Source organism: Gouania willdenowi, chromosome 22, assembly GCF_900634775.1.
Source record: "Gouania willdenowi chromosome 22, fGouWil2.1, whole genome shotgun sequence".
In the NCBI taxonomy this organism is placed as follows: Eukaryota; Metazoa; Chordata; class Actinopteri; order Blenniiformes; family Gobiesocidae; genus Gouania; species Gouania willdenowi.
Window position 1 is genome coordinate 10754886 of NC_041065.1, and position 128185 is coordinate 10883070.

At 37.3% G+C, this 128185-nt stretch overlaps 3 protein-coding genes across 3 annotated transcripts; 1 reads left to right on the plus strand and 2 right to left on the minus strand.

Moving 5' to 3' along the window:
* Positions 1-6950: 6950 nt before the first annotated feature.
* Positions 6951-29571, minus strand: tmem229b (transmembrane protein 229B). The gene is made up of 2 exons (XM_028438514.1): positions 29378-29571; positions 6951-8085 (listed from the first exon to the last, which is right to left on the minus strand). The coding sequence occupies exon 2, from the start codon at positions 8035-8037 to the stop codon at positions 7471-7473; it is 567 nt and encodes a 188-aa protein (XP_028294315.1). The 5' UTR covers positions 8038-8085; positions 29378-29571; the 3' UTR covers positions 6951-7470.
* Positions 29572-36672: 7101 nt separating this feature from the next.
* On the plus strand, positions 36673-42325 carry ddo (D-aspartate oxidase). Its single transcript, XM_028437906.1, has 5 exons — positions 36673-36797; positions 37012-37184; positions 39665-39773; positions 39852-40028; positions 41629-42325. Exons 2-5 carry the CDS (start codon positions 37013-37015, stop codon positions 42185-42187), a joined length of 1017 nt encoding a protein of 338 aa, XP_028293707.1. The 5' UTR covers positions 36673-36797; position 37012; the 3' UTR covers positions 42188-42325.
* Positions 42326-44948: 2623 nt separating this feature from the next.
* mta1 (metastasis associated 1) lies at positions 44949-110932 on the minus strand. The gene is made up of 18 exons (XM_028437904.1): positions 110774-110932; positions 83617-83684; positions 79829-79922; positions 68066-68192; positions 64514-64577; positions 64289-64406; positions 61531-61633; positions 58890-58989; positions 58329-58517; positions 55920-55994; positions 51416-51474; positions 51055-51218; positions 49699-49850; positions 49151-49340; positions 48986-49075; positions 48381-48530; positions 46498-46647; positions 44949-45757 (listed from the first exon to the last, which is right to left on the minus strand). The coding sequence occupies exons 1-17, from the start codon at positions 110799-110801 to the stop codon at positions 46538-46540; spliced, it is 1881 nt and encodes a 626-aa protein (XP_028293705.1). The 5' UTR covers positions 110802-110932; the 3' UTR covers positions 44949-45757; positions 46498-46537.
* Positions 110933-128185: the final 17253 nt, after the last annotated feature.

Here is a 128185-nt window from a genome sequence, read left to right on the forward strand (position 1 = left end):
TTACTGATATTAATAAGCTTTATTTTATTTATATCTGTTTATTTTATTTATTTATAGACTGTCCTGTTAAGTTCAGTGTGTTTAAGCAGTGCAGTCCACATCTTTACATGTTTCCTGAAACGTGAAGTTAGTTAGATATGTTGAAGAGGTAAAGCCACAGATTTGTTTGCTTTATTGCTGTAATCTGTGTTTTAAAATTTAAAATATTGAATATTTACTTAAAGTTTAAATAAATCTGAAATTGTTTATGATGAAACAGATTGATGTATTGCTTGTGTTCATTGAAAAATACATGACGACAAGAGGCCCTTGAAAAAATAATCGCATATTAAATCGCAATATTGAGGAAAAAAAATTGCAATTAGATTATTTTCCAAAATCGTGCAGCCCTAGTTGTAATATATCACTGCATATACAATCATTTAGGACCATCAAAGTGCAAAGATCTTGTTTTATAGGTAAATACTGATTTGCCTGTCAAGAATCATTCAATATTGAAAGCTAAGATGTATTTCATGTAACGCTGTTTGTTGTTAGTATTGTGTAGTTCAGTAGTGCCCTGTGTGTTTCTATAGTGAGTTCATTTGTTAGTGTTGTTAACGATTAAAAAACAAAAAAAAAACTGTAAACAAACCAAAGTTGTATAATCTTAATAAAATGCTACGCTTAAAGTTTGTGGGTAACCAAGTTAAAGACTTTGGGGAGTTTACCTAAAGAAGTCCAACAGTCCAACTCACAGTTATATTTTAAACCAACATTTGGTGTAAAGTTATGATAAATCCACAGTATCAGACAAACTAATCTCTAAATCTACTACAAAGGTGAATGAGGATCAATCCGTGATCTTGGCTCTCAGCAGGAGGATCTAGTTTTTAGTGAAATGAAGCCACCATGTGGTCAATATTAGGAACTAATCAATATTATCATAATGTTTTTCACTTTTAGTTTCTTGTAAAGTGTTTATTTCTGTGAAAATTGTGACAAAAGTCCAGCAAAATAATGAAAGAAACAAGCATTTTATTTCATTTATGGTTGGTGTAGGAGACGTGTGTGTGTTTAGGGTTAAACAGTTAAGGTTATGATTTGGAATTATAATAATAATAATAATAATAATAATAATGTAAGACCACCGTGTTGTGACTAAACTATTAGTTAACAAAAGAACAAAATGTTGAATCGTCTGTCACCAACACTAGTGGACTACACCATAATGTAGTGCAGTAATAAGCCATGCGTTTAGTTTGTTTTCTGATTATTAATAATATTATTATGATATGAAACTGAAATTCAATGACGTTAATGAAATATGAACCTGGTTTTTGTTTTTGTCACATGATGCAATTGATTTAGCGTTAGCTTTCAGGAAGTTGTTTGTTTTATAAGCTGTAGAAAGTCACTAACATCTATATTCCTTCTTCCAAAGAGAAAAGCAACATAAAAGTATATAAACCATACTTTCTGTGCCCAAAGTTCACCAAAGGACAAGTACAAATATGAAGGCACACCTATTAAAATTAAATTAAAATAGCCTTTATAACATGTTACCACTCAACATGTGCAATATCTGTAAATGTGCAGAATTATTTACTAATGCCAAATAAAATGTGAGACAACTATATTACTCACGAAATAATTATTTACAAAATATAAACAAAAAAAAAGGTATAGAGTTTGCCTTTGTATTATGAAATGAGTGCATACAAAGTAGTAAATTTAAAAATAATTGTTTTTGTGCAGTTGTATATTGCAATAATGTATGGTTGTCACAAAATCCCACACCACGGCACACCATATATATAATATAGTATTATTATTGTATATTTGTATTTTTTTTATATATATGTATATTCCATTAATATTACTGGTGTTTTTCTATTTCTATTATTTGTCATTCATTATATTATTATTCTTTAAGGGATTAATGGGGAACTTGGGGACGTTATGTCATTATGTACATGTTCATGCACATAATGACAAATGACAATCCTTGAATGCTTAAAGAATGTAATGTTGAAACGAGCATGCACTGCTAAAAAGCTCTATTAATGTCTTATTTCAGTATTTATAATTATTCTTAATAATAAATGGCAGTCAAACACTTTCAGACAATCAACTTAATATATTTAATTTCAATGATAAATCATGTGTTAACAAAGAAGTGTTTTACAGTACAGTACACTAACTAAAAATCTGTACATCCTTGTTTTAAAACACAGCAGTCAAAATTCAGCAGGAAAAACAATACCTGAAAAAATCGACACATGCACACTAAAAAAGTGTTACCATTCGGTACATGCACATACACATACAGTGATGGACGGAGTCCCTGTGCAACAGTGCAGACACACACTGGTCATAACCCTGTCACTAACATACAGCAGGGAATACTTGCATTATTGTTGATCCGCCCCCAATAAAGTGCTTGAATTAAACAGGGACGGATAGATTGATGTTTATTGTCATTGCAATGTAATATTGTTAATAAGTACAATCATTGAAATATTAACAATATAGTAATGTAGTTTAAGTAAGAGGGACTCATTGGGTCAGAAGGTTATATTGCATTAAGCCCCGAAGCATTTTTTAAAAAAAATCAAATGAAATACATGCACAAAGTAGTATTTTTGTTGAATATAATGTAGTGCATTACAATCCTAGTTTAACACATTCTGCAGTTTTGAATCCTTCCACCAGATGGCAGCACTTCCCCTGCAGTGTGGACGAGCTTTGTGCTGCAGGAGGAAACACTGCACACACACACACACACACACACAATTTTTCCTTTTCATCCTTGGCCACCTAGAACCAAGGTTGGGGTCAATTACATTTTTCAGTTACAATTACATGTTCAGTAACTCATGTTCAATTATGATTCTTTTGTATCCTCAGAGTCAATTACATTTACGTGCTCAATTACTAAAGTTCAATTACAATGAATCACATTTTTTGAGCCTGAAATAAATAAGCTAATAAAAGTTAACCTTCCTCTTGTGTTAGCTTTCTGTTAGCACCTCTAATGCTAACGGCTCCAAAATCAACTGTAAAATACACTAAAAACAAATATCTATCATTTAATTTCTTTCCCATCTATTGCTTACCTTTTTCAGCTTCCTAATCAATGAAAATATAGGTTTTCATATACCTCAATTTATTCTTTTTTTTTTTTTTTAAATGGTAAAATGTGTGAAAGCTTGAAATGAAACATATTTTAATAATTAACTACATACCGTAGGTGTACAACTGTACATAGAAATGTAACATGATTCCCCAGTTTTTAGTTAAATTATACTTGACAATTTTTATGGCGATTACAAATACAAGGTCATTTATCTAAGGTCAATTACAATTTAATTATGATTATGACAGCAACGGATTTTTTAAAATTACAATTATACTTACGCTATAATTGTAATTAATTATCAATTACGCGATTATAATTGACCCCAGCCCTGCTTAGCACCAAACCCAACACCTCATACTCATACATCAGTTTATACACACACTGATCATTGTTCTTTAAACCTGCAGAAAAAATGAAAAAAACATCTATATTGTAGGGATTCACCATATTGGATTTTTAAAATTTCTTCTAATATAATTAACAGATAAAATAATGATGTCAGTGGAACAGCTGATGTTGATACCCAATATTGTCCAATACTGATATTGTGCCGATAATATCGTGCATGACTACTACATTTATGCAGCAATCTATTCCAGCTTAAACTGCACAAATAAAGAAGGCAAAATTTAACGAAACTGTATAAGAACGAGGGATGAGAGCTGAATACAAGGAACAAGGTCATCAATGGTCTAGAGGTCGACCAATATATTGGGCCGATATGTGGACTTTTTTCAAGATCAGCCATCGGCCAATTAAAAAAAAAAAATGTATATATATATTATTTTTTTTTCTTTTTCTTTGACCATCACCAGCCCTCTCTAAGGAAGGGTAAGAAACACTTTATTATATTTATTATAGGGAGGATATAAAAAGAGAGGGCAGTGTTACACCTAAGTGAAGGGGAAGGGAACAGGGAGGAGAGACTCAAGGTAGGAAATGGAAAGGGTGGGGAAGAGTTGATTATTTTAAAGTGAGATGTGATGTTGTAGTTGTGGATATGGTGATAAGTGTGAAGCTTAGGTATAATGGTGGTGGCTGTGAACAGAGGGAAGGAGTGAGTGGTTTTACCTAAAACAGGTTTTTAGTTTAAACTGACTATTTGCACATTGTATATTGTTGTCGTGCTTTACTGCTACTTTTTGTTTTACATGGTTGTGTACGGGTGTATTTAATTTAATTTCTAATATACACATTTTTATCATATGAGTGTTTCAATTGTCTTTCATAATCATTGTGCTTTAAAAAAAAAAAAAAGTATATCGGCCTCAGATATCGGCTTTAGATATCGAGCTGAAATTTTCTTGTTAAAAATCAGTCTCTGCATCGGCCTCTGAAAATCCCATATTGGTCGTCCTCTACAATGGTCACAAAAACAAGTTATAAACAAAAAGATAAAAAGCAGATGTACAAGAGTTGAGGAAGGTAGTGAGTGGTCTGCATTCATTCATCACTTTTACTTCAAAAATAGACAAACAACCATAAACTGCCATTGAAACAGCAGGGCAGAGACAGTGGCATGCAAGGCCAACACCAGCTCTCTATGAGTCGGTTACATTTTTATGTGTTGCTCAAGGACACTTTAAAATGCTCTCAGCTAAAGTTCATGGCGCGTGACCACTGGACCCCCTGAGCTAACTCACTGTCACATCAGTGTAGGATTCAGTGGTAGCTCAGTTAAAAAAAAAGAGCATTATATTGGAAGACATTGGTTTCATGCATTTTGTCAGGGTACAGCCCCTCTTCATGGTACAATCATGGTTTCTATGAACCAAAACTAATTACTCAGGTGAAACAGTAATATTTGCAGTTATTATTAGGGATGTCTTGATCAAATCAGGTGTATCAGATCGAGGCTGATTTAGCAATTTATAAGAAAACATGTTGAGACAAACAATGAGCAGAGCCCTGTGTGTGGTCCCTAGAAAGGAAAAAGTTGGTAATTGTATCATCAAAGTAGAAATATAAATAATGATCTTTCAGCAAAATTTGGGCGTAGTATAACAGTAAAAAAAAAAATAATTGTTAGAAATTGTCACTGAAGAATTTCTACTATAAATGAGATTCTGCAGGAAAAACTAAAAAGCCCTCAGAGAGCGCAGACCTCCGCCTCGCCATAGCAGTCCCCCATATCGTACTGTCACCTTGTTGGATTGTTAGATCTGTTTGTTCATTTTGTTTGTAATGAAGACTGAACATCAAGGGAAGACATACCCCAATTCTATTGGAAGGGACACATTACATTATGTTTTATTTTATCCATCCATGCAGTGGATAAAATAAAATTACTTTTATCTTCTTTTTTCTGGAGAAGGGTGGTATTGTATGTAGATATTTACTGTATCTATTTCTAGCTAACCTAAGCTACAGTAATCAACTTCTGGCATATTTGCATTGCTCTTGAAGTTTTTTTTAAATACATGTATTTATCACCTAAAAGCATTTTAGAGATTCAAGAATTGTATTGTATCTACAGATACTCAAAACCTTGAAATCAATTGGGTGCAAAAAATTGTGATAAAAGTATCGAGACGGCACACAAACGTTGTGCCAATGTTGGCCAGACCCATATATGATGTTGCAGGGAAAGCGTTTGCTCATGGGCGATATGTCGCTGAGATGTCGGCATTTAATCGAAAAATTACCAACACAGGACTTCTGAACGACCCACTGAGCAAACCGACGTTGAAGTGACGTCTCTGGTGGTGCAGAGTGAAAGTTTTTACTGACGTTGTTTGGACGTCCAAAAAAGACGTAATAAAATAAAAAATACAGGTTGGATTCGAATCCCTGACTCTATGTTTTCAAGCAGGCTTCCTTAACCGTTGTGTCACCGTGGCATTTACGTAGTGAAATATTACAAATCATTATTCAGTATGATCTATAGTCATTGAGTATATATCATCCATATAGTGCTCTTCAATCTTTTTAAGAAATAATGTAAATGTCAAGCCTTAATTTCTACTGATCATGCTGTCGTTTAAACGACGTTAAGAAGACGTCATGTGGTCAGTTTATTTCTAACCAACGATATGCCTTTGAAAAATTACGTTGGTAAAAGGATTCACGTTTGGCTTGATAATAAACCTAAATCGTGCCAATCATATACTATGGTGGAGCAACGGGTAAGGAAGCGCACTTGAAAGCATAGGGTCAGGAGTTTGAATCCAATCTGGGTCATTTTTTATTACATCTTTTTTGGACATCCAGACAACATCCATAAAAACATTCACTCCGCACCCGCCAGAGACGTCTTCTCAACGTCGGACCATCACGTCACTTCACCGTCTGTTTGCTCAGTGGGTCGTTCAGACGTTGTGTGGTGGTCATTTTTGGTTAAATCCCAACATCTTGGCGACATATTGCCAATAAGCAAACGCTCTCCCTGCAACATGGACTGAAAGACATAACCAAACCACTAAAGCGGACATGGGCTCGTCTGTGAACGGTCACATTTACAGACCTTGGAGTCGCTGTTCGATTACCAATAAACAGAAAGAGATTCATCACCTTTACAATAAGTGCTGACTAGGCCACTGGGAGTGAGGCCCAAGGCCAAGGCAGGCTGACTTGATAATAATGTATCATGTTTTTCTGCAGTCAGTGCCTTCTCCTCGCCCTTCTCTGTCTTCTCTATTTCACGTCTCAACACTCTGATGTTCTATCTCTCTATCCTGTTCTGTTGGTCCTTCTGTCCACTAACCCCAACCAGTAGAAGCAGATGGCTGCCACCTCTGAACCTGCTTCTGCTGGATATTTCTTCCTGTTAAAAGGGAGTTGTTTCTTCCCACTGTTGCTAAATGCTTGTTCATGTGGATCTTATTGGGTTGTCTCTTTCTTATTATGAATTTTATATTTTGATAAGCGCGTTGAGATGACTTTGTTGTAAATTGTGCTATACAAATAAAGTTGAATTGAATTGAATTGAACATCAGGGCGCTGGAATTATAAGGGTCGGACCAACATTGGCACAACGTTTTTTGTGCCGTCTGGGTAGAGTAGAGTAACTTAATTGATCTCACAGTGGCAATATTTAGTCATCAAGTCATCCCTAATAATTATACCATAAACACATTCACTATCTGATGAATTTTAAAGGTGGTAGTTTTTTAAAAGACAGAAAGGAAATACCTGATGGTGTGTATTATGAAATGCCTTCAGTGATCAAGGCTTTTAATAACCTGTTAGACATTTGTTCTAGGCTTTTTATTCCTCTGCAGACCAGGAGAAACTGGTGTCACACTTCACCCCTTTACATCTAAAGAGGGGGCACTGCTTGTAAAAGGGGGCGAGGGGAGGTCGAGGTGCACCAGAGTGAGTGGTCATGGTACATTTCATCTTAATTCAAGTCATTCAACTTTAAGGTAACCGTTAGCGTTAGTTTCCCACCCCATGCTCCTCTCTCTTCTCGTCCCACCACCAGCAACCGCCCCATGCTGGGACCAACCGTCCTCTGGCCCTTTGTGGAAGCGCAGCAGCAGTGTCTTGCGGATGACCAGGCGCTCCACAATGAAGGAGGCACAGAACCAGGGAACTGCGTATTCGGCTGTGATCAATCCCATGAAGTTGTAGCGGAACTGGGAATAATCCCAGGGGCAGGCGTTGAACTGGCGCAACAGTAACCCAGTCCCAAACTCCCACAGGTACGTCCACAAGGTGTAGATGAAACAGCGCACCAGGACGGGGCAGCGGCCGCGCAAGTTCAGGTACATCCGCTCTACGATGAGGATACAGGTGCCGTAGATGAAGAGCGCCCACACGCTGGTCACACCAGGGAACTTCCAGTTGCAGTTGACCACAAACTCCCAGGCGGCCGTGAACATGACCTCACAGAAGTAGCCGTGGATGGCATAGAGGTACCAGCGGGACAGGGCTGTCAGAGGGACAGGAGCCTCTGGGTTTGGTGACGTCACCATCCTTTCTCCTTAATCGTACAGTTACAGTGATTGTTATGTGACAAAGATCTGAGAGGAAAAACAATGAAGAGAGTTAGACTGATAAAGGACAATGGTAACACTGTAAGGTCATACGCTAACAATACATCCAGAAGAACAACTATAGCAAAGGTCTCCCTATCCAAAAGAACTGATGAAACAGAGCAGTGAAGACATATTAGGGCACATTGCTCTCCAAAAACATTCCTATGAAGAACATGATGAAAAAGAAGAGAAACATTCATTGACAAATTAGGACTCAAACCAATACAGTCTACACTTTGACTGGTTGCAGTTTGACTGTATCATAGAAGTGCAGAGGTGAAAGCATTGGATTACAAGCACTAACTTTAATGTAATTGAGTTGCTTTTATTGGTACTTGTACTTTTTTGAGTATATTTCTAAATCAGTCATTTTAATTGTACTTAAGTATGTTTTAAAAGAAGTAAAGTAATTTGTTACATTACTACACCCAACCAATTTTTAGTTTGTTTTAAAATGACTAAGGGACTACAAAAAATAAAATGACCAGACAACAATCAAATGCATCACATCATAGCCGACCATTCAGATGAACACGTAATACAGAAAAAAAAACATCAGAAAACATGCATGTGAGGCTTTTGTTGATGCCCAATTTTAAATTAAATTAAATGTAATTCATGTTTTACTTAATTTAATTTAATTTAATTTAAATTTCTAATTCTGCTATCATGGAAAATCAGAATCCTTCCACATGGAGAAAGTTATGGGATCAATCCCAAAGCAATGAAAAAAATTCTCCAATTTGACCTGCTGCATTCTAATGATCTATCCAATAATATATTTATATTTAATGCGTTTTGCTTTGAGTTTTTTTTTACTGCTACCCACTGGAGCTTTCAAACAACATCACTTTCTCTGGGATGCTATTTACTGCCTGACTGTGGGCTTCTCCTATGTGTGCTATTGCTTGATCATCTGACTGCCTACATCATGTGCTCTCATCCCCAATCTTTCAGCTCGACCTACGCACCGCACAGTATCCAGCATCAGAGGGCCCACACAGGAATGGATTCCTCCTCTATTTATTACACCACATACACACTGAAGGCAAACAGCGAGTTCAAAGACCACATAGTTGCTAAAAGCGTGGAACAGAACTTAAGACTATACATGTTGGTCACGAGCAAAATGAGTAACACGGGCAACTATTCCATAATGGATAATAAGTATTTAGTCAAGCCCAAGTTAATTAAGATAGAATGGATGGAGGACAAAAGATGATTTTTTTTGTGTGTGCTTTTTGTCCTCAGAGCCTGGATGGGGCCCAGAGAGAGTCAAGAGGGATAAGCTCATTTCTCCCAAACAAGGAACAAGGGTTTCATGTGAGGAAGTGGGCCACAGCTTTGAACCGGATGACCTCACAAACCCTTTATACCATCTTTGCTCTGGGAACTCACTCCTTCTCATCTACACTAGCAGGCCTGGATCACTCATGTTTTTCACACCTTGTCGACCTGGTGGAATTACAGGGTGTTGTAGGTGGTTTTACTATATAAGGAGATGTTTCCTTCTACAATGACACAAAAAAGATCTCTGCCACTTTTAAAGCAAAGCAGTAAAAAAAGAGGTAACCATTTACTTAATGATCAACAAAGCAGAACAAACGGTTGTGGTCAGGGTTTGGGTCAATAATAATTGTAATTGCGTAATTGATAATTACAATTATGTCATGATTAGGGCCTGAGCACAACAGTGCTTAGGACCCTAAACCACGCGAGGGCCTAAACACGTTCAAAAACTCATGAATTGTTGATATTTTGGGGGAATTACATCTGTTTTATACCCACAAAGAAACAAATCGAGCACCTCCAGTTATGGTTTAACCCAACCGTCATTCATAGTCATAGCGCCACCTATTGGTTCAAGGAAATCATAGGCATTATATATGCACAGAACATTCCAGGAAAGTTTGTGATATAAACTTGTGGTATAAATGTTCTATTTGCACAAAACATTGCAGGAATGTTTGTGATATAATCCTTGAAAATGGTCAGCTACGTCTCAACACTTCAAAATTTCTGCCACACCCCGACATGCAACACCCCTCAATGTGCGCCACTTCCCGAAATGCATGTGGGCCCATTCATCGCTGCTTGCAGCTTCAATTATAATTGTAATTTTAAAAATCTGTTGCTGTCGTAATCGTAATTAAATTGTAATTGAGTTTAGATTATTGACTTTTCTATAAAAATTGCCAATTATAATTTAACGCAAAACTGGGGAACCGTGTTACAGTTCTACACATATGTAGTTAACATAGATAGTTTCATATCAAGCTTTCCAAGGGCTATACTGACACCAAAAAAGGCTCAGACGCCCACACCATAAATATTAACACCTATATATTCATTGATTAGGAAGCCTAACAAGGTAAGAGATGCTAACAGAAAGCTAACGCAACTGGAAGGTTAACTTTTATTAGGTTATTTATTTCAGGCTCAATAATTGTGATTAATTGTAACAGCTTTAGTAATTGAGAGCGTAATTGTAATTGACTATCTCAAGCTAAAAAATAATTGTAATTTAATGGTAATTGGGAAGAAAATGCTGGTAACTGTAATCAGAGTTAAATTGTAATTGAATATGGGTAATTGAAAACGTAATTCTAACTGAAAAATGTAATTGACCCCAACCCTGGTTGTGGTAGACTGACTCTCCGTGCTATCATTTGTTTAGTACTTTCTGAGTCTGCCTTCAGTTAAAGGTTCTCATAAACCTTCTAAATACAAATGCATCTGATGGTTTTCTGTGCACATTTAAGGATTACACAAAGGCAGAAAGACCTTGGATTAACCTGTGTTCACAGCTGGCTTCTGGAAGCACCGTAAACGTTGCTAAAAATGTCAGATGAGCAGTAATCGCAGAGATATCCACAAGGGATTATCAATCAAAAGCTCCTGAGAGACTGACTGTATCATGTGTGGGCAGATGTATATGTAGAACAATGTCTGTTATCATTATGCACCACATTTGCTGCCATGTATCGTTGTTCCCTTTAACAAGCCTTTGTTGGACTTGCCTCACTAAAGTTTATTTCCAACATCAACCACATTGACACAGTGGTTATTAACAGTCAGGATGTGTATTAAATCTAACCAAAAGTCTTTGGTTGGGTTGTTTCCTTGAGGCTTTTCAGCCCGTGCCAAGTATTCTGCAGTAAGTCCCACCTGTTTACCAATGAGAGTGGAAATCTGGCTGGACTGTCTATTGTCAACGACTCTGGTTCTAACTTCACAGACAGAATTTTTGCTGACGCCTGGTTTGGTGACAAACAGGGCTGCAATAAACGATTCTTTTAGAAATCGATTATTATTGTCAATAATAATAATAATAATAATGATGCATAGCGCTTTTCATGGACTGACAAAAGTGAGGCTGCCATTGGTCCCTCTGACCACCACCAACACTCACTCACACCACATTCAAGTACACAACAACAATGACTTGGCTAAAGCTGGATTCAAACCCCGAACCCTTCGGTTACTGGATGACCCACTTTATAACTGAGCCGCAAATCTGTTCATTTTTCAATCCGGTTAAAAAACAGATAAAGTTTGAGATATTTTTATTACACAAAACAAGTCAACCTAAGAATGTAACTAAATCATTTCAGATAACCTATGAAACAGGTATTACTCAAATAAAGGCCTAATAAACAACACTGCCTAAATTGTGCTTCAGTGCTAAATTGAGGTACAACAAGTTTTTCCCCAAGAATATAATTTGGCATTTAACTTAAAAAGGTCAAAGTTTCTGTCCCCGATAATTTTTTATTAGATACAATCATGGTGCAGGCCAGGAGGATTGCAAGTGATTGTGTATTTTTGATCACTGTTCATATCATGATGTCGAAACTAACATAATTTTGAAAATTTAATTGAAATTTGGTGAGGTGATCGAAACTTTCTTCAAAATTGTATCATTTATCTACTGGGCATTTTTTTTCAAGAAAAGAAACTCAAAGTTTTGTGATTATCTTTTGTTTACTCTAACAATTTGCGATAACATGTTGTGATTAAGTTAATATTGATGAGTTGTCTGACAGTGTTGATACACTCATACGCCACAATGACATAATAATGTATGGGTATGGATTCATTGAAACAGGATAACGCAAGAATTGGCAAAAGTGTAGCTTTCAACTAAATCAATGTAATGTTATAGTTTAATTAATCATATTAATATAGTTTTATTAGCATTTATAAAGTCAGCTTCAAAGATTAAAAATCTTTCCATGTTTATCTGCTCATAGAGCCCTGCATTTTACTGAGAAAAGATGTTAGTACTTCTCTAGCCTTAACTGCAACAGGTTTTCACTAACATGATCATGTGTCTTCTCCTTGGACTGTGAATTCAACAAACCTTAAAACAATACCTGTAACAGGAATGTCCAGAAGCGTAGGCGGCGCGCGGAATCGCCTACTACTCTCTTTCTGGCCTCCTTCTACTCTTTTTTTATTTATTTTTCCTCTCACCTTCTACTCTTAAACATGTTCAAAAATGATTCTGTACCCCTTTCGCACCGAAAAAATCGTTAAAATCCATGAAAGATTGAAGTTATCCACACGTTCAGCAAATTTTTGCAACGCTGTTTTGGTGGCCATTTTCTTAATCTCGTGCAAAGTCTTGTGAGAGTTCATCTCACGCTCCATCAAGCCAAATCCCACACCCACTTCCTTAGAAAAATGTGGAGGCGCTCTATGCGGAAAAGTTTCAGCATGGAGTGCCCATGCGGGGGGAGTGGCTGCAAAAATTAGTCATTTGTACGAACGGAGCTGTGCGGACCTCACGAATGCGTCAAGCATAAAACAGCGTTCACTTGTTAAGAAAGTGGGTCTGGTGAAAAAACTGCTCCGTTTTATAAGACCTGGACACACTGTTGAAAGCACAACAAGAAGAGGCTTTAAAACCGTAAGTCTGTACCGTACTACACGCTGTTTTCCTCTGCTGGCTCCATTTAGGGAAAAATAACTATCGTCGCGCTATTGTCGTCAGGTCCACTCATCGTTTGATTGGTTAATCTGTGCGTGTTTGTCCTGCCCCGCTCAGTCATCAGAATTCAAAGACCTGTTGAGCGCCTTAAGATTAATCACCTGTATGAATAATGCAAGGAGATGGCTGTTCTCCCATCAGCCATTATTGGGCATAAACCCGTCCCTGCTGCTGAAGCGCACCAAACTTCTGCGGCTCCAGCGGGCGCAATTCGGCCCCTAGCCGAAAACAAACCACATATTCAGACTCGGGGGAATAAAACTCGTCTGCTGGTGCCACATTTTTCATGAAATGAGCACATCCTTTGCACCGCGATTGTGTGTTTCACCTCTAGTGGGCACAGTTCTGACTCTGCCCGGGTGAGGTACACATATTCGGACTCGGGCAGAGCAGACCTTTCAACTGACACCTTAAACTCATAACACAAATTTATTTCTGCTTTAAACATCCATAATCAAAGTTTGTGCTTCATTAAACAATGCTTTTGTTAGATATATTAATGTGCTTGTGTTAGATATATTATGAATATGAATGTGCATTGATACAACTAAATATATTACCAAAACCAACTTCAAGCAAACCACACAAAAATGATGTTAATCATGCAGATACAGTATGTTACAGTGCCAGACAGCATTCTACAGAGGACTACTAAGAGACCAAGCGCACATACTACTGAATAAGTTGGTACATTTTCAACTGGAAAGAGGAAAATTGATAATGAGGCTCAATTCTTTGTCATCATTATCATGGATATCAAATTTCAACTTGTAAATGCATCATGCAAAACAAAAACCAGGTGAGAAAATACAACATGCTAAGAAAAGTGCAACAAAATAGACAGAAGAAAAGCCACAATTACGCTAATATAATGCACCAAAAGCCATCATATAGCATAATTTTCCCCCTGATCCCCCTAGCTGTCGAGTGCCACAAGTTTTAGCCTTCTTACAATTTTTTTTTTTGCCTAGGACTTTTTTTTTGGTACATCACTGCTGTAAACTAACACGTAGAGAATATTTGCTCTGCGTCACTGCAATGATAGACTCAAGCACACTACACAGTGTTTCACACAGCAGCTTTGCTTCATCTTCACACACACACACTGTTTTATTCTTTTACACGTGAACTCACTCGTTTCTTCCTTCATCTTCCTCTAATTCACCATTGCCTGCACAGACATTGTATCAAAACTTTTACACCCACTGAGCTGCAAATGATGAAAAATTTGGACTGAATCATTTGGCGTGCAGTGACCGCGCTCTTGCCAAAATGCCCGACTGATATAGTCAGGAGTGAGAGAAAACGACTCCTTGTGTGTTTTCTCAGGCATAAATATCATCATATAAAGAGAATATGTTGCATTCGTCTTGAGATTGAGACCATTCGCAAGTTGGTTAAATCCAAGCAACAAACGTAAATCTTGTCATTTCTCCTAATTATTGATAATTATTGATGGACATTGTCGGGGTTAAATTGCCCTAGATGTTAGTATTGATTTGATGAAGATGCTTCACTGTAATTAGCTCAGTTTGAATCTGATGAGAGGCAGCTTCGCCCACATAATCATTATTAATGTTGGAGAACTTTTAATCATCTTTGATGGAAACTTGAAAATGTTAAATATAGTTAATCGTGCCAGTTGTATTATTTTCCTAACACTTGTAAGTGTGAGCCTTTATTTGGCTAAAAGAAATGTGTGTATGAGTGACTAAGTGTTAATAACTAACTTTTTTTTTCACTGAATTTTGAATTGGAATACCCTTGAAATAAGTTTCTCAGTACATGAGGAAGAAAAATTAAACGGAACAGAAGAAAAACTGACAGCAAGAGACGACAAGATATCTTAGTTTTTCATAAAAGCCAAGAGAAAAAAACTGGTGAACATTTTTCTACAAAAGTCTTTTTGTCAAAAGATGGATGGATGGATGGATGGATGGATGGATGGATGGATGGATGATTGGATGGATGGATGGATTCAATAATCCTTCACACTGAAGGGTAATGAAATATAGAAATAGATGTGTCAGGTGAAACAAAAATTATTATTTTTTACTTTAATTAATGAAAAATACACTACATAACAAAAATACACACATATGACTCCAAACACCCACACCACCACAACAAAGAACACACGACTCAAAAAACAAACAAAACGTCAAGAATAAAAACACGAAATGAGAAAACACATTTACAAAACGACAACAAAAACAACAGATATAGACAAAAATGTCTCCACAATGACAATATTTCAACAAATTTACACAAAATGACTCATAACACGAAACAACAAACCGACAAATATACAAAAAAAGATATCAAAAATGAACAAAAATATATTTTGAATTATTTATTTATTATTGTTTTTTTTAATATACAATACAAATAAAAATGCACAAAGTCAGGGAATAATACACAAAATTAGACCAAAATCACACAAACCGACAACCATATCACGAAAAACGACAATAAAAAGAACAAGGAGCACAACTACAGACAAAAGCCTTATTTCTTCTTTCCTTTATCAATGCTCAGTTTGGTCATTAATCTTAATGCTAACATAAATGTTGTTAATATAGTCCTGGGATCAGACAATCACCTCTGCCAATATATATTAAATAATCGACTTAATCAACTTAATGACAAAGGATCAGCTGCATGTAGTTTGTTGTGACTGTGAAGAAGAACGATCTATCACTTTTCTTTTCTGTACACAGCTCCTAAGCCAGTGATTCTCAACCTGGGTTTGATCGAACACCAGGGGTCAAGACACACACAGTAATAGTGTGTTACGTAAAATAAATTTCAATGATAAACCACTTTTTTAAAAGATAAATTATGATAACAATGTTACATCTAGATTTTAAATAATCATTTGTAAAAAATTAAAAGTGTTTGGAACAAAGTAAAACATCGGCCCAGGCTTATCTGTGTGTGTCCGAATAAATACATATCTACGTTTTGAAGAAATTACTTTTTTTTTTCCAATTATGAAGAGTTCGGTGAATGCACTGATGAAGCTTGCAGGGTTCAGTACCTCCAATCAGGTGAAGACTCACTGTCCTAAGCCCTATAGCTCACTGTGTTCACACTGACCTCATCTTCTTTGTTTGAATAAGCTCATTTTCCCCTTGGATGTTCCAGGTGCTCTTATATGACTTTTTTTTAACCTTCTCTTTTGTTTTCATCACTGTTTCTTGCCTTTAAAGGCAGCCAGCAGGAAGCTGACAGGACGATGTTGCTTTGCTTCCACACTCAGCGTCTCCAAACCCCAGAGCTCACTGAGCACCTTTGTTCAACCTTCATATGAGCGTATCCAAACATATCTATTCACTCGTTCCCTCAGCACGGTACGGTTAACACTGGGCGCTGTTTGATTTTTGTTGTTGTTAGAGGTGTTGGGAGGGGGCATCGCCTACCAACATCTCACTCGACTGGCTCTCTCTCATCAGACTAAAGTATTGATCATAAAAGTTTCAGCCATCCCCGACTGTAGCGACCAGGCTCTCTATCGAACCGTGCAATGGGACATCACAGCCTGTTGGTGATCAGAATGGCAGAAAAGAGAGAGAGAACTGCCTGTGTTGTACACATACAGAGTTATAACCAGTGACCCTCTTATAGGTTAACACAAACAGAGGATGATCATCTGACTGAAACAGAGACAGATCATTAAGTCAAAGAAACAATGACTCTGAAAGCTCAACATTATAGAAGCATTTAGATCGCTAGGGTTGGGCATCGAGTATCGGGTATCGATTGGTCCAGGGACTAACTTTCTGATTCTCTTGGAATCGTTCATTTTTTAAAAATTAGATTCCTACTTTTGATACCCGGTCCCTTAACCAAAAAAGAAGCCACGGAACACCAACGAAGAAGAATCCACCAGAAATGTTTCTGTTGCACAGTTTGCAGCAAAACTGTTTCTGATTTTCTCCTGTGCCTGCTGCTAATCTGGACTGGGTTGTACAAGTTGCTCCTCATTGTACGTTTAATATTGTGAAGCAGGTTAGCACATCAGTGGGAGCACAGTAACATGTTTAAGTGCCTGTAGCATTACACACTCAAGATATGTATAAATGGATTTTCATGAGGTTTTCAAAAATAAAGCTCTCGTGAAAAGAAAATGTATAACATTTATATTCAAAAAGAGCTCTGTGAGAAATTCCAAGTAAAAGTCATAAAAAGGAAAAAGTTAATAAAATGTAAATTGATGGAGAGGTGGCATACCACGGGGCGTCACACCATTTGGAGCAGTCGTTTTAACGGTCTACAGATAGTCGCTATCATGGCGGAGTGATGTTGTGCTGTTGGATGCACTCAGATTTGTGATCCTACTAAAGGAATATCTTTATACCGTATCCCAAAAGAAACAAAACAGAGAAGCAAGTGGCAGGCAGCAATTAGCAGGCAAAACGCTGATGCTGGTGTTTGACTTCCAACTCAACACACACAGTTTGCAGTTTTCATTTTGGATCCGGTAAGTGGTTTCCTCGAAGGCTCATGAATGGTTTCTCTGTGAGTTTGAGATTTAATGTTATAAAATGTACTGTTACCATAGAAATCCACAATGTTTGTGTGCAGTATCAAACATTCAACATAACGTTAGCTTGTTGTTAGCCGGACGTTAATCAAACGTTTAGCTGTCGCCCTTTATGATAAAAAGCGCAACGGTTTATGGTTGAATACTTTTTTTTCCTTTTTTTTTTTGTAGCAGTGAGAAAAACCTACCAACATTAACTAGAAACAGAATAAATGGTAGAGAAGAGAACCATGGAACGGCTTAGTTAGCTACAGAGTCACTACTGGTAAGTCAGTGTATGTTTTGGTCATTGAATTTTCCGTTCAGAAAAGGAAATTGAAAAACAAAATACGAGTGGTTATTTCATTTTCGTTTTTCCAATTCAAGGCCTATTTCTACAGGGTCAAAAAGGGATAAACAAACAATCAAAAATTGATTTTCAATTTTTGATTCTAAAACCAAAGCCGTTTATCTTCCTCTTGTAATTACCTTTTTCGGATGATAAACAGTGCAACGACATGACGTTCCGCTCAATCGTTGACCGTCAAAATGGCTCGCGTGACTGGGAGGTCCCTATAGATTGCCCACTATTATTGAAGCCAGCCAGAAACCAAATATATACATATATACTCTTATTTGCTGACATGAGCAAATTCTGATGGTTGCATCACACCCTGTAGACCTCTGAACATAATCTCTGTTCATGTGCAGTTTGTCTCGGGTCGCGGAACAGATCCAATGCCTATTCAGACTTTTACAAGGTGACTTTGGGAGTCTGTGGTGTAGTGTATAGAAAACCAGCAGCATTCAATACGATTAAGTGCCAGTGAGCAAGGTGACCGTATCACCTCGTCTCCAGGGATAGAAACAAGAGACATGATGACATGAAATTACACAAACATAGGAGTTAGACTGGACTGCAGTGAAAGGTACATAATCATGTAACATAGCAGATTTTATTTTTTAACTTAAGTCTCCTAATACGCTAATAAATAATAATAAAATCTTCTGCTTGAGTCCTTTTCTTTGTGTGCGTGATGAGAAAGCAAATGAGAAACAAGAGGTGAGTTTAAAAATGCTGAGCAAGAACAATGATGAGAGCTGTGGGTGGAGGACAGCACATAATAAACTGATGCCTGGCCATCAATCGCACACACAGGTCCATTACCCCTGAAACAGCAAGCTGGCACTCAGTCGGCCTAAAACCATCTCATCATCCTCCTCTTCCTGCACACAGTCTAGGCAAAGTGAAACCCCTTAAAGGCTTTAAAATAACTGGTGGCGTCCTCGCTTCACCTTTAGGTATATCTGCACAAAACGCATCCATACACAGATTTATTTTTAAAATTGTAGATTTTTTTTCAGTCAATATGTAACTTTGTTATCATTAAACATACTGGGCACTTTTAAAGATGTGTGTGGAATTGAAGAACTTAACAGAATCAGAATCTGTTGTAGAAGCAAAACTTAAACTTTTTTGAAAACGTAATGACAGCTTGATAACTTACCACATGTTGTTTATATTTGTAGTTGAATTACAGTTATCTGTAGTTCCTTTTTACTTGTTCTCGTGTGTTAAAAAAAATGTTCAATAAATTGTATTTCATACCATTTTGTACTTGTAAAGTTGAAATTTGTAATTATTGTTATCGCCATGTATATCATATTGTTTGGTAGCGAGACATATCGGGATATATCATATTATGTATGCAAATCGGGAATCGTATCGTATTGTCAGATTTATGGCAATGCACACCCCTACACTCAAATGTAGAAATGTAACGATTCACTCAACTCCCGATACGATTCGATTCACGATACTGGGTTCACGATACGATTCGCTCACGATTTATTTTACAAAATGGGACTGTAGACTACTTTTTTTTTTGGGAAAAAAACTAGAAAATACTGTATTATTTTCCTTTTATATTTCATTGTCAAAAGAATCCCTTGATGAACTATTCAAAACAATGCAATTTAACTAAAAATAAATCTTGAATGAAATAAATAAAGGAATAATACAAATGAAAATGAAGCCTATTAATTTAAATTCTGGTTCTATAATAAACAATGAAAAACTGCATAATAGTTCTTTTTCTTTTAAAAGTGCAACTGAAAATGTATTTTGTGCCTTAACAATTGGACTTTAAAAAAAAAAAAAACGTGATTACAGTAATTTACGTCATATTTGTTTGGACCAGCAGAGGGCGCTGGTAACACAGTGGTCGGTTGGCATGCAGAAATTCTTTCAGTGAAGAACAGAAGCTACGCTAGCAGACAGAGCTAATAGAAAAATGTGACTTTTACAGATATTCAAGTAATATTACAGATATTCTTTCGGTACTAAAGGGGTAATGAATCATTTATTAACATATTTAAGAGTAGAAGGCAGCCAGAAAGAAAGTATTAGCAGACTCCTTCCGCCGCCTACACTTGTACTGCGATTCAATTTTCAGAAAATTGATATCAACCGTGATACCTATGAATCGATTTTTAACTGCCTTACGATTAATCGTTACATCCCTACTCAAATGTGGTGCAAAATTTAATAAAGGACGACATTTATTACCTTCCTAAATTTAGCATGTTTGAAAGAAGTGCACATGGAGGCCTATATCCTATAGTGAGACATCAAAACAAATGTTATGAAATAGATAAAACGCACACAAAATATTTCTGTTCATGACTTATGACATCCAATGTCCTCGCTTTAAAAAAGAAAAAAAAAAACATTTGTTAGGATTCATGCTCTTTTTTATTTCATCATGTTATAACAGTATAGAGAAGTTGAACTTTAATAGTTATAACAATGTATGACCTATAACCAGGTCTATTGCTGCTTAAGTGGCTGAAGACGATAATAAAGATATAGTGTAGGCCTCATAGATCAATAAATCAAAGATAATTTACTATACAAGATGTAAAAGGTTGAAAATGCTAAAAATACTGCTGAAATGCTTTTTTGATTTCCATTGTAAACACTCGTATTGACATTGTTGGAAAAGTTTAGTGCATTGCATTGTTTTTACTTCATTCTTACAGTGATTTATTGCTGTTGCCTCAAAAGCTCTGCCAAAGTCGGGGGTTTTCTTTAAAGCTTTAAAGAGCAGAAATAAAAGTTGATATTCTGTATGTAGCACTGGACTGTGTGTAATGCAAGATACCAAGATCAGCTGTCTGATTAACATGACAAAGTGAATTTCTTTATTGGTTTTGGATTATCTATTTCACACAAAACGTTTCATCTATAATAAAGAATTTGTAGCTTAAGAAATTATTAAGCAGACATGCAGACATAGCCCTGAGTCAGTTTAGTTTAGCTTCACCTGAGTCCCACATTTATACAAATTTATACAATTCGAGTTTTCTTTAATTTTTTTTTTTTTTTCCCACCACAGTATTTTCGGACTTTTTCGCGTTCCGTCCTTGTGGGATACCGTAGTGAGATGTGAGCCCGCCCCCTCTTTGTTTACATATGTTTACCCTCTGAGTAGGTTATATGTGTGCCACAGACATGTTTAATGTTTTATTCACACTATGCTGAGATTCTAAGGGAAGAGCTTATTATTTTTTTTAATTGTAATGTTATAGAATATGTAGTTATCTGATTGCTTAATCTGAAAATTGAAGCTACTGTGAAGTTGCTGATGTACTTTTGCTTAAACCTGGGTTAAAGCTTGAAATAGTTGAATGACAGAGCCTCATTTACTTTTTATTTTGGGATTGTTTAATGCATTTTAACTCTTGAGAACAATCGCAGCTATAATGTTGCACTTTTGACAATATATCTGATATCTGCAGTCATTTTTAAATGCATTGAAAAAAATAATTAAAAAATCTAATCGAAACACTTTTTTTTTTTTAGGCAAAATCGCCCAGCCCTAGTGTGTATTTATTTTGATGACACAGTCATTATAAAGATGTGGAGAACCGCTAATTCTCTCCCACTAATCTCCGCACACATCTCCGTCTCCCAGAGCTTCTCCTCTGTATCCAAATCACCCTCCACAGTCCCATAAACTATCCGAGTACCACAAACAACTCATGATTCTGACAGAGCTGGAGAGACTGCACGACGGCTGAGTCTAAAAGCCTTGATGAAGCACAGCCATGCAGAGGCTCGTAGAACATTACTGTGCACATTCTTTATTTCTATATCTGCGAAGCAACGGGGAGAACAAAGCAAGCAGAGTGGTGGGGGAGGACGGGTCAGTGCCATCGACCCAGACTAAAAGAAATCCGAGGTCATAAAAGGTTAACGACTATTTATCTCTGATGTAGCGTAGATGAATGCATTAGTGAAACTCTGCACTGCACACAATTACCTGTCAACATGAGCACTAAATCACTTCAACAATCAATATTTGGGATTTGGAATGGAATAAAAACTTGAATTCAATCATCAAAAGTTCTGACAAACAAATGTATCAAACTGAAACTTTTGAAATACAGACGGGTTTTTTTTTTTTAGTTTGGAACTAATAACATGTTTTAAACTAAGACATTGTGTTTTGCATGATCTAGACATAATTTTCTCTGAGTTCAATCATGCATGATGTGACTGTCATGGGAGCCAAATAATGGCACCACAATACACAATGGGATTTCCAAATCTTACCCATCGTCCTGCATTTGTAGTTGTAATTAAAATAATAATAATATGAACCATCACATTAATAAAACTATATGGAGATATTCAATCTGAGATCAGTCCTGTTTTTGGTGTGTCCGTACCTTTTTCTTTCTGTTGATTACTAATTTGTTCCTTTGGACAAAAACTCCCCCATTTTGTGTGCAAATAAGAAATGTACCAGTCAAACAATTACAGTATATTTTACACATACAAAAAACATTTCTTCAATCATAACCTATAATTAAAAAATAAACAAATAAATAAATAAATACTACAACTACGAACCCTGTCACATGACTTTTGGCATACATTTTCAAACTTGCAGATTCACACATAAATGCCAGTAAATTACAGGATATTTATTTGTAATTGAAGACATGTTTATTTGAATGTGTAAAACATGCTGTATTTGTTTGATTGATACATTTCTTATTTGCAAAACAAAGAGCATGATGGAAAATGTTTTGTATTTACAAACCACACTGAGTTTGTTTGTGAATCATTGGGTGAAAGTAAAACATGTTTTGTGTGTTTGTAAAGTTTTTGCATGGTTTTACTTCCATAGATTCATCCTTTTATAAAGTTGCTGGTGTCACAGATACAGTACATACTCAAAGTATCATGAGGTTTGGGACGCAATAATAATAGTGGAGAAAATCTTTAGCTCAGTCATGAATGTAAAAACAGACACGTTATGTTTGAAAAGCCATTAATTATGTGGGCTGGGAACTTTTTTAGTTCAATTTAATTAGAAGTGGACTTAACTTGAAGGCATGTAGCAAGATAATCAATAGACCCCTCCATAAATTGGAGCTAAGCTCCAAACAGCTGATGTTCTTCTAACACTGTCTTTCTATTATGGAGTCACTTGGGGAATCCCTGCAATGAATACCAGCTACAGTCTAAGAATAGGTCCTTCCTGTCAATAGAGTCGCATGAAACGCTGCGTTAGGATAATATATGCTGATGTTTGTCACACGAAAAGTCAGGTGACCAGTGAATGACTCAACTAACTTCTACCTGGAGATCCCAGTCTTTTCATTTTGTAATTGTCTCTTTTGTAGACAATTATTAATTGAATTGAGTCAAAAAAATTATACTTACTCTTTTCAAACACTGAAATTGTGATGTCGTCAAAGGTTAGCACTATGAGGAGTGCAATCCTCTTTGCGATACACGCGCATGTTCTGTTCTTGTGAAAAAATGAAGTTGTAATACTTTTATTTCATTATTTTGCTCAAATGTGACCGCCACCAGCCCTAGTGAAGGGTAAACCAAACTTTATTATTAGGAAAAATGTTTACACCGGATTGAGGGGGGAAATACAAGGGAAAGAGAGTTTGGGAGGGTAACTAAAAGAAGGATAAGTGCAGATCCATATTTGGTTGCACCATTGATAGAAGGTTATGCTGCTAAAAGTGAACACAGCTGTGCCAGTGTAGTGACTTAGTCTATATCATATATGGGTTTCACTTTCTGAAATAAGTCATGATAAGTTTTTAGATGTACCTGTATATAAAACTAGTCATAGCATGCATGCAAGAGTGAGACTTGGTCCTTGATATCATTAAGTTAAGGTCTGTCTATGATTCCAATCTTTATAGTTCCTGAAATCTTATGAAATCTTCTTTACATCCAATAGTGAACAGGAATTTAAAGCTACTAGGGACAATACTTTTGTATCAGATGTATAGTGTAGGTCTCAAATCAAAGATCATTTGCTCAAAAAAAGTCATAAAAGCTAAAAATGACCATTGAAAGCTTTTTTTGATCTCGACTGTAAATACTTTGTGGGATGTGGACTCCCATAAACGGATACATAAAAGTGTCTTTACTTCATTCTCACTGTGATTTATTGTGTTTCTTCACCAGACAAGGAGGACAGTGATTCACTTGACACTGTTTTTGTTGTGGTTTGCTCCCTGTATTACTCTGCAATATGAATTTACTCCGTGAAACATTCAATTTCATTGGATTCAGATCTTTCTTTATTTTTCTGCATTTTCTAGTCCATGAAAACACAAGAAATGTGTAGGGAAGTCACTTTGGCAGAGTTCATGGGGCAAACACAAGAAATCGCAATAAGAATGAAGTAAAAACACTATAAATCCGTCTACGGACTCACATCCCACAATACAAAAAACATTTTCAAAAATGTCATTAAGAGAACAGCGGTGATTGAAACAAACTTTTGAGAGAAAATCCGTCTCCAGCAGATTTAAATAGGCTAATCATAAGGGGGATAGAGTGTATCAAAAGCTTTTGATGTGAAAGGCTGAACAGAAGTTGGTGTTCCATATGTATATTGAGGCATTGGGGCAGCCAAACATTGTTTACTTGATTATTTATGTTATTTTGTCTATTGAACACATTATTTACCCATGAAAACCTCATTAAGATCTCATTAAGAAGATTAAAAATCTTACAAATCTAGCAAAGGGCAACCATTGTTGGAAAACAATCAAACAGAATTTAAAGGATTAGTGCATTTTATTGCAGAGAGAGTTGTACTCGTATTGATCTCAAAATTTAAGTTGATAGCAAAGGAAAGTTGTCATCTAAAGAAAAAGGAAATCAATATTGTAAAGAAATGGAGAAATGATTATTTAGGCCTAATGCCAACTTATCTGAGCATGTGTGCTTAGAGATGACCAGTTCATTTTCCCAAAGCTTGAAGCCAAAAGGAAAGCTATACCCAAAATATAGTAAATTGCAGTTTTATATCAAATATACGGAAGCGGATTAGGGCCAATTTTCAAATAATTTTGGGCAAACCAAGAATAAAGTCGAATTATCGAGATTAAAGTTGTAATTTTGAGAATAAAGTTGAAATATAATTATCAGATTCAAGTTGAAAAACAAGATTAAAGTCAAAATTTTGAGAATGTAGTCAAAATTCATAACATTGCGGTAAAAGTTGAAGTTCTGCTAATGAAGTCAAATCTACGGAAGCTGACAAGGGCCAATTCACCATGGGTTCTATTCTCTGCGCTGTTTTTGGCTTGATCCCAGTTACACACTCTGGAAGAAGTGGCCGAAATGTGGGCGTTCACAGTCAAATATGGCCTTAGATGCATTCGCCCGTCTGCTTAAGTTATTTTCCTCTTAGGCGCTTCTGAACCTGGAAAAACTGCAACGCTCCAGGAAGGTGAAACATTAGATTGCACTAGAAGTTCAGATTCAGTTACAATTTAGGTGCCTCTATTGCAAAAGAGCTCCCAGAAAGAACATACATTATCTATGTGACACTGGCCACGTTTACATGGGAGCTTTAATTCCTCTTTAAAGCAGAATAAAAGTTCATTCCTCTTTAACCCGACCTTGTAAACATTTAATTCCTAATGTTAATTTAATTCCGAGTTAAACTTAAATCTGCATTAGTTGGCTGGTTTATTCCGATTTTAATTCCAAATTAAATAAATAATCTTTCTTGGAAACACTTAACTTGCTTAATTCCGGTCGTTCTGCGCTTGCGCGACTTGTGGTGATGACACGCTGATGATGACATAATTCAAGATGGCGGCGGCCCGGACAAGACTATTTTTTAAGAGCCTTAAAATGCATTGGATATAATGAATAATGCTTCATGCAGATTTTCACATGGACTTATTAAACACAAGGACCTCGGTAAACGGAACAGGCTTCACCGGACGGCTAGCACTCGGACCCGGGGGCGGAGTAAATGCGTCCCCGTACTGCATTCAGAGGCTGTAATATCACCAAATTTATCATTGTACCTGTTGTTAGGGCTACTATCTTTACCAGGGAGCTCCGCGGTCCAAACTGAAACCATGTGTGGTCAAACTGCTGCTTCAACTACAATCAAAATAAAAGTGAAAACAGTTCTCATGTGTGGTCTTCTGTGTTACAGCGGACAATGAAAGGTTTGTTGTGTGTTTTTCCCGAAAGACGTGATACGTCACGTTCTCCCCCTGTCCAATCAGAGCCTTCCCAACCAACAGACCTAAAGAGAACTAAAATAAAGCCGAATAAACCTGTTTTCCATGTAAACCTCAATTAGGGAATTACTATTTCCATGTAAAGACGAAGCAGAACACTTTCATTCTGAATGATTTATTTCAGAATAACTAATTCCGAATGGAAAAAACATCATGTAACCGTGGCCACTGTCACACGGGTGGTGGAGGGTGTCACGCAAGCACGCGAAAAGATTGACCCTCAGCATTTCTAATAGGGATATAACGGTTCACTCAACTCCAGATACAATTCGATTCACGATACTGGGTTTGAGATTCGATTCTCTAACGATTTATTTTACAAAATGGGACTGTAGACAAATGATGACGGAAAAATATTCCTTTATTTTTTATAAATACTGCACTATTTTCCTTTTATATTTAATTGTCAAAAGAATCCGTTGATAAACTATTCAAAACAATGCAATTTAACTAAAAATAAATCTTGAATGAAATAAATAAAGGAATAATAGAAATGAAGAAGAAGCCTATTAATTTAAATTCTGGTTCTATAGTAAACAATGCAAAACTACATAATAGTTCCCTTTCTTTTTAAAAGTGCAACTGAAAATGTATTTTGTGCCTTAACAATTGGACTTTAAAATAAATAAATAAATAAATAAATAAACAGTCCGCACTGTATTACGTCAGATATTTGTTTGGACCAGCAGAGGGCACTGGTAACCCAGTGGTCGGTTGGCATACAGCTAATCTAGCAGTGAAGAAGAGATGCTATGCTAGCAGACAGAGCTAATAGAAAAAACATGACTTTTACAGATATTCACGTAATATTACAGATATTCTTTTGGTGCTAAAGGGGTAAGGAATCATTTATGAACATGTTTAAGAGTAGAAGGAGGCCAGAAAGAAAGTAGTAGCAGATTCCGCCCGCTCTCTACACTTTTGGACGAGGATATATAGTAAAAGTAAAAAGTACTGCAATTTTCAGAGCATCGATGTGAATCGTGATACCTATGAATCGATTTTTAACTGCCTTACGATTAATCGTTACATCCCTAATTTATAATATGTTCACATTTACTAGATGGGACCAAATGTGTTAGATTTCATTACATTTTATCCGTGCCGTCCACTCCTTATCGTGGGAGGATGGTGGGAGCTGCGTCGCGGAACTGATCAGCTGTGTGCACCTGGCGTGTGCAGGTCGGCTGCAGCTTGTTACAATGAAACTGACAGACGTCAGACTGATGCTCAACTCTTTTAACACTGTGTATAATGTAAAGTCACAATTTGATCCACTATAAGAGTAAATAACAAGTGAAACACTGACAGATGATTATGATGATGACTAATACGTGCTGATCCTTTCTGAATGCAGAGAGATTTTAACTGGGGTTCAGACAGAAAAATGCGGCCGATCTTCACCCTGCAGTAATCCGATCAAATCAACCTGTTACATTGTTTATCAAGGAAGACATTTCAAATTAAAAGTGTGCGTTATCAATTTCATGGATTTCAATGACATCTACAAACATTGGTAAAACTCCATGTTCCGTGATTTCTAGACAGCCCCAAAAAATGACATCATGGCAAAGTCCGCCTCCTTGGCTTCAGACCGCCTTCATTGACAGACTACGCGTTTTTGGTCAGTTTACGCGCGGTGGGCGTGTCAGGAGTCTGCACCGGAGAATACGCACAGGAGAGAGGTGCGTAACTGCAGGCGCATGGAAAAGAGCTTTAGTCCAGACAGGAAAATACGGCCTGATATGAATAACAACGGATCGTGACCATCTACAAAATGCCGTGTATCGATGAATGCGTTAAACTATACTTCAACGTTGGGTTTAATAACAAAGAGATTCTTTCTTTCTGAGCTCATAAACACAGCGTTGTAATGTCTTGAAGGACTTTGAAGAGATATTGCCAAAAACTTAATCTGTTCAGAAGGAAAAATCAGTCACCTTTGGAAGAAGTGGAGCATTCAGTCCAGTATGTGGCTATTGAGGAGCTACGGAAACAGATTAGGGACAGTTTTGTTTGAGATTCTTGTTGTATATAGTGAATCGGCCCTTGTCATCTTCCGTAGATTGGACTTTGATAGCAAACCTTCTACTTTTATCACTATATATTAATAAAAATAACTTGGATTTATATAGCACTTTTTTCGAGGAGACTCAAAGCGTGTTACAGAAACCATTGTTCATTCACACCAGTCACTCACACAGTCATACCGGTGGTGGTAAGCTACAATGTAGCCACAGCTGCCCTGGGGCAGACTGACAGAAGCGTGGCTGCCATTTTGCTCCTATGCCCCCTCTGACCATCACCAACATTTATGCACATTTCATACCCATTCATACAAAGCAATGTGGGTAAAGTGTCTTGCCCAAGGACACAACAACAACAACTCGTAAAGAGCAGGATTCGAACTCCTAACCCTTCGATTACTGGATGACGCACTCTACCGCTGACCCACGGTCGTCTATTACATTTTTTAAATTCTGACTTCAATCTTGTCTTTCGACCTGAATCTCAACATTATATTTCCACTTATTTCTTGAAATTTCAACTTTAATCTCGACATTTCAGCTTTATTCTTGATTGGCCCAAAACTATTTTCTCCATCAAAATAGGGCCTAATCCGCTTCCGTACAAATACATCAACTGAAAAGTGACAAATGGTTTTGTCGGCATGAACATTACATATGACCATAGGACTGATAAAGTATCTCACTGTGTGTGAACACACTACAGCAGCAGTGAAGCTAAACCATCCCATCTGAAAGCAACGGGCCAATGCAGCATCAGTGCGTGTGTGACCAGGTGAAAGTGACCTCCAGGCTGTTACCTGCTAATAACACACACCTGTCATCTGTATTTATTTACAGGTGCGAGTCAAACCTGTGGAATAATCCGTACAATGAGAGCACATGGTGTTACAATAACTTGCTTTTACAACGATAGTTACGACACTTTTAACGACACTTTGCTGTAATATCAGTTTATATTGTCTGAAATTCAATATTAACATATTAATGTGTTTAACGCAATCACGTGTTGACATTTATCCTGCGCGCCCGTGAATGTGACATGTGCGTTCACGTCGGCGACACGCACGCACGCACGCACGCACACATCATCCTATCCTATACAGCCCGGGGGGTGTTTGAACATTTCTGTCCGGTTACCTTCACCGCTGAGCGGGGCTTCCCTCAGCACACAGGCCGCTGACTGAAGCACATCCCCCGGTTCCCGTGTGTCCGCTGTACCTGGCTCCCCTGCTCTCAGTCCGTCCGTCTGTCCGTCTCTGCCTCTGATGGAAACTGACACATTTTGCTTCACTGCAGCAGCAGCAGCACATGCTCAGACACCCTCAGCAGCTCGTGCAGCTCCTGCTTCTCTGCTTAACCATTTGTTGTCCAGTGTTCACCCAGCAGCAGGGTTAGGGTCACTTACATTATTCAGTTATAATTACGTGTTCAATTACCCATGTTCAAATACAATTCAATTACCAATACAGTGACCAGCATTTTTTTCAATTACAATTCAATTACACTTACAGTGACCAGCATTTTTTTCAATTACAATTATGTTTTTATCCTCAGAAAGCCAATAACAATTATGTTCTCAATTACTGTGCCTGAAACAAATAACCTAATTAAAGTTAGCGTTCCTCTTGCGTTAGCATCTCTTATGATAACTGGTCCTAAATGTGCTGTAAAATACGCTAAAAACAAATACTTATCATCATATTTCTTACCTATCTATTGGTTACCTTCTTAGGTAACCTAATCCTAATTAGGGATTAACCGATATGGATTTTTTTAGGGCAGATGCCGATACCATTTTCTTTCCAACAGCCTTACTCGATGACCGATACGGACTGCAGATTTTCTTCAGCTGATATTTGGAGCCAATACAACTTTTGCTCCCTCAAATTACATCATGAAAATGACACAGTGATGATAACAAATGGTACGAGTCTCAATTTTGAAAAAGGAACATTTATTGAAATTAACAAAGGTGAGGTAGAATGACAACGAGTAAAAAATATTTAACAAATATTAAAAACAGGTGATGTAGAACAAAAACAAGTAAAAAAACATTTCTGCTTTCTGTAAATATTGCGGATCGGCGAAAGCAGCAGTCCGCATCGGCCGATGCCGATAAATGTAAAAAACGCAAAAATAGGCTGATAATATCAGCTGGCCGATGTTAAAATGTGGGAAACCTTGATATGAAACATATTCTAATAATTGTTAACTATATATGTGTAGAACTGTACATAGAACTGTAACATGGTTCCCCAGTATAATTGACAATTTTTCCCCAGTATAATTGACACGTTTTATGGCAATTACAATTACAAAGTCAATTGTCTAAACTCAAGTACAGTTTATTTACGATTATGACAGCAACAGATTTTTTTTTTTAATTACAATTAGAATTCTGCCATAATTGTAATTAATTATCAATTATGCAATTACAATTATAATTGACGCCAACCCTGCCCAGCAGACATAATATTATGACCACTGACATGAGAGGTTTTGTTTATCACACTCACCTCAATTTGATCTCATTGGCCTGGTACGCGATGGCACTCTGGTACAGAGAAAGAGAGAGAGTGAAAAAAAATGATGATTATACTAATGATGATGGGAATGATCTTGATTAGAACATGAACAGAAAATACAAAACTTAGTCTTGGTTCCAAAACAGGAGGGAGATGACTGGAAATGATGAAAACTATAGAAAGAATTTCATTCCACCTATTTACAAAATGAGATTCTTTAACGTGTGTTATCACTCATTCATTCCATCATGCTCTATAGTTGTTTATTCGTAGTATTCTGAGCAAAATGTTGAAGTCTGACAGAGGAGGTACTTGGATTCAGAAATGAAGGCAAAAAGGTACTTGAGCATTAGTGAACTGATGCGTCAGACGCTCTCTGTACCACAGATTTATGGAACCATTTATTCATGAAAGTGTCTATTGTACGGTTGCCGTACGGACAACCCCTGGCTATTGATACGGTTACCGAAGTACAAGTACATAGCATCTGAGGGTTAGGGTTAGGTTTAGGTTTTAACCCAATATCGTAATAATTTTCAGGGTTAGGGTTCGGTTTAGGGTAAGGTTTAGTCTTAGTCACGCAACCTAATCTGGCCAATGACTGACCAACGTATAGAATGTCGGTTTATTGATACGGCAACCGTACGGATAGCCACTGCCTTTATTCATTCACCCATAGTTAGCTACTGTACTTATATTCACACTGAGAGCCTCAACAAGAATATGTGCTGCTTTACACATGATGTAGGCTTACTGAGCTGTATGAATGCAGCATGTAACTTTCACAGGGTTCCCTCGAGTCATTGGTTCAACAAGTGCTGGAACCCATGCAAAGGGTAAAGAGTGCCGACCAAATCGATGTTGACATGGTCATACTGTCGGTCTAGCACATTGACTTTCAACACAGGTGGCTGCCCAGTCTCTCACATCATTTTTTTATGCCACGCCACACAGACGTAGCTTATCCCAGCCTTCATGAGGCCTCAGAACTCGGGTGGGTGAGGCCGTGGACGGAATCGAGAACTGTTGGCGTTCACCTGGGGACGACCGGTCAAGGGAGGGCCATAGGTGACGTCAACAGTTATCATGGCACCAGTGTCTCACCAGTGTCTCATAATGATAAAGGCCATTTTGATGTTTGGCAAAAGCAAAAGTTGTCATCCACAAAAATTGTAAACTGGCAACTTTCAAGCAAAGAGCAAAAATGTTGGATGGTGAGGTGTACACCATGTAATTCTCAGTCAAATGTGCTGTATCTTTGTTCACTTGGGCATAAATGCTTCCTGAAAAAGCCATATATTATGTATAATACTAGTGTTAGTGAAATAGCAATAATAATAATGATAACAATACTAAAAAAATGGATACTATAAACAAAGATATTAGCAAATGACAACATTTAAAGTGTTCCTAAACAACAGAGGCAATCATAATAACCAGAATCATGAGCAGATGACAGCAAGAGAGATTGTGGGATAAGCAGTTGTGCCATAAAAAGAATCAAATTAAATGAATGGTTGGAAATGTACCAATATGTGCTTGTGGGAGGTTTAGTGGATAGTAAAGGAGGTGTAGTGGTGATGTGGTTGTTACTTAGAGAAAAAAACCAAACAGAGTAATAAAAGAAATAAAGAAAAATGCTAATAGATAAGGGAATAAAGGATTTTAAGCAAGAGATGTCAGGTACAGCTGAGAGGGATTAGAAGTGTAAGAAATCAATGAGCGAGACCCAAATGGAGGGTGGTTGAGTGGTTGAAGTGTTTAGAGGGATGGGGTTTGTTCTTTTTCCAAAGCAATGTGATCTGACAGAATGTTCTTCCAGTGGGTGATGTGTATGGACTTTTTAGATTTCCAGTTCATGAGGATTGTTTCTTGGCTATAGCTAAGGAAGCGAGGAGTATTTTATTATTGGTTTTATTTAGATGTGTGTTTTAGGTGTCACCAAGTAAACAGAGGGAGGAGGATAAAGAAGGTGGAGAGTGATTGTGTGGCTTTCTCCCAAAACTCTTGGACAGGTGTGCAGCTCTAAGTGGTGTGAATGTAGGTGTCTGGGCAGTTCAGTGTGCAGTGGAGACATTTGTCAGGCGCAAACCCCATCATGAATATTTTGTGACCCATGTAGTGGTAGTTTCTAGTCATGAGATATGTTTTTACATATTTGGGTCCAGAGTCAGCATCAAGAGTGATCGATAGGTCTGTTTGCCATTTTATTGATGGAATGGAGGTTGTTTGATCTGCCTTGGATATTAGTTTGTATATCTTGGAGAGTGATTTAATAGTTCAATAGATTCAGTTTGAAGATTAAGGTTAACTGTAGTATTTCTTAGTTTGGACTGTATCCATGATTGAAGTTGTAAGTATCTGAAGAATTGATCACTCCCCATGCTGTACTCCTGGACCAAGTCGGAGAATGAAACCAATGTGTTGTTGTGATAAATGTGCTCTAGATGTGTGATGCCATCTTCTGCCCATATACGGAAGTTGAGAGGTTTTTTATTGATCTGAAAAACTGTGCAGTTCCAAATGAGAGTGAATTTAGATAGTCCTAAGGTGGAGTGTGTGATTTTGTGGTATTTCCACCAAGCTGTCAGAGTTTCTGCTATTGTTATAGTCTTAAAACATGGATGGCGTTTGATTGACTGATTGAGAAATGTTATATCTGAAATGAGTATCTGTGCTGAGTGTTTGTTTTATGTCTAACCATGATTCGTCTGCCTGATTTTGAATAAGTATTGAAGTTGTTTTGCTAAACTGGAAGTTTGGAGCATCCAGTCCACCAGGTTTGTTTTTTTGTAGAGATGTTAGTTTGATTTGTGGTGTTTTATTTCTCCAGTAAAACTTTGTTATTATAGAGTCTAGGGATTTAAACCAGTTGATCAGGTGGGAAATGCTGTTTTAAATAAGTGGGTTTAGAGTCCGGTTTTGAATTGTGAGAATGAGTCCAAGTTCCTCAGTTCCAGCCACTCTGCCGGGGAGCAGAAGGATCTTAATTTATTTTTTATTTATTTATTTATTCTTTTGATAGGGACAATGCACATTAATGAACATCTGCATTGAAACAACAAAAACAAACGTAAACATGCCGGATTATAGCCACAGGGCTAATGTACATCCCTAGGCAGATGACAGAAATACAGAAAATACAACAAACAATGTAACAGAAATGAAAAAGTACAAGAAACGTAAAAGAAGAGTCACTTAATGCTCACAATACTGGTTTGCTTTAAGTCACACTTTGAGTTTGGTTTTAAATATAGGAAATGTGGGACATTCCCTAACAGTGAGGGGGAGACTGTTCCATAACTTACAGGCCTTCACAAACAGAGCATTTTTGTCCAAAGGCTGTTCTTCTAAAAGACTCCTCATAGTCACCTCTAGAGGAGGCCCATGTCCTATCACCTCTTTGGTTTAAAGAAGTCCGACAGAGGAGGTTGGGCTTATCCATTTAACACTTTGTGAACTAAACAGGCATATTTAAAATGTTTAAAATTCTCTAGGCTCAATAGATTATGTTTTTGTAAAATATTGCAATAAAAATATCTTGAAGTGGATGTGGAATTGAATGGAGAGCCAGTGGAGCTGGTGGAGAACAGGAGAGATGTGGGAGATAAAGGGGGTTTTGGTGATGATGCGGGCAGCTGAGTTCTGGACTAACTGGAGTTCATGGAGATATTTACTGGGGAGACCAAAGTAGTCAGTAGTCAAGCCAGGCAGTGACCAGACTGTGGACAAGGATAGCAGCAGTGTGAGGGGTGAGGGAGGGGCAGAGGCGATTAATGTTTCGGAGGTGGAAATATGCGGACCGGGTGATATTATTGATGTGGGATTTGTAAGATAGAGTGCAGTTGAGGATGACACCCAGACTCTTAAGGAGTTTTGGATTTGGATGGAGAAACTATTGGATTTAGGGTGTTGATTTTGTTCCAATGAGGAGAACCTCTGTTTTGTCACTGTTGAGTTTTAGGAGATTATGATTTAACTTCTGTGATACAGTCGGTAAGGGATGGGGGGTAGAAGATGGTTTACTGGTGAGGTAGAGCTGGGTGTCATCCGCGTAACAGTGAAAATGATTACCACATTTAAGGAAGATATTGACTAGGAAAAGGAGATAAATGATGAAGAGAAGGGGCCCCATGACTAAGCCCTGAGGCACACCTGTAGTGACGGAGGAGGGGTTTGATTTAAAGGATTTGAGCTGGATGAACTGAGTGCGGCCGGAGAGATAAGATGTAAAACAGTTAAGGGGGGTATGGGTAATGCCAATGGAAGCTAGTCGGTTCAGAAGGGTGGTATGAGAGATGGTGTCGAATGTTGCAGTCAGGTCGAGGAGGATGAGGATGGTGAGGAGTCCAGAATCAGCAGCCATGAGGAGGTCATTGGTGATTTTTATGAGTGCTGTTTCTGTGCTATAGAAGGGGCGGAAACTGGACTGGAACTGTTCCTAGAGGTTATTGTGGGATAGGTGAGGGTGAAGTTGGCTGGTGACTGTTTTCTTTTTGAGGCGAGAAATGACATTAGGGTTTCTCAGGATGTGGTGGAGTAGAATTCAGGTGGCAGTGAGTCAGGGGGCAGGTGACTTTATTGAGGAGAGAAAACAGAGACTTGGAATTACCTGTATTTGCCCTGATTAAACTGGAGTAATATTCAGATTTAGTTTGAGCAATGGAGACTTTGTACTGGAGGATGTGGTTATTGTACATGTCTTTGTGAATAGTGAGGTGGGTTTTTTATAGAGGCGCTTGAGTTGAGAACCTCTGGCATTCGTGGAGATCGTGTGTGAACCAGGGGGCAGGAGTGGAGAATGTAACAGACATGGATTTTATCGGAGCCGGGGAGTTGAGAATGGAATGGAGAGTAGTGTTGTAGTGCATAACCAGCTCATCAGGGGTGGAAAATGTAATCATGTCCTGCAGGTGATGGTCAATACTGGAGGTGAGGGTGCTAAGATTGATATCTTTTGATGGTGCGGAATGATCTGAGATGGGGAAGCTTAGTGGCAGTAATGGTGAGAGCAGTATTGAATGAGAGTAGAAAGTGATCAAGTATGGGGAGTTTATCAGCTTTACAGCCAAGAGGAGTGACACTGGAGCAGCAGATTAAATCAAGAATGTGACCTTTTGAGTGGGTGGGAATGTTACTATGTTGCTGAAGACCAAAGTTATCTAAGCAGGATGTAAAATCTCTGGTGACAGTAATTAATGTTGTCCATGTGAATGTTAAAACACTATTATTTTTGAGGAAAGGGAGGATAAATGAGTGAGGAAGGTAGCAAAATGATTTAAAAAGTCACTGTTGTGGTGGTAAACAGTTGCAAATATGGTGGGAGTAGGTCCAGAGAGTTCACATACTGTGGATTCAAATGAAGTGAAGAGACACAGACACAGGCGAGACTTTAATGTTGTCGTGGTAAATCATCGCGAAACCTCGAACACCGGCCCGACCGGTGGTCTTGATCATGACCGTTTTCTGCGTGCTATGTTACGGTTGATTAACACACTAGACCCCGACTGCAACCTCTCTTACCAAAAATAAATGTGTGTGTGTACTTTAATTAAGCTATTTATATTTGTACTGACTTGTAAGAAGGTAACTAGCAGAAGAATGGCTCTTTCCACAACAGAATACAGCAGTTTTCTCCAAAAAATTTCTGAACTTTTTTCCCCCCGACTTTAATATTCTTATAGATTTTAAGCTGTTGAATGTTTTTTTTTTGTTGTTGTTGCACTTTTTGATCATGTAAAGCACATTGAGTTGCCTTGTGTATGAAATGCGCTATACAAATACATTTGCCTTGCCTCTGCATTTATGTTTGAAGTATTTTTCTTATTTCCAGATGGGGAGCTGTAATGTATTTATTGAGCAGCAGAGGGCGCTGCTGTACCATATGCAGTTGTTCCTCCTCGGCCACCATACTCAGCGCGGAGCGACGTTAATTTACAGCATTAGAACAAAAAAAGTAAACAATCTCTGTTTTTTAACCACTTTACATTACAGGCTGTTTGTAATTCCACACAGAGGAGGACACACACCTGGTAGGTATCAGAAACATATTCACCAGAGTCTGGATGAATATTCGTGTTTTAAAACCAGGTGAACTTTGTACTTTCATTTTAGTTTTTTTAATATGACTTTACAATGGCTGTTACCTAATCTGAGCTGCATGTGACCTAGTTTCAGTGACTGTTGGGTTATTTATTGTACAAAGTGCACCGATAGAGCCTGTTCCTTGGCTGTCTGTGTTCCCAGTATGAAGATGGTGAAGGTTGCAGTGGTCGGAGCTGGTGTGGTGGGACTATCCACTGCTGTGTGCATTGCTGAGGCTCTTCCTTTCTGCTGTGTCACGGTGATGGCTGAGAGGTTCAGCCCTGACACCACCAGTGATGGAGCTGCAGGGATCGTGTTGCCTGCACAATTTCCAGGTGATTGTTCGTCTTTCTGTACATCAGCCTCCATTTATAAAGAGAAGTTAAAGGAGCATAGGGCAGGATTTAAAAAAAAAAAAAAAAAAAAAAACACATTAATTTTAAGTAGGGATGTAACGATTCACTCAACTCCTGATACGATTTGATTCACGATACTGGGTTCACGATACGATTTTCTCACGATTTATTTTACAAAATGGGAATGTTGACAAATGACTGAAAAATATTCCTTTATGTTTTTGGGGAAAATACTATACTATTTTCCTTTTATTTTTCATTGTCAAAAGAATCCCTTGATAAACTATTCAAAATGATGCAATTTAACTAAAAATAAATCTTGAATGAAATAAATAAAGGAATAATACAAATGAAGAAGAAACCTATTAATTTAAATTCTGGTTCTATAATAAACAATGCAAAACTGCGTAATAGTTCTTTTTCTTTTTAAAAGTGCAACTGAAAATGTATTTTGTGCCTTAACAATTGGACTTTAAAAAAAACAAAACAAAAAAAAACCTGTCATTTTACTGTATTTACGTCAGATATTTGTTTAGACCAGCAGAGGGCGCTGGTAACCCAGTGGTCGGTTGGCATGCAGCTAATGTAGCAGTGAAGAAGAGATGCTATGCTAGCAGACAGAGCTAATAGAAAAACGTGACTTTTACAGATATTCACGTAATATTACAGATATTTTTTCGGTGCTAAAGGAGTAAAGAATCATTTATGAGCATGTTTAACAGTAAATGGCGGCCAGAAAGAAAATAGTAGCAGATTCCGCCTGTCACGTCCGCTTCTGGAAAGATTAATATATAACCTCTGCTGGTTAAAAAAAGTACTGCGATTCAATTTTCAGAGCATCGATGTGAACCGTGGTACCTATGAATCGATTTTTAACTGCCTTACGATTAATCGTTACATCCCTAATTTTAAGTCATTTAATGCTAATGGTAGAGCTGAACGATTATTTGCATTTGCGATATTATCGCAATATCATAGAACGCGATTTTCTAATCGCAAAGCCTGCAATTTTTTATTTATTTATTTTTAGTTTATATATACTGTATGTTTTTTTTTTTTTCTTGTACTGTCCTGTTAAGATCAGTGTTTAAGAAGTGCAGGCCACATCTTTACATGTTTCATGAAACGTGAAGTTAGATATGTTGAAGAGGTAAAACCACAGATTTGTTTCTCTGCTTTGAAATGTATTATTTATATTTAATTAAAGTTTAAATAAATCTGAAATTGTTTATTATGAATCAGATTGAGGCCATTGAAAAAATAATCGCATATTAAATTTCAATATTGAGGAAAAAAAAAATCGCAATTAGATTATTTTCCAAAATTGTTCAGCCCTACTAATGGGCAGTGTTTGGAACGTTTCCATAGAAAAGTAATTAGTTGTACTTACCCACTACTTGTTCTAAGAAGTAACTGAGTTAGTAATTGAATTACTCTATAATAAAAGTAACTCATTACCAAGGAAATTTTTTGCATTACTGTTAAAAAAAAAAAAAAAAATACAAAAAATGTTGCTATATGTCAGGTATCCATCCTCTAGTATGAGCTGTGCTCCGCTGATGTCGGTGGCTTGGCTGGTGGCTGCAGTTCCACTAACCACCGTGGTGTCACTATGGAGTCTGATTTCTAGATCCTGCCCTGTGCTCCTTTAAGCGTTTAAAGTGTTAGCTTCAGTGTTTCTCAAATGGGGGTACGCGATCCCACTACATGCAGTACTTGCAGAAGTGAAAGTAAAGGATTACAAGTACTCACGTTACTGTAATTGAGTTGCTTTGATGGGTACTTGTACTTTTTTCTAAATCAGTCATTTTACTTGTATTTAAGTATGTTTTAAAAAGAAGTAAAGTAATTAATTACATTTCTACACCCAACCATTACCAGAGGTGTAAAGAGTACTGATATATCCTACTCAGGTAGAAGTACTGTGACTTGATTGAAATTGTACTCAAGTACAAATACAAGTGTGTCATACATTAAATACTCAAGTACAAGTATAAAGTAGCTCAATTAGATAGTACTCAAAGTAAAAGTTTATATACTGTTTATCACCTGAGTACTGGAAAGAGAGATTGGAAAATTAACAAATGAATATATAAAAATATGGGGTTTTATCATGTTTAATTTAGTTAAAAATGATAACGATAATGAAAATTATCTTCATTACAAACATGAACTGAAAATACAAGGGTCAGTGTTGGTCCCACATCAGATTGGAGATGACCAGAAATGATAAAAACTATAGAAATACATCTATTCAGGAGGCAACAAATACTGTTCCATTCCACTCCTTTACAAAATGCGATTCTGTAAAACGTGTGTTTTTACTCACGTTACATCATTATGCTCTATAGTTATTTTTTCCATGGAGTTCAGAGCAAAATGTTGTAGAAAAAAAAAAAAAAAAAGTTTGAGAACCACTGACCTATTGGTTGGATTTCCTGTGTTCCGTCCTCTGTCAGATATCCCACTGGAAAGACAAAAGCAATGGTTCAAGAACAGCTTTGATCACCTGTTGGCCATCGCACAGTCTCAGCACTCACCAGAAGCTGGAGTAATGCTGAGCTCTGGGTAGGAGTCACGTCATCAATGAGATGTTATCAAAGATAAGTCACCATTTAGAGCAGAACTTATTTTTGAACCTTCCAGTTGCCAGATTTTCAAGGAGGTTCCAGCTGAAAAGAAACCGTTCTGGTCCGAGTTTGTCATTGGTTTTAGAGAAATGACTGATGTTGAGTTGAAGCGTTTTCCACTCCATACGTTTGGCCAGGCGTTCACTACGGTGAAGTGTGAGTGTTCCAGCTACCTGCCATGGCTCCAAAACAGGTTCGTCCAATACAGTAAGCTCAGAATCTAGGTCTTAACATTAGCCCAGTTGTTCAAAAGGTGTAATCTGGATCAAAACTATCTAGATTTTAAAATCTGGATCCTGTTATCTGTGTTCATTTAATCCCAGTTGTTCAAAGCAAAAATGGATTGGATCAGTCACCTGTTCATTTTGGCAGCTATTTGGGCCGTCATGTTCGCTCAGACAGGATGTGACATGTTGAATCCAAATATCTCACAAACAGAACAAGATTTTAAAACAGAAAAATTACGCTAAATTTACTTTTCTGTGCTTTAAACGTGATAAAAGTGCTATCTGGGCTTCATACACATGCCCAAGGTGTTTTTTCATTGATTCCCTCAATCGTTAGAGGGTGATTTGCTCATTTCTTACTGTAGCGTGAGCCCAAACACCTCGCTCCAATTTAATGACGCGCTCCCACTTTGATGAGAAGCCGCGCCTCCAGGAAGCTCTCTGCCGTGATTGACATGTAAACAGACACGCCCACTAAGGTGAGCATTTCAGCGTCCTTCGCGTAGTGCTATGTATGTATTTTCTACAGTCTATGTATGTACCGGTGAACGCCCCGCCCCCACGCTCTGTCTCGTGTTTATAAAGCAGCATGAGCTCGGCTACGGAGTGGGTGGGAGGAGGGCGGGCCGTCCTCTGGCCCTACGTCACCGTGCGGGGAGGAGGAAGTCAGTGTCCCGTCTATAGACACGCCCACTCATGAATATGCATAAGTAGGACACAAATCAGCCTGTTTGTGTAGAGTTGCTCAGAAAGTGACTTTTCAGAGGCTAAAACTCTGGAAAACAGGTGAGTTATACTATGTTTTTGGAGTTCTTAGAACAAATGGAGATGGATGAAATATAGCCTGACATGGCTGCACTACTTGAATCTTGAACCATGACAGAGGGGCATGGCTGAATTCGAACCGTAAATCCCGCCTCCCAGTCTGATAATCCCTCCCAGTCTCCTCCTCTGGAAGTGCACGAAGTCGAGCTGAACGTGCACACGCATAGGTTGACAGTCTGAAGTTGCATCCAAGCATCTCCTAGTTCATATTTTGTTGCTGAAAATAAATGTCATCGTCACGGGTACGTGTTACCGCCGTGCACACGCTTCACTATATATCGCGGCAGCCAATGAGGACACTCCTTCGTGGGCTCTGCTCACCCCTCCTTTCTCTAAATCCTGTGGTTGGAGATGGAGGAGGTGACCGCTAACATTTTGTCTTCTGGTTTTAGTCACTAAAATAATTCAGCACGCAGACGTACACTTTTTTCAGAAATGATAACTTTTACGATATTACTATATGATGCTAATAAGATTATTTTTTTTAATTAAAGAAAATAATTTGAGTACCCCAGGTTTAGGTCAGTAAAAAATAACCACACTGGTTGGTTTTAAAACGGAATAACTAAAGAACGAAGGGTACACGGATCCGATTCCAGAATCCAATTTTAGTTTTGAACAACCAATTTTCAATATTTGATCCAATCCATTATCCAAAATCAGATCATGTGACCTTTTGAACAACTAGCCCATTAGGATTAAAGTCTACAAAGGAATCTGTAACGTGTTGGTTTGGTGCAGGTTCAGCAAAGCTGGAGGTCTAATAGAACAGAGGATTGTCTCCAGTCTCCAAGACCTCAGCAGCAGCTTTGATCTCATCGTCAACTGTTCTGGTCTGGGAGCTAAATCCTTAGTGGGTGACGGTGAGGTGTACCCAGTCAGAGGACAGGTCCTAAAGGTGGACGCTCCCTGGCTGAAGCACTTCATCAGAGATGGAGACGGAAAGACCTACATCTATCCAGGGATCCACAGCGTCACCATAGGTGGGACGAGGCAGGAGGGCGACTGGAGGCTGGAGGTGGACCAGGGAGACACCAGAGGCATCCTGGAGCGCTGCTGCAGGCTGGAGCCATCGCTCACTAAAGCTAAGGTCCTCAGTGAGTGGGTGGGCCTGAGGCCAGGCAGGAAGAACCCCAGGGTGGAGAGAGAGGTGGTGCAGCTGCAGGGACGCCAGCTGTCGGTGGTCCACAACTACGGCCACAGTGGGTGGGGGGTTACGCTAGCATGGGGGACTGCACTGGATGCTCTGGGGCTGGTCAGGCAGTGCTTACATGATCTATCTCTGCAGGCCAAACTGTGAACACCTTCTTACTATAGCAGTGGTTCACAAACAGGGGTACGTGTACTAGGGCTGGGCGATATAGACCAAAACTCATATCTCTATATTTTTTCTCAAAATGGCAATATACAATATATTGATATTTGTACCAGAAAGAGAATTCTGGGTTAAATTTGCTGATGAAAAATGCCTCACACACACATTTATTAACAAACAGCTCCACAATATGCGACACTTTTAGCTTTTTCTCCTCTAAGGGACAGCATGTGTGAGTGTGTTCTGTAGTGTAGCTTGTTATGGGGAAGGTCTGGGTTAGGACACCCTCAGTGATTCATCCAACTCTGCTTTTCATGCTGGTTTGAGAAGTAGAGAATATAAGGGCCCCCAAAAAACTCAATTTTAATACAAAATGAGCTAAAAAATAATAATAATAAAAATATATATATACAGTATATAAAATCAAAAACTCGATATATCTTGAATCTCGATATATTGCCCAGTCCTAACATGTACCCCAAGGAATACAGAAGCACATTGCAGGAGATACTGGGGAAAATTTAACAATTAATTTAAAAATAATGGGGAAATGTTAATTTTTAAGCTATTTTTTAGATGAATTCACCACAAATTAACACTACTATTGCTCAATAAAATACTATATTTTCTTATAATTTATTGCAACAGGATTATTTCATGCTCTAAATGCCATTGTATCACTTCTGACAATAGGAGACAATAATTAGCTACATTTGACAGAGACTGTATTTACTTAATATTGAAGTTGAACTAAATTCCACTTATTGTTTTGAAGTTGTAGATTACGCCTTAGGTTTAGAACCAATGTTGGAGACATAGTTATGGTGGTTTAGGAGAGTCCATTGTTCCACTAATGAAAAAGTGATGAAATTATGGAGAGGGTTCTAATGATATGAAGGGGCTACACATGATTTGACAAATGAAAAGTGGGTACATGGGACAACAAATACTGCCACTGTTCTATATCACTAATGCTCACATTCTACTGTATGCAAATTAAGGTTTAAACTCATTTTAGTTCAGGGGCCAAATACCAAACGGTTTGAGTTTAAGTGGGCCACAGATTATAGATGGAATTCAACATTGATGTGCGCTAGTTTTGCACGTCTACGTATAAATAATAAAGTATGTGGGGGTGGGGTAGGGCTGGGCAATATGGACCAAAATTCATATCGCAATATTTTTTTGTCAAAATGACGATGTAGTGTAAAACTGTGTTTCTCAAGTGGAGGTACGTGAGAGAGAGGGTGGAAAATTAACAAAAGCATGAAAATTAAAAATGTGTATTTTTTTCTTAAAGTTAAAATGATAATAATAATAATGATGAAAATGATCTCGATTAAAACATTAACTGAAAATCAAAGGGTCAGTGTTGGTCCCACGATAGGTGGAAGATGAGAGGAAACGATAAATATCTATGAGACACTAAATATGGTTTCTTTCCACTTATTTACAGTTAGATTATTTCAAATGTGTGTTAAAACTTATTTATTCTATTATGCTCTATAGTTGTTTTTTACAGTATTGTGACCAAAATGTTGGAACTGAACAAAGGGGGTACTAATATATATATATATATATATATAGTATATATATGTGCAATATTGTAATGTTCTATATTGCCAAAATAGAAAACTCAATATATCTTGAATCTTGCTATATTGCCCAGCCCTAATGTGGGGCACTAATATATTATTCAAGCAATAAGTGACAGATATCAGTCCCTGCAGTATGTTCTCTTTTTTTTGTGAACAATTTCTTTTTAATTTGGGGAAATTTTTTTTTTTTGGAATCATTTAAAGAAAATTGCAGGATTTTATTTTTTTTTTTTAAATTTAGAGATCTTTCAACAATTTGAAATTCAAATGAACTGCCATCGTGATATACCATAAGCATAGCGACAACTGTGAGTTTGATTGAATATTTATATATTTTTAGATATCTACAAGTGACTTAGTGGGAAATTTACACAATAATTCATGTTTTTCTATTGCCTGGAGTTTGACACGTGTACTGCAGCCAATCACTGATGCTCAGAATCTACTGTATGCGTTAAAATGATAGAATGAATAGTGTAAACCTCAGTAATGAGTAAAAACTACATTTGTTTGTGAATAATATAATTAAGCTTTCTCTTCTTTTCAACCACTGTGACCAGGGTTGGGGTCAATTATAAATGTAATTGCGTAATTTACAATTAAGGCATAATTATAAGTTAAATAATTTAATTAACTGTGGTAATTATAATTGAAATGTAATTAAGATTGAAATTCTACAAAAACTGTTCATTACAATTTAATTAAACGCAAAAACTGTGTAACCACGTTACAGTTCTATGGCTCGCAAATACATAATTAACAATTATTAAAATCAACTTGAGGGTTATAGGGTTATTTATTGATGTTAATACATAGTAATTGTGGTTGAATGTTAGTAATTGAGAATGTAATTGTAATTGACTTTCAGGGGGGAAAATTAATAATTATGCCGCTAATTTTAAAAAATAAAAAATCCTGGGCACTGTAATTATAATTGAAAATGGATAATTGAAGACGTAATTGAAAAATGTAATTGAGCCCAACCCTGACAATGACCTTTGTGCCTTAATAAGAGAGAAAAGGAGTTCAGTTTTGGATTTTCTTTTAACGCATTTGATTTGAAAAAATATTTTTGCATTTTGTGAAATTGTTAATAAAACTTACTGCCACAAAAATAAAATAAAAAAGCAAATACAGAATCCTTGTGATATGTGACATATTTCCCCTTTATACAGCTGCAGCAGTAAGAAAAACACCTGCTAGAAAAAGAGCATTCAGAGCAAACAGGAACATCTTCAGCTTCCAACGCGCCAAAAACAAGAAAAAAAAAAAAAAAATAAAATCTTTTTTTGTTGTTGTTTTAATTACATTATTGAAGCATAGATGCATTACTTGTGAAAAAAGTAGAAAAAACACCAAGTCTCTCAATAACTTAAACCTCTCTGACCGAAGAGTGGGGTCGGTTCACACAACACAAAAGTTCCTGTAAAGCATCCAAACGCAATAAAAACAGGACAAATATAACTTGTGTCGCCAAAGTGAAAGTGCGTCTTTTTTTTTTTTTTTTTTTTTTTTAAACACATTGAACTTGTTTGAAAGAAACAACGCACAGAAGATGGAAGTGGCTTCGAGAACATTTCCTTCCACCCTCTTTTTTTTTAAATCCACAGGGTGTTTGCAAACATTTCCCATGAAACTTCAAAAGTTCCATTTATTGATCGATAAACAATAAGCTGAATGAGTATTGGTAAAAAAAAAAACAAACAAAACAAAAAGAAATATAATAGTAATTACAAAGACAGTAATAATGAGAAATGTGAATAATAAACACAGTCCTGTACAGTCAGGCTCATCCTGTGATTGATCACAGCCAAACTGATGCCAGTATTGATTGGTCTCCAGCAGTCTGATGGAGCCACTGACTACAGAGCGTCTGCTAGTGCCAGTGGATCTTATTCATCTTCAGCGTCTCCTCGGCTGCCCACGACTGTGGTGGGGTGGAAAACACCCCCCCCCCCCCTGCAAAAAAACACCAGCACACACACGAGAGTTAAAGCCTCAGTGCCACATAGTCATGTTTGTGCTAAAAATCCTGAAATAAAGATAAAACATACTAATTAAATGTAGAACAGTGTTGGTGCAGTTTTTTCAAAATAAAAGGTCTCAGAGCGAAGTTACTTGTTTTGGATTTTAGAGTCATTTTTGTTGTCTTTTTGCATTTTTATGTTATTTTGTGTGTTTTTGAGTCATTTTTGTGTGTTTTTGTTGTCGTATGGGGTTTTTTTGAGTCATTTTCATGTATTTTTCTGTCATAGTCCTGATGACTAAAACTTCGTTTTAGTCATCAGGACTATTTTAGTTTTAGTCAAACAAATAAATGACACTATTACAGTGGATATCATCGACTGTAAACATTTTCGTTCACTTGCTTTTTTAATTAGTCATAGTCTAGTTATTGTCACTTCAAAAATGTAGCCGATGGACATTTTTAGTTGACAAAATGATCACTGATGCATAATCAAATTAACATCCAACTAAGTTTTGTTGTGACCTTTGATCCGTGAAATCATTGGAAATGTCATTTTAGCAGTTTTTGATGTTTTGACATTTTCCTGAACTTTTTAGATGATGTCGACTTCGTGTTGCTTCATTATTTGCTGGCTATTGAGCGGCTTATGAACGTAGCTCTGAGTTGAAACCATAACGTGAAGAAAAGAAACCACCTAAAGAAGGATGTGTTGACAGAAACCGTCTCACCTCGCTGAGGTCTGAAGGAGCTGCTGTTCCCACAGAGCTCTCAGTCCAGTTCATGTATCTCATCCTGGAGGGACGCCGATGGTCGGCCCGATTCACTCATCCGTTTGGCCATGATGTCCCACTGGGGGGTCAAGGCTTTGGATTTGGTTCCTGGAGAGAGATAAAACACACGACTGTACAAACCAAGTCCAAGTCTTTACCAGGTACCGGTAAAAAAATAAATAAAATAAAACTCCATTCTGCCCCCTGGTGGCTGCACGGAGTAAAAAAGGACAATATTACTGAATCACAACTGGGTCACAAAAATGAGATCATCTGATCTGAGGGCCACATTAGAGTACAGTAGATCTTTTATTTATTTCAAACACGTAAACAGAAATAGATTCTCAGAAAATTTACATTACCAAACAATTCATTGTCAGCAATTACAATAATGACCAATCTGAGCATTAGTACAGGAAAGAATAGTCATTTTTGTATATTTCTCTGTCATTGTGTGTGTCTTGTAGTCATTTGTGTGTATCATTCAGTCATTTTGGAGACATTTTTGTGTGTTTTGGATCATTTTTTATGTATTATTCTGTCATTTAGTATGTTTTGGAGTCATTTTTGGGTATTTCTCTGTTGTCTTGCATGTTTTTAGTGTATTTATGTGTCATTTTAGTATATTTCTGTCATTTTGTGTATTTTAGAGTCAATTTGTGTATTTTTCTGTCATTGTGTGTGTTTCAGAGTCATTTTTGTGTGTATAGGAGTCATTTTTGTATATGTGTCTGTCATTTTGTGTATTTATCTGTATTTTTTGTTTGTTTTGGAGTAATTTTTGTTTTTTTTTCTGTCATTTTGTGGTATTTGGAGTCATTTTGTGCATTTTTGTTGTCGTTAGTTTTTGAAGTCAGTTTTGTTTTCTTTGTGCACTTTTCTGTCATCTTGTGTGTTTTTGGGTTCATTTTGTGCTTTTACTTTGAGGCCACCATACCTCATGTCTGTACTAAATAAACTGTCTCAGTATCTTCCACTATGACTTCATGACTAAAACACTTCTTTGAAATTCAATAGATATGTTTAAAAAAATAGCTTTTAGAAAACAAAACAACATTTTAAAAATGAACGTTATAAAAAAAAAAAAAAAAAACAACTAAAGACTCTGCGTGAGAGAATAGCTAATTACTCACACATGAAGTGAGTGCTGCTCATCGTAGTGATGTATCTATAAAAGCAACAATAACCCTAACAGTGCCCACATTCTTTACAGCTGCTTTTATTGTTAGCGCGGCTTCTGAGGAAAAGTAAACACAGAGCATCCATCTACCTGGATCAGGATGAAGGTGACACAGCTGTAATTACGCAGCATAGCTTAAAACTGATGAGTGCTGCAGACAACACAAACGATGCTGACAGTAAAAAATAAAAAAAAACAAGAAAGTGAAAGTGAAACAAATCACCTATTGATTCCAAAATCCCTGATTTTGGAAGAATTCCAGCAGAAATCTCCCAGTGCTGTGTTATCCCAGCCTGGGCCTGAGGTGGGCTCAGAGACCAACATGGAGACTGTCCCTCAGGATACACTTACCCAGCCCTCCCCGTCTACTGTTACCATGACAACATAGACCATTGCCTCCAGCTAAAGCAGCAGCTAGGCCAATTTGATCCCCTCACAAACTCACTCTCTCTCTCGCTCTCGATCGTCCCTGGCGTTCTCGCATTCACTTCGTCTCTGCCTGTTTCCATCCTCTCATTTAGACAGAAAAAAAACAAGAGCCCCATGCAGAACCCCTCGTTTGTGGAGCTCATGTGAAGATGAGCTTTGGTAGATTTAAAGCTGCAGTGAGTGATTTTTCATTGATAAATAACTAAATAAATGTTGGTTCTGTTGAGCTCACCATCAAGTCCGTTGTGCTGTTCGTATGTGCGTTTCCCCAGGATGGTGGGAGAGCCGTTGTTGAGAATGGGAGAGGACTTAAAGGTGCCCAGGCTGGAGATGGACCCTCCTCTGAGCGGTGGGTTGGGTTTGGCTGGACGGGGATGTGCTTCTGATACACGTACAGAGAGGAGGAAGCATGAGAGGATGGGTCAAAAACAATGAAGACACAAAGCAAGCTGAAAATCATCTTTACTTTAGAGGGAAAATCTGAATAAATTAAAAATGCAGTAGGAGCCAGCATTACTGTGATGTTGCTGTGGGGCTAACGTTAGCTTGTTAGCTCCACTAAGGGAGGGACTTTGGAAGCAGGGCAAGAGAGCAGCGGGGAGGGAGGGGGGGAAGGGATCTGAAAGTTGGGAACTGCACCTTTAAATGTTATTACCTAAATATTGTTAAATCTAGATAAATGTAAAATGTATAAAATGTTATTACCTAAATATTGTTAAATCTAGATGAATATAAAATGTTATTACCTAAATATTGTTAAATCTAGATAAATGTAAAATGTATAAAATGTTATTACCTAAATATTGTTAAATCTAGATAAATGTAAAATGTAATTACCTAAATACCGCACCACAGACTCCAGGGGTTTCCGGTCCACAGGCTTTAGAGGCACAGGCTTATTAGGCCTGTCTGGTAACCTCAGGGCACCTGGAACGTTTAGAAAAGGAAACTCATTCCACTCAGTCTTTTAGAGAGCTCTGATTGGCTGTTAAAGGTACTTACACTCTTGTTTAATGGCTGCTGTGTTTGCAGGGAGGTACGGGTGGCGGGCCAGGTGTCGAGGCCTGATGATGTCCTGGCAGAGGCGCCGTGCCATGCGGGTCAGGGTGGTCGTCTGCAGGAAGAACGCCTGCCGGGTCTTCACTGCAAACTTTGGGCTCCCGCTGTGCCTCAGGGGCAGCCCGTGGGGGCTCTGTGGGCACAGCCGACATGGTCAGAACCGAGACGCTGCAGGATGTGCATCAACACTTTCAAGTGTTTCATAAACTGATTGAAAAGATGAGCAGTTTGAGCAGAGATAGTAAAAGAGCATCAGTGGAAAATAAATGACTCATCATTACATCCTGTTCATGCTAGTTTGAGGGGAGACCCAAAGGATTGCTCGAATAAGGAAAAACATCAGCTTTATAGAAAAACAAGTTCTTTTTATGTCCATTTGATGAAAGAAAGACGCTGCCTGCCTCCAAACCTATAACCTGAATTCTAACACCAGGCTGCAGGCAGATGTGAGGCTGCTGTTTAGAATAAAGTGAATGTGGTAGAGCTCTAACCATGGTGCTGCGGTTAGGTCCGGGCCTCTCCCCCTCCAGTCTTGTGGGCATCTTCAGTCCTCCATACTTCTTCCAGTAGGTCCAGCATGACGCACACAGGCGACACTGCATGTTGGGAGGTCCCCACGAGTACCACTGGTACGAGCTGCTGGCTGCACACACACACACACACACACACACACACACACACACACACACACACACGCACACGGGACATGAAGGAACAAAAACCTTACTGTTCACGTAGTTAGCGGTTGATTGTTCAATACCAGGGTTTCATTTCATCTATTTATTTATTTCAATTAGAACATTCCACATTAATCTTTGTGTCAAACAGCGTCAACATAAATATGCCGGAGTTAGCACAATAGCTAAATTTCATACGTTGTCCTCGTAAGGTAGCACAATTATAATTGTAATCATATAATTGGTATTTAACTAGAATTATGACATAATTGTAATTGTAATTGAAAAGAATCTGTTGCTGTTGTAATTGAGTTCAAATAATTGTAATTTGCATTCAATAAAAAACAGTAATTTACATTGTAATTTAACCCAAAACTTACACATACAACAATTATTAAAACATGTTTCATATCCAGTTTACCTGTAAGTTCTATTGAGGATCATTTTACTATTTAATCATTTAAATCTAGGGGTGTACCGACACAAACAGGCTCAGACGCCCACACCAAAAACAATATTTTCATGGATGAGGAGGCTTAAAGTAACCAAATGATTAAAAACTAACATTTCTTTTTTCTGTATTTTACAGATGATCTAAGACATGGGTCATGACCAACACGTTGGTAGCTGACAGAAAAGGAAGCTTATTTATTAATGGCTCGACAATTGTGATTAATTGTAATTGAACTTTATTAATTGGGAACGTAACTGTAATTGATTTGAGGGGAAAAATTATTATTGTAAATTTAATTATACATTTTTTTTTTTAAATGCTGGTCAAAGTAATCGTAATTGCATTGCATTTTTTTTATATCTTATATATATATTAATCTACAGTTTTTAATTATTTATCATGTTGTACTTTGTACTGCACTTGTGTATGCATACACAGTGTAAAATGACATATAAAGGAATCTGAATCGTGAGTGAGCATGAATAATTGAAGACCTAACTGTAATTATTTTTAAAATGTAATAGACCCCAACCCAATTCTATACCTTCCAGAAATATAATAAGGAAATATGAAATGCATTTATTTTTTGCATCAATTAAAAAACTGGCCCACGGTTACCTACTGTATGTGCACAAACAAGCTTAACGCGACTCTTGTTTTAATGAAGCTAATATTACAAAGCTTCAGCATTCGATCAGGTCTAGTTAGTGACTTACTGTAGCAGCTCTCACAGGCTCGGCCCAGGCCAGGGGTCAGCACGGAGCACGGCAGTCCCGGCGCTCCGGGTGGTCCTGGCGGTCCTGGAGCCGCTGCACCTGCCGTTCCATTAACCAGAGCCGGCTTGGCGTTGTTGGTCAGCTGGTTTGGGTTTGGTTTGTTACTGAAAGAAGGACCGATGGACACAGAGCGTCAGAGTCTGAAGGAGAAATCCAGCATTGATCATTGATCAGGTGGACCGCTGCAGAATGCGTTACCAGAACATTCACACTTAAGCAGCTATACTTAGTTTAAGTGCAAATATAAAAGACATCTATACAACTAAAGATCTGACACAGGAAGTTGAATCCATACACTCACTAGTTGGGGATGTAGACCTGTTTCAACTTGCTTTCTGCTTCAGCAGCTTTTAATCGTTTCTGGAAAGAGCAAAAACAGACACAGCACACAGTTGTAGTGTAGCAGTAGTAGTGTATTATGTGTGTGTATTAGGGATGTAACGATTCACACAACTCCAGATACGATTCGATTCACGATACTGGGTTCACGATACGATTCTCTCACGATTTATTTTACAAAATGGGACTGTAGACAATTTTTTTTTTTTGGGAAAAAAACTAGAAAATACTGTATTATTTTCCTTTTATTTTTCATTGTCAAAAGAATTCCTTGATAAACTATTCAAAAGAATGCAATTTAACTAAAAATAAATCTTGAATGAAATAAAGGAATAATACAAATAAAAATGAAGCCTATTAATTTAAATTCTGGTTCTATAATAAACAATGCAAAACTGCAGAATAGTTCTTTTTCTTTTTAAAAGTGCAACTGAAAATGTATTTTGTGCCTTAACAATTGGACTTTAAAAAAAAAAAAAAAAACGTGATTGCACTGATTTACGTCATATTTGTTTGGACCAGCAGAGGGCGCTGGTAACACAGTGGTCGGTTGGCATGCAGATATCTTTCAGTGAAGAAGAGAAGCTATGCTAGCAGACAGAGCTAATAGAAAAACGTGACTTTTACAGATGTTCAAGTAATATTACAGATATTATTTCGGTGCTTAAAGGGTAATGAATCTTTTATAAACATATTTAAGAGTACAAGGAGGCCAGAAAGAAAGTATTAGCAGACTCCGCCCGCCGCCTACACTTGTGGATAAAAAAGAGTTAAAAAAAGTACTGCGATTCAATTTTCAGAAAATCGATATCAACCGTGATAACTATGAATCGATTTTTAACTGCCTTACGATTAATCGTTACATCCCTAGTGTGTATTTATTAAAAACAAGTTTGGATGAACTACGACCGGGACGGGGAAGGTCTACGTGCCGAATAGCACGCACCACGTTAATAAGAATTCAGTCAAGTGACTCGGTTCCACTGAGGAAAGACATCCGCTCATAGAATATCCATGTGAAATTACAGTCCGATTCAGCGAGCATTAACGGAGGAGTAGTCGCTTGAAAAATGAAGGGCCCCCCAATGGCCAATTTGTTTACATTGGTATGTTGACATTTATTTACAGAAACGTTGCACTAAAATAGTGTCACTGTTCATTTTCAATTTATTGTCTTTCAGAGATATAAAATAAAAATTGTGTTTTTTCACTTGATCTTTTTTTTCTTGTTATGTTATAGATTATCGTAGATTGATTTCCAGACAATATATCAATAATTGCAGTATCGTCATATCGTGAAATAATTGTTATGATGAGCTTTGTATTGCGTATCGTATCGTGACTCACAAATAAATGAGAAAACAACTTTAATGAAAATTGCCAAAAAAAGGGGAGGCTTCTCAGGCCCCTAATCGAATTGTGCGAGACAATTGAAATCAATGTTGAATTACCTTTGAAACGACATATCCCACGACTATGTTCCCATGAATTTTGAAATTATCGGAAATGAGGGGAGGTGGGCCCCGGGCCCATTTTAAAAAAAAGGGCTCCCAGTGTCTCATCATATGTCACATCGTGACAAGTACGGGATAATGGGCCCCATGTATATAATGGTATGTGCCAATGATTCGGTGTCACCAACCATCGCAATATTTATATTGACAAATAAATAAGAAATCAACTTTCATAGATTATACCTATCAAATTTCAGCCCAATCCGTTGACAAATAACAGAGGAATAGTGATTTTACCTAGTGTACACAACAACAACAAAGTGAGTGGCGTTCAGAGAGCTCAAACATCTGCTCAGCGACCAATATCTTCTTTGGCATTTCCCTGGATCACTGATCCTTATCATGGTACCATGATTATTCACACTTTCAAACTCATTTTACTTCAGGGGCCGAATACGGAGCAGTGTGATCTCAAGTGGGCCACAGATTTCATGCGGGAAAACGAGTAATTTCAACATTATTGTGGCCCTAGTTTGCACTTGTACGAAAACATAAAATACAAAATATATAAGAATCTGACCATATCCAAGCAATAAGTGGCAGATAGCAGTCCCAACAGGATGTTCACTTTACATTTCCAAGATTTAATTAAGGGAAATATTATGTCATACTGTACTTTGAGGACAATTTAAGGTTTTTGTAAGAATTTTGTTTTTTTTTTTTTTGTTTTTTTTTAAATTGTTTAACATTAAAAATGACTGCAATCATGTGATATAAGCACTGGGAAAACTGCTCCTGCAAATATTGTTGAGTTTCATTTACACAATGAATCATGTCATTTTTACTTTCTCCTGCTGGCCGATCTGGATGCTTCTAGGGGCCGGATTTGGTCTCTGGGCCATGACTTTGTCATGTACTTTAAACGCTTGGAAGAAATTTCTTTCCCCATTAATAATGATAAAGTACATCAAAATGTGTGGGTAATCCCATCTTTTTTAGTGGAAAAACCGCAATGAAATGTACAGTACAATCCTGATCTAATCTGGAGGAAACTCAATAGGGTAACTTAATTAGTACTCAATGTAAAAGTTACTAGTTACTTTCACCCCCATGTCTATTTTTGGTAATGAATCTTGCCATGGTTTTCTTACATACAGTAAACATCTTGTGTATAAACTTCAAAAGGAAGTGATGAAATCTTAAACAATTGCCACTTACTTTATTTTAAACAAAGGCATCTGTATAAAATTTACAATTATTTTCAAAATAACACCAAGGTATTCAATTAAAAATAATAAATACATTCTCAGGATTTAAGTATAGCTACATTTATAAACTCTAAAACTGAGAAAATACCCAGTATTCAACGCTGTTTTGGTGCAGCGCATTACGTTTAATCTGATAATAATCATTTACTCAGTAACAGTTGGGTGTAGAAATGTAACTAATTACTTTACATCTTTTAAAACGTACTTAAGTACCAGTAAAATTACTTATTTAGAAAAATACTCAAAAAAAGTACAAGTACCCATGAAAGCAACTCAATTACAGTAACGTGAGTACTTGTTACTTTCACCTCTTCCAACCTACCAACATAACTGAGTCACATTTCATAAATATCAGTCAATTATGAACCAAGATATTCATTTTTGAAATGTCACCAGTGATGAGAGCTGGGAATATCTAGATTTTTTTTAAACTGAGCCAGAATCAGTATATTGAACTGGATCTTCCATTAAGATGGTCTATCTTTGGTTCAAATATTGTCAAAATCTGTATTTTTGGCTTATGGCGGCAAACAAAAATATCAACTCCTCAGCAAAAGAAACAATTGGTTATTTTTTCATTGGTAGAAATACATTTTTCTGATGATATATTAAAGGTCCTATATCATACAAATCAACTTTTTTCAGCTTTTAACCTTGTTACAATGTTAATTCCTTATCAAAAACACCCCCAAAGTATTATTGGGATTCCTTCCTGCATCTCTAAGAAATCCTCAAAAATCCTGCTCTCTGAGCTGCTTCTCTGCAATCTCCTGAAAAACGAGCGGTTCAAATTCTAGTGACGTCACTAAAAATATGAACCGCCCCCTCCAGGAAGTGCCTGCTGCTGGTGCTGCTCCGCCACAGTGAACACCAGGGAGGGAGTAAGACATCGTGTCGCCTTTGACTTGATCTGACGTGTTTGTGACCCAATGCGACGCAACGGTTGAGGTGATAAACAAATGCTTATCACCTTAAATGCACTATTCCTGTGTTTAATAAAGATGAGGAGGAAAAGAAAGTGAATTAGCAGCTTAAAACTCTAGTGAGCGTTTGAAGATGCTGCTGCTGGATGAAAACAGTGCGGAGATGGACTCACACAATAGCCGCTTAAATATCCATGTGTTTTACTGTAATGTGCAGTTTTTTGGCTGAAAACAATAACAACAGTGTGTGGATAGAAAGAAAATCACTGATCTGCCTCAGAGCGAGTCATGCAAGAGCCTCGCAGGCAAGTCAGTGTATAGACACGCCCACTCATGCATATGCATAAGCAGGCGGCAAACAGCCCGTTGGTCAGAAAGTGACTTTTCAGAGGCTAAAACGCTGGAAAACAGGCGAGTTTGGGAAAATAAACCTCAAATACAGAGTCTCAACAACTCTGTCTCCACCCTTTCCTCTGCACACACCCAACACAGCATAACGTGGATGGCTGTTCATCATAGGAATGGTTCCTGCTGCTTAACAGAAGGTTTTCCTTGCCGCCATGATGAATTCATGTTGGGTGTGGGATACAAATGTATGTGTATATACGTATATATGCATATGTGTGTATCCATAAAATGAAGAGTCCGTCCTTAAGACTGCTCTACTGTAAAGTGTCTTGAGATACCATTGGTTATGATTTGGCGCTATACAAATAAAATATTGATTGCGATTGATTGAAATACTATGTTTTTGGGGATGGATGAAAAATACCATGCGATGGGACCTTTAAATGTTTTCCAACCCTCTATGAATTCCTTACCTGCTGCACGTATCGATCTGTGGTTTTCCACATGTAGTAATACTCAATGATACTGGTCAGAGACTTCCAGGGCAGCTGAAACAGGACAGAAAACACAGTTCAACTTTAAAAGAGGAAACGCAAACTATTATTTCCAGCCAATTTATTCTATCCAAACTGAAATCCTCCTCATTTAATAGCTGAAGTTTTTGATGATAATCAGATGTTTTGTGAACTTCTGCTCAAAAAGGATGCTGAAACTAATGTTTGCCTTTTTGGTTTTTTTTTTTTTTTTTTTGCTGGCCTGTGGGGAAACAAAAGCAAATTGCACTGACTGCAGCCAGCCACCAGGTGGTGGAGCCATGCACAATGAGCAGAACAGTATTTGGATCGCCTTCAGAAACATTCACACACGTGTGCATCACAGGGCAGATGGAAATCCATGACTATCACAATGCAGAGGCTCTAAACCCCTATAGAAAAGGATGTACTAGTATTCACTGTCCATATAGTTTAAATAAGTGGAATTATGTATGTATTTGTCCCAGTTTGCAAAGTTCTTGTTTCTGTTGTAGTGGGATTTGTGGAATGCTGAGGGATATTTGGTTTCACTGGTGTGTGTTGGATGCCAAGGACCCAATTCTGGGTTAGATTTGCTGATGCAAGATGTCACACCGGCACATTTATGAACAAATAGCTCCACAATATGTGCCACTTTTGGCTTTTCTCCTAAAAGGGACAGCACGTGTGAGTGAGTTCTGTAGTGTGGCTTGTTTAGGGGAAGGTCTGGGTTAGAATACACACAGAAATCCATCTAACTGAGCTTTTCATGCTGTTCTGAGAAGTAGCAAAAGCAACGACACCAAAAACGAGTGTTTCAATCCCAAATAAGCTATTAAAACAAAAACATATTGTTAGATTGTCTTTTTTTCAATATCGTCAAAATAGAACTCTTGATTAATCTTGAATCTAAACTTACAATATTCCACGTGTTAGGCCTAATGCATGAGAATTTATACTCCAGATTTGTTTTTCCCTTCAATGTGAACATCAGAGCTGGTATCAAATTTTATTGAAATTCTGTATATATTTAACTTTCATTTTTATATTATTTAATTAATTGCATTTAAAAACACTTAAATTTGCACAATCCTGTGTCAGTGACTCACTACAAATACTCACGGCTCATATTAGATTTTTACTTTGACCATTCTAACCTTTCCACACTGAAAAAATAATCATTTATATTTAAATAAATGCAGTAAACGAATCATACTTAAGAGAATCTTTATAAAATGATGAATATTATCTGTTTTCTCTACTGCGTATGACTGAGAGGGAGATGTTGATATAATGTTTTTGTTTCTGATTTTAAACGTTTTTACTGATGATTTTAAATGTTTTTGCTGCTGATTTTAATGTTCTTATTGATTTTTAAGATGTTGAGTGTTTTTCTGTTGCACTTGTTGATCATGTAAATGAAATGCGCTGTACAAATACATTTGTCTGGCCTTATCTAGATATTTTCTTGTTTTTCACAACAAGCAGTTACAGATTATGCAAGGATCATCAAATCAAACTGGAGATTAGAAAACCGCATATGCTCAAGATGAAAGTTTTATTTTCCGTTTAAAAACAGAAATTTTACTGTGAAATTTGGATTCATATTTAATTTAGTTGTTTTTTTTTTGTTTATTGGGATCATTAAAAAAAATGCCATTATCGTCACATTCTTGATCTGTAACAGTTTAAAGGGCCCATGTTACGCTAAATTCACTTTTCTGTGCTTTAAACATGATAAAAGTGCTATTAGGGCTTCATACACGTTTAAAGTGGTTTTTCATTGATTCCCTCAATCACCTCAAACACCTCGCTCCAATTTAATGACGCGTTCCCACTTTGATGACGAATTTGACGTGGCACTGAGCTGGAGAAGCCACGCCTCCAGGAAGCTCTCTGCCGTGACTGACATGTAAACAGACACGCCCACAAAGGTGAGCATTTCAGCGTCCTTCGCGCAGTGCTATGTATGTATTTTCTACAGTCTATGTATGTACCGGTGAACGCCCCGCCCCCACGCTCTGTCTCGTGTTCATAAAGCAGCATGAGCTCGGTGACGGAGTGGGTGGGAGGAGGGCGGGCCGTCCTCTGGCCCTACGTCACCGTGCGGGGAGGAGGAAGTCAGTGTCCCGTCTATAGACACGCCCACTCGCTCAAATCAGCCTGTTTGTGTAGAGTTGCTCAGAAAGTGACTTTTCAGAGGCTAAAACTCTGGAAAACAGGTGAGTTTGGGAAAAAAAACCTCAAATACTATGTTTTTAAATGGAGATGGGTAAATATGGAATGACGTGGGACTTTTAAAACACACCACAGTAATTCTGTTCCAAGCTTCACAATAACAATTTGCAACATCTGGGGTTCCTCACTCACAAAATCCTGCTGGATATCTGTGAAGTCTTTGCCGTATTTCTCCAGCGCCTCCTCGAACAGGTTGGCCTCTGAGGAGCTCCACTCCTCCATTTCATCCCTGCAGAGGACGGGCCCGCCCTGGGGCACCAACGCCGCGATGGCTCGGGTCATGTCGTAGCCTGTGGCGTGTAGCGTGTCCATGGCGTGGAACTAAGCAGAAGAAGGTGATCGGTGTCGGTAAGACGTCAATTGGAAACAGATTTTATCTTGAATTCAGACAACGTAGAGCAACACTTTGTTCACACGGTACGTGGTATGCAGCTGGAGACCTTTGTGTACGTGTGTGTGTGTGAGTGTGTCTGCTGTGCGTAGCTCGCAGGCCTCTCATCTATATTTCATATATGAAGATGAGATCTAGGGCAGTATTATCCCTGCACTGAGCTGCTGGGGCTGTGTGCTCGTTAGGACGGACACACACACACACACACACACACACACACACACACACACCAAATGTTCAACCCAGGCTGTTTGCCTCCACAGAGTCCTCCTCCTCCTGTTTCATATGCGTGCACTTCTCACCAAAGTGATGTCTCTGGAGGCTGCAGCAGCGCTCATGTGCAGGCTGGGCTGTCGGACAGAACTACTACAGTCCAAGGCTCGGGCGAACGTACCTACGGACCTGTGGGACACAAGCATGGCTCAGGTTAGCCATGGGAACCACACAAGGAAGCACAGGCACAGAGAACGCACGTTTGTTTCCGCTCAGGTGTAGAATGAATGTTTAAAAACATTGCGCCTGCAGCTACTTCCAGAGGAAACGCAGAAAATGACAAACTAAAGCGGCAAAGTCATCACGGTGTTGCTGCATCATAAAATGTCCAGCTATCAAGTGTCATCAGGTAATAAAATAATAATACATTGTGGTTTAAAAACACAGTAGCTCTAGGAAACAATAAAGCAATAAATACAATATTTTCAAACTTGCTTTAGAGATTTTCTGCACCAGTAGACTTAAGTGTAGATATGTTGTTACCTGGACACTGGATTATACAAGAGATTCAGTTCTTCCTCCAGTTTAGCTTGTTTTAATGACTTTAACCCATAATACCAACACAGACGTCTATTGTTATATCCTCGTGCTCTTCTCCTTCCAGAGATGGACATGTATTTGTATCTATATTAATGTTCTACAGTCAGAATAATATGCATTAGGGGTGTGTATTGCCTGGTATCTGGCAATACGATTCATATCCCAATACATGGGTCACGATGCGATAAGATATATCCCGATATTAAAGTATGAATTATTGCGATTTTATATGACTTAAGAAACAACTAATCTGTAAATGTGTACACCTTCATGAGTGAAATATATTTTATTGGCATATTTTACACTCAAAACATTGGCTTTAACATGCCATGTGCCAACAATTTAAAATAAAAAAATAAATAAAATACAATCCAACCAACTTTGACTTTAGTGCAACTTAACTGAGGTATATTCCTAGAACAACAAATAAATGCAGAAAGTTAGTACTTTCTTTTTAGATTTTATTGAAAAAACACAAGCTGGTCAACATGCCCAGGTTTCAGCACTTCTTTGTATAGTTACAATGTTTCCTGCAGTGGAAAAGACTTTCCTGGTTAAATAAAGGTTAAAAAAAGAAAAGGAAAAAAAATAAAAAAATTTATATATTTTTTTTTATTTAAAAAAAAATAGTCGATATGGATGCATTTTGAATTGATCAGAGAATCGCACGACAAAATATCACGATATATCGCAGAATCAATTTTTTTCAACACCCCGAATATGCATAAACACATGTATTAATGTTAACCATGTGCAAATGGACTATATGCAATAATATGAGCACTGTATTTGAATTTAGTGAATTAGAACTTATTGATGATCAGAGCAGCACAAATAATCAAATTTTAATCATGATCACAATTTTGGTTGCCACAATTAAATTAACCTGATCAGCGGGAAAATTTACATTTGAAATATGGGCTCTGCACTTTGTAATAGTTTTTTATTCAGCTAGCATTGGGTCCATGTCAAATTCTTGGGTTATTGTTTTTTTTACGCGTCATTTTGCACTGTAAACTGTACACATATTGTTTGCTTAAAAGTAGTGTAATAAAACCACAGATTTTTTTTTTCCTAACATGATGAATAATTGTGAATATAATCGTGATTACAAAATATATCAAAAATAATCGTGATTATCATTTTGTCCGTAATCGTGCAGCCCTATTGATTATTTAAAAGGTACATGCACATGCTGTAAATAAGCCAGAGTTAGCTAAACGTTAGCTAGTTTTCATCTGGTGTGTCTGGCCAGATTTGAAAAGGCAACAAAGAATGTAAACGGTATTAAATGCAGCGAGAATACAACATGACAAAAGAGAACAAGTATGACAAATAACAATAGTTACTGATAAAAAAAAAAAACAAAGCACAAAGCCTAGACATGTATATTACAACAGGAACACAGTTCAAAACTAAGTAGTTAATCCATACTTAACGCAAGAAAAACAATGTACAAACATCTAAATACAATAAAAGTCTGTCAGTGTGAACATAACTGTTGTTGAAAAAGCCATGTTTTTAGCTGCAGAGAAAAGGAGATGTATGTGCTAATGTGGTTTGGTCTTTAACTGACAACAAACCAGACCATGGGTGGTGTGCAATCATTTTAGCACTAACCAACCAGGCTAAAGGTTTAGCACTAAAGAACTTTATCATCTGCCTTATGCACATTAGCTGCAATGGTCACTTGATTTCTGGTCTGTCCTAAACTAAATGTCGTTATATTTGAGTCTTTGTATTATATTGTACTGTCCATGCTGTCTGATTTTGGTGTTGTCAGTTTTTTTTTTTTTAAATATAGGTTTGTTTTTTTAAATGTAATTTTTGTTGTACACAACATCAACCTGCCAGCAACTACAGATGGAAACTAGCCTGTGGCGACAATCTGGCAAATTTACATTTGTATCTATTAAACTTTGGCTGCATGGTGTATTGAATTCCTCTACTTGTCAAGAGTTCTATTATCTGTTAAATACCTTGTTTTAACATACAAAAATAATATAATAATAATATACAATTGGAATCTAACAATCAGTTCAAAACCAAACCTTAGAATTTTCATCTTACAGTGAAAAACAGTCATTTCTTTCATCATTTCCTTAATTTGACTCGTCGTTGTTGACTTACCGAGCAACCACTAAAAACTGGTCGATCTGTTTCTCTGTCAGCATGCTATTGGGGTCCCACACTTTCTCCTCTAGTTTCTCCAGTTCTCTACCGTCCTTCTCGTCTGAATAGAGACAGAAAACACACATGGGAACATATTGCATCACTTTCTCTCCTTCAATCCTCCCAGAGAGCGTGTCTGGCTTTTCAACCTATTCTCAACACATTCACAGGATTTCTAACATATTAAAAACAAGAAGACACAGTCAGCAACATCCAACGTCATAACTCACAACCTTTTCCTAAATATCCTAAATCTAAGAACTTAGATGTATACATAAGAAAACATTATCACATCAGAATATAAAATTACTAACTATCTTAAACGGGTTGCAAGAAAAGCTGTAATCTTTGAAGATAACTCGAACAGAGTAAAAAAAAAACGACACAAGGGAAATAACTCCCAAAAAGATATTTGCGCACTTGTCATTTTCAAACTCTATCAAGCTATTGATACCCTGAAGCCACACACCAAATTTGGTTATCGTATCTTAAACAGTTTCTGAGAAAAGCTGTCCTCTTTAACTCGAAGGGACGGACGCACGGAGCTCAAACCTATATCCCCCTTCCACACTTTGTGGCGGGTGATAATAAAACATGAACGCACTTTGAATGACAGGTCTGAAGCTGATTAATAAAACTTTAATACTGATTTGTGTAAGAAATGTCTTTGAAGGCTAAAAGCTTAAATAAATGACTCAAAACACGTAATTTTCCTTAATATGTGGTGTTGCCATTTTGCAGATTTCTGACAACCAGCATTTACAGTACATACAGTATTATGTTCTTGACATGTCATAATTACTCCTACGTATTTACAGTTCTATTTACTGTATTTCTATAAAAAGCCTAAGAATGGAAGCAAACAGACTATATAACAGATATAGGCTATGACTTATGAAGTCACTCCCTTCCACACAATTTTCCTCCACTCGGACGCCGTCCTGTATACAAGGAACGATGCGTCCATCATGTGAGCTGTGAGTGCATCACTTTTCCCACAACGTCCGAAGCTCGTTTTTTAACGTTACGTTCCGCAGCTGAGTCAGTTTGGTCGTGCCATCAGGGGTGACGGTCAGCACTACACAGTTCTGCCTCCAACAGCCGCTTCCACTTAGAAAATCCACAAATTTTTTGGCCACGTTTACATGGGAGCTTTACTTCCTCTTTAAAGCAGAATAAATGTTAATTCCTCTTTAAACTGACCTTGTAAACACATAATTCCTAATGCTAATTTAATTCCAAATTAAACTTAAATCCGAATTAGGTGGCTTGTTTTATTACGATTTTAATTCCGAATTAAATAACTCCTCTATCTTGTTAACACTTAATTCCTCTAAGTTAATTCCGGTCGTTCTGCACATGCGCGACCTGACGCGATAATGCGCTGGTGACGATAAAATTCAAGATGGCGGCCCAGACTAGAGCCGAGATTATTTATTTAATAAAAGCCTTAAAAAACATGGCTATAATGAAAAGAGTGGATGGACGGAGGCATAAACACGCGAACATTCACACGCACTCCTCTATGTTACAGCCGACAATAAAAGATTGGTTGTGTGTTTTTCCTAATAGATGTGATACGTCATGTTCGCCTCCTGTCCAATCAGAGCCCTCCCAACCCCCAGACCTGAAGCGGAATTGAATAAAGCCGAATAAATCTGTTTTCCATGTAAACCTCAATTCGGAATTACTATTTCCATGTAAACACGAAGCAATACATTTTCATTCTGAATGATTTCATTCGGAATAAATAATTCAGAAATAAAAAAAACATCATGTAACCATAGCCATTGACCACTCAGACTCAACTTTACATAAAAAAATATGGCAGAAAATACAGTATAGGGTCATTCCATTCCATTTGAACAAGTATTCATATTAGACCAGTCTATGTACATAGCTCAAAGCTGATTAAATTAAAAGGAGCTGAGACATTCGCAAAGTTGTTTACTGAAGGTCCAAACATGTTAGAGCCCGAAACCTTATGTCCACCAGATATTTTTGTAAATTTGTTTTATTGTCCCAAATTACAGTGTCCTATGTGATGTATTTCCTGAGATATTGGAAACTGAAAATGTAAGAAAAATAAGGACGCACGAAAATCGATGCATGCCCCCTACCTAACTAAATTGGCCATATCTCAAAAAGTATCCATCCACTCAAACTAAAAAAATACTGTGTACCTATTGAATAATCATGGAACAATTGGTAAAAAAAAAATAAAAAATCTCTGAATTTTTTTTACACCAAAGTGTTTGGACCATTTATTGAAATGACACAAAATGACCCTATAAACCTTTAATGAACCAGGAGAGCCACATTGAGATTAAAAATGCACATATTTCCAACTACAGTATGAGAAATACACAAAAGCTTGCGTTATCCGGCAAATTGAAAAAAATTTTTTAAGCTCACAGAAAAACAAGTTGTGAACATGAGCTCTGCCAGAAAAGTCTTCCTCTTCTCTGTGGGCGACTGTGACTGCACACACACACACACTCACACGCACACACACTTTTTTGGTATTTTAAACTCTCTGTTTGTGAGTAATCACAATGGTTTGGCAGTGACTGTTACACTAAGTTTGGAATGAGTTGGTTTCCAATGACTTTACTTTTAAATAATCAACTGTTTTCAAGAGATCACAACAGTTAAAAACCTCTTTCTTTTCTCATTGGGGTTAAAAAGCATAATCAGTAAAATCACTATCTTTTACCTTCTGTTAGGAGGTCGGTGATGTCTGCCTGATACTTGTTCCCAACACGAATCTCTCCTTTATCAGCCAGCAGAGTCTTCTGCTGAGGGTCATAGACCAGCGAGTAGAAAAATGCATCCTGGGGGGGGGAAAAAAAAAAAAAAAACAGATGGCGAGGAAGTGCCAGGATGAAACGGAATGAGGAATAAAGGAAACACTGCTGTGTGAGCTGGGATCTACACATACCTCTCTGTCCAGGTAAGATTTGAGGGCTTCCGTCTCGTTCAGAAGCGTCACGCAGCACTTCCCTCTGCAGAACCACGAGCATGTAACCCAGATGTCACAGAACGAAAAGACAGAAGAAAGAAAGAAAGAAAAAGGCTTAATATTAAAAACCAGCATCTTTTTGAAGTCCAGGAGCAACAGCTCACGAGTGAGTGATGAAAGTTGCAAACCTCACTACAATCCACAAGCTCTGTAAGAGGAGCAGTGCGGACAATGACAGACAGTTGACAAGCTTCTTCTGTTCTAATAAACAACAACAACAACAACAAAAGCAGGATTCTCTGCCACTTCACTGTACTTCACTGTATGGATTTCTTTTTTTAAATCAATAAATATTATTTATTATTACCTCAAAGGATGCACTGACATTGATTTCAGGTCAGAATCTAACCATATCATGCTTGTTCTGGTCAAAAAATGTAAACCAAAAAAAAAAAAAAAAGTGTGTGCATCTTTAACACATTCGATTAATTTACCAATTTTTTCGATTAAGAAAAATTCAAATTTTTTGATCGTATACCATAACTAACAGAATTACGTGACACATATAATCCTCTTCAACAATATTTATTGCACAAAACAAATAAACATACAAACCTCTTTAACGCATTCAGTGCCAGCCATTTTCAGAACAGATACCCCCCCTTAGAGCCAGCCATTTTAGAGCATTTTGACTGATTTTTAAAGACCCACAGAATATTTTATGCTATGACAATCTGAAATCTTTTTTTTTCTACTTTCATCAAAAACAAAAATGTTTGCAGCTTGTTTCGTTCTTCAGTAATCAGCAGTTGAATAGAGCAAGTTTTACACAAATTGCCAGTTTCAGAGCAAAAAGCTGAGAAAAATAGGCTTTTTCTACATAAAAAATCTGTCAGTGACTTTGAAGCAAACTTTTTTTTTAATTATTGAAAACTATAACATCTGAACAATGGTTTCCTTCTAAAAAAAATAAAATAACGACACTAAGACCAGGCTTTTAATGGCAAAATTATTATTATTTTGGTATCTGCCCCCACCCCCACCCTCCCACAAACAAAACGATGCATCGATTCATTTTCTGAACCCGTTAATCATTTTACCATTATCAAATATAAAGAGTCTTATTGGAAAAACAGATAACTTTAGTTCAGATGATATGGGTTAAATCAAAGTTGAATGACTTAGACCAAAAAGAGGATATCACCTCTTAAAAGCCACACAACTTTGATTTAACTCTTATCTCCTTTTCTGACAGTTTATTAAACAGTTATCTGCTTTTGCAATTGAACTCTTCATATAAAGTTAAACAACAAGGATGCAATGCTTATGTGGGCGTGGAAGGACCTCAATCATGATCAAAGGTTGGTCTATAGCACAAATTAGGCCGGTCAGAAATTCTAGTCCGGCCCAAAGGAGAAAGTAAAAATGGCAGAGAAAACATTAGACATTGTGTATTTTACCAAATAATTCACTTCCTCAAAAAACAGTAATTTAAAGAAACTCTGCATCATTTACAGGGCTCACAGTTTTCCTCATGCTTATATCACATGATGGTAACCATTTTTATTCTCAAATTGTTAAAACACCTCTCGATTTTTCCAAAATTTTTCAATTTTCCTCAAATGATTCCACAAAATCTGTCACTTAGTGTTTGGATATTGTACAAACTAGGGCAGATTAATGTTAAAATCTAAAATCTGCAACCCATTTGAGATCAAACTGGTCTGTGTTTGGCCCCTGAACTAAAATAAGTTTGACGCCACCAGTGCCCGTATTCACAAAGCTTCTCAGAGTCCCTTCAGAGAGCTCCTAACTTATCCTAACAAGGAATCTTAGCTTACAAGTGATTCAGAAAGTTTCTGAGAGCAACTCTGAGCAAGGAGTTGACATAAACTTTTATCTTAGTGAGGAGGTGTGTTTGATCCCGTTGCTGGGTATGATGCAATCTGCTAAGAGCTGTGATTGGTTGTTAGAGGAAGGAAGAAAAAAGAAAGAAAGAAAAAAAGCGCTCTATGCTCCTAGTAATGAATGCAGAATAAAATCAACTGGTTATACTTGGACTGCATTAGGAAATGTGGATTCATTAAATTTATTTCATTCAGCAAACTTTAAATAATTTGTACACAGCATAAAAAGTTTGAAACTTGTTCACATGCACATTATTATATTTATTTAGTTAACTTTCCACGTTGGTAATGTTACCGCTTTATATATTTGATATTAATGGTGGAGCAGACACAGCTTTCAGTGATTACTGTGATTGCTGGAGCTCTTTTAAAAAGTGAAATACAAGAGTATTAACTCATTCAGTGCCAGCCATTTTCAGATTTTCTACCCCCCTCAGTGACAGCCGTTTTTGAGCATTTTGACTGATTTTTAAAGACCCACAGAATATTATCTACTATGACTATCTGAAATCTGACACCGGATTCTGAGATTGAAGCCTCTACTTTCTTCTTCTTCAAAAAAAAAAGCAAGTTTTACACAAATCTTCAGTTTCAGAGCAAAAAGCTGAGAAAACAGCCTTTTTCGAAAAAACCCTGTCAGTGACTTTAAAGCTATTTATTTCCCTTTAGTGACAACATCTGAACATAGTTTTCTTATATAAAACAAAAAAAAAAAAAAAAACACTGAGGCCGGGCTTTTGATGGAAAAATTATTAATATTTTTCCACAGGCAGCGGTCTAATTTGTCGTGTTCAGTCCGTGCACTTGGAGGAGCGATCAGCTGTTCGTTTCCTGGGCTAGGGAAACTGCACATCCACCCTCCCTCTTATAGTGGGTGGGAGTGTCCCCGGCAGATGGAAAGTTCTTTCCAGCCAATCAGGGCTTGGCGACATGAGAAAAGTGCTTCTGAGGACTACAGGGAGTGTGTCTCCCATAGTGAGACATCTCACTCATATTACTCAGAGAGCCGTGGTTATATACATAACCTAAAGTTTTTCACCTTAGGAGCTCTCTGAGGGCCTAAGATGCTTTGACAATTACTTTTATCTTAACAAGGACAAATTCTAAGAAAAATCTTTAAAATTCAAGGAACTCAAAGATTTTTCTAAGAGTGACATCACAAAAAGCTACTCTTAGCCTTAGGATGCTTTGTGAATACGGGCACTGGTCTATAGGAATAAACAGCTTTTCTGAGGCTCTTAAAAGCTCGGCCTTTGTTTAGGCGTTCCCTCTCTGCCTTATTTCAAGAAGCTGGATTAATTAAATCCCTGCCTATGTTCAGGCTCCAACAGGGGAAATAAAGGACTTCCAATTCCAAAACGCTGGCTCGGGGTAACCAAAAACTAGTTGCTATAGCAACTGATTTGGTGAAGCAAACCTGCTCCCTGGCAGGACGTGCGCATGTTAATATTAAACTCTGGGAGCTGCAGACAGAAGATGAAGGTGTGTAGAATCATTTTTAATATTTCTATTTGTCTTTAATGATGACTGTTGCAGGATTTTACTTCTTTTTTTTTTAAGTTTAACCTTAAATGAGGGTAGTTCGACGGCCAACGTGGTCGACTTTATAAAAGACGTAACGTACCTGATGTGTGTGGCTGGTAGAGACTCCAGCTGACGGGACAGAAAGAGCTCTCTGTGTCTCAGCTGGTGTTTCTGTTTCTCTGGTAGATCGGCCATCTCTGGGTTCTCCATCTCCTCCTCCAGCTCCCCTGGGTGAGGGGGAAAGGAGCAGAGGTCAATGATATGCACATCAAACCAGGAGGAACAATGAAGTCTGTGGGGAGACACTGGAAATGGAAATGTATCTGCTCTAGCTACACGTTTTCTTCATCAAAAACGGTTCAATTCATTATTGTTTTTGTCGAGCATCATGAAACTACGACAAATTTTTCAAAATACATGTGAACAAAGACTAGATCAAAAAATATATTGACATTTTCGTCAACAAAAACTAAGCTATGATTTTGTTCGACGAAAACCAATGTGTGATGTTACGTAGGAATGTAATGAAAGTTTGCAAAATAAGAAACGGCGATCTGAAATTGAATTTGAATTTTTATTTCTAGAGTCTTCAGAAAAACAAAAGAAACAGAACAAACAACACTCAAAGATGTAACAAATCAGGGTGTAGGTTGAAGCAAAAGCTTATCCACACCTACCCCATCACAAAAACAAAACAAAACTAGGCTCTCTGGATAATAATAAAAAATATCTAATAATAATTAGAAAACTAATGTTACTAGTTTTACAATTCACATTCAATATATATTCTACACAAAGTTTTATATATACACTTAATACATGCACATCAAATATATATGCATTTACGTTCACACATTTACACGAGGGGTGGTGAAAAAAAAATTGATTCACATAAGAATCACTAATCATCCACGATTCTGAATCCAATCATAAACTTCAAAAATCGATTTAAAAAAACAAACACATTTTTATTTTTAGGCCTTAAAAAGTATTGAACTGTCTTAAATTTAGAACAAATAGGTCTTAAATGTGCTTTACTGACTATGACTGTACAATGTTATTTTTGAAATATCAAAGAAATTACCAGTTACATTGTTGTGTATTTTGAAATGGCACCTTTGTGAGAGAGAAAAGCAGCCAGCTTAAGCTTTTATTTAGGCATTTTTATTTATTAACAGAAGCTTTATTTTTTGTATGCCTAAACGTATTCTTGTACAGTAGTCACTGAGAATTGAGACTTAATAAAAAAAAATTCTATTTTGAAAAATCACACAAAACACCAATTTGTATTATTTGTGCAAGTTATTTCTTGTACAGTAAATACGTTTGTATTTGTTTAGCATGAATAAATGTTACCTTTTGTCTTAAGTTTGCCTTTGTGTGAATGCATAATTGGAATCAGTTTATTGAAAAATATCTTGTACAAACTATATTGTTATGATGCCATAACACACATGCATTGTATCAATTTTGAATCGAGAATCATTTGAATCAAGAATCGGTTAAAACGAGAAATCGTGACCCTAAGAATCGAATCGAATCGTGAGACGCCCATAGATTCACATCCTTAATTTACACACATGCATATGTATACATACACACGCATGTACATGACACATACACAATATTCATAATATAATAATTAACATTTCATCAATTACATTTTAAATATAAAATATAGTGTGGCAATTTTTCGCGGTCACAATTTATGCTTTTTTTATTATGTTTATTAATTGAAAAGGTTCACAAAATAAAAAAAAAGCACAGGGACGTGATGACATTTTGACCCTCCTGTTTCGTGTAGAAGCTCAGGCGCCCACACTGTTTACATGATGGCGTGCAACGCAGATGCTCCGTCGACTCATTAGTTGGTGACGTGTAATGATGCACAGAATAAACAATCTCGCTGAAACAGGGAACTAGCAAACACCACGGTTTGGAAACGGGCCAAAGTGTCCGTGGAGCAGCCGTATTTTGACACATCTGAGCCGTAAAACGTCTTCTGAGCAGAGGCAGTTTACTGAGAAGGATGATTGGGAAATAAAAAGCTACGTGGTACAAACACGAGCGATATTTGAATCACGCCCTGAAACTAAAGCTGAAAGAGGAGCTAATAAATGGAAAGTCTAAAGTATAAAGGCCCCAAAACAAAAAGCTTTCACGTTACAGAAATAATAAAAATAATAATAAAACAATTAAGATTGATAATGTGTTTTCATTCTCTATTTGTGAAGCAAAACACTCCACACACTGTCTACAACTTTCGCAGTCAAATTCATTTTAATCAACAAAGATTTGTTACACATCTGTTGCTCTTCATTGGGATTTTTTTTTTTTTAATGTTATCGTGAGTTGACCATTTCGTTACAGCCCTCGTGTGTGTTCACAAAACATCCAATATCAGGTTGATAAATGCTAATTAAATCTTTAAATATGCATAAAATTGAATTCTTTATATTTTAGTCAACTAAAATACTGACTAAAACTAGACCAGAGTTTGGGTCATTTTAACACATCTCGAATACTCTGAAAAGTCCAATAATAAGGCACCCCTTCTTTCTCCACTGCTTTTGCTTTGTTCTCCACAGCAATGGTGGATGGCTACTTTAGCATGAAATAACTGGCAAATATTAACAGGACTTAGCTAGGGGACTGGAAAATCCTTTTTTCTTTGTTTTTTTTTCTCCTTCAAATTCCATGTTTTCCACGTTGTTGTTGTTTTGTTTTTTATTCTGGGTTTTTTTTTTATAAATATTTAAAACATTTTTAGAAAATATTGGTTTTTACCTTCTATGAGGAAACAAAACTAACATTTAAAATAATTAAACAAAAAATGTATGTATGTATGTTTTTTAGAAAAAAATTAATTGGATCTATACAATTCACATAATTTTGAGTTCAAAATGGCGAATTTCGCCAAAAAGCGACTGATTTGCATGTATGCATTTACAATTCCATCTTCAATCTTTGTTCAATTACAAATAAAATTATTTTTTCCCCCTGAAAGTCAATTAGAATTACATTCTCAATTATAATTAATCACAATTACTAAGCCTTTAATGAAAAAAAAAAAAAAACAACAACCTTACCTTCCCCTTGTGTTAGCTTTCTGTTAGCAACTCTTATGATAATGAGTCAGTTTGACCCATGTGTTAAATCAGCTGTAAAATACACTAAAAACTATCATCTGTCATCTCCTGGTTTCCTTGTTAGGCTTCCTAATTAATTAAAATTATTGGTAATAATTTTTTTGCTGTGGGTGTCTGAGAATTTTTTCTGTCAATTAAAATATATATTTTTAAATGATAAAATGAAGATTCACTGACAAGTAAACTTGATAGGAAACATATTTTAATCATTTTTAACCACGTACATGTGAATCATAGAACTATAACACGGTTCCATAGGTTTACTTTACGGTTAATAAAATTGTAAGTTGCAGATTTATAAAATATTCATGCCAATTACAATTACAAAGTCAATTATCTGAACTAAATTACGATTACAACAGTAACATATTTTTTTCCAATTATGATTACAATTATATTTAGGCCATAATTGCAATTCATTATCAATTACGCAATTACACTTATAATTGACTCCAACCCTGAACGAGACGATATCTGAAATAGTCGTGATGACTAAATTTTGACCAAAAATTGCTGTCAAAAGTTAACACTGATGTCCGCTAACGTTTAAAAAGACATTTTGATTTCCTCTTGAGCCAAAAAAATACATGAAACAACCATTTTCATTGGATGACAATGAAACGATTAACTACCAAACTGACCTTTACACATAATGCAGTCAACAGTAGAAAAGCAAAGAAAACACCAGGTGTGAGCTGGTCATTGTGCAGCTTAGCAGTAATGAACAGAGTGGCTGTTGAAGGGATCTCAAGCCATCACGGTAATTCATGTCCGAGTCAGTCTTTAGGTATAAATTTAGCCGCTGCTCGTTGGCAACATCACCACAAATTCCTCTCCTGAACCGTGGACGAGGAAATCAATGGGAGACAAGCAGCGGAAAAGAGGAGTGGCTGAGACAGGCGGGAAGAAAGAAATAGAAAGAAAAGGGCGATGGAACAGGTAGAGAGCATGAACACAGAGAAACATGAAGACCACAAAAAGGAGAGGAAAGAGGGATGGAGACTAGAGAGAGAGAAAGACTAGAGAGAGAGAGACTAGAGAGAGAGAAAGACTAGAGAGAGAGAGAGAGACTAGAGAGAGAGAGAAAGAGAGACTAGAGAGAGAGAAAGAGAGACTAGAGAGAGAGAGAGAGCGCGTGGTCCGATTCATTCAGAGTTTCATTACGAGGAAGCAAAGACAGAAGGAATGAGACGAGAAGCAGAACAAAAGCAATCAAGGGATTTTCAAGAGAAGTGTGTCCAAAATCAATAAGTGCTCCTTCTCTCTCTCACTCTATACCCCGCAGACACACTATCAGAGCCCTGGCAGCACTGCACACACACACACACACGCACACACAGACGCACACACTATGGGAAAGCAGCTTAACACAATACACGATGGAGAGAAAGACAAAAAAAAAAAACAAAAGTTTAACTAAAGTACATCAGAGAAATTAAATCATCATTGTTTTATTCAATGATTATTCATTTAGGGTTCTATTCTCCATGTCCTTAAGTCCAAAAAGCCGTGCATCGGCGCTGTTTTTGGCTGTGTGTTATTCTCCCCCTGTACTTAAGCCAGTCGCTGCGTGCCTTTATCCCAGTTACGGACTGTGGGTGGAGCAGCCCTGAAATGTGGGCGTCCCCATTCAAACCTGGCTTTACGCGCATTCTCCAGTGTGCGTAAGGCCTTTTCATGTTACGAGCTTCTAACCCTGGAATAAGTGCAGCGCCCTGATAAGGTGAAACATTATATTGCACTAGAAATATGGATTTAGTTACATTTGAAGCCACTGTGTATTATGGAAGCCAATAGTTCTGTTTCACTGCAAACATCCCTCTGTGTTAAAGCAGGACGCTCTGCGGCCACGTTATTTCCTCATATCTCTAACTCGGTCACGCTCGATGACGACGACGACGATCAAAATGAGAGATTTTTTCTGTGACTCAGACAAAAGAATGCGGCCGATCCTCAGTCACACTGCAATAATCTGATCAAATCAACCTTTTACATTGTTTATCAATGAAGGCGTTTCAAATTAAAAGTAAACTTCATCATTTTCACGGATTTCAATGACATTTACAGCCTAAAAAAATGACATCACCGCCTCCTTTCCTTCAGCCCGCCTTCATTCACACACTGCACGCTTTTTGGTTCCTTACGCGCGGTGGGCGTGTCAGGAACCTGGACCAGAGAATATGATCAGGAGAAAAGTGCGTAACGGCAAAGCGCTTAAGTCCAGACGAAAGAATAAACCCCTTAATATAGAAGAATATGTCGGGGGGGGGGGACTGACTATTGTGTACAGGTTATTAGCCTGTGATACACTTTGCAAATAACATAAATAAATAAAAGAAGCAGAAGGGGGAAATAATGAATGAACCCATCTTATATTTCAAGTAAATTCCTTGTCCCTCACTGCTCTGCGCTCCAGTGTTTGGTTTTTTCTCTCATTGTAAACACACACGACAATTGATTTGTGACTTTTCGTCTCAAACATGACTGTGTTTGTGAGTTTCCATCAGAGCAGCGCGTTGGTTTTCAATCTCTGGACTGAAATATTTCTGAGTCAAAATACCACACAGGCACATTTATTAACAAACAGCTGGACAATATGTGTTGCTTGTTTAGATGAAGGTCTGAGTTAGGACGCACTCAGCGGCAGATTCACTATATCTATAGTATTAAGATTACTCTTTCTTGGGATATAAAACACATTCTTTTTTGATGTGACTTCTTAATTTTTATTTTGGACCCCAACTTTTGGACAATTTCCCCACTCGTGGATATTGAAAATCCTTTACATGAGGCCGTTGTAGCTTGCCTCTGTATCTCATAATCATTTGTATTTCATTAGTTTTTTACTAGTAACATACAACATAAAAATACACAATTTTACAATTGGTTTACAATTGGTAAAAATGTCAGAATATTTTTAGACCCGTGTGTGTGGGCCATTCTTGAAATGACATGGAATGATCCTTTTGCTACAGTTGCTCAACATAGAAATCATGAAAGACTTGAAACACTAACAAAATATAGTTTCATGATTACAAAGTAAAGTATTAAAATCAAAGCAAACAGAGACCAAGACATTAATTATATTAATGCAAGAATAACAATAATGATTCAATATTAATTAAGGAATAAATACAAGTGCAAATATAATACTGTTACAAATCTCCAAACTACGCAGTACGATCCAGGAAGCTGTTTGGTTAAACTGAGGAGTTTGAATAGATTGATGATGGATATAAATTAGGGCTGGGCAAAAAAAAAAATCGATTAAATCGTTTTATCAAATTTGCAGATAAAAATCAATTTTTATTTTGCAAATTTGAGTTTTTAAAAAAAATGATAATTTTTTCAATCTTCTTTTTTTTTAAATTATAATTTTTTCCCCACCACAGTTTTTTCGGACTTTTTCGCGTTCCATCCCTGTGGGTTATAGGCTATAAGCCACAGACATGTTTAATTTTTTATTCGCACTATGCTGAGATGCTAAGGGAAGAGTTTATTTAATTGTAATGTTATATGTTATAAAAGTTACTGTTGCACTTTTCCTTAAACCTGGGTTAAAACTTTTAATTGTTGAATGACAGAGACTCATTTACTTTTTATTTTGGGATTGTTCTAAACATTTTAACTATTGAGGACAATCACAGCAATAAAGTTGCACTTTTCACAATTAACCTGATGTCATTTTTAACTCATTGACTGCCAAAGACGTCTATAGATGTGAATTGTGTTTTTCGGCTGGGGTTGCTAGGAGACAGTGTGACGAAGTTCTGCGGTGAATATCTAACTTGTACAATGATGTAGTGACCAACTGGTGACCTGTAGGTGGCAGCAGCGCACCTTTGCATGAGAGATCACCAGTGATGGGCAGAGCTCACAGCGAGAGGAAAGGAGTTTATGAGACAGAAAATGGCGCTACGAGAGTTGATGCTGAAGCTCACAGCAGCGCACACTTGACCAGAGCATGTGTGGAAATATGTGGACTATTGATTGTTGTGATGGTGATGGAAAATGATCAAAAAAACTGGACAAGCGCTGAGACTCGGGATGAGGAGGAAGTTGCATGTGTGGGAACTAACATGAGGGAGAGACCTGGAGGTACGCCAAAATACAGTAAGAAATTCATTCAACTCTGACATGAATAACGAAATAATAATAATGTTGCCATCAAAAACCCAGTCTCAGTGTTGTTTTTGTAGTTTTATATAAGGAAACCAATGTTGAGGTGTCACTAAAGTAAAAATTAATTGCTTCAAAGTCACTAATAGTTTTTTTCAGAAAAAGACATTTTTCTCAACTTTTTGTCACAAACTAGCGATTTGTGTGAAACTTGCCTCTATTCAACTTCTGATTACAGAAGAACAAAACAAGTTAGAAACAAAAATATATAAATATATAATATTTTTCTAATGAAACTAGAGACTTTAATCTTTCAGTATCTGGTGTCAGAATTCAGATTGTCCTAGAACAAAATATTCTGTGGGTCTTAGAAATCAGTAAAAAATCATCTAAAATGCCTGGCAATATGGGGTTGGCTGCTCTGAAAAGAGCTGGCAATGAATGAGTTAAGTGCATTGAAAAAAAAAAAAAAAAATGAATCAAAACTTGAATTTTTCTTCAAAAAAAATCAGATTTTTTTACAGGCAAAGCCCTAATACAGCCCTAATAGAAATGCATTTAAACGATTGCAATGGTCTGTCTCCATACGTTAGCATAAGTAAACACACATTCAGACCAAATCCCATGAGCAGCATTAAGTGGAGGCTGATCGGTGAAGTATCTTGTGCAGAAAGCTGCTGGTTCGAGTCCTTGAGGAGAAACTTAACTCCCCCTTGTCGTCTTCCTCCCCTCTTCTAAACCAATCTCTGGCAGTTCACCCGCACCACACTCTGTACAAATTGCCTCTCCATCTCACCTGTCCCAGCCAATTGTCAATTATTGATGAATGAGTCGCCTTAGTGGGCACTAGAGAGACAGTGAGGTGAGGTAAAGGAGGGGGGGAGGGGGATGAGAGAGCACCATTATTTCCTCACAATGACTGTCCAAAGTCCCTCTGTGATGTTCATACCAGACCGATTCACTTTTCTAACAGGCAGCATGTTGGATGTTGTGTCAGAGCAAGAAAAAGTTCATTTGAAATGAAATGATGGCTCTGTTACAGAAGCTGACCACTCAGGAGGCGGCTTTATTCACAGGGGGAGGGGCTAAGGATGGAGTCGGAGGCCTCACTGAGGGAGTGCTCTCGATATCCTTAAGCAAAAATACTTGATCAATGACTCACAGGCCGACATGCAAACACACGTGCACGCACTCCTCTGATCCGCAGCAAAATCAAATTAAAGCCACCCCTCCAGTGATTTCCACCAATGGGACGCAGAGAACCAAGCTCAGTCCTGACATCACATGCACGCTAACATGTGCTCGAGGTTTTGGCAAAAATGGGGCGACACAAACGCAGACCGGATGCGGCACACGCCCAACACTCGTGTCACGCATTTTGTTTGACGCCTTGCAAACGTCTGGAAGCCCCTCGGTGAACTGCAGCAGAGGCCTGAATCAAACACACGCCTGTGCTTTTAAACCAGAGTAAACTCTCAATTTGTAAAGTCGGACAAGTTAAACGATCAATGTTGTCATCAGAACTGACAAAAAAAAAAAAGAAAGAAAGAATCCTGTTTGAATGTGTGAAGACAAAAGGACAAGCTGTTGCTGTGTGGTCCAAGAGAACAAACAGTTTGTCTCAGCCATGGACACAGCCCCGCCTTCTCCAGTGTGTGTGTGTGTGCGCACTCTGTGGTCAGAGGAGCAGAGAAATGTGCACGCTCACTCCAGCGGGACCCTCGCATTTACACACACAGGAACAGCAACTGTGCCACGCCCGGTGTCAAAGTCCAGCAGTCTCACAGGCAGCACCTGTAGAACAACTCAGACTGCGTCAACTCATCAAAAGGAACAAACTTTCATCATTTGAACTGATGATGTACAGTATAATAATAATGTTGAACGATATTCTCTCACTATGCTATTGAAGTAAATAAATGAAGCACGTCTTCCTTCACCCATGACGGCACAAACAAAAAGAGGCGTTCATAACCACAGCCTTCTTTAGAAAGTTTGATATTAAACAAACTGTACAGCTCAGGTGGCAACAAAACAACACAAAACAAATTGCGCTTCTTTATATTTTCTAATCTGATATCAGCAATCCTGAAGTTCATTTTTAATATATTTTAAATACTTTTCTCAAGACCATCCAAAAAAAAAAAAAAAAAAAGGCCTCATTGCCACTTCAAGCTGTCGTTAACAGCAACCAGGGTTGGGGTCAATTACATTATTCAGTTACAATTACGATTACAGTGACCAGCATTTTTTCCAATTCAAATTAAATTATAAAGATTATTTTTCCCCTGAATGTCAAATACAATTACTTTCTCAAATCCTAAATTTCAATTACAATTCATCACAATTACTGAGCCTGAAATAAATAACCTAATAAAATTTAACCTTCCTCTTCTGTTAGCATCTCTAATAATAACGGCTCCCAAATCAACTGTAAAACACACTAAAAACAAATATCTATCATCTAATTTCTTTCCCTTCTATTGTTTACCTTGTTCAGCTTCCTAATCAATGAAAATATAGGTTTTAATATTTTTGGTGGAGATCTGAGCCTTTTTAGAGTCAGTATACCCTTTGATTTCAATGTTTTTTAAATGGTAAAATGTTTTAATCATTGTTAACTACATATGTGTAGAACTGTAACACGGTTCCCCAGTCTTGTGTTAAATTATAATTGACAATTTTTATAGAATTTTCATGGCAATTACAGTTACAAAATCAATTAACTAAAGCCAATTACAACAGCAACAAATAAACTTGGACAACCACTGCATTAATCAATTGAATAATCCAGTGCGAGCCAACATTTTTTGGGTCATGGCTCCATTTTTATGTCAAAAATTCCTGGTGAACCAAGAGAAAGTAAAAGTATAGAAAACTTATAATACAGATTGTATATGGTAAAGATTTCAAGACATTTCAGGCGACCCCAAGGTTGAAAAACACTGGGAAAAAAAAAAGACTACAATATTTTATAACTGCAGACGTGAATATCCAAGGTTTAACATGGAGAGCAGCGCAGAGGCGTGGCTGCAATAAGGAGTGAAATCTCACAAAATGTAACGTTATTCACCCCATGATACATCCTGTGATGCTAACAAGCCTAATCAGTCCCTCCAGGATTTCGCGGGCATTTTTTGTGATCGTCGCGGGCGGAAATGCCTGATTTCGCGGGCCATTTTTCCAAAAGTTGCGGTAAACAGTTGCGATTTTTTTTCAGCCCTAAAACACAAGTTACTCATAATTAAGTTCATTGTTTCTACCAATTATAAATACATATTGACCGGACAAGTTCTAGAAAAAATATGCTTTATTGTTGGAAAGCAAACACCAACACAATTTTGCAAAACATGCAAACATTTTTTTTAGCTTATACATTGAGCTTACCATGAATGCAAAAGGTGCAACAGTTTTTAATCAAAATGATCATCAGAAGTGCAAGTCAGTAAACAATAATGAACTTAAGGAATCTTAAAGTGCATAACATGAACCTGTCATGAAGATATAATTCTTTGGGCATAACAAAAAATAACTACAAACAAACAAAGCATTAACAAACATACTGTATGAAATGATATTGTGTGCTTCCTGTTTGTTCTCCCAGATGGGGTTGTGCACTGGCTTGCATTCTCTTGACGTGCTATGCAGAAGCGAAATGCTTGTCCATAGACGACTTCCGCTTTTGCTCGATGATAACATTGTATTTTGAACACAAAGAGTTTACCTCCACTCTTATAAAGCAACGTTGGGTACTGTTTTGCACGGTCCTTAGCCCATATTTTTGTAAGCAAATGCGAGGTGTTTCTATCGCACATGACTCCATCGAATGCTTTCTCCCAGCACTGGTTGAAAACAGGATGTGACGTAGGCATTTTCTTCTTCGTATGTTCCTTGTAAGCAGCGCAAAGCATAGACATACGTAGACGCACCGCTCTAGTGGGCGGCAGCAGTTGATGCGGCGTCTACGTATACATTTCTATGGCGCAAAGCCCATAGTACATCTTGCGCTACTTCCGTAGCAACTACAAGCGCTAAAATGCCAAAAATAACGATGAGCGGCCACATAATTATGATTTTTTTTCAGCGAAGTTGCAGGCTTTTGGAAAAATTGCATTGCCGCACTTGATTTTGCTTTAATAGTTGCAATCGCAACATCGCAAAATCCTGGAGGGACTGCCTAATGTTTATCCCAAATGCAAAGAACAGTTGTGAAACACTAACTTTAAAGCAATGTCAGCGAACAAAAAAGAACATTTGAAGACTTTTCCTTATGTCAATAACTGCAAACAGAGGCTGGATGACTGAAACTATGACTGAATTGCTTAATTCTAATTACTGACTTTTAATAAAGAAACTAGTGCAAAAGGCTCTTAAAAATAAATCTGAATTGATTTTATCTAAACTATGTCGCTATCTTTATACTAGTAGCAAGTTATTGTGAATTTTGTGTGATTTTATTGCCTAAAATAAAACTAATGCTAAAGGAAACACTAAAACTAAGACAAAATGAATATTTGCTGTCAAAATAAACAACACTGCATGACATAAGATGCTGTTGACATAAGTTGCTGGCTGATATTCAGCCGTTCACTCACTTGCGTGCTTGTCTGCCAGAGCGATGAGTGTGGTGGATATGTCTCTGCGCCGGTAAAAACACACCACTTTGGCCTCCACGTTCCCATTGGCTGTCTGCGAACCAGAGAAGTGCATCGTTACCATGGCAACTAGTTGGCGCCCGCACAGGGAAAACCAGCACAGACACGACACACAACTTTTCTTTTTAAAGGATTCAAGGATCTTTTATTGTCATTCATGTTCATCAGTACAAAAGACGGAAGGAAAGCACGAAGAGCACGTACAGTATGTGCAAAATACGTTTGTCAAAGTTTGCTGAAGTCTTTATCTGAAAAAGTGTACTGCATTACTGTTTACTGCATAACTAGATCTTAGTACCAGAGAAACAAGCATGACTCTAGCTTTGCATTCCACGCACACATGAACAAAAAAAAAACCCCAGATGAAATAATATAAAGTAATAAAACATTTTTAATCATATTTAATAGACTGCTGTGAGCAGTGTTAATGTGTGGATCAGGAAGTGGCTCTTGAATTCTACCAGCATGGTTTCAAACAAATGAGCCTGGTGTGTAGAAAGATTGGGAACTAGCCTGTTGCAAGTCAAAGAAATAAAAATCAAATTCTGCTCTTCAATATTCAAAGAGGTTATGGACTAGTAGGGAGATAATTAGCTCATTTATTACTGATATAGAGAAGATACTCTTCTGAACAAATTATTGTGATTTTCATTCATTTAAGAGCTTCTACAGAAATTTGGCCTAAACTTTTGTTTTATTGTTGTTATCATGGCATACATTTGCGTCTATAATGGATTATTATTTTATTTTCTTCAGCCTTTGAACCCTCTGTGTGAAGCAGTCAGTGATGGGATGGGTTGGAAAAACCTGCGTAAAAATGGAACATGGTGATTCATGGTATTGAATTCTATACAGGTAAAATTATATAGAATAATGTTTGATTTAATTTGATTTGATTTATATTGATCATATAAATGACATCTTAAAGACAGTTTAAAATCAAATAAATTATCAAGAAATAACAACACAACAGTATTTTGCATCTTCAAATTCTTACACATCTCAGTTTACATGAACACATTTTATATAAAGAAGATTATTTTTAGTTAATGTATTTAAAGGGCCACAAAAAGTAACTTGAATTTGATAACACATGATCATGTGATCAACACATGCTAATTACTCATTTCTTGCCACACATAAAGCATGCATATTGAACCTGCACATTGGTGGTTAAATGAATCTGTCCCCACACAATTAAAATCTCTATTTTCTTCCAGAATAGTGTTTTTGTTGGTTTAATTATCTTACTAGGGATTTAAAACTTAAGGTTAGCCACAGGTGCAGGAAAGTTATGGTCTGTAGATGTTGCAGGAGATGAAGTAGAAAGGTGCTGAGTCATTGCACAACGTGATTTATTTTAGGTTATCAAATTGCTATATCATGATTTTATTTGTCATTAATCATTAATAGCCAAAGGGAGCCATTGCAAAAGAGTCAAAGAGCCACACGAGGCTCCAGAGCAGCAGGTTGCAGACCCGTGTCATATAGGCTAACATGTGGTTTTGCATTTTCTTATAAAACAATATCTGATTTATATTAAAGTATCAGATCAGTCCGAGTCTCCAATTTTCCATGATTGCAAACAATGGATGGAAAAAACAGAATTTACATTCTGAAAAGGAAAAAAATCAATCTGACCATTTTTTCCTCACTCTTATTCAAAATCGGGCCTCAAAATGACACAGGCGTGCCTTATTTTATTCAATGTTTTATTGCTTTTTATTGAAGTATGAGATTAGGGAATTATGGTCCTTCGTTTTAGCGATAGTGACGCTGCGTCACAGCTAAAAGCTGTGTGTGTGTGTGTGTGTGTGTGTGTGTGTGTGTGTGTGTGTGTGTGTGTGTGTGTGTGTGTGTGTGTGTGTGTGTGTGTGTGTGTGTGTGTGTGTGTGTGTGTGTGTGTGTGTGTGTGTGTGTGTGTAGAAGGTATGGATGATTGACCGTGAGCATTCACTTTTCATTTTTTGAATGTGGGTCAATGACTGTTTATCCGATAACATCAATAAACAGTGGACTTAAAAACAAACTCAATTTCAACCTTTTACATTTTTTTTCACGTATGATATTTCCTAAAAGGGCTTGCATGAATATTATGATGGGGAAAAAAAATGTAACTACTTTGAAATCTTATACAGGAAAATAATTTAACTAAAATAGGGCAGAAAAGAATTTTAAAGACTTTTTCCAAACAGAAGTCGTGGCCAGACAGTCACACCACATGATATTTTGACACTTTGAACAACAGAATAAAATACAGAAGTAATTTAGTAAGCAACAAGTGAGTGCATATATACTAAGTTACTGCCTTAATCATATCGTTATGCATTTAAACATTTTTTTTAACTAAAATAAATGCTGTCGGATAGAATATTTAGGTGTCACATCATTAACCCAAAAAGTGCATGATCTCAAAAGTAATAATTCATAGGTGTATTTAAATAAAATCTGATCTATTTTACATAAATAATGTCATTCCCATATTTGCATAGCTATAAGCTTAACACAAGGAGACTTTTGACATGTCTATGCGTAGAAAAACTTCATGGCCCTCATTTATCAACCATTCGTGAAAACGGGAGCATAATTGAGTGCACATTGTGTCGTACGACAGGACCAACGTGTGATTCATGAAACATTCGTATTTGACCAATCCCAGCATACAAATGATCGCGTGATAAATGCGGCGGCTGAATTTAATCGCCATTAACACGTTTCGCCCTCAAATATTCCTGGTTCGGAAGCCCCGCCCACTGAGGTCAAACAAACACTGGCAAGGAAATAAATGTTTCCGTGATGAAAACCAGCATCCACACAGCTGAGGTGAAGAAAAACAAAGATGAGCTTTTCGGTAGTGTGTCAACTGGAATTTAAGGACGTCTTTTTAAACGCTCTGTGGAAGAGAATAATGGAGGCACTGAACAGCGTTTTTGTATTGAACGGACTCGGGCAGAGGTTTGAATTACAGCTTTAAGGAAAAAATCACTAATGGTTTTGCTACAGCGATATACATTCCTTTAGCTTCATTCAGAGGGACAAAGTTGAAAAAGTTCTGTTTCTTCTCTCCCTTGTTATTCCACATTTTGTAAAAAGTCACCTCCAAACAGGCAAGTTGGATTTTTCACAGGTAAAGCAAACACTGCGGTTTAATATAGAATATATATTATACTTTATTGTCATATATGTTAAGCTACATACACGCAATGTGTTCTCTGCATTTAACCCCTCCCTGAGGGGCAGTGGGCAGCAACGAAGTAGAACCCAGGGAACAGTTACAATCAGTTCCATTTTTAGTACTCGTTATATCGCCTTGTATCGCCTTTAACATGATATGACATGTTTGTGACTCAATGCAACACAGCAGTTGGACAAAACAGTGGACTGTCATCTTGAATGGACTATTCCTCTAATCAGAAGTGGGGAGGAAGTGAAGAAAGCGACGTAGCAGCTTCGGTGAGTGTTTGAACGAGGAGGCAACGGGGGACGAACCTTGAACTAGTCTATAGAGAGATCCCAGCTTTTCTCCTCCTTAGATTGACTGACATTCATGTCATTACACAATCCAGCAGGAAAACATAACAAATAAGTCTATTACTGAGAAAAAAAAAACATTAATGCATTAGATACAAAAGCATCAAAGAACTGAAAATCAAAGGCATGAATCATGTGAACCAGGAGGGAAAAAAGCAGTGGTGATCGATGTAAACCTCTCCCACCCACTCACTCACCTTATTCAGCTCCTCTATCCTCCTGATCAGCAGAGGGTTACTGGATGAGTTCTCAAAATAAACATAATCTGCAAAAGGAACAGTCGAAGTGAACAGAAAGAAGAGAAAGAAAGAGAGAGAGAGAGAGAAATGGAGAACTTAGTCAAGATTTCAAGGTCAATCAAGAGAACAGGGCACCATCGTTTGCAGCCAGGCATCAGCAAGACAGCCTAATTTGGTGACAACAAAAGTGCACAGACAACAGCAGAAAATGTTGATTTGCCTCGATTAGATTAATTTCAGACACAACGGGGCCCATTGTAGATGGGAGGTCGGTTTGAATGAGCTGTTGATGTGATAATGTGCACACACTCGTACACAAGCACAATGAATGCAGCCTGTCAAACCTTCGATTCACACTGCAACTCATGTATTTCCTCTGCCCTCATGCTTCCTTTGTTTTCTTTTTTCATACTACCAGTGCATGCTGGGGTTAGCATGCAGTGTCTCTGCACTGGTGTGTTTAAGACACCTCACAAGCTTAGCCAGGCCTGTGCGATTTAACTGGGTATTCACGAAAACGTGTGCGTACGTGCGTGTGCGTACGTCTGTGTGTCCTGGCACCAGTCCAGGACCAGTGAAGGCTTAGCTCTCAGCAGGATGTCCCCACAGGCCCCCAGTCTTGGTAGGGTGCCTGGTCTTAGCTCTGCATGTGTCTTGGCTGAGTGCTGTCAAGATTATAGCTCACATTTGGTCGGCTGCCTGGAGCAGAACTAGCTTCCCCTCTAACCTGAACCAACCCTTTCCCATCCCCCTCCTTCCTATGGGACCTGTCCACTTGACTGCATAGGCCAAAGATCGCCCAAAATTCCAACAGTATACTGTATAAGTCTACGATGTACCCTTGACTTTGTTCTGGATACTCAAGAGCAAACGCTGGCTTAGGCTAGAAATAGTCAAAACTAGAGGTTGCCCAATATATTGGGCCGATATATGGACTTTTTTCAAGATCGGCCGTCGGCCAAAAAAAAAATATATATATATATATATATACAGTATATATTTTTTGACTATAACCAGCCCTCCCTAAGGAAGGGTAAGAAACAATTTATTATAGGGAGGATATAAAAAGAAAGAGAGGGCAGTGTTACACCTAAGTAAGGCGGGGGGGAAGGGAACAGGAAGGAGAGACTCAAGGTAGGAAATGTAAAGGGTGGAAAAGAGTAGTAGTAGTAGCATTGGGTGTAGGGCCGGGACAAGGCATAGACGTAATCAATGACGTCGACGCAAAATGTGCGCGCCAATGCGTCGCAATGACTGCGATTTTTTATTTTTTCCTTGTTCTTTCCTGTTTAAGTTTCAGAGTGTGTTTAAGAAGTACGTCCACATGTTCACACGTTTCATGAAACGTGAAGTTAGTTAGATGTGTTGAAGCGGTAAAGCCACCGATTTGTTTGCTTTATTGTTGTAATCTGTGCTTTAAAATGTACATTTTATATTTATTTAAAGTTTAAATAAATCTAAAATTGTTTATTATGAAACAGATTGATTTATTGCTTGTGTTCAATGAAAAATACATGACAAGAGGTCCTTGAAAAAAAAAATTGCATATTAAATCGCAATATTGAGGGAATAATTAGATTATTTTCCAAAATCGTTCAGCCCTAAACGGAATTTAGGACATTTTTAGATTTAGATCCAAACACGGGTCCACAAATATCTTTTTTGGGTAGAATAATTTAAATAATCAACAATCAACATGTAAAACAAGGGGGGGTCCTAACTTCCCATCATTTGAAATGTTAGAATGTCATAGGGCATTGTCATCAATCAAACAATGTGATGATCTGGTATGGAGATGAATATACTAACATGTAATGATCTCTCCACCCACTCCTACCTTCTGCAGACTATAAAGGAAACCTATTAATGTATCAGGGAACAGGCACACCTTGACTTCTCCACTCCGCTCCACTCAATTATCACAATTGATATTCCGCTCTCCACCCACACACTAACTGAATAACAGCTTCTCACCCAATATGTGTCCATCTCCAACACAAAAATGTAATTAATCTCTGTTGGAGAAACACTACTCCTTCCTCTTGTGGGAGAACTAAAAGAGCAACAGCTCTGAAGGCATTGAAAGTTTAATTTCTAGCCTCTTCGGGCAAACGCTGAAGCAGTTTTCCAGCTGAACACTCACAAAAAGACAAAAGATCTTCACTTCACGCCTGTTCACTCCACTGTGAAACGTCGTCTTCATACCTGTGGAGAGCTGTGAATATTAAGACGCTCTTTTGAGTACTCACGTCTGTGTGGTAGGAATGAGGTCGGGTCAGAAAGCACTGGCCTAATATTAGTGGGATTGTTGTATTACTGTGAGGCAGGGTTGGGGTCAATTACATTTTTTCAATTATAATTACGTCTTCAATTATCCATGTTCTATTACAACTCAATCACGATTATGTTAACCGCATTTTTTCCAATTACGATTAGAATTATTACTTTTTCCACTGAAATCAATTACAACTGCATTCTCATTAAATGAAGTATATTTTAAATTAATCACAATTACTGAGCCTTTAATAAATAACCCCATAAAACGGAACTTTCCTCTAGTGTTAGCATCTCTAATGATAACGTGTCAGTTTTGACCCATGTCTTAAATCAGCTGTAATATTATCTATCATTCAATTTGTTTTCATCTTAGGCTTCCTAATAGATGAAAACATTAGTAATAATATATTTGGTGTTAGCGTCTGAGCCTTTTTTCTGTCCGTATGCCTCTCCATTTCAATTTTTTAAAGCGGTAAAATTATCCTTAAGAGAACTAGCAGGTAAACTTGATAAGAAACATATTTTAATAACTGTTAACTACGTATGCCTATGTGTAAGCCATTTTTATAAAATGTCCATGCCAATTAAAATCACAAAGTCAATTATCTGTGCTCAATTACAAATCGATTTTTTTTAAAGTGGTAAAATTATCCTTAAGAGAACTAAAGGGTAAACTTGATGAGAAACATATTTTAATAACTGTTAACTACGTATGCCTATGTGTAAGCCATAGAACTGTAACATGGTTCCACAGTTTTGCAATTAATTCAGTGCTAAATGACAATTATAAAATGTTCAGATGCTCAGATAATTACAGAGCCAATTATCTGAGCTCAATTACAAATCTTTTTTTTTCCAATTATGATTTCAATTTTAATTACGTCATAATTGCAATTAATAACAATTATAATTGACCCCAACCCTGCTGTGAGGAGAGCGACTGAGTGCTGTCAGTGAAACACAGCACAATCTTTTTTCCTTTTTGTTAAAAAAATTAATGATTTACATTTACGGGAAATGTCTGAAACTTTTCAGAAATAAAACTGTCAAAACATCAAAATTGCTTAGTATTTTTTTCTAGTCTTAGGTGAAATGTAACTGTGTTAAATGGGTACATGATATTGTCTTAAATTGATAGAATCAAATTTAATCAAAATCAAATTGTGGCACGCCGAGACGAGAGGCCTCCATGTTTACTTCTGTACTTCCATTTTTGTGCATGCGGGTCACTTCAGGGTCGCATTTGGTTCATACTCCAAACTTATGGAAGATGCATTTAATGTGTAATACAAACAAGCACACCAAAAATCAGATTTTTCAAAAATATCGAAATCGCGCATTAAGACATGCAGTTTGAATGTAGCCTATTCAGGGGTTACAACATGAAAAGCTATGCTTAAAATCCAATAGCAGCAAAAAACAGAACATTTTTAGCACTTAAAACACAAAGCATGCATGTGGTAGCCTGAGACAATGGCACAATTATTGCATTCTTATTAGCTAAATGCTTCAGAAAAGCTTCTCTTTTATTTGACGTTGAAAAAATATTTAAATGATATTGAATTTTTAATATGTATTCAATACTTACTAAATCAAATTTTACAAAAAAAAAGTTCAAAAACAAGAAAGGAATAAACCATGTTCAAGCAACAATAAAGGCTCTAATTATAAACACTGCTCAGTAGAGGTATAAAGAATATTCATATATCCTACTCAAATAGATTTAATGTTACTTGATTGAATATGTACTTAAGAACAAGTAAGTCACACACAAAATACTCAAGTACAAGTAAAAAGTAGCTCAATTACTGTAAATAGTACTCAAAGTAAAAGTTACTAGTTACTTGTGCACCCCCAAGTTTATTTTTGGTAATAAATCCTAAAAAAGGAAGAGACTAAATCTTGCACAATTCCACAAAGGCATATGCATAAAATAAAAGATTTGTCAATGTACAACTCTTTTTTGAAATAAAATAACACCAATTAATTCAATTCATTAAAAAAAATTCTCAGGCTCTAAGTATATGACCTGGCAAGAGGCAGATTGATGTGTAGCCCCTCCCTCTAACTCGAGTTCTCCACATTAGTCTGGGTCTGTGTCTGGTGAATCCTTTCAGAACCAGGGAGGGACGTGAACAGAATGCTTGAAGCTGATTGGGCGAAGCGCCTGTCCACCATGATTTGTTTTAGCCAATCACACGGTAACAAATGATGATGTCGTCATCGGATTGCGCCGCAGAGACGCCGCTACAACAACAACATACTCCGCTGGTGAAAACATTCTTTTGGGATAGTCATGCTGTGGTCATTATGTCGTTGAGTAACTTTTGCCTTTTTTGCAGAGAGAGTATGAGACTTAAGGGCACGTTAACCATCCTCCTGCATCGACATTTTTCCATTTTGATTCAGAGCTATGCTAATAGCGGTAGCCCAGCTTGTTTTTCTCCCCGCAACTGCACATGCGCCAGTTGTGCTTCGCCGCTTCTGCCTTTGTCACACCCGGATATCTCGCCCTAAACCACAACACTGCCTCATGATTGGTTCGAACCGCATCGGTTCGGATTCGAGAGGCAAAGGCGGGAACAGCACAAGATGGATTCTGGTGTTTGTGAACACAAAAAGAATCCATCTTACAGGCAAGGTTACTAAGTATAGCTGAAATTATGATCTCTAAAACAGTGCCTTGCCAAATGTGCCATGTGGGTAACAACATAATAGGTAGAAACCCCAATCTGAAACCAAGAAATGTAATCAGAAATGGCAATAATAATTATTCTTGTTATAATTATGTTTCAGTGTGCCTTCATAAACTTAAACATAAAAAAGTAAGATACCATGAAACAGAAATTTAAAAAAATTATAATTCACTCGGTTGGGTATAGAAATGTAATGAATTAGTTTACTTCTTTTAAAACGTACTTGAGTACCACTCACACCTGACCATTTCAATGCTGAAAATACAAGCGCGGAAGAATGGCAGACCAAACTGTTGAAAAAGCCCGAAAGCTTCGACCGAAAATTTCTAAAAAAAAAAAAAAAAAAAAAGGAAAAAAAAGAAAAAAGAAGAAAAAAATAATAATTCTAAAGTGTGGGAACATTTCAGCGAAGATAAAGCTTTAATTAAAATACCTTGTTTTCTGCTTATACTAGCATTAATTATGAATAGTAAAATGCTTTCATCTACTATCAATTGTGTAATTTTATATAATACTGGCCACATTTACATGAGAGCTTTAATTCCTCTTTAAAGCAGAATAAAAGTTAATTCCTCTTTAACCAAACCTTGTAAACACTTCATTCCTAATGCTAATTTAATTCCAAATTAAACTTAAATCCGAATTAGGTGGCTGGTTTATTCCGATTTAGATAATTATTGTTTCTTGTAAACACTTAACTTGGTTAATTGCGCTTTAAGTTAATTCGGGTCGTTTTGCGCTGCGCGACTTGCGGCGATGACGCGCTGGTGACGACATAATCTAAGACGGCGGGAGCACGGACTCCTGCCGAGGCTATTTAGTAGGAGCCTTAAAAGACATGAATATAATGAAAAGAGTGGATGGACGGAGGCATAAACATGCAGACTTTCACATGGACACACACAGACTTATTAAACACAAGGACATCGGTAAACAGAACAGGCTTCACCGGACGGCTGTTAGAGCTACTATCTTTACCAGGGAGCAACTATTTATTTCTGGTCATTGTTTTATGGAGTTTTACTGGGCTTTTTACCATTAATTACTTCCTATCTCCCTTCCACTCCGTGGTCCAAACTGAAACCGTATGTTATTGTGGAGCTGTTGCTTCAAAACTACAATCAAAATAAAAGTGAAAACAGTTCTTATGTGGTTTTCTGTGTTGTAGTTGACAATAAAAGGTTTGTTGTGTGTTTCTCCTGATAGACGTGATCACTGATGAATGATTAGATTTTTCTTAACTTGTAGGTATTCTGATCATTTGTAATAGGTATTTTATTGTGATAAATATATACAATCTTTAAATTGTGAACTGATATACAGTACATTAATATTGCTCCTAAGTAAAGGCGTTAGGATGAGTTTGTCATGGGGAGAGGTTCATACACTCCCCAAATGCCTGAAGTACAAACAGAGAGCATCCTGCATATGATAGTCATTGATATGAGACCAATATCCATGGTTGAGAACGATACAGACCTTCCATCCAGACTACACCTTACCATGCACAACTCTTTATTTGGTTTAAAGTTCTTACCACCTGAACCTGTAAGGCAGGTTAGCAACATCTTTTGTTTTTTCACAACGTGTTTCTATCATGAGTAGTTGTTCAAGACCACATGCACTTTGTTTTATTTCATCTATTCATTTTTTATTGTGATCACAATTTCTCATTTTGAAAATACAACTTCTATAAATGCATTATTTTGTTCTGTCATTGTTTCATTTCCTTTCTGTAAAACATGCTGTCAGAGTACAACAGGGTCACTTCCACAAGTGTGAGGATTTAAATAGCCATTCAAAAATATGTGCTTCAAAACAAAAACAATAATCGTGATTAGTCGACTAATCGAAAAAATTATTGATAGATTAGTCGACTACAAAATAAAATCGTTGGCTGCAGCTCTACTTGAGTACTTGTAATGCATTACTTGCAACACTGGCCTGCACTTCACCTGCCTGGTGAAACAGAGCAGGAGAGATGAAGACGAGCTACGAAACACCTTTAAAACCTCATAATACCTCATGTTTTTCCACTTCTCATCTAAGATACGGGGTGCTGCCTTAATGGCTTTTGACCCACAGTACTTCTGCTCCTGTCCTCCCATGTTATATGTGATTGTCTTTTCATGTTTCTTGGACGGGATGTAACTGGAACCTCGAGGATGAATAAAGTATTCTGAATCTGACTACAGACTACAGAGAAGTGCTTGTGGGAAATGTAGGAGTTTATTGGAAACTACTATGAAGCGGAGCGCTCGAGTATGTAAACTCTGAGGATTGCGGACAGTCCGTACGTTTGGCCCGAGTATGTTTGGGCTTTAAAGCTGCACTACTTGAATCTTGAACCATGACAGAGGGGCATGGCTTAATTCAAACCGTAAATCCTGCCCCCCACTCTGATAACCCCTCCCAGTCTCTTCCTCTCTGGAAGTAAACAAAATCGTGCACGAAATCGCGCACGAGAACTGAACGTGCTACTGGTAAAACACGCAAAAGGATGCACACAAAATATAGGAAAATGGAACATTAGATTACCTGTCTAGAAAGAAAACAGCCAAGACTGAAAACAAGTTTGCACCGTGCACGCGCTTCACTATATATCGCATCAGCCAATGAGGAGGCTCCGTTGTGGGCTCTGCTTACCCCTCCTTTCTCTAAATTCTGTGATTGGAACTGGAGGGGGTGACCGACAAGATTTTGTCTTCCGGGGTTTTATTAACTAAAATACTTCATTATAAGGCACAGACAGCACGCAGACATACAATTTTTTCAGAAATGATTACTTCTTACGATATACTATTAATAAGAATCTTTTTTTTTAATTAAAGAAAATAATTTGAGAACCCCAGCTTTAAGGTTGAAGACTTCTTCTAAAAGACAGCATCCATAGTTTTCCACATCAACTCTTTGTTTAAGCGTTCAATAAATTCACTATAAGTTGAACATGTGAAAGCAAGGCTGGCTCCTCAAACGAGTGATTATTCACTGAATATTTAAAGTTCTAGCAAAAAGTGTTGCAATAATTAATGAAAAGCCTGATCAAAATGCTGTTTCAACACGGAGTGGGTCTCATGACAGACAGCGGAGAGAAACGTTGACGTATAACTGCAAGCTTTTAGCTCAGAGGGACCCATTATTCGTGAGCCAACATGAGTCATGACCGTTTCGAAATGCAGCAGAACCACATGTCCAGCAATTAGTTTTGATGTGGTGTTGGGTGTGAAGCGCCGCCACGAACTAGGACTTATTCTTGGTTGGAGACAGCATGGCTCTCCGTGCCTTTGGAACTTACATTAGCAAAAAAGGATTTGCCTTTCTATTCACCAATCCAAGAGAAAAGTCTTTGAAAGAGGAGTTTCCAACATGTGAGGAACTAAAGAGAAAGTTGAAAAGAGCGACAGTGATAGAGTGGGCCTGTGGGAGCGGAGCAGCGTCACACCATTTCTCCATTTCCCATCAGCCCTCCTGATGCCTAACCACATATGCGATCACACGACTCTCCATCCCCCACTTCCAGCCTTAGCCAATTCGGGTGGAGGCAGCTGTGATGTCACAGTGCAGTCAAATTTTGTGTGAGCCAATCAAGGCACGGTATCGAGCCCCAAAAGAGAGTCTGCAGACTGATTCACACCAGGCCATGGAGAAATACATGAACACAGAGGCAACGATAGCACAAAAGTCAACTGTAAACTGGTGACAATGATGTAAAAAAGAAGTAAATGAAGTAATAATTAGACATCAACTCAAAGGGTAAATGTAAAAAAACAAAAACTGGTCAATTCTGCCAGGTGTACCCCACCTGGTGAGGTACACACTGGGCAGGTTACCAATGCATTCAAAGACTACAACTCAGAAACACTCTGGGTGAACCCACAATGCTCACAACTACCATAAACCTCATACAGATCTAATAATAGCCCATCATAGAGAAAAGTCATGTGAGACAGTCTTCAGAGTAGTGACCTTAAACCACTAAGTCATCATGGATTAAGTACTTAGAAGTTAATGCTTATTCTTACTGTTCTCAAATTGGAATTTACTAAAATATTGATATGTTTTTATTAGATTAAACATGTCCCAGGAAAGAAAAATGCAGCAAAGCCTTTGTAAAAATATTTATATTTCTGTGGCTGTGATAGAACTACAACACACAAGTTACTATTATTGTAAAATGGCACCACGCACGCAAAATAATTTAATTGAGATTTTTTTTCCTCAATATTGCGATAGCGATTTAATATGCAATTATTTTTTCAAGAGCCTCTTGTTGTCATGTATTTTTCAATGAACACAAGCAATACGTCAATCTGTTTCATAATAAACAATTTCAGATTTATTACATTTAAATATGACAAAATTGGTAAATTACTTATGATAGTGTAATATAATACTATGGATAATTGCTGCCATCTGTTAATTTACAGTTATTAGATTGTTTTATGTAAAATGATATTAAATCTGTAATAAATACAGACAATTGATTTATAACAATAAAGCAAAACAAATCTGTGGCTTTACCTCTTCAACATATCTAATTAACTTCACGTTTCATGAAACATGTAAACTGTACTTCTTAAACACTCTCTGTAATTAACAGGACAGTCTATAAATAAATTAAATAAATAAATAAAGCTTAATAATATCCAGTCAGTAACATCACACACACTAAACTGCAGGAAAAGTAAGGAGAACTAATATCTGCTTTAACCAATTTGATGTTTTTTAAGTGAATCAAACTCCCAGCAAACTTAAAATAAATTATTACCAAAAAAAAAACGTTTTATGAAAACGCGATATCGCAAATTCAATTAATCGTTCAGCCTTAATTCTTACTGTTCTCAAATCAAAATTTACTAATATATTGATATGTTTTTATTAGATTAAACATGTCCCAGAAAAGGAAAATGCAGCAAAGCGTTTGTAAAAATATTTATATTTCTATGGCTGATAAAACTACAACACACAAGTTACTATTATTGTAAAATGGCACCACGCACCCGTGCGCGCGCACGCACGCACCGCTACATGTTGCTACATTTGGCATTGTAGCTTTTATTATTTGTAGTTAATTCATGCAGATATGCTTGTGTTCTTGTGTCACCAAATTTCTAATTTGATGGGCTGAAGAAGTTTACAACCTACACATTAACTTAAAAGGCATGTGTGATGAACTTAGATTGCAAACTTATTTAAAAGATTGTATATGATACGAGAGGTTCAGTGACAGTCAGGTAACTTTGGTCCTGATTTCATGTTAGGTAGCCACGGGTAATAAGTCGGCCTGGGATGATAAAACACATTTTGTTGGACGATATATTGTCCCACAAATGATTGCTAATAAACAATATTATTGACAACGTTCTTTGAGACCAAGTTAACCCGTAATGTAATGAAAAAATATCATAAAAATGCAAGTGAAGACTTTCAAATACAATAAACTTTTATTTTTACCTCCGACAAGGTGGTTATGTTTTTGCCAGCGTTTATTCATTTATGAATTTATTTATTTGTCTAAATAGTCAAACTCAAAATCTAATTTTAAGTTTTCAGGAAATAAAATGGTAAAAAAAAAAAAAAGTGGAAAAATTTGGTAATGATCCCGATTAACATCAACAAGTACTATAGTCTACAATTTAAGGGAGTTATAACGTCTCTGTCATCCCAGCTAATAATGCACAATCCCCTGGAAGTGAGGGAGTGACATGTGGCGATGCCAAATTTGCAACTTTAACATAAATAAAATGATAAACATTGAAGCAATATACCTGACTTCATTCCTGTTAATGCTCTGAGACAAAACAAATACAGGAAATAATGCATGATTGAAATAAAACTTTGAAATTGACATCAAAGCTTCCACCTTAGTGATGAAAGGAGCAAAAAAATAAAGAAATAGATAGTAAATGGTAGGGTTGTTTGGTAAGATGGGCTTCCAAACTTGTAGATCACCGACATTAAGATTTATGGATTCAACTAACAACTCTTTCCACATAAAGCGATCTGATTATCATTTCTAAACGATCAGTGGGAGCACATTTAATTCCCTATTTTCATTTGGCAACACCTGATCTCCTGACAATGAGCACTTTTTCAAATTAGATGACATTAATAATACCCTAGTGCCCCTATGCAATATACATAATTAGAGATCACTTATTACTTGAGACGTGTTGCACACTGATTTTGATTTTAAAATGTCCAATCGGTTGCTGAAGTGATACTTGAGATTCAAATATTTGAAGCTTCCAGGAAACCAGGAGCGTGAACCTCCACCCACGCTTGACCACACACACACACGCGCACACACCTCTGCAAAGCCCTGTCCAAATTCTACACAAACACGAGTCTTTCTGTGAGTACAAAAACATATAGAAGAACTTTCCCATCATCTAATAAAAATGTCACAAAATTCATTGTTTTGAAATAATAATGAGCGTGGGGGCCCCCGACGTTGTAATTTTAATTCCCTATGGAGTGGTGTCGCCCCCTACGTTCATTTTTCAGCAGCGTAGGGGGGATTTTCAGTTTTTTTTTCTTCTTTTTTTTGTTTTGAAATTGGTACAGTCATAATAATTGTTGCACACTTGGACACAAAAGGGACTTCCAGATGTGCACGAGTTGTTTTAACTCTATTTTTAATCTACATAACCTAGAAACTCATACAACAGCCGCACCATCTATCTAATACAGGCAATTTGGTCGGATGCTCCCGTCTTCACCTTAGGCCCCCCAAGGATGCCGCCTGTGTGCATCCTCTGCTTGGTAACCCTAATCATCGTCCGATATAAACAGCGTGCTTCAACCGGGACGTAGTGTGTAGCGGTACATGGAGCTGCTCGTCATGTTTGGAACTTGCAACGGATCATTCTACGGATGTGAATACCGTCCTGTTGAAACAGGTTTGGGTTTAAAGAGACATTGGCTTTATTGGGGTCACAGAGGTTTGGGGCGTGTTCTCTCGGGCCGGGTCTTCTTTTTTCGGCCCGATTAAAGCTCCTCTGCTTTGTAACCCATAAGCACCGTCCAATATAAACAGTGTGTGTGTGTGTTTATTTAAATTTGAAAAGTGTGACTTGGAATCAGTCTTTTGAATAAAATGTTGTGTATTGTCTATACAGTGTGTGCGAGTATGTATTAGTGGAGGATCTATACCATGCATGAGTAACTCTCTAACTACATTCATCATCTTCACTAGGGATGTAACAATTCACTCAACTCCCGATACGATTCGATTCGCGATACTGGTTTCACCATACGATTCTTTCACAATTTATTTTACAAAATGGGACTGTAGACAAATGACTGAAAAAAATAATATATTTTTTTGGGTAAAAAACTAGAAAATACTGTACTATTTTCCTTTTATTTTTCATTGTCAAAAGAATCCCTTGATAAACTATTCAAAACAATGCAATTTAAAAATAAATCTTGAATGAAATAAATAAAGGAATAATACAAATGAAGAAGAAGCCTATTAATTTAAATTCTGGTTCTATAGTAAACAATGCAAAACTGCATAATAGTTCTTTTTCTTTTTAAAAGTGCAACTGAAAATGTATTTTGTGCCTTAACAATTAGACTTTTTTTTTTTTTTGTTAAACAGTAATTTCACTGTATTTATGTCAGATATTTGCTTGGACCAGCAGAGGGCGCTGGTAACCCAGTGGTTGGTTGGCATGCAAAAATTCTTGCAGTGAAGAAGAGATGCTATGCTAGCAGACAGAGCTAATAGAAAAACGTGTCTCTTACAGATATTCACGTAATATTACAGATATTTTTTCGGTGCTAAAGGGGTAAGGAATCATTTATGAACATGTTTAACAGTAGAAGGCGGCCAGAAAGAAAGTAGTAGCCGAATCCGCCCACCGCCAACACTTCTGGACAAGAGAAGGATAAATATCACCCTCTGCTGTTTAAAAAACATACTGCGATTCAATTTTCACAGTATCAACGTGAATCGTGATACCTATGAACCGATTTTTAACTGCCTTACGATTAATCCTTACATTCCTAATCTTCACTAATTCCACAAATAACTTTTAGCTTTAAATTTAGGCTGCAACAAAGGTAACAAAACTACAACAACAAAAAATGACAACTTTAGCTTTACTTTACTATAAATTTCTAAATTTTCTGCACCAGGGCAATTCCCTATGCTGTGAAAAAATCCTGGTGAGACCCCTGCTCCCCTATTTTAGGCAAAAAGCAATCCTCACGTAAGTTTAGGTTTTGAGTACATGCCAGTCCAGATTTGATTTGTCGATATGATGCTTTTTTGAACTAGAAAATAAAAAAAAGTTTTACAAGAATTACACGCCTCAAACATGGTTTCTCTGTATAAAAATAAATCAAATTAACAGTTGAATGCAGAAGCGCAAGCAATTGGATCCAGAGATGACGGACTAACACTCTTTAATTCAGAATAAAAGTTAATTCCTCTTTAAACTGACCTTTTAAACACTTGCAAATTTCATTATTTCTTCTTTAAGATAATTCTGGTCGTTTTGCGCATGCACGACTTGCCAAGATGACGCGCTGGTGACAAAATAATCCAAGATGGCCGCCCGGACACCAGCAGAGACTATTTATTTAATAAGAGCCTTAAAAGACATGGATATAATGAAAAGAGTGGAAGAATAAACAAGTGGACATTCACACAGACTTATTACAGGATTCCTGCAGTTTTATTCAACTTAATTCAGGACCTTTTAAGACTTTTTATTGTCTTTTGAAAATAAATTTAAGACCAACTTCACAGTAAACGTAATTGGGGAGAAAAAACACCACATCAATTACATAGGGTTAGGGTACATTTTTTCTAGTGTCTATTGCAGACGTGCAACTGGCAGCCCCCAAATTAAACACAAAAATACACAAAATGACAGTAAAATACACAAAAAAGAAAAACACAAACAACTAAGAAATCTTTAAAACAACAAAAATACAAAAATGAAAACCATTAAGAAAATTCTTTGTTTGACAGGCAATTTTCAGTACATTTACATTTTTCCATGTTGTTTATACATTTAAAAAATAAAAAAAAACTCCGAATGTTACCATTTTTTTTTTTTTTGAAAAGTGAAACTAATTACATTCATAAAATCATACTTTTGAAAATTTAAGACTTTTGCAACATTGATTTAAGATATTTTAATGACAATTAAAGTGTTATTTTTAGATTAATGAATTTATTAATAATAATAATAATAATAATAATAATAATAATAATAATAATACTGCATCAATTTTATATAGCACTTTATCATAGACACTCAAAGTCACTTTACAGAATTAAGGCATTGTTCTTTCACTGCACACTTAGTGGTGGTAAGCTACTATTGTAGCCACAGCTGCCCTGGGGCAGACTGACAGAGGCGAGAATGCCATAATGATCCATTGGCCCCTCCGACCACCACCAACACTCAGTCACACACTACATTCATACCAGGCAATGTGGGTGAAGTGCCTTGCCCAAGGACACAATGACAGATACCATTGGGGTGACTGTCCCCCCACTGTGGCACCTGGAATTCTCAGTGGTCTCCCATCCAACTACTAACCAGGCCCATGCTTAGCTTCTGAGATCTAACGGGATCGGGCAATGACAGACTGATATGGCCTTTTAAGACTTTTTAAGGATCCGTGGGAACCCTGTATTACACACACGGACCTCGGCAAACTGAACAGCTTCATCGGTGCTGTGCGGCATGGAGCGCCAGAGCTTCGCTAATGACGCGCATATCATTATAAAGTTAATTTTTCACTCTACGTCCTGTATAGTGGAGGTAGAGCAGCTGTAGCATTAACCGCTGGCTTTGATTGACCAAAGTACGGACTTCTATCTCCTTTCTCCGCTGCTCTCTCTCTCTCTCTTCTGCTCTGTGGAGCAAAGTGAAACCGTGTGTTATTGTCCAGCTACTGCTTCTAAACAACAATAAAAATAAAAGAGAAAACAGTTCTCATGTGGTCTTCTATGTTGGAGCCCAAAAGAAAATGTTATGTGTTTTTTCCCGATAGACGTGAATACGTAACATTCACACCCTGTCCAATCAGAACCCTTCCCAGACCTAAAGCGGAATTGAATAAAGCCGAATAAACCGGTTTTACATGTAAACCTCAATTTGGAATTAATATTTCCATGTAAAAACAAAGCAGAACACTTTAATTTCAAATGATTTAATTCCGAGTAACTAATTCCGAATAGAAAAACATCATGTAACCGTGGCCAGTGTGTTTGTCAGTCAGTCAGTGGGAGAGAGAGAGAGAGAGAGAGAGAGAGAGAGAGAGAGAGAGAGAGAGAGAGAGAGAGAGAGAGCTCCCTAATGGGACAGATTGGACTGTTTCAGGTTTGCTCTCCTCTCTCTCTGATGCCATTTTGTAATTGGTCCACTTTTGGTTTGCACCCTGCACAAGTCGTGTGTGTGTGTGTGCGTGTGTGTGTGTGTGTGTGTGTGTGTGTGTGTGTGTGTGTGTGTGTGTGTGTGTGTGTGTGTGTGTGTGTGTGTGTGTGTGTGTGTGTGTGTGTGTGAGATACAGTACAGTGCCGGTGATTAGTCTCCCGAGGGGACGAGCAGCAGAGTTGCACGCGGAGAAATATGGAGGAAGGAGTAGAAATAATAATAATGTAAGCATGCTCGTCTGTGAGACAGTGTGTTATGAGACTAATTAGCACGTCCTGGTGCACAATCCAGTGTAGAATGTCCAACTAGCCACTGCGGCTAAAGGAGTTCTCCTGCAGAGAATGCACATTGGTCAGGCATAGGGCTGGATGAAATGCATCAAAACTCATATCTCTATATTTTTCTCAAAATGGCAGTAGATTTAAATTCAAACAAAGTCTTACCAAAAAGATGATGCAAAATGCCCCACAGGCACTTTTTTTTATTTATTAACAGCTTGACAATTTCTTCCACTTAAGGATTGTGCTACTCTAAGGGACAGCACGTGTGAGTGAGTTCTGTAGTTTGGCTTGTTTAGGGGAAGGTCTAGGTTAGGACGCACTCAGTAATCATCCAACTGTGCTTTTCATGCTGTTCTGGGAAGCAGTGAAAGCAACGACTCCTAAAAAAAGTATTTTGATACAAAATAAGTTACAAAAAAAAAAAATGTATATAGCTATAGACGATATTGATATTTTCTGTTACAATAACTGCAACTTAAGTTAAATTGTACAGTTTGAAAAAATAGTAGTGGGAACAAGCAAAGCCGTGTCAGTGTATGTGTGTGTGTGTGTGTGTGTGCGTGTGTGTGTGTGTGTAATTGCATTTGCGATATTATCACGATTTCATAAAACACGATTTTCTAATCACAAAGGCTGTGTTTATTTTCTTCTTCTTCCTGTCCTGTTAAGTTCAGAGAGTCTTTAGGAAGTACAGTCCACATGTTTACATGTTTCATGAAACGTGAAGTTAGTTAGATATGTTGAAGAGGTAAAACCACAGATTTGTTTGCTTTATTGTTGTAATCTGTGCTTTGAAATGTATATTTTATATTTATTTAAAGTTTAGATAATTCCAAAATTGTTTATTATGAAACAGATTGATTTATTGCTTGTGTTCATTGAAAAACACATGACAAGAGGCCCTTGAAAAAAAATATTGAGCAAAAAAAAAATTGCAATTAGATTATTTTCCAAAATCGTTCAGCCCTAGTGTTCTCCCTGTTGTTAAAGCTATGGTGTCTTTATACTGCCAAACATGGTAAAACCGGGTTTCTTCAAACACTCACACACGCGTGCCCCTCATCACACTTCCATGTCTGCATATGATCTGTTTTGAACATTTTGTGTTTGTTGTTTTTTTTTAAACATCATTTCCATCAGTCAGCTCTATTCAGAGCTGTTAATTTGATAGCAACAGTGCTAAGATTGCGGTTTTCAATTGAAGTAGAATTTGCTTTTCTGATGTGCTTGAAACTTTGGTTTGTATGTTCACTTTCTGAGCAAACAGATGTGTTGGTTAGTGTTAACGGATGGGAACTGGCTCGATTCGTACAATACCTCAAATTATGCTTAAATTAGCCCCAACATTTATAAAACACATTGGAACCTCCTCAAAAATGAGACTGTGATCGGTTTGGCATTTTAAACATATCTTTCACCCAATTAGCAGCCCTTCATTTTGCAGGATGGCAGCATCAGACATTAACTCTGCAACTGAACCCATCGGAGTGGGAGAGATCGAGAGACAATTGCCAGTGTGGGAATTTAACACAACCATCAGCCAGCGTGTGAATAGCAACTTTAGTCAGTTTGGGGATTAATAAACAGAGCAACACCTTCAAGAACAATGTAAAACATAACCAGCCGCTTGGAGAAAACAGTCACCAGCTAAATGAGATACGGGCAAAGACAGTCGGAGTGTGATGGTATCTCCATATGGTGATATATCGCGATATTTTTTCACACAATCGATTATCGATATGATCGCGCTAAGTATCGATTTTTTAATTTGATCTTATTTAATTTTTTTCATTTATTTATTAAAACTTTTCTGCTTTTTCACTAAAATGTGCAGGTACGCCTTCACAGAATTGTCACTGTTTGTTGAAGGAACCAATATATTGTTTACTGGAATATTACACTATAATGGCGTCACTGGTAAGAAAGAGCCTATGTTTTGTTTACACAAAGCACTATTGGAGATACTTATTCGTTTACATTGGAATATTGACACTTGCACTAAAATAGTGTCACTGTTCATAGGACACTTTTTCAATTTATTGTCTTTCAGAGATAAAAATTGTATTTTTTCACTTAATCTCTTTTTTTTCTTGTTATATATCGTGAGCATTGCATCGCGTATCGTATCGTGAGGTACACAGAGGTTCCCATCCCTAGAAGATATAAACACATTTAGCTGAAACTATTGGTTTGTTATAAGGTATGATTAAATTAATATTATGCTATGTCATTATTGTAGACTCACTTCTATTTCACTTCAAATCTTTAAAAAGCCTTAAATGCGTGTGAACACTTTTGAAGGTTTGTCATACTCTGTTCCAGCTCAGATCATTCCAGTGTTTCCACACTATCACTGTTTAGAGAACAAAAACTTTAGTTGAAAAAAGAAAAACGTTCTAAGGTGCCCACTTCACGTCTGTGTACTGTATACCCTGTTATGAACTCAGTCAGTGTTGACCTGCATATAGCCTTCCCAGCTATCAGCTCTCTATGGGCAGGAACAGGCTATATCACCTCACAGGAATGAATACAGTAAGTCTATGTAGTATATGGGTGAATTTATTAACTTACAAATCTATTTTTTAAATGGTGGACTGTTGCAGCAACCGTTGCTTAGCTGTCATGTACGGTAAATTGATTAAATCTGGGTCACTTCTACGTATATTCTTTCAATAAAACAAGGGACTAGTGTTTAACTATCTTAGTTCAACAGCCAGAAGAGCACAGCTTTCCCAGCATGATTTGTGTAGTGTTGTGGTTTCAACAGAAAACTCATTACCTCTGATTGACAAGACTGTCCCCGTTTATATTAATGCTGCGTTCACCGAATTCGTCTTCTGTACGAAATGTTCCGCAGGGTCCGCAGGATCAAAAAATGTCCCCATTCGCTTCATACGCATGTCTGAAGCGAAGCCCCGCCCACCAGCAACACATCCAACTGGGTGAGTTTCACTGCCTGCTGAAGCGAGGAGCTGAGCTCCTTTTTCTCCTCTCATAAACATAAACCACCAGTGAAAAAAGCTGGTGTGATTAGCAGCTAATGCTATCCTAGCTCAGTGCTGACTTTCAAAGATGAAAACTACAGAGAGAACTTTTACCAGCTGCTACCACCTCCTCGCTGATTCTCCTCCATGCCAAATTCTTCCTAGTCCGGTCCCGGTTATAAAGGCCATGTCATACAGCTCCAGGCGGTCACACACAGCTTCTACTCCATGGTTGAATAGACCGGTGTCAGTGTTGACCTCATCGTCAACAAAGACTCTGATTGGCTTTCGTCATGCAAAACAGTCGCAGGAGTTCAATATTTTCAACTCTTGCACTTGCACTTGCAGGGCCAACGCACATGATGCGCGGATCAGAGCGCATCGCCGCACAGGAAAGATTTATCATTTATTATTAAAGATCTATTCATTGGCTTTGTATGTAATCTGGACGTACGGACATTTCCTGACACATCCAGTGTGAACGCAGCATAAAGCCAACTGGTCAACCCTACTGGTCTGACTCATTTTGGCTTAAAAAACAGTTCAATTCCTGAAACGGAAATGGCCATATTATTATGAATTACTTTTTACTCATTTTTTAAAACAAAATGAAGATGAAATTGCAATATAACAACGTTTATGCTCACGCATGTTTTGGGACATGCCCTGTCTATAGTGGGTCACTTGCTAACACCACAAAACAGTAAGACATTGACATTTAACATATGGTAAAAAAAAATTTACAATAAGATATCTTAACTATAAAGAATGTGTCCTAGAGGAAAGAAGGACTAGAATTCTGAAATGTAGTCACAGAAGAGCTTGAGCATCACAGACCAGGCCCAGGTAAGGGCTGAGATTTCAGACCAGTCTTATTTTCCAAGGGAAAGACAAAACACTGAATACAAAACTTTCTATGTCATCGTCAACTGTGTGCAAGCTATGTAGGACAACGTCAAAGCTACTTCATACGGTGCTGGATATATTTTCCTGCCCTGGCAGTACCTGTGACGCAGCGCCATGACGATAGACTTCCTTCCCTGCTTATGGAAGTGAAGCACTCAGAAGTAGCGCAGCACACACTGGCCACGTTTACATGGGAGCTTTAATTCAGAATAAAAGTTAAATCCTCTTTAAACTGCCCTTGTAAACACTTAAGTCCGAATGGAAATCTAATTTCAAATTGAACTTAAATCCGAATTAGGTGGCTGGTTTAATTCCACAATCTTGTAAACGTTTAATTCCGCTTAAGGTTAACTCCAGTCCTTCTGCGCATGCTCGCACATGCTCGTACTGTCCACACGTACCGTGTGATGGTTACTCGGAGAAAAGTGGTCATGTGATCAGGTATGTCACGTTCTGTGACGTGTATTCGCGGTGTTTCCATAGTGCTTTTGTGACACATTTGAATATCGAAACGTCTGAAATACCTCCTCATGAAAGCATACAAACCTTTTTGCGATTTGAGCGTTTTTTTTTTTTAATTAGGGTGTTTCCATTACCAGTTTTTATTGCGCTATTTAGATTTTGCGCATTTCCAAGGGTAATGGAAACACAGCTATTGTCAAGCTGCTGCTTCAAAACTACAATCAAAATAAAAGTGAAAACAGTTCTTATTATGTGGCCTTTGTTGTGTGTTTTTTCCCGATAGACATGATACGTCACGTTCGCCCCCTGTCCGATCAGAACCCTTCCCAACCCCCAGACCTAAAGCGGAATTGAATAAAGCCTCAATTCGGAATTACTATTTCCATGTAAACACGAAGCATAACACTTTCATTCAAAATAATTTTATTTAGAATAATTAATTTGGAATCAGAAAACATCATGTAAACATGGCCACTGAATCAAGTGGCTCGCGGCCTGTTCCTTTAAAACAAAGACATCAAGACCTCAGGAGACGCCTTTGGTCCCCTTTCTCATTCAACACAAGTCATTGCTTTTCTAAGAAAATCCTGCATTGTCTTGCAAAGTAGCAGCTCTCCTTTCACAGTGGTCTAGTGGTCTGCTCTGCTTTGTATCTGACGTGGGGCTGACACAAGTCCCAAGAGATGCCGGAGGTTGTTTTATAGGCGTATTCATAGCTTAATTAATGATGCTTTTTGGTTTGTTGTATTATTTCATTTGCCATTTAAAAATGAAACGTTTTATTGGCTGTTGTAAATTTGCTTTAAGCTAACTCTGGTACAATGCATCAAATGAAAACATATGTTTTATTGTACATGTTCCCTTTACAAAGAAATAAAAATAAAAAAATTAATTACAGCAGGCTGTTTGTACCATTGCTAATAACAGTCACAAGATACAAAACTAAACCTTCTTGGTAGCCCTTAGTTTTCACTTTATCAACATATTTACAAGCAACTGACTGACTGACTGACTGACTGACTGAAAGTGGACAATTCCTTTTGTGCATGTCCTTTATGGCACAATTATTAACATGAGTAAAATCTAAGTTAAAATAATTTCTTATGGAAACTGTCCTCAGAATTCAAACACTTTCCCGCTGCATTATGGTATTTTATTTATGACATATTGTAACTCCATAAAACCTTGAACATTCTACTTTCATAGTTGCCAGTTCTTATACTACCATTCCTCAATACATCATTTCAGTGAATGCTGAGGCACATGTTGAGCAGAAATGAAAATTTTTTATTTGTATTTTGGTGTAAATAGCCAAAGGATTTCGAGCATAATTCCTCTTTAAAGCAGAATAAAAGTTAATTACTCTTTAAACTGGCTATGAAACACTTAATTCCTAATGCTAATTTAGTTCCGAATTAGGGCTGGGCGATATATCGAATATACTCGATATATCGCAGCTTGTAGTCTGTGCGGTGTTGAAAATGACCATACCGTTAAACTCGCGGACTTTTTTTTTTTTTTTTTTTTTAAATATTTTAGTGGCATTATGCACAAAAGGGCACTATTTGTTTTTAAAATATTGTAGTGGCATTATGTACAAAAAGTGCACTTTAATTTTGTGTTTTGAAATGCCATGTGAGTTGCATCCTGCACTAATGTCTTGTTTTGAAATGTCTCTGTGACAATTTTGCACAGAACGTGCACTTTCTGTTGACAATTTTATGTTTGAGCCACTCACTGTTTAATAAATACAGTTATGTCAACTTTGACTTAGTTGTGATATCCCCTTTTTTGCATGAAAGTTTAAAATTGGCATATATTAATGCAGTATGATCAAGAATGTTTTAATGTAGACATATAGAATCATCATACTGGTGTGATTTTGTGCATCAAAGTGTTAATTCAAGGGTAATGCAAAATATCGAGATATATATCGTGTATCGTGACATGGCCTAAAAATATCGCGGTATTTATAAAAGGCCATATCGCCCAGCCCTATTCCGAATTAAACTTAAATCTGAATTTGGTGGCTTATAATTTCGAAATAAATAATTCCTCTTTCTTGTAAACACTTAATTCCGCTTTAAGTTAATTCCGGTTGTTCTGCGACTTGCCACGATGACGCGCTGATGACGACATAGTCCAAAGATAGCTGCCCAGACACCAGCCGAAAATATTAATTTATTAAGAGCCTTAGAAGACATGGATATGATGAAATGAGTGAATGGACGGAAGAATAAACATGCAGACATTCACACGGACTTATTATACACACACAGACGTCAGCAAACTGAACGGCTTCATGTACTTTTTCACTCTATGTCCTGTATAGTGGAGGTAGAGCAGCTGTAGCGATATCCAAAGCCATTTTTTTTTTTTTTAAAACACAAGCTGGTCAACATGCCCAGGTTTCAGCACATTTCTTTGTGCCGTTACAATGTCTCCTGCAGTGGAAAAAACTTTCCAGGTTAAATAAAAGTTAAAAAAATATTAATAATACTTTTTTTTTTTACTTTTTTAAATAAATAAATAAAAATCGATATGGATGCATTTTGAATCGATCCAAGAATCGCGCGACGCAATATCGCCAAATCGATTTTTTTCAACACCCCTACTAAAAACCTGTTTTAGGTATTACCACTCACTCCTTCCCTCTGTTCACAGCCACCACCATTATACCTAAGCTTCACGTGTCACCATATGCACAACTACAACATCACATCTCACTTTAAAATAATCAACTCTTCCCCACCCTTTCCATTTCCTACCTTGAGTTCCCTTCCCCCCTCACTTAGGTGTAACACTGCCCTCTCTTTTTATATCCTCCCTATAATAAATATAATAAAGTGTTTCTTACCCTTCCTTAGGGAGGGCTGGTGATGGTCAAACAAAATATATATATATTTTTTTTTTTTGGCCCTAAGGCCAATCTTGAAAAAAGTCCATATAACAGTCGACCTCGAGTTTGTGTTTTTATCCCGATAAACGTGACATCTCGTTCTCTCCCTGTCCAATCAGAACCTTCCCAACCCCCAGACCTAAAGCAGAATTGAATAAAGACGAATAAACCGGTTTTCCATGTAAACCTCAATTTGGGAATTACTATTACAATGTAAACACGAAGCAGAACACTTTAATTCTGAATAATTTATTTCAGAATAACTCATTCTGAATTAAAAAAAAACATCATGTACCCGTGGCCAGTGTGGCACAAAAGTGCTTTCAAAGCTTCCTGGAGTAGGTGCATCACTAAGGGTTATTTAACACCCGTTTAGTCCCAGATTCGGTCCGAATGGGCGGCAGAGAGGTGATCATTTTATCACCTTGGTTTACATTCAGAACAACAATAATGGAGTAAAGACTTCTCTAGGCAGAAAAACAGAAACCCAAAGAAGAGACTCTCATGTATGGATCAAAGCTGGCTCTAAGAGTGCTTCTGCCTTCTCCGTTTGTTCTTCCACATCATTGGAGCAGCAACAAGTTGTCATACCTTTGGCGGTTTTAAAGCCCTGTTATGTGCCGTCACCGGTTCTTTTTGACCACCCACAATGCCGTGCGGTGGACGTCATCTCCAATACATCCCGTTTCCAGTCGGCATCACATGTGCTTGCGTTCACGGCCAACCTAATTGCTCTGGCCTTCGATTGAAAATGCTCCGAGACAGGCAGAAACAATCGCTCTAGAATTCGCCTTTTTGATCCGCTCTAGACTTTGTTTGCGTGTTCGCGCCGACCAAACGAGGCGGACTCTCCGAGCAAACAAATCCTAGAGCGTTTTAACCACTCTAGGATCTGTCGGTGTGAATGCACCCTGAGTGCAAAGCAGAGGCTGGATGCAGTCATGTAGCGCAGGACAAAACAAAAGCAGAAACTAGAGCAGAGTGAGTGTGTGTTTGGCAGTCATATGTACATTACATAACAACATGTAGGAGTATCGATTCATGATATATTACAATTTTTCTTTCTATATTTCATTCTATTGTTGTTATTTTTATCATTACCGGTACATATATTTATGTGCACTTTCATGTGGAGTTGAAATAAATATCAGATCTTCTGACTGACCTGTACGACATGTAGGATTGAAGAAGATAATACTGTTAACTCATTCAGTGGCAGCCATTTTCAGATTTTCTACCCCCCTCAGTGCCAGCCGTTTTTGAGCATTTTGACTGATTTTTAGAGACCCACAGAATATTTTGTACTTTGACTATCTGAAATCTGACACCAGATTCTGAAAGATTGAAGCCTTTTTTTGTTTCTGGCTTGTTTGGGTCTCCCGTAATCAGTCGTTGAATAAAGCAAGTTTTACACAAATCTTCAGTGTCAGAGCAAAAAGCTGAGAAAAAAGCCTTTTTCTAAAAAAAAAAAAAAAAAAAAAAAAAAAAACCCTGTCAGTAACTTTAAAGCTATTTTTTGCTTTAGTGATAACTCTAACATCTGAACATTGTTTCCTTATATAAAACAAAAACTTTACTTTACTTATATCTAATGCTGTAAACAGTAGAAAGTAACTCTAACTTGGTGCAGTATTGAAAATATTCATGTTTAAAACAGAGTTAAGCCCACAGCACTGCGTTACACACAGATGTAATAAATCTGGGGTCTCCAACTCATTTTAGTTCAGGGGTCAAACATGGACCAGTTTAATCTTAGGTGGAAAGAAAGAGCAATTTCAACATTATTATGTGCTAGTTTGCACTTCTACGCATAAAAAATGAGGAATGTGGGGCACCACTATTATTCAAGCAATAAGTGACGGATATCAGTCCATGTAGGATGTTCTCCTTTAAACTTCATTGATTTTTGTAACTAATTTTTGTGGAATGATTTTAAGAAAATTGCAGCTTTTTATATAAATGGAGAGATCTTTCTAAAAACTTGAAATTGAAAATAACTGTCATCATGTGATGTAAGCAGTGGAAAACTGTGAGTTTTGTTTTTGGAGAAATGGGAAATTTACACAATAATTCACGTTTTCCCTGTCAATTTTACTTGTTTCTGCGGGCCAAACTGGATGCTATAAAGCAGGTGTTCTCAAACTTTTTTGGTCAAATACCCTCTTTGTACGACTACAATATTTTGCTTAGAAAAGTATTTAAAAAAAAACAACTATAGAGCATAATGATGGTATGAATGAGTGATAAACATTTTAAAGAATCTCATTTTGTAAATAGGTAAAAAGAAACAGTATATAGTGCAGTGGTTCCCAACCTTTTTTGGATCGTGGCCCCATTTTGATACCAAGAACTTCTGGCGACCACAAGGACATTTTTTTCTAGATCATGTTTGAGCTGAGATATTTGTTTTCCTTTCTTTTTTATTGGATTTTAGTTGAACTAGATTCACAAAGTGAACGTATATAAATGCAGTAAAGATTGTGTCGTTTTAATAAAAAATCTAAACTTTATTAATCTTTTTCGCACGATTGATTATTGATATGCTAAGTATCGATTTAAAAAATTATATTTTTGTGGGGGGAATTATTTTATTATTTCCAAAAGCCTTTTCTGCTTTTTCACTAAAATGTGCAGGTAGGTCTACACAGAAATGTTGTCACTGTTTGTTGAAGGAACCAATATTGTTTACTGGAATATTGCACTGTAATGGTTTCACTGGTAAGAAAGACCCTATTTTTTGTTTACAGAAAGCACTATTGGAGATACGCATTTGTTTACATTAGTATGTTAACACTTATTTACAGTAATGTTGCACTAAAATATTGCCACTGCTCATAGGACACATTTTCAATTTATTGTCTTTCAGAGATATAAAATAAAAATTGTACTTTTTCACTTAATCTTTTTTTTTCTTGGTATGTCATAGATTATCATAGATTGATTTCTGACCAATATATCAATAATCACAGTATCGTCATATCGTGAGAGAATTGTAATCGTGAGCTTTGTATTGCATATCGTATCGTGAGGTACCCAGAGGTTCCCGCCCCTAGCTGATATCGTGGGATGACATATTCTTACTGGTGAGAATGTTTTTGACGATAAATCATAAACAATAAAATATCGCACATTCCTATCTGCCAGTGCCTATCTACGGCTCACACTGGGTGCTAGGCGGGGGTACACCCATGGACAGGGTGCCAGTCCATCGCAGGGCGACACAGACAGACAGACAACCACTCACACTCACCTTCACTCTTACGGACAATTTAGAGACTCACGCCCATCAACCTAACAGTCATGTTTTTGGATAGTGGGAGAACTCAGCATGGGGAGAACATGCAAACTCCACCTCAGGGCTTGAACCTAGGACCTTCTTGCTGTGAGGTGGTCATGGTAACAAATAATCCACCGTGCGCATGATTTTAGAAAATTATGAATCGAAGAAAAATTGATTCAATTTTTTTTTTTTTTAACCCAGCTCTACTAAAAAAAAACCTTTAGATGATTATCAAAGACAGGAAATGAGTGGGAGGGGCTTAGGGGAATCCTCATTAGGATAAATTGCGTTGCAAAATTAAAATGCCCTTTTTATGGACTAATTTATTTTTTTCTACAGTCTTGTAAACATTGCAAGCTCAACTTTTAGCAGCACTGTGTGAAACCATGCATTTGGTGCTGGTCTGTAATGGGGGGGGTCTGTAATGGGGGGTGTATTGGGGGTATGTGAGCTACTTATTGTGTCTCATGTAAACACGAGTTGTAATGCACGCTAAAGTTTGATATAATGTCCACATTGGGGGACAAAGAGACGCAGTGCTGCTCACTTTAAGCTGCAGCCCTTGCACTAAAGTGTGTAAGTTATGAGGAAGCACCCGAAACAAAACCCTACTCTTCATCACCATCCTGCTCTACACAGTCACTACCACCACAACCACCACCACCACCATCATCATCATCATCATCACCATCATCATCATCATTATCATTATTATCCTCCTCCGCTGTGAAACACAAGGCTGGCTCCACGGCTTTGGAGAAATAAAAGCACGCAAAGCAAAGACGAAGCACGCTGTTTAAAAAAAAAAAAAAAAAAAAAAAAAAAAAAAAGCACAACCACGCAATAAGAGGCGCCGCGAAAATGTTGGCGACTCCCCCGTAAACACATCCCCGGGTAGAGCAGGGTTCCCGCCCGGTGCCGCCTTACCTCCAACCCGGTACATGTTGGCTGCCATGGCTGCCCGCTGCCTGGCTTCCTCCCCAGGTACACACTCACACTGGCTGTCCTGTCCTCCACAGCCGGAGCTGTTAGCACTGCCGCCGCTGTGTGTTGGAAAATGGAGGATTGATCGATACGAAAGAGACTGACGAGGGATCTTAAAGAGACAGTACCTTCCTCTGAGAACCCCTCTGCCTTACATGGAAGTTACATATAAAACAACAACTGATACAAACATTGTTACTTTTTCATTGTTTGACGGTCACAAAGTCCATTTTTACAAGTCAGTCTGGAATAGCTTTTTTTTTTCACGAGGCAACGAAAAAGTCGTTTAACCTGACGTCATTGTCCTCTGGAAAATGTACTACTAACTTAAACCTATATATATTCAACAAATAGCTATCACTAATATTAGTTACAATTCTTGTTTTACACGGGATTTATTTTATTTTATTTATTTGTTTCATAATTATAAAGCGTGTTGCTGCTGTTTCCGTTCAAATTGTGACCTGGAAAGACTGATTTTATTTTATTTTATTTTATATTGTAATTTTTTGTACATAAATAAATAAATATCCACTTGTAAACAAGTTCAAGAGCTTTTTTTGTTTTTTTTTTTTTTTTTTATTTTTTTTTAAATCATCGATGCAACATTCTGGTTAAATTCAAAAAAGGATATTGACATCAACTTTAGTTTTTTGCAATTTGTGCACCCAAAAAATGTTTTGAAATTATGAACACACCTGTTTGTGGCAATGTATTTCACAGTTTTATACCTGATAACAATAATAGGCAGTTTAACTCTTTCTTTAAAATATATTATTTGGTTTCACGGGGAGAGAGAGAAGAGAGAAGAGAGAACACTCATTGGATTGAGAACATTTGCTACATTTCACATCCACAAATGCATAATACCGGTACTTATTAGGATTCTTAGATCACTTAATCCAAACCTAAAGCTGTTAAAACCCTACAACTAGCTCTAAATGTATTACTCCAACTCTGTAATCATACTTCATATTATTAAATATGAATTGTTCTCAAATAAGGCTATTTGTCTTTCGTTAATATTTCATTTGTTAATGTTTTGTTAAAAAATCTGTAATATTTGTAAATTAATCCATACATCTTTTATGGAATTCTCGAGGTAGCCCCCGCCTCTGTTTTATTTTTGTTCAATATGTTCATGTTTTTCTGTTGAATTGTACACATGTACATTTTGGCAATAAATTAATTTGAAATATAATTACAAATACAACATATTCTATAGACAAATGTAGGTACTTTTATACAGTAGGTGTATATTTCTATGTTGTAATCATTCTGTTCTTTTCTAAAAAATAAAAAAAAAGGAACTAAAACCACTGATTAATCCAGTATTTATGTCAAATATGCATGGAACTTAATTAAAGCCAATAAATATTTCTCTCACAGGCTTTGTTTATTTATTGAAAGTGTCTATTGGTACGGTTACCGAAGTACGCGTACGTAGCTTCTTTAGGATTAGGCTTAGCATTAGGTTTAGGTTTAGGTTTAGGTTTAGGATTAGGTTTAGGGTTAGGGTTCGGCTTAGCATTAGGTTTAGGTTTAGGTTTAGGTTTAGGATTAGGTTTAGGGTTAGGGTTCGGTTTAGCATTAGGTTTAGGTTTAGGTTTAGGATTAGGTTTAGGGTTAGGGTTAGGGTTAGGGTTAGGCTTAGCGTTAGGTTTAGCTTATGACCCAATATCACAAAAATGTTTAGGGTTTGGGTTTGAGTTAGGGTTAGATTTAGGGTAAGGTTTGGTCTTAGTCACGCGACCAAAACCGAGCAATGACTGATCTATCACTTGACCTAAACTGGCCAAATAGGGGCGCTGCGTACAGACAGAATGTCAGTATATTGATACGGCAACCGTACAGATAGCCACTGCCTATATTTATTTGCCTGTATTATTATTATTATTATTATTATTATTATTATTATTATTATATAGTAGCCTCTTTATTCAACCGTCTCTTGATTTACCTTTACTTCCCTATGTGTAAAAGATTAGATTAAACCATCAAATTATTATTTCTCAAGTCTATTTCTCATTTATTTGCGAGTAAAATCTTACGACGGTTAGTGGTACCAAATCATTGGCACGTACCAATATATAAATGGGGCCCACTACCCCGTACGTGTCACGGGGGCACCAGGGGGCCCCTAGAGCCCCATTCTTCAAATGACTACTTCTCCGTTAGTTCTCGTTAGATCGGTATGCAGTTTGGTATGAATACTCAATGAATGAATATGATCAGACGCTTTGAGCCCTTTTTTTTAAAATCGGGCCTGGGGGCCCACCCATATTTCTGGTAATTTCCAAATTTATGGAAGCATAGTCACGTGATATATCGTTTCAAAGATAATTCAACGTAGATTACGATTATGCCTTGCACAATTCGATTAGGGGCCCAACCTCCTTTTCTAGAAAATTTCCAATAAAGTTGTTTTCTCATTTATTTGCGAGTCAAATATTGCGACAGTTGGTGGTACCAAATCATTGACACATACTAATATATAAAAGGGGCCCATTACTCCGTACGTGCCAAGGGTACCCCCCCCTCCATTTTTCAAATGACTACTCCTACATTAATGCTCATTGAATCGAGCTGTAGTTTGACATGGATAGTCTATGAGCGGAAGTCAAGAGCCTCTCGGAGACCTTTTTGAAAGGGGGGAGACAGGGGCCCACCCCCTTTTTTGACAATTTCTAAATGTATCGGAACATGGTCGCGTTATATATCATTTCAAAGGCAACTCAACATAGATTACCATTTTACGTTCTCGGGAACGCGGAGCTTGCTGTTCGGCCTCGTCGTAGTTCATCAGAACTTGTTTTCTCTAAATGTTACTCTTTTTGAGAACTTTTCTATTCAATATCCTCATGGTATATTGATTGTAATCAATTCATATTTACGTGAAAATGTGTTGAAATCTCAGGCTTGACAACAAGAACTAAAACAAAATCTCTGTTCATTATCAACTGACAAGTAAAAAAAGTGAGAAAGAAGACGATGCTCGACAATCTGGGTTACAACCAACTATCCTCAATGCACGCAAACTTATTTATCAAGAATGGAGCTTTATTCTAGATTATGAAGTCATTTGTTCCATTGGACAGAAAACAAGTAACAACTTGTGAAGAACATGATTATGTTTTGCACTTTTTAATACACACGTACAACATGGTAAATTCTTAGTTGAAATGACTAAACAAATAGTTAAAGGTAAACTAGCAATAAAGTTTCTACTACCTTGACAAACATCACTCTCAAAATCTTTTACAGTGTAACAAAACTTATGTTAAAAGACTAAAATGAGACTCAAAATGTGTTTTCACATTCATGTGACATTAATGTGACTTTAACTCAATCCAGTTTTTGAGAGTAACTAAGACTGAATCAAAATAAAAATGTCTTGTCGGAAATACGACACTGGAATGCTGTTAGCCATACATCACTAATTAGCATTGCCATGTAAAACCTATATTATCAATCACAGTTTTGCATTAGTCATCAATTGGGTTTTTAAATGATATTTTGCACATATTATTGAGACACTGAAAAGAAAATCAAAGCTGGAAGAGCAATATGAATGAGAATGCAAACTTGGTATTGTGTCACTTTTCATCTCATTCATCACGTCTGCTTTGAATATAAGATGAAAAAACTATTAGATTATTTTTAAATTCATTGCTGTTCACTAATCCAGTATCTGGTTTCCTAAATTCTCTCCTGCTTTAGGTTTAAACATGTCACCACCTGATTTTTTGCATCAATTAGGATGAAAGACAGAAAATGGATCAACCCTTAAAGAAAGTACTGAAATAAAGTCATATATCTAGACTTTTAGAGCCTGTAAATGTTATGATCTCAAATGTATTTTTCAAAGACATGGTGTAGCTCTCATAGATCAATAAATTCAAGATCATTTGCTGGTAAAAAAAAAAAAAAAAAAAAAACAATCTGTTAAAGGGTGGAATTGCCACGCGAAAGTTTGTTTGATCTCCACTAAAGTTTGTGCATTGCATTGTGGATGTGAGTCCCAAACTGATGCATGAATGTGTTTTTACTTCATTCTTAATGAGATTTCTTGTGTTTCTTTGTCAGACTAGGACTTTACACCATTTTGTTTCTAGTTTGTTCCTTGTATTCATTTTAAGAGATATCTAATTTTCATCCAGATTTAGATCTATTTTGTAAGGCCAAAATAAACATCTGCCATTGTTTTTACTGCAACTTTTAGTCTTTAAAACACCAGAAATGTGTGGGAAAATCATTGTCAGAGTTTTGGGGCGACAAACACAATAAATCACAGTAAGAATAAAGTAAAAAAAAAAAAAACACTACATCCCACAATGTAATACGTGAAACTTTTGTGTTCACAGTGGAAATTAAAACAGACTTTTGAGCAATTGCTTTTGTTTTTTTACTTTTTTACACCTTTTTTTTTTTTTTGTTGAGAAAATTATCTTTAATTTATTCATCCATGAGGCCTACATTATGTCTTTATCTGACAATATATATATAAATATAGTCTGCAGCAGCTTTAAATACAGTTTAATGTAAGTAAGATGAATGCCTTTCTGTCCATTACGGTAGATTAACTGTTAGAGAGGCGTGGTTGTAATGAGTAAATTAATCATTACATGAAATAAATAAATATTCCTTTAACTTCCTTTTTAAGTGATTTCATACCATGACAAATGAAAGAAATTATGATGTAACCCAAAATGTGGTAAAAGATGGATGTTAATTGTTGAATACACATAATATGTGTTAGTATACTGTGTAATCACACATCTACTGTGATTTCCTACCACAAAAAGATGGTGGCAATTAGGACATAATTAATCTGACAATTAGATGTGTTGGTATCGAATATTAAATATCCACACGTCAGCACTGTTACTGTTACTGTAATGTGTTAATCACATGATCAAACCACAGTCTTCTACACACAGGCTGATTAGCATTGGATGTATTTGTTGGAGCCTGACTGCACTGTTGCTGTGGTGGTGCAGGTTACATCTGATCTCTATCATATGGAGGCTTCAAATACTTTGGCCTAAAACACAGGGGACTGCAGTGTGTGTGTGTGTGTGTGTGCGCGTGTGTGTGATCACATGACAGTTGTGAGCCTATAGTGTGTACTGACTATGCACTCCTGCTAGAGTGGTGCAGAGAGCTGCTTTGTGCCCTGGGGCTCTTTATGGAAAAGAGCAAAGAGCAGATTGTGTGTTGTGTGTGTGCGTGTGCGAGTTTGTGTGTGTGTGTGTGTGTGTGTGTGTGTGTGGTGTGTGTGTCCATCCAAGCATATACTCAAGTTATATTGCTTTTGTCTGTATTAGCTGCGGAATTGTTAATATGTGTGTGGTAATTATCCCGCATTTGCTACACTAGTGCAGTGCCCATCGAAGTATATATTCATGTGGGAGCTTAAATAGAGTTGTCAATTAGGGCCAAATGAGTATGTGTTTGAAGGTTGGATGTACAAAGAGGTGTACGTACTCTGTACTCTGTAGTGTTATAAAGGGGTTTATTTGCGGGTGCAACGTAAAATCGCGTGTGCAATTTCCCTGGTTAATTCTACGGGACATGTGCATGATGAATTGATAAATAAAAGTTTGTACCAAAGCGGCGGTGGTAAAGGTAGAATCTGATAAAAGATAAATTCGTACAAATAAAAGTATTTATTTAGCGTTAACATTTCTTAGTGAGGGGTGATTATCGCGTGTGTGGTGCGTGTGTGTGTTATTATGGGTAGTGTCATTTATTGTAGGTGTGTGTTGTGTGTGTGTGGTGTGTCGGATGCACACACTTGGGGTATGTGTGTGGAAGCCGTTTGAACAGACACCGCGTCGGGGGGAGATATTCGCTGCACGAATACACACACGCATACATAACTTTTCTTGCTTTTATAGATAGATAGATGTAACATATAACATGTGCTGCAGATACATGATCCATCTTGCAACAACACTAAGTACAACTCTACACACACAATGGAGGTGTTTTGCACATTGACTCTATTTCTGTGGAGATGGAATGGATCCACAAACAGTGTCTGCAGGAACTTTCCTCCATCTGTCACAGCGAGGAAAGGCCTTTTTCCCCCTCGAGTGCATCTTCTACTATCTCTATTTGTCCCTCTTTCTTTCCCCACTCACCTGTATAGAACAGGTGCACAGGATAGACAATGTGGATCAAGAAATCAGAATCAAATCAAATCAGGCTATATTGTCATTTTGCAAAACATACATAGTAGTGCAGACAAGATGAGAGGATGCAGGATCCAGTTAAAAACATACATATCTTCCATACTACACATACGCGCATACTCACACACACACACATCCCTGAGACATTAATATAGGTAAAAAGTTAAAATAAATAAAATAAATAAAATAAATAAAATAAATAAAATAAATAAAATAAATAAAATAAATAGTCTATAGCAGCCAGAATGCATGGATAAAACAGCAGTTACAGTGACCTTGTGAAGAAGAAGAATTTAACATTCTGAGACTAAAACCAAATACTGAAGCTAAAAACTAAGTACTAAAATTAGATCAAGGTACAGTTTGTTCATATTTTTAACAGCTGTTGAGCTTCTAAGTCCTTCTAGGCCTTTACCTCTGTACAAACTTCATATTTTGGATGTGCATGAACACTTTCTGCCTCACTATATACCTGATATAACAGATTTCGAAGTTCAAAGTAGCAGCTTGTACCTAAAGACTCCCGACACAAGGGGGCGCTAATGTGTTGCTTTTAGCAAAATGTGGAAAACAGCACAAATAAAAGCTGATATTTATGGAAGCCCTTTCCCGTCAGCTAAAAAATAACACAAAAAAAACTAGGAAAAGTAAAATAATAATACATTTTTGTATTATATACTAATATGATACACTGAGTAATAATAATAATAATAATAATAATAATAATAATAATAATAATAATTAATTGTATTTTAATGCACTTTACATTTGATACCAAACCTTAAAGTGCTACAGAATATATAAAATACTATAATTATGACTTAGTATCTCATCATTAGGACTTAGTATATCATGATTATGAGATAGTATATGACAATTATGAATTAGTATATCTAAGACTTAAATGATTATTATTATTATTGTTATTATATTATTATTATTATTATTATTATTATTATTATTATTATTAATAATAATTATTATTATTATTTTACTTTTCCTAGTTTATATTGTTTTTTACTGGTCGGAATGGGCTTCCATACTATTGTACATTTCTTTTTTTGTAACTTTTATTGAACATTTTCAAAAAATACAACTCTCAATAATGAACTCAACTTCCAACGCCTTCAAAAACAAAACAAAAAACAAAACAAGAAAAAAACAAAACGGGGTACATTAAACCAAATAAAATTTTAAAAATATTGCAAATCAATAAGTATGTGGTGCTTCACTATATATATATATATATAAATTCATATAAAAATATAAATTGGAGCAGAGGTACATCAGGAGGAGATCAGGGTTCAACAACATAGCAACAAATGGTCAGTCTGTAAACAACAGATAATACATCTTGTTCAAGTGTCTTTGTGAGCTTTGGGAAGCTACTACACACTTGGAAGAAACCTTTATTTTCTTCCCCTAAACAACCACCATGGATTGCATTACCTTAGATCTACCAGCAGGAGGCAATGTAACCACATCTTGTCCTTTGTCCTCAGCTGCCCACTCATTAGTCACAGTGGAGATGACGTTTAAGTGCCATATTCTGGCATTATGTGCCAACATCACACAACATTTGTAGATCTTAGTCTGACTAATGCTAGTATGCTACCATGTCAGTACGTTTAGCATACTGACGTAGTAGCTGGTCCAATGAGTGTGAGTCTTAGCAGATCTCTCTTCAACTCGCAAGAATTATTTGTCCTAATCCTGAAGGATTTGGGTTATTCACTGTGACCTTAACAGAATCAGATAACGACAGATATGAATGCATGCATGCAAATATTTGACACATACACCAATGCTCAAGGACCCCGCCTTTAAAGGGAATTCCACCCTCAGACAAATGACCCGATGCCAAAGATCCAGGAACTGTTTGTCAAGAGTTACTCATATTCATTTAAAAGCAGCTGGTAAACCACCAAATGTGCCCCCATCCTTAGACATTCTCTCTGCCAGTTGGTAAGAAATCTGTGCCATGTGGACGAAGCCACATCAATCAACTAGTAAAAGGAATTACTGGAATGGCACGTGGTATCTTTATGTCACGTACTGGATTTCATTCGCTTTAAGCAAGAATGTGTGTCCGACCACCAAACCAGAGCCGTGTGAGCAGATGTCAAGACACAATGACAGCAACTCAATATGTGAAACAGTCACCCAGCAGAAAGTCACACAGTTTTAGCTGCAGGAGACAAATAGGACGCTGTGAAGTCACTAAGCAGAGGATTATGTGCTATTTAGTGCAAGATGGATCACTAAATAAGAGCTTGACTGATGTGTACAAAGACACTTAGCTTCATAGGCTAATGCTAGCATCACAGATACGTAATGAGATTTAAGCTAGTTATCACTTTATTATGGTGCCTGTTCAATGAAGGGATGCAGTGATGCTAGGAAGGTGTTGTCCATCCATTCCAGAAACGTTTATATCACTATCATGCAGGGTTAATTTTGACCAGCAAATTTGGATTTACTTCTTCTTCTGTGTATTTTTACTTCGGTTGGCAACCAAGGCAAGCCCTGAGGTGGACACTTACGTAGGTCCTTCTGTGTGGAGTTTGCATGTTCTCCCCGTACTAGCGTGGGTTTCTGCGGGTACTCCGGCTTCCTCCCAAAAACATTACTGTTTGGTTGATTAGAGTCTCTAAAATGCCTGTAAGAGTGCATGTGAGTGGACTGGAGCCCTGTCCAGGGTGTACCCCGCCTGCCTAACGCCCACAAAATGAACACTGCTTTCATGCAAGTGTTTTACAGGTTCACTGTCATTGATTTATTGAAACACTTTTGGTCTAAAATACAAGTTATGCATCATAGTAACAGTTCAGTTCTTCATTGTTCTCATTCTTACAACAGAATGTACTTCTAGTGAGCTCAGTTTTCTGCATGACTTTCATTTTAGGGTTCTTTCAAACACAGTTAGGGGGAAATGTCTAGGCCGGGTAATGATAAAAATATGTCAGGTTATCATCATACCTTTTTGCCATTTATATTTTTAGTGAAGTGAGACCATAATAGAGTAAACCTAACACTTTCAAAGTGTCATCAAGTATATATCATACATCTCAGCACAGTCACTGGAATCATTGCGGGAAAGGGATGACTGCATCTGTTGAGCTTTTCTTTGTTTATTTTTAATTGTATATATATATATATATATATATATATATATATATATATATATATATATTTTTTTTTATCAATCTACAAGCTCATGAAAACAGCTTCTAAGCCTTTGTACATTTCTTCTTGATATCTATTACCCAATCGAGTTAAAAAAAAATATGTAGATCAAATTGAGAATATTGAAAATGAATGTGTGTTAAAACGTTGTTAAATTAAAAGAGTAAGTAATCCGTTGAACAGATCAGCCAAGGTGAATGTACCTTTAGGTCAGTAAACTATTTAAAACATTTACATCTGTGTTTACAGTTTTGACGCCCCACTAAATAAGATTTTGACATCATGGAAAACCTCACCAAAGGGATCAATAAACATACAGTGCATTAGGACCTTATGATGTGAGGGCAAAACACTACACCTGTGATACGTTGGGATTGATGGCGGATGTGGAAATCCATGAAACACTGCATATTTGCGCAGTGAATACACGCAGTGAATACACGCCGAAAACAAACACACACATGCCTGTTCACAGAAGGCCTTAGACAAGCTCCTAACACCAGGGTGAGAGCTCAGGGGCCATGCTTTGTTTTTCAACTGCACCACCCATGTTGAAAAGGGTTTGTAATTACACTTCACAGAAGCTATGAGCTCCAGTCACCACTGAAAGTTTCCTTCAAATCAAGTGGAACGAAGATGAGCCGTCATGATAACTCTAGCCAAGACTGCACAGAGACGAGCACCAACTCACATGTGAGAAACAGTCGATCGTTGTTTAACCATGAAATAAATAAAAGAACACTTTCCAGCTCGATGTTTGTTTATGATGATGGTGTTTGTTGGCTCGTCATTGGGACTGATACGTTTTTCTGGGTAGCTAGCATAGGAGCGCCTTTCTAATGAATGAAGTACAGTAAGTCATTTCTCATGGGGAATCTATGTAGACCTCACTTCAAAGACATCTGTGTGTACATACCAACTATCTAGCTGATTGTTATGATTACCGTTTATCTAAATATTAGCCTTGATGTATCCCACAACAGGATAGAAAGTTGCTGGCAACAGAAGCACTGTTTGTGATTTAAGTTTGGTTGTTGCCAAGGGACACATGGGTAGTTATGGGATATGGAAATGGATACATAGGGAATGTGTAGATCTAGCATAGCCCATTAGCATTGCTGTCTCCTAGCTAGAAGAATATAGGTTATTTTTGCCAATGGTATCTCTCTGTTCACATGTTGGTTTGCTCATGGTTCTTCCTACGTTACAATAACATGAATGTTCTCTAATATTTGTTCTGACTAGAGCAATTGACTTGATTGTGTTTTTTTCTTTCGCCACCATTCTACACAGCAGACCTTGTCCTAAAGCCGCTGCCTGGTAATTTTTATACATTAAAATCTTTGTGTGTGCCTCATGGATCAATAGCTGGGTATCCATTACAAATCTTCGCAAATAATAGTGATATTTCAAATATCGACAAAGTATAATTGAGCTTTGAACGTGTTTCCACTGAAGGTTGTTTTGGAGCCTCGCAACTCTCGTTAAATATCATCCCGCGAGACTTCGCTGGAGAAAGACGCTCAGAACCTCCTTATAAGTATCTGTGGCAGTAATCATTTTCAAGTCTAATGCTAAGAATGTCTGGGTCTCCTTTTCTGTTTACATGTACCGCGCCATGTTTTCTCGAAGAGGAGTTGTCATATAACTAGGTACGTCACGTCATGTGACCAGGTAAGACACGTTCTGTGACATGTATTTGCGGAAAAAGCGTTTCCATAGCGCTGTCAAAACATATGAACAACCTATTAATGAAAGCGTAAAAACTTTTTAGCGATATTTGAGTGTTTTGTTTTTTTTACTTCAGGTATTTCCATTACCAGTTTTTATTGCTCTGTTTAGATTTTGCACATTTCCAAAGGTAATGGGAATGCAGCTAATGTATCGAATACCATTTGCTTGAAAAAAAGGTTAGGTTTTTCTCCACCGTAAACACTCACTTTGCTGATATTTTTGTGCATTGCATTGTGGGATGTGAAGTTGCAGAGACACGTGCACATGTTTTTACTTAATTCTGATATCACATGGAATACCGGGAACGAACTACAACCAAAATTGTGTCAAGACAATAATTGTCCTCCTTGCCTGGTGAAGAAACACAAAACATCACAGTAAGAATGAAGTCAAAGGCATCCATTTACAAGACTCCACATCCCACAATGCAATGCATGAAAATTTAATTGCATTGTGCTACACTGCCCTCCCCGGTGCCTGTAAGAAAAGATACACAAATAAAGTTGGTATCGACCACTGAGGTGGTCACTTAAGAACCTGCAATGGCATATTAAAGATGTAAAACCTTGGTCTGGCCTTTGACTCAATTGAAATTGCAAACACTGTACACATTCAACAACGAAAAGTGGGTTTATAATCGGAACTTTGCATATTTTATGATGCACAAGGATGGATAAGTTCATAAAGCCCCATTGTCAAAGAAAAAACAAATGGCACCAGGAACAGTCCAACACACACATGCACCATATTGTCAATATATAGACACAATTATGTATGATTTCACTGTTAAACCAAAGCAGAAACAATCCACAGCAATTATGTGCTATTATGGGATTTATTTTTAGCACAGACGCAAGAGGAGCCATAATTACTGCTTGCAACTACAGTATGTGCAAGAGAACTGTAAACCATTTCCCAGATGTCTGTTTTCTGTATTGCTCGTGTTAATACACTAAAGCACTCCTGATGTGATCGAAACATTCTCATTTATACCTGCTGACTGAACATCAAGCCGCACATCCGTCACCCACATACCTCCCATGACAGGACGGTGTTATCATGACAAACCAATCCTTCATCCAAGTGTATTCAATTCTCATCAATTTCACAGGTTTTTCTTCAAGAAGTTTAACATGTGATTGAAATAACAAGAATGGCTGCATGAGGGAGGAGGCAAAGATAGAGAGATATAAAATCTACAAGCTTCTACAAACTGCCTTCATCACCCCTCCCTCTAGGATTGAGCAGCTCCTTTACAGCCCAACCCACACACCACAGCACATGAACCATCAACAACGACTTCAATGAAAATAAAAAAAGTGCCTGAGCTAAAAAAGATATACTTCAAATTGGATGAGAAAGAGAATTATGGAAGTTCATGCCAACACATTACAAGGAATAACCGTGAGTTCCAAGCAAGCCCCCAAGAGTCTCGCAGAGAAAGGTTCCAAAACGAATGTGACAGGCTAAAGTAAACACTGCTGCACTTAGAAACGCTTCAGTGAATCAACAAACGGCTTTGTCTGTCGGTGTGACCCAACAGGTGGGTCGGAGGAAGCCCCACTGTGCATGTATGTGACGGAGACAAATACCGTAGGTCAATGATAAAACGGGGCGACCGTGGCTCAAGGGGTCGAGAGGTTGTCTTCTGATCGAGAGACCTTTCGTCGAAGTGTCCATGCAACTCCCATTAAATATCATCCCGTGAGACTTTGCTGCAGAAAGATGGGCGCTCAGAACCTCCTTGTAACACTTTGTATGCCTTAGTTGTTTCACGTCTAATGTGGCAGTAATCATTTTTAAGTATAACACTAAGAAATGTCTGGGTGTCCTTTTGTGTTTACATGTACCATGTTTTCTTGAAGAGAAGTGGTCATGTGACCAGGTATGTCACGTTCTGTGATGAAAAAGTGTTTCCATAGCGCTTTTGCGACACATTTCAATGTCGAAACATATGAAAAACCTACTAATAAAAGCGTAAAAACATTTTAGTGATATTTGAGTGTTTTTTTCCAACTTCAGGTGAACTGAACTCTAAGTTGCTCCCAGTGCTTGACCTGCATGGCAGCTCAGTCCCATTGGCGTGTGTGAATGGGTGAATGAGTTGATATTGTAAAGTGCTTTGGGGCTACTTCAGTGTAGACATATAAGCGCTATATAAATCAAGTCCATTTACCATTTACCATGATGGTAATGATTGTGGCCAGGGTAATGTATAGACATGAGGGAATAGCCTTTGACAAACGGGATCACCAATTTATTCACACATTTGAGTGTATGTGATCTAGAAATGAAGCTTTGGTAGTCTGCAACAGGTGCAGCCAAAATAAAAGTCATCTTTGCTATTTAGGACTGGTCCACCTATGTCCTATACGTAGGTCACTTGTCCAATAAAAGTACCAAGGCCATTTTTTACAAACTGATGCACAATAACCAAGTTTGATTTAATATACACTGGTTTTCGGATGTTTTTGAAGAAATCAAATGCATTTTGGTACCAACCTTTCTGAATCTGAGAGGTACTTTATGGGTACTGAGTAGTCCGAAGGGCCACAAGTTTGACAATTCTTCGATATAAAATTTTCACAATTTAAGTTTCAACATGCAACACTCTATTTTTCTTAATTCAAACAATTGTTCCATTATCTTACATTTCATGAGATATCGTAACGTTCCTATTTTACTAGCCTCTAACCAACAACTTTTAGCTAATCATATAATATGTAACATGTTTGTTCTATTCACAGCCCAATCACCAAGTCTACAGCATCTTTAACAAAATACGACCTGCGACACTTGAACGCGTTCACGCTTCAGTGAAAATAAACATTTAAAAATGGTTAATTTAATACTTGTCAAGTGCATGCAATATGTAACTCTATTACGGTACTGATTACATCTGTCATCTTTATTTATCTTTGTGAGGTTGAAGCCTTGCAAGTCAAACAGCTTTTAGATGGAGCTCATTGTTGACTAGTACTGTTAGAACAGGCCTGAGGGCCCCTCAGATGGTCCATGATGAGGGCTACCTGTTGTTGGTGGGTTGGCCCAGTCCCTGAGTCAACCCTTCAGGAAAAACAGGATCAAAACTAGCCACCTTGGACGTTCCTTGATGTTCATGGCAGCTCTGTGGGGGGAAAATACTCAAGTTAATTCAAAGCCAAGTTAATTCAAATTAAAATCTTAAGTTGAGCTTTTAAATGTGCCTGTGTTCTGGGAAAAAGCTTTAAAAAAAATACATTTTGTTTTCCTGTGTCTAAATTCAAATTAGGTATGTGATAGTCTTTGATTGAGTTTAGATGCTATCCATTTTCTAATTCCTGCCTGACAAGAGGAAGTTGTCAAATGACCACAAGAACTCATCGGTGTGTTTCCCACCTGCTTTTATTAGATCTGTATTGTTGGGTCACTTCCAAATCTACATGCTGGGGTAGTTGTTTAAAAACAGAACTGATCTTCTCAAGAGAAAAGGCCCATCATGAGGTAAAGGCAGATAAAACATGGCCTGCTTTTAGTCTTATCATGAAGATAAAGTTCCACTCTCACCGTCCACTTCGTTTCCTACCCAACAATAGCTTATCATTAGTTGAGACTGTTGAGTGTTACTACAGTCTCCAGGCAGAGCTAAACATAGGCTACTGCATCTAAAATAATCAGTTCACTTCAATATGGGCATCAGGAAACGTTCATTTATTTATTAATTCACTCTGCATTTTTTTTGTTTCTCTCTCCTACTGAAAGACATTCATGTGCTTACAAACACAGATGGTGAGGTGCACACAAACACTACATGATTATACATCAGAAAACCCATAGCTTACTGAGGTTTGGTAAATCACATGCTTGTAAATCAACGCCTCCTTCAATCTAATCCAAATTATTTTGTTTCAGCCTGGTGTGGTTGGCTCACCGCTGCAGGTCTGACTCATCACGAGGCTCTCCTGAGGATTACGCCTGCATTTGGTTCTATGGAGCCAGAATGCTTGAGTGGGAACACATGAGAAACGGAAAGGAAGTGAAGCTCCACGAGGCTGAAGTTTTACAGTCAGGGGCCAAATGCGACACCTGTTCAGTCGGAAGGCGTGAGGATTGTATTGTATGTCGTGGGTTGAGAAGTTTTTAAGACAGGTGCTCTGCAGGAATTCATAAACTCTGCTCTGTGGCTGCTTGGATCGGAGCTAAGGGTCTGCTATTCCAGTGATGAGGACAGGCGTGAACACTTTTATACTATCACAATGAAAGAGCTCTGTTGGCAAGACAGAGGGCCAAATATTAACTCGTGTTAAGCTTGACAGAAAATAGTTATACTGTAGTCTTTTGACTAAAATGTAACTTAGTTTTAGTCCAAATTTAGTTTCGGGCGACCGTGGCTCAGTGGTAGAGTGGGTCGTTCAACCGAAGGGTTGGGGTTCGGATCCCGCTTTATCCAAGTCATTGTCGTTGTGTCCTTGGCACTTTATCCACTTTGCCTCGTATGAATAGGTATGAATTGTGCATGAATGTTGGTGGCGTTCAGAGGGGCTGTGGTTACAATGTAGCTTACCACCACTGGTGTGATTGGTGTGAATGAATAATGGTTTCTGTAACATTCTTTGAGGCCCCTTGAAAAAAGTGCTCTTGAATCCAATTATTATTTGGACCATTTCAATTATAGCCTAGTTTCAGTCAACTGAATGACATTAAAGTTTCAGTCGACAAAAATATAAAGCGTAACAGTTTAAGCATTTTTTTTTGCAAAGATTCAACGACCATTTATCAACTTGATATTGGATGGTATTAATAATAATAATAATAAATATGTTTTCATACATTTTCATTTATATGTTTTTTTTTTAAGTAGTCAGTGTCTTTATTGTCACTTAAAGCAGAACTAAGTAACTTGGTTGATTAGCTCTGGAGGAAGCCTAGTGGGTTTGAAACAAACACCAGACCAGACACGAGATAGAAATATAGCAAGTGGCCTGGATGCATCCGCTCAACTCTCCATGGGTGTTTCGCACTCCTCAGAGGAATCCTAATACTCCTGTCAGTGCATTTATTCTCCATGCTGTCACTTTCTTTGGCTCAGTGTAGTTTCACATCCATTGGGAATTGTCTTTGTCAGCTCGGCAGAGTTTGATGCTGCAGATTTTAGATGTAGTATAAGATCCTTTTATCTCTATTGCTTTGTGTTCACTGGGCTGAGTGTTTAGGTTTAAACCCCTGTTCCTCTGTGGTTTACAGTTCGCTGTAAAATACATTTGACCTTTTACTCCGACGCTGGATAGTGGAAAAAGTGCATCTGCAGCAGATAACTGAAGGTTAAAACTAATGAACTCATGTCCTCACTGATGGCTGTTTATGTATCCTGTACAGTTCTTTTATCTGTCTTCGGGAGCTGGTTGGGCCTTCAGTTTACTGTTTGTCTTTTTAACAGTGAACCTGAACTGATAAGTAGAAGTCATTCTGTGCGTTGCTAATCAGCTGGAACACAGATGTGGGAGCTATCAGGGTGTCTGTTCCTGACTGGGACCTGCTCTGTGTCGCCAGGCAGACACAGTGGACAGCCCAATGTGTGAAAGTGATGATCTCAGTGGAAAGAGGCAAATAGTCTGTTAGAGGAGCTGATAATCTTTTGTAAAAAGGATGTTTTAATTAGTCATCTGAAACGAGTTCAGCACCAGTCCGTCATTTATTCAAACAACAGTCTCCAGCTAAGGCGGACACTCTCAGCAGACCTACACAAATGTGTTGTGAAGCCAACAAAGCAGGCTGAAAGGAAAGTGGATCCATCCGAGCCACATTTCAGCTTCATCCCTCAGCCTGGGTACATTTTTATGAGTCACTCATTCTGAAAGAGAGCATTGTGAGGAGACGGAAAGTGGGATAATGTTTTCCTCAGCGCAGTACCCCACCGCTAGTGAAAAACCTTCACGTCTGGCTTTGCATGGATATAGCAGACCACCACAGGCTGCCTTCAAATCCAGCTTGTCTGACTGAACAGTTTTACCATCATAAAACAGAATCATTAAAATAATATGCAAGTAAAAACTTACCCCCAAAAAATGACTAAAAGCTCTGGCAATTCACTTAAATATTGAACAATAAAGGGAACAAAGTTATTTTTTAAATATAAATCTATAATTACTGTAAATGAATCAATAGTAGTTACAGTAAAAGTTCAGTCATTTAAAAGTAATTGGTACGGTTCAGTTCAAAACAAACTGTGACCAACAAAAACATGCACGTGAGGCAAATA

Bases quoted from the DNA above. Each gene is read 5' to 3' on its own strand.
- tmem229b (XM_028438514.1), bottom strand. From the start codon at position 8,037: ATGGTGACGTCACCAAACCCAGAGGCTCCTGTCCCTCTGACAGCCCTG.
- ddo (XM_028437906.1), top strand. From the start codon at position 37,013: ATGAAGATGGTGAAGGTTGCAGTGGTCGGAGCTGGTGTGGTGGGACTA. The intron at 37,185-39,664 runs GTGATTGTTCGT...GTCCTCTGTCAG, and splicing joins GTTGCCTGCACAATTTCCAG to ATATCCCACTGGAAAGACAA. The intron at 39,774-39,851 runs GTAGGAGTCACG...TGAACCTTCCAG, and splicing joins GGAGTAATGCTGAGCTCTGG to TTGCCAGATTTTCAAGGAGG.
- mta1 (XM_028437904.1), bottom strand. From the start codon at position 110,801: ATGGCAGCCAACATGTACCGGGTTGGAG. The intron at 55,995-58,328 runs GTGAGTGAGGAA...GTCCTGTTTCAG, and splicing joins CAGATATCCAGCAGGATTTT to CTGCCCTGGAAGTCTCTGAC. The intron at 49,341-49,698 runs GTTAGAGCTCTA...CTGTGCCCACAG, and splicing joins GACCTAACCGCAGCACCATG to AGCCCCCACGGGCTGCCCCT.